The 119,932-nt window shown below is 40.3% G+C and overlaps 2 protein-coding genes across 3 annotated transcripts; one reads left to right on the forward strand and one right to left on the reverse strand.

Annotated features, from left to right (window-relative positions):
- Nucleotides 1-8,917: 8,917 nt before the first annotated feature.
- Nucleotides 8,918-62,709, forward strand: tmem121ab (transmembrane protein 121Ab). Its single transcript, XM_040017935.1, has 2 exons — nt 8,918-10,154; nt 55,034-62,709. Exon 2 carries the CDS (start codon nt 55,862-55,864, stop codon nt 56,804-56,806), a length of 945 nt encoding a protein of 314 aa, XP_039873869.1. The 5' UTR covers nt 8,918-10,154; nt 55,034-55,861; the 3' UTR covers nt 56,807-62,709.
- Nucleotides 62,710-73,875: 11,166 nt separating this feature from the next.
- On the reverse strand, nt 73,876-106,172 carry slc24a4b (solute carrier family 24 member 4b). Of its 2 annotated transcripts, none has more exons than XM_040017690.1 (17): nt 105,984-106,172; nt 99,563-99,670; nt 89,723-89,799; nt 87,649-87,723; nt 87,480-87,564; nt 87,277-87,380; nt 86,977-87,051; nt 86,867-86,892; nt 85,997-86,050; nt 84,303-84,394; nt 80,787-80,956; nt 80,420-80,555; nt 79,314-79,480; nt 78,305-78,419; nt 76,604-76,716; nt 76,423-76,488; nt 73,876-75,598 (listed from the first exon to the last, which is right to left on the reverse strand). In XM_040017690.1, exons 1-17 carry the CDS (start codon nt 106,144-106,146, stop codon nt 75,449-75,451), a joined length of 1,776 nt encoding a protein of 591 aa, XP_039873624.1. In that variant the 5' UTR covers nt 106,147-106,172; the 3' UTR covers nt 73,876-75,448. The 2 variants fall into 2 exon arrangements, with proteins under 2 accessions (XP_039873624.1, XP_039873623.1); XM_040017689.1 differs by having other exon boundaries at nt 80,420-80,561.
- Nucleotides 106,173-119,932: the final 13,760 nt, after the last annotated feature.

The following is a 119,932-nucleotide window of genomic DNA, read 5'->3' on the forward strand; positions in this document are numbered from 1 at the left end:
GTTTCGCAACAAAGGATTCATATTCATGAAGCCATATGTGCCACGAGAGCTAAATATCAGTCCCTTGGCTGTAATAAACAACGCTGCCTTTTATATTCCGCTTTATCAGATACACAATCAATATGCAAATTATTTTTAGGGAGCTAATTCTGCCAAAAAATACAAAAAAACCCTCAACATGCTGATCTAAGTCTAGTTTTATCCTGGAACGGGCCCCCTGTCTCTCCACACAGAGTGCCAGGCAGGCTTTTAATGCTCTTCACCACCTCCACTCATATCAGTGTACACACACACACTCACACACACACACACACACACACATTTGGCTTCTAAATGCCAAATGCCTGCCTAATGAATACAAACACAAATGCACTAACACAAGCCTAATGACAACCAGCCACCTTCTTGTGCATTCCACTGAAACCCACGTTTACACATTCCCTGACTACAAGCAAGCCAAGGATGCATGTGTCAGACGGTGTGCTTGCCCATATCCACCTCACTGTTAACCTCCTATACTACAGTGTATCGAGAATAATGCTTTTTGACCATTTCTGTTCTTATCTCTGGCTCTTTATCATCCCCCTTTTTACACACTTTACCAATGGCCAAATCACACCACCTGTGCACTCAGGCCCCGTCCTGCTGTACGTACAGCGTGTTGCTGCCCTGGCCCGACGCCACTGCAGATGGGAGGCACCAGAGAGGAGACGTTACAAGTATGAGCTTTGAAATGGTAAAAAGATCTGTTTATAGTGCAGTGCAGATGAAAGTGAGCCGCAAGGAGATGCACAAGGCCGAGGGGGGGGGGGGGGGGGGGGGGGGGGGGTTGTGGCAGGATGAGGTATATATGGAAGGAAAGAGAGGATAAGAGAGGCTTGTTTCCGCAGCCCGCACACACCTCAGCTAACCTACTGCCACTTGGCACCTGGAAGGATTAACTCTTTCTCTGTTCGTCTCCTCCTTATCTCTCATCCTTGATTACTGCTGTCATATTGCAAAAGGATAAAGAACATGAAAGGTTCAGGTGGAGGTGAAAATGAGATGTATAAAATGCATTGCATGGACATGCAAATCTGAATGTGCAAAGTTCTGTGTTCAGCACAAATCTACATTCCCCGTGTTGTATATGAGCATTAATATGCGTAACAGTGTGTACTCATGTGCATTATGTATCCGTGAAAAGCAAAAAGCAGAACACTGCGGCCCCCTCCTCTTTACTTACACTGCATTGCTATGTTTTTACACTTTTGTTACACTACACTGCCCAGTCTCTCCATGCAGATCACTAAAGCTTCATCTCACTGTGCTGCTTTAGGTAGCCTCAGTCACATGGGCTCTGCTGAGGTATATAACCCTCAGTGAGGTTTAGTGTACATATTGATTTCAGTGAGCCAAAAGCTAAAATATCAGTATCTGTGAAAAAGTTCAAAGTGAGATTTCAAGGTTTCTTTGCTTTACATTTGAACTTTTTTTTTGAGATTAAATATTTCATTTGACTCTTCTCTGTGTTCTGTATGTATAGAGAACATTTCACATGAAAAAGTATTTTAGTTCAACTGAATTTAAACTACGTAAACCTTAAGAAACTCTGAATAAATCCCAACTCACCTGGTCCAGACAGCTGTGCAGGGCTGGGCAGGCGCGGTGACATCAAAGCACAGCTCAGAGCAAACACAGAAGAGAAGCTGGGGGGGAAATAATAACATGAGGAAAAAGCCTGAAAGCGAGAATAAGCAAGTTGTGTGTGGAGAAAACCTGAATAATGGATAGCAAGTAGAAGTCATGCAGATGAGAACAAATAGACTCCCAATAAGAGGGGCATTAAAATAGACTATGTGACACACAGCACTGATAAAGACTTTTTTGGTGGCTTGCACATACACACGTATATTAGTGTGAACCAAACAGAGGAACAATCTCCTGATGTGTTTGACAGTAATGAGGCAGAGGCAGAGTGCTGGTTTTGAGGAGAAAAGCCTGCAAGCAACAGACAGGCAAGCAGAGCATGTCAAATCACCCTTATGTGGGACAAAATCATTATGTCACCACAGTCTAATCTGGCAGCTTCAAACCTCAATTGGTCTTTTGGCAAAACAAGGGTCAGTGGCAGATGGGCAGAGGCTGGAACTGTGGAGCTAGCTGCCGGCCACACAAATGCACTGACTGAATCTCTAACCTCATTTACACCAGTTTCTGTTTGGCTCCCGGGGGCGCAACCTAAGTTCCAAGCCCAAGTAAATTTAGGCCAGGCCAGAGGAGACTGTAGCATCAACGCCTGTGGTCACTGGAGGGTCGCTTGCAGCTGTCGCAGCATGCACATCAAGCGTTAAAAGTGCACATTTGCTGCAGGACTCAAGACTGTTGAAAGAATGTGAGAGTGAAACAAAAAAGCAGGGAGTGCAGCGTCTGTACAGTTACTTTGCTGCAGAGACAGAAATGCAGGCAGAGATAACAACCTGGGGGGAAAGGCCTGTGCTGGAAGAAGAGCCTTTTATTTGGTCCCTTTAATTAAGATGTCATAATTAAGTCTGTGTTTTGGCAATAAATTAAACAACTGTTCAAAGACTAAAACGCTTTCCCCTTCCTTGTGAATATGAATGAAGATGACAGGACAGGACAAAAATGTCTGCAGCCAAGCGGCAAAAAGTCATCAAATGTTTAATTTTCGCAACACGACAACTGCTCCATAAAAAAGACGCATTATCACTACTATTACTCTTATTATTAATACTTGTCTACTGTAAATCTGAGACTTAAGTAGGCTGATTTTATTTAAATACATTTTTAAAAAGACCCTTAATAACATCAAGTCATCATTTCAAAAAGAGACATTTTCTTTTAGTTCCTTTCTATTAAGGTAATCACACCTTTTTATATGCTAGTCAGAATTAACAAATGTCTAATTTACCAGCGAAATGCATTGCTAACTCAAATCAATAGATGTGTTAAGATGTGGGCCTGCATGACTGAACCCAATTCTCAGTGTTAAAGAACTTTTGAATTATAGAAAAGGCAAAAATCATTTCAAGATGTAAGTTGCACAGAATTATTTTTCTATTCAAAGTTGACAAAGCTGACAAAGTTCCAAAAGAGTGTGTTATTGAAATCTTAATTGTATGGACATTAAGCCTTCAACATTTTTAAAAAAAGTTGTCTCATTTGCAGCTATTTGCAAACTTTTTGGCACATGAGGGGCGCATACCAAAATATCTAGTTACACAGAAACTGCTGCTTTTTGCTGTCTGGCAGAAGAAACTGAAACACCCACATACTTACCTCAGCGAGGCTGAGCCAAGGCTTCTATAAGGGACAACAGATTTATTTTCATCTAGTTCAACAGTGCAGTGCTTTCTGATTAATAATGATACAGATATTTTATTAGTATGTTTACCCTCAAATGCCAGGAACTGTTAGAATGCAACAGTGCATTTTCTCACTTGTGTACTTAAGTACAATTAAGATGCACTTTACTTAATTGATGCAGCCCTACTTTGTGCTACTTTACATTCTTAATTCACTAATCTTCATAATTTTGTACCTTTTGTATACAAGGCACATAACAAGCTAATAAAATATGATACATTATTCTTTTGTTCATGTGTTATGTTCATTTATATATCCGTATTAAATGCTGTTAAAAAAAACCACAACGCATCTAAAATGCACATAACACAAACCATTTACAAACAGGGGTGGAAATCGACAACCACTTTCAGTTAAGACTTCCAAATTGTCAAATCCTCTGGCTTTGTACTTCTCTAACTTTATCTGTCCCTTTCATCAGTGCTGGCATGTCTTACCGACAGTTGCGCATTACAAAACAATGACATCAAATTCATGACGGTTAAGCTTTTACACACTTGAGCCGTGAGTTTTTGATTATGTTTGGAAACCGTGTTCAGGGATAATAAAACAGCTGTGCTGACAAACTGATCAGAATTATGGAATTTGGCTGTAAGCCTGTTCTTGTTTGCAGTGGCGATAGACAAGTTGATAACGTGGATGAAGTCAGACAGGAGTCTCAGTGGGCTATGATGTTTACAGACAACATTGTGATCTGCAGCGAGAGTAGGGAGCACGTAGAAGAGAAGCTTGAGAGGTGGAGATATGCTCTGGAGAGAAGGGGAATGAAACTCAATAGAAGCAAGAAAGAATACATGTGTGTGAATGAGAAGGAGACGGGTGTAACTGTGAAGATGCAAGGAGTAGATGTAGTGAAGCTAGATGAGTTTAAATACCTGGGGTGCATCCATCCAAAGCAAGAGAGGTGAAGAAGAAATTGTAAGCATGGTGGAGTGGATGGAGGTGAGTCTTAAGAGTGATATGTGACAGAGTGATAACAGCAAGAGTGAAAGGGAATGTTTACAACACGGTAGGGAGACTTCCTATGGTGTATGATTTGGAGACGGTGGTGCTGACAAAAAGACATGTGGCAGATCTTAACATTTTTGTTGGGAGTGACCAAAAATCAGCGCATCAGAGTGACATCTCAGGCTAATAGCTTTAGAAACAAAGAAAGAGGAAGACCGCAGAGAAGGCTGTAATGGATGCAGTGAACGAGGACATGGAGAGGGTTGGTGTGATACAGGAGGATGACAGGGATAGGGTGGCGTGGAGACAGATGATACATTGTGGCAACTCATAAAGGAAACAGCAAAAAAAAAAAGAAGAAGAAGAAGAAGAAGAAGGGAAGAGGGTAAAGAATTTATTGGCAGTGTTACACTATATTGCTCAAAAGTATTCACTCATCCAGCCAAATCATTAAATTCAGGTGTTCCAATCACTTCCATGGCCACAGGTGTATAAAACCAAGCACATAGGCATGGAATGGGTCGGTCTCAGGAGCTCAGTGAATTCCAGTGTGGTACTGTGATCGGATGACAGCTGTGCAACAAGTCCAGTCATAAAATTTCCTCTTTACTATATATTCGAAGTCAACTGTTAATTGTTTTGTAACAAAGTGGAAGTGATTGAAAAAACAGCCACAAAGTGACAGGCCAAGTAAAATGACAGAGCAGGATCAATGGACGCTGAAGCACAGAGGTCACCAACTTTCTGCAGGGTCAATCACTACACACCTCCAAACTTCAGATTAGCTCAAGAACAGCGCTTCATGGATTGGGTTTCCATGGCCGAGCAGCTGCATCCAAGCCTTACATTGCCAAGCGCAATGGAAGGTGTCAGATGCAGTGGTGTAAAGCATGCAGGGGAGACGTGTTCTCTGGAGTGATTTATTATGCTTCTCCATAGGGCAATCAGATGGATGGGTCTGGGTTTGGCAGTTGCCAAAGAACCTATTTGTCTGACTGCATTTTGCCAAGTGTAAAGTTTGGTGGGGTTTTTTCAGTGTTTGTTCTCTGTCCTGTAGTTCCAGTAAAAAAAACCTCTTAAAGCTTCAGCACACCAAGACATTTTGGACAATTTCATTATCCCAACTTTGTACGAACAATTTGAGAATGGACCCGTCCTGTTCCACCATGACTGTGCACAAAGCAAGTCCTGACCTCAACCCGGCAGAACACCCTTGGGATGAATTAGAGCAGAAACTGTGAGCCAGGCCTTCTCATCCAACATAAGTGTCTGACCTCACAAATGTGCTTCTAAAACAATGGTCAAACGTTCCCACAAACACACTCCTGAACCTTGCGGAAAGCCTTCCCAGAAGAATTGAAGCTGTTATAGCTGCAAAAGGATGGGCTGCCGTTATATAAAACCCTATGGATGAAAAATGGGATGCCATTCAAGTTCATATTTGAGCATTCTAGTGTATCAGCTCCATCTATACAATAAAAATAAAAAACAATGTAAAAACCCACAAGCATCATGTTGCTCATGATAATGAAAAACTGAAAGTTCTGCTACGTTATAATACATAAACTAGGTGAATTTTGCTCAACCACAGTTACAGCAAAAGGGTTCACACAATGAAGCATTTGTTATAATAGTTCAATGTGCTAATAATATCATTTTCAAAGGGAGACAATTTTCTATATTGTTGCAGATAACTGATTATTTTTTCACCGTTGTTAGATACATTGTTATTATTAAAGTATAGATTAGAGGTGCAAACAAAGGCAATACTTTGAGCGGTTTTAATAAATACTCCTTTCAACAGCTTTCTTTAGAGGCTTTATTTTGTTCCTTACCGCATTCAGTTGCAATAATAGGAAGAATTGTCAGTGCCAGTTCTTTTGTAAGGATCACATTCATTCACTAATCACAAATACTACACTGATCTAGTCTAAAGAGACTGCTACAACTCTGCTGCTACCTGCTACAACTCTATCAAACACAGGGCACTACATTGTGGCCATTGTGTCTCCTGCTTTATTTGTATTTTGATGTGGAAATGAGATTGACCAACCTTACAGTGGTACAGACATTCTAATCTTTACTGTAATTTTAATGTATTATAAAGTCTACACCCACAGTTTTAGTGGTTATTTGTACACTTCTCTGTAAAAACAAGACATCCCAGATAATACTGTATAGTGTTAAAAAATGTGTATTTGTACTCCATATCGCCATGATAATTATAGCAGTCCGTGATGACTAATTGGTGCTAAAGGAGACTATAATGGGATTCTGTAGGAGTGTATATAATGTTCTGAACTTATTTGCATACAAAAAGGCCCTGGTGGATTTTTAAAGTGCTGTGATCCGATTGTGGCTTTCTTTGAGGGACTGCTAAGTAAAGAATAGCTATTTGTATCAAATGATTATCTGCGGCACTTGAAATTCTTCTGCAGTCACACAGGTAGCTCCAGTCAGCGGCCTTTATAGTACTCACGCCCGTATGATGAAACCAAGCATTACACAGTCAACTACCCCTCCTTAGCAGCTGGTTTACAATCTTTCCCACACCCCACAAAACACGAGGAAAACAACATTACATAACGCTGAAGTTGGAGCTAGAGATCTAACTGTCGAATGAGGGGGTGGTGGGGGATCCTCAATATTTAACACACCTCATCCTACATTCACTTTGACTTGGGCCGAGGAATAACCTTCTGATCTCATCCATCAAAGGTTACTCAGCCAGTCACCTCACATCTCCCTTTATACCCGAGTCTAATCGGCACTGATTGGCTTATGAAAACCCTAATCACTGAAAATTACTTTCAGTGTGATGCCGGTATGTGTGAGTTCTGAATAACTTTAAAATGACGAGTGACTCCAGGAGGGTTTTTCTGTGCCTACTTGATTTTAAGTAGCTGTGCACAGTCACTCTATATGGATGTGGTTTTGAAATCTAATGAGACAGAGCAGAAAGCTCTCCTCCACAAAGACGGGGACAGCCAAATCCCTGATGAAAAAACATTACAATGTTCCTGTTGCAAACCTCACAAGCACGGCCTATATACTGTGTATGACACCTCAATCTGGACTTTAGTTGTTCTTGAAGGCATCTTTATCCATACGCCAACTATACTATGTCCATGTAAACTGATATGGAGTTAGTGACCTTATTCTTTTTAACAGTTTTAGTGCCTCATATTAGCCTTGTCAACTCAGTGGAGAGGACTCATATAAAGGTTTGGACCCAGGCAATCTCATTCCAAGTCTGATATTGCTAAAGGACAACCGCTAATGCATCCAACTAACTCGGCTGTGAACTCATCATTTTATCTGAAGGTATTATGTAATATACTTCATATTTTATCTGTCTCATACCGTTGTCTGCTATTAAAGAGTTATTTCAGTGACTAAATCATGGTTAACATTTTCACCTGCATGGCTCAGTGGATAGTAAATTTAGCTTGTCAACCACTGTGACTCAGATGTGTTCTTTTCTTTTTAGCAAACAATCATGGACCCCAGAGGATGGGAAACCTCATGATGTTTTATCTTAACACCACTTTGTGTTTGACCTTTGTAGTTTTTGGTTAATTGCTGTAAAACTTTGGGGAGATATCCACGGATCCCAGTGGATCTTAATGGCTTTGATCCTTCTCGGTCTGGATCATAGCTTCTACTTAATCAGTGAAACACAGCAACATACATGGGAAGGGTGAGCAGATAGTCATGGTTCCCAGAAAATCCAGAAAATGCATCCTAATAACTCTGGTAATTAGCTGGCAGCAACACAGTGCATTTAGGCATGCAGACACGGCATGTGACCTGCTAAAGATCACACTGAGCATCAGCATGGGACATAAAGGTGATTTAAGTGACTCGAACGTGGCTGGTCTCAGTAATTCAGAAACTGCTGATCTACTGGGATTTTCCCACACAAGCATTTCTAGGCTTTACAGAGAATGACCTGAAACCGAGAAAAAGATCCAGTGAGCACCGGTTCTCTCACCGGTGAAAATACCTTGTCAATATCAAATGTCAGCAGGGAATGTCCAGACTAGTTTGAGCTGATAGGAAGGTAAAAGTCACTCAAAGAGAATTTTACAGCCAAGGTTTGCAGACGAGCATCCCCAATGAGACATTGAATCGTGAAGCAGATGGGCTACAGCAGCAGAAGACCATGCTGAGTAGCAAAGTGTAGTTCAGTTGAGGTGAAAGACAAAAAGCAAACTGTGCTGACTGCAAACTGATGCAAAAACTAGACGACAAAAAAAAAAGAAAAGAAAGGGACAAATCTTGAAGAGATACAATAAAACTAGCTGAAAAACGCCAGATGCCAAGCTGAAACGCTTGGAATCTGGGTTAAATAAAGACAATCGGGCACTGAACCAAAGAGAAACAGGGGAGGTGACTGATTAGATGACTAAACAAAGGCAATACTAATTGGGGTGGGGAAAGTAATCAAAAGGCAGACAAAGAAAGTAAGTATGAAAACAGGGGCACAAGAAGAAGGGAACAGAGTAATCTGGGAAATGACAAACAGAGAGACACAGATAAGAAAGCAGGAGGCGAGTGGAAAGAGAAAACATAAGGGAAGAGAACTAGGAAATAAAGCATGATCTTAGATCAACTAGAACCCGAATCCAGGACACACTTAATGTGAATAATATTAGTCTTTTACTTTCACTCCACACAGAAGGCTTTTTGACTTCACATACTGATAATGAAACACGCTGACTTGATGAGTGTCTGTGTCCTAGCAGTGACCGCATTTTATCGGTGCTCCCAAAAAGACTTTGCCAGTTTATAGTCACACAAATCTCAATTATACTTGTAACACTAATTCTTATAATACTGTTATTCAGACACCTGCTGCCATACCTATTCTAATTGAACCCTCCCTCAATTCCCCCGTTTCCGGTGTTGATGTGCTACTAAAATTTCCTGCGGAAAAAATTGTAACACTTTTAAATAAAAAGGGGGCAAACACACTAAATGACAGGACAGGAGGGGCCCGAAACAGATGGCTGTTCCCTCTACATAAATAAATTGACCATAAATTCAATTCATTTCTCCTTGGTGTGTGTGTGTGTGTGTGTGTGTGTGTGTGTGTGTGTGTGTGTGTGTGTGTGTGTGAGAGAGAGAGAGAGAGAGAGAGACTTAGAGAGCTTATAAGCAGGAGGAGACTTTTTCTTTTTGTGCACAGTCGCACTGAATTAAATCAAATTGAACGTTTCTTTATCACATCACGACCAATGAGGCTAATTCCAAATGATTTTCTGTTTAAGAATTGGCAGTAATGTCTATTGTAAGCTATACAATACTGGGATACTGGTTTCCTACTTGTCACTCCAACATATTAGAACTCAACAGTGATTGATAGAGCAAGGAGAATAGGAGAGGAGAGAGAGAGAGAGAGAGAGAGAGAGAGAGAGAGAGAGAGCGAGAGAGAGGTGGTTAAGCCTATCCGGAGGAAGAAGCAACTAGCCAAGAAGCCTCAGCAGTTACACTTGCCAAAACGGTTCCATTTAGCCAGCAGGCTACACTTGCAGCATTCACCGTTTAAATGTGAATGAACAATTTTGCATACGTGTTCGAGCCACAGTCGCTCCGCGTCTCTTCCTGTCTGCGCTGTGCTGGAGAGGCAGCTGGGAATAGGATTTTCTTTAACATAACTTAACGGCGGCAGCAGTTGTTGGACCGGCGTTTTTCTTTTTTTTTCTTTTTTCTTTTTTCCCCGGCGCCTCCTCGCAGCGGATTTACAAAGCCTCTCCGGAACCCGCAATGAAATTCAGCACCCTGGACAGAGACTAAGCGTTTCAGCACCCGGGGCAGCGATTCACCGTCCAGTGGAGGTAAGCCAGCAGGAGTTAGCAGAAGCCCTTCTGCCTTGTATCTTCACGGTGGTGACGGGAAAGAGCAGGTTAAAAGGAGACCAAATGACTCCTGAACGTGCTATCACTTGTCTCAGCGCTGCTTCGGAGCGGGATGTGCGCACATGCCAGACATTGAAACGGTGATGCTGAGAGGTTGAAATCACAGAAAGCACAGTTTCCTCGCTAGTAAGTTTAAAAAAAGATTGGTAGGTGTAAAGCTTTCCCAGTTCTGCCACTTTCTCTCGTTCTTGTTCAGACTCTTTTTGGGGGGCTTATTTTAGGCGCTCCTTTAAAGGAATTCGTGCTATGTGTGTGGGGGGGGGGGGGGGCTAAAGTAATTGCCAAGCATTACTTGTTTCTACAGCTATTTGAATGATTAGATTTGTCGCCATGCTTCGATAGGCAGGGGGCTTCCGTTCCCCCCTCACCCCCTCACCCCCGCCGGTTTCATTTAAGGCAGCTGTTTATTTTGAAGAGTCAGCGCGTGCCCGGGCGGCAGCGGCTCGTGCCTCCGGTCTGCGCGGAAAATCAGTCCATCCGTGTTCAGAGGCCCCCAACAGCCTCCGCACCCAACACACACACACATAGACGTTCACACCGCCCCCGCAGCACGCGACTGTTAATCCTCACGACCCCTGTGCTTTCCCACCTCATCGATATTTGAGCCTTTCTATTTGATAATGGGCACAAGAAAGAAAGGTGCTCCTCCCTTTTAGCACACACGCATTTACTTCAATATTTCTTTCTTTTTCGGAGAGACCAAGCCTCGGTTTCAATTTCTCGCCTCATTTCTGAGTTTTTAAAGCCACCAGCCGTGGCTTTAACCCGATGACTCCAAAGGTTAATCTTGCAGGTGTAACCACTGTGAAGCTTCAGATGATTAAAGTGTGTGTTAGGCCGTATAGTTATAGGTGTGTGATAACCAGTTCCTTTAGCTACCAGTCAGAACTATAGTTTGGTAATTATTGGAGTGTATATAAGAGGACAAAATCAGTCCACGAGCTCAAACTGTAAACCTTTGAAGTTTGAATACATGCTGTTTTCCTCTTATTGTATGTCATGTAACAGTAAGATGTTATTTGGGGGGTGGACTGTGTGTGGAGCTGAGACTAAAAGGCCTTTTTCATAAACTTTCTTACGCCTCATAGATTAAAACAGTGAGCATATTAATCATTACCCCACTCATGAATAAAACCCACAGGCCTTGTGTCAAGTGATAGCAAATATTGTCACATTAAAGGTTTTCTCTTTTTTTTAAATACCCATTTAATCTAAGCAGCACATTAGCCATTGCTGGGATTAACCACGTGACCTTTTGGTTTCCAGACTGGTGCTTAAACTTGATGTGACCACCCAGCTTGTTCACTCCATGCATTGCTTGATCTGTCGGCTGCAGCTCTTTTGCACGAAGAAATTAGCTTTCAAAATGTAAAAGAAGAAAAATGCCAGTGTCAGGGCTGCTTTGAATAAGAGGTGACCCCTGTGGTTTTTGGTGGCTTTTTTTTTTTTTTTTTTTTGCCTGCGGCACTCAACAGGCTCTGATAGCCCTTCAGACACACTCTCACACACTCTCACACACATGCATACGCTCTGACTGTGTGTAAACTCACAGTGATGTAAGCCTCAGTTTTTAAAGCCTTGATTTTAATGATGTTCATTAGGATTTTGATTACACTGAATGTGTGATAACTCTCGGCACTGCGTTGAGTGTGTCTGATATGTCGGCTCAGACTCTGAGTGACAAGAATTAAGTGGGAGGAAGCAAGAAGTGTGAATCACAGCGGAGATGTTGCCACGGGGCTCCACTCCTGTGTCCTTGAAAGAAAGAAAGCATATATTGATATGCCAGTGTTGCCTCTGGGTTATTAAGCTCTGGGCACCACTGTATAGAAATTGCTGCTCTATATCATTGGGATGAACTAAATGCAAATTAATCTTTCATGCTCAATTTATTATCCAATAAACAGACCATGAATTTGAATTTTAATAGTGGCCCTACAGAGGGCACACCCCAGAATTGCCTTTTACCTCTCTGTAAACTGCATTTATTTTGTTGAAAATTGCAGTGGCTGCAGTGAACATGAGATGCTCTGAGTTCAGGGCAGTTGTCCTGAGGCATTTCATTTTCTTGTACCATGAAAGCAGTGCCAGTTTAACATTCATTTCCCACCTAGAGGGTTACTTCTCAACTGGGGTTGTTCACACTGTCTCAAACCATGCCTCATTGAGAAACATGGCACGGCACAACCACAGCCTTAGGGTCAGCAGTTGGGAGTTCACACTGGCATCCACAACACAGCTTGTTGATGGGCTTTGCTTTAGATTTTTCTTCTTTTTTTTCTTTTTTTGCATTACATAGATTGCAGAACCGCGTTGCTTTTCATGAGTATGCATTTTACATGCTCATTGCACAGTGGATCATGTTTCTGCATGCCCGGAATTCCATTTGTGGAGTCTCTTAAAATTCAGGCCTTTGCTAGAAATGCAATTAGATCCCATATTGCTATAAATACACGATGGGCCGATCTGAAGGCCACCGAACAGGCAGAGGCAGTGAACACCCACTCACCCTCCTCACTCCACATCACTCCCCCTTCCTAATCGAAATCCTCTCCCCCTCACCCCGCCACATGGTGAGTTGTGGGCAATTTGAATGGTCAGCAGAAGACAGTCAGGAAGCAATGGCTGTCACACAGAATACTGGGCCACAGTGAGCCTCATCAGTATAAAATCTACGTGTCCTCAGAAGTGTGGTTATTCCCTCCTAGGTGTGTTTCTTTTGGTCCTGTTGCAGAGATAGAAACTGGATTCATGAGAGTGCTCTGTCTTTCCTGTGCTAGGCTCTACTGGGCAAAGCGTGCTACGCTAAACTGTGTGGTTCTGTGTTGTGCCTTGCTTTGCTGTGCTCAGTGTCGTTAGCCGAAACACAGCTGCTATTGCATCTGATGCAGTGAGCACACAGCTCGTCTCACCGGTTCCCTGCCACTGGTTTTGCACTCCAGTATCGCTATGCTTCGGAGGGCTATAATCTCACTGACATAATGGCACCCACTCCAATCAATAGCCAAATGGCACAGTGAATCGATAGCTACAATACTGTACAATAACGTGGCCTGGGAGAGACAGAGGGGAAAAGCAGCATGCAGCCATCGTGTTTAACTCTGAAAAACCCTTTGAATATATACTCCTTAATTATGGATCAAAAATACCAGCCTTGTTAACGATCCATGCATTATGGATTGCTGCATGATCTACGCTAATATAAGCACAGCAGTTGGAAAAATACTGGCACCACTTTCCAGGCTTGCTTTCCTCACTCTCTAATCACCACATCCCACACACAAACACACACAAACAGCACAAAACTGGAGCCTGAACTACTGTAAAATATAAAAGTTTGCATAGTGCACAGAGGAAAGTCCTGAGTAAATTTTTTTTTTTCAGATTTTCTTGAAAACACAAACCAGTGGGTGTCAATATTAGGCAAGGGGAAAGTGTTCACACATTTAGCCTTTTCAATTAACAGTTGTTGGTTTTCCCTGAGGACCCAGAAAATTCATTTGGTTTTTAAGTATTAGTCAAGCTTTTATCTAAACCTAGCTTAAAGAACTGTGTGATGGGGGGGGAGTATGGAGTATATTCAGAGGTTTATCTGATAGAATCCAGCTAGTATTTCAAACTGTAGAAAAGGCGCCTTTAAATGATCCAGTTTTAAACGTTTTGTCTGCACCGTTCTCAGAGATAATGTTATGCACAGAGAAAAAGACCAAGACGGCTCTGGGAAGAATACAAATTGCAAAGGTAACTAGGTAAGGGTCACAGCTAGAGCTAAATAACGGCTGTTATTCCAGCAGAGAAGCAAATTGCCCTGAATGGAAGATAAGAAGTTTATCTTTCTGTCTGTTCCACACTTTAACACTGCTAGAACCAAGATATGATTAGATCCAGCCTTTAAAAAAATCACTGCCACCCTAAATGGCACTTTCTCTGTTAGAGGGCAATTTGGCAATCTGCTCAGCATCTCATAAAGCAGCTACACTGGACGTTTATAAATCAAAGACTTCAAATCTCAGAGTGTGGCTGGAGGAGAAAACAAATGTACCCATGTGAATTTTTAAACAATCACTCCAAGCTTTGTTGTGGTAGCATAAAATTCCACCTGCACCATCTGTATGGTGGTTAAAGATTTTGTTTTAGTTCTTTTTTAATCTCTGCTTTGACTGTGGATGTTTTTTTTGCTCGCAGCTCACTAATTTGCTCCAGTGGAGGATTGTTGACCAAAAAAAACATAAAGGGACCTGTAGCAGGAGCAGAATGCAAATCTGCCTCTTGTCCTGCGTATATGCAGAAATGTTTGGCATGTCATTACCACAAATGTCACCATGTAACTAGCAGCTAGTGCTGTTCCCCTCACACAACGGCATGCACAGCACACCTACATTTTTTAATGCCACCCATATACCCACCCACGCCACGCATATACACATGCTTGCGCACTGAATGCTTTAAAGAGAGTGTGATTGTGCGGGTATATAGAAGTGAAATATTGGAGCCATTGCAGCCCTCCAGGCATGCAGTTATCAGGGATATAGAACTGATGGGAAATCAATCAGCTCAAGTGGAGTGGCCTGGCCTGTGCTGAAGAGAATCTTGTCTTTTTTTAGGTGCATGCCTTGATGTCTGCAGCTTACGTTCTAACCACGGGTAGATGTAGAGAGATTTGTTCTAATATATGGTTAAGTATGGTCAATAGTGGTTAGAAAGGGCCAAGAACAGATTGTGGTTTGGGTAATAATGTGTATATGTGAAGTTTAAATAATTATTGGTCTTTCCCAGAAACAGGGGTGGAGGTACTAATGTTGTTTACTGCTACAAGACCTCAGGGGAGCAGAGTGGATGTTGGGGGCATGTCTGTTTTTTTAGAAGAGAAACTGCAGTTTGCATCCCATTTCCTAATGTTGCTGTGTTTTACAAATAACGCAGTCGTTGGGCCAGGCTTTGTAGAAAAGTCTATGTATACGTTCTAAACGTATACTTCATATTTTATTTAACCTGTAAACATTTTAAGTTTCAGACATGAATGCATGTCTCTATTTAAATTTTACTTTCTGGCGCCTCAGGATGGAATAAGAGTGAGGGGTTTGTTTTTCTTTGGAGAAAAAAATGAATAGGGAAATACTCATTTCTTCAGACCTCGGTATGTGCTTAAAGACATTTCTAAAACCTGTGCGTATTTTGTGTGCATAAGTTAAAATATAATCTTTCATGACTTCAGGGGGCACAAAGAATATGAAAAAGTAGTTTGGTTTAAATTTATTATGTCCAGATATCCTTGTAACCAGCCTAAAAGTAGTGTTCCTTTATCCATGAGCCTGATGAAGAACTGAGTGAAATGCAGTGCTTTTGCTCTGAGTCCTTGATTATAGTTTTACAGACTGAGTGCGCAGTATCTACCGCAAACACTCATGGCTAGTTTATTATGAATATGTTCTGGTCTTGAAATGAACTATTGTGCATAAATACATGTTTTGCCCTCTTTTTAAGATTCTTTTCCTCTATATAAATATCTATCTCTAACCTTACCTATCCTACAGCCATATTTACTTGCCGCAATATGAGGGGAGTGTTGCAGAATGAAACTCAGAAGATCTGTTACATCTCTGTGTCAACCTCATTTCTAATTCATGCATGTTATTGTTGCTCTGCAGCTGCATATATGTTCTCTGAGATGCACAGGCCAAACCTGAATCACATACAAAAATGAAGAGAACAAGGTAATGTGCTGTAGCTAGAGGCTCTAGAGGATTTAAGTGTCCATAAACATTAATATGCTATATTATCCCACTGAGACTGTTTCCTTTATGGTGATTTTAAGTAGAAGAGTAAACCCATTTTCACATTTTCATGCAGACTTCTCAATGGCTTTATCTTGTGAGGAGGTAGAGACAGGAAGTGCACGTCTGTATGCGTGTTCCATTTTTACATTTTTCAGGGCACTTATAGGAAACAGCTTACAACATGCACAATCTCGCTCGTTTAAATGCTCGGACTGTCAGCAAAACAAGGATTCACATTAATCTGTCAGCATGTGTGTTTGGCTGTGAATGCATTTGGCCACATACACACGTCCATGGATAACGAGGGTGTCACAGCAATGCTGCAGTTTCTGCTGTCTAATACTATTAAAAGGGAAATAAACAGCAATATTCCATGTTTGTCCACATTTTGAATGTGTTTCACATTTCCATCTTATTATATTATTACTGCGAGTATGCACACTGGACAAGATGCTTTCTGTGTATATTTCTTTACATGTGTGCACGTGTGTATTTTCTAGATGAGTTGATTTCTTCTAATTTGTGAATGCGCGGTACGTGAGTACTGTATGTCTGGATTAGTCTTAAGTGTGTGTTTTGCAGTGTGCGTGTGTGTTTTTAAATGCGTGTTGGTTTATGCCTCTGTGTGACAGTAGATGTTTGCATTTGTGAGCAAAGAGGAGTCTACGAGTGACAGCGAAGTGTCAGCGGGGATATGATTTCAAGAACCATGAATCACTTTGTGCTGCTTTTAATTTAGCATTACTGAAGGCAGGAAAGGTTTTAATAGAGAAGAGAGAAGGCATTATGGCATTTCTCACATTTTGGAGTTCTGTTATTACACTAGTGATTACACTAGTGAGGGATACAGATGGGTGATGAATGCAAAGAACAGGAATGAGAAAAAAGCAGATGCTTCCATTTAAGATTAAGAGTTGGTAAATAATGTGTAAAGTGTGAATCAGTAGAATCAGTAAGGCATCACTTTTTATTAGCTAAAAAGCAAACCTGGAGCTACGTGAAACAGAAGCTGCCCGGTAGTTCAAACAGCCAAGTTGATCCTCCTTCACACCCACATGACATACTCCCCTAACAGCAGCGTATATCCAATGCGCCCTTTCAATCATGGCGGCGTACTTAAGCTGTCAGTGATCTGCTCACTATTTGCTGCCACACTGCTCACCTGAAACCTATGCTATCATTCTGTGCATGAAGCATTTAAAAGCCCCTATAATCTATTCCACAAGCTTGGCTAACTGAAATGGTTTTCACTCAAGCTGCAACCTCCAGGGCTGAAAAATGAATCCAAAACGCTCAAGTGCCAAAAAGTGCAGTTCCTGAAGAGGCCACTTGAGGAATCCCTATAGACTTCAGCCATGAAATCAGTCCCTGTAGTTTCTTTCTCCCAGCAAAATAACCAAATCCCATTTGGATTTTGCGAAAGATAAAAATCGCGAGTGTTTTCTCATTGCCTGGTGGTTGTGCCTACACAGCTGTTTGCTGTGCCACGCCTCTACAAATTCAAGTCACCGAACTGGACCTCTGTTCGTTATTGCTCTTTGTGTCAGTGCCTTTTGAAGCAGTTATCTGACGAAAAAATATGTGCTGCTTCAAAGTAGAGCCCATCCAAGAAGTTTCTGCTCTAGTTTCAAACAGTGCGATTGTGTTATTATCTTAGTCTGAGCCTATCTGGGAGGCGCTACAGGAGCCTCCGGACTAAGACCACCAGGTACCGGAACAGCTTCTTCCCCACAGCTGTCAGACTCCTGAACTCTGCCTCCTGACATCTGACCCACGTTAAACTCATGGACTGAACATACACACACCCACAATGGACAACTGTACCCTCAAACACACAATAATAACATGGACTGAACCACCACTCACAACCACTAGCACTTTATATAGCCTCTGTAGAAACTATCTACACCCTCACTTATCTTAACTGCACTACTGTATAGCTCTGTGTAAATAATCATTCTGTACATTCGATAATCTTTAATCCTACAACTGTTTACAACTTGCATAGTTCCCATTTCTGTATAGCTGTATATCTCAGATTCTGTAAAGTTATTTATTTCATATTCTGTATAGTTTTTCATATTTATATCCTGTTCATATCCTGTACATAGCTTGTACTCACTACAGCCTGTACATACTTATAGTTATAGAATATTCACAACATACTTATCACTAATCAGCATTTGTTTCTATCTGTGGGATACAACCATACATCCATACGGTTAATGGATGAAGTCTACTTAACAAGTTTGCTAGTGTTTATATTCATCTTGTAATCCAAATTTTGTCAGTTTAGGTTCTGAAAAGCAATGTTCAAAATGTGGCTATGTACATCTTTTATATACAGGCTACACAGGCTGGCTGATATACACTACATTTGCTGCAGTAGATTTCCACTGACAAACGATATGAAAAAGTATTACGCTGCACCAACTGCAAGATGGTTTATGTCAGCTTTTGCCTCATTTTTTTCTCATTTATAGGTTCACACTAAAGTTGACTTTTTTTCTGTACTTAGCAATAGTTTTTTGCATCAGATTGCAAAAGAATGGTGAACATTAATAATAGCTTTTAAGACATTTTTCATTTGGGTTGAAGAGCTGTTAGCAAGTGAGTGACAGATCAGTGTACCAGGATGACAGGGAGGCTTGCCTTGCTGGTTGACTTGTCTGCCATTGCTGGTTAAGAAGCAAAATGAATTGAGATCATCTGGAAAAACAAACAAAAAAAGACTGTCTGAAAATCTGCCAAACACAGCTTGTGGTGTACATCAAGGGCCTCGTTATGTGCGTCTATTTCTGTATTGTGCAAAGAGTCACCCTTTGTGTAGATGTCATCAAGTTGTTTTCAATTATGTGTCACCATATGTCTGTTTGTACAGCTATATGCTGCTCGCTCATTATGGTGTTGTCTAAGTTGGGCGAGGGCTAGAGGTGCACATGAGACAGATTTCACCCCACTGGAGACATAAAAATATTATCAAAGTAGCCACGGCACATTTTGCTGACAGTCTCCTGCTGTTCTGTTTTTTATTTGCTCCCGGACAAAACCAGTCAGGGTTATATTGGTTAAGGCGGTGTCCAAACCAAATACATACAGTAGATAATAAGGGAACACCGCTGGATCGTCCTCTAAGCATCCTTATTAGTAATTTTAAACTGTTCCTGTAGGGAACATTGTTTGGACAACCTTTGTAAAGCTGGCAGTGCTGTGCAGGTGTGATTGTGCGTAATTACAGTTTGTGCTTTTTTTTCCTTGTAATTAAGTCTGGCCCATCGAGTCAGCACCCAAGCTAGCCTAGGCTCCGTGTACAATGCAACAAAACAGAGGCTTGCGTGATTTAATTACCGCACAATCACACAGTTCACACACATGTGCACACAAACAACAGCAAGCCAACAAGGCTCATACTCTCTTCTGCAGCTCTCTGTATTCCCCTCTCGTTTGTCACTCGCTGCCCTTTGCCAGCCCTCCACAAATTCACTGGGTTTGTGAGGTGCAGGAGGATAGCCACCATGGCAGGGAATTAACCCTGCTGTATGGGGCCACCTGACCCGTCTGTAAGACATTATTGCCTGTGTGTTGTACGTTTCAGCCCACCGAGTGCAGTAACTATTGTGTATATCATCATCGATACAGATCAAGCCTGACGAAGGGAAAAGTCAGACACCCTGAGCTGGACTGGAGCCAGGACTGGTAGACTGATTAGTCCATAGTGGCTGCTGGTAGATGTTGCTGGGGGGATAAATTCAGCTCCATATGACTGTTGCTCCGGCTCGGAAAAGCAGAAGCAGCTGCTGCTGTGTCACTGCCCCTCGGCTGTGGAAGGAGACTCTGGAGATACAGGACAACTCTCCTCCCCTTTTCCCCAAGCTTGCTTTCTCCCCCCTCTCTGCCGTTACTCTTTTCCTCTATCTCTTCCCACTGCACCTCCCCCTCTCTCCCATCTTTCTTGCTTCCTTTCTCAGCAGCACTTAAACACCAGCACCAACAGGCAGTAGATAATGCAAGGACACACACACGCACCCAACAGTGATGTACTCTCACGTGTACTGCTTCGTTTTCTGTGTGGGCTCAAACACAAAAGATTGGTCCTTCTTATCTTTCCTGTTGTCATACTGCCCAAATGTGTGTGTGTGTGTGTGTGTGTGTGTGTGTGTGTGTGTGTGTGTGTGTGTGTGTGTGTGTGTTTAGAAACGCACACACTTGTGTATGGAAGTGCACTTTTGAAAAAAGCAGATGCCTACATACAAATGTGTGTGAGTGCTTGTGTCTTGTTTTCAGTGATGAGCACTTTTTTTAACTAGCCTGTCTCTCAACTCAGCACGGCACTAATAGGCATTCAGCAAGCCACTCTGCACTGCAATTAGCCGAAAACCACGGGAAAAACATTGATAAACAAAGATGAAACAATTTACGCCCTGCCCGTTGCAAAACCCTCAATCGAAGTCAAATGCTATTATCATCCCGGCAATATATTTCGGCAGGTGGAAGCCCGCTCTGCCAAACAGATACTACTATACCCTTGAAACACATCAAACAAAAGCAGATGCAAGTGCCTGTTTGCTCAAACACTTATTAAAATCCCATATAGGCCACTTATGTGGGTGTTGTTACTGGAATCAGAGTTAAAGCAGTGGTGGCTGTTTCATCCTTGTCCCCACAGTGCTATGGCAGAGAGTATCAGGGGCTACTAGCCATAGTTTCATGTCAGAGCCAAAGTCAGGGAATGCAGCCACCATCACGACTGAAAAGCTCCATCATCCAGCAAACACGCTCATCTATCCTGAGCTGACTGCAGAGCAAAAGAGATAGCTTGAGGAATTTAAAACAAAAAAAAAGGAAAAAAGAAAAACGTGAATTGTTTGCTCTTTCTTTTTTCATTGGCTTTCTATCTATACCATCAGCCATTGCTATAGATTTCTCTCATTTGGAGCTATTTCTTAGCTGAAAATGTTTACACTTAATGAAACAGACCAGCCCACTCCCTGATGCCTGATGCCTTTGAACATTATTCTTAGCCTCAGCAGATCAATATCAACTATGTTCCCTGTCGGTCTGTTTGCAATCACTAAAACTTGGTAGTAATGAATTTTTTTTTCACCTCAAACTCTCTGGAGCTGTGTGATGAAACCAGCAGCATCTCCATCTCTTACTAGGCTTTACTTGTGAATGTTGTCAGGCCAAATATCTCTCATATCTTGTTGTTTTTAATCTCTTGCCAATAATTGAAGCATGCCAGGAAGGAAATGCTTGTATTACCAATCACAGCAGCCACTTACATTGATGCAAGTTGTTGGAAACCAAGTGGAGGTTGGAAATTGAATAAGGGGCCAGACTGTATCAAACCAGCAGACAGACAGCACATTGTACTGGTCAAACAAGTGGTCTGCTGGCACCCTTTTTAAATCTGAGACGGTCAACAGGAGTCAAAAATGTTGACTGGTGCCTTGCATCACTGGAAACTGGAGTGAGTTTTACAAGGTCTCAGTCAATGGCCATGACAAGCTACAAGCGACATGTTTGCACTCTAGACGGCACTGGGGAACCCGTGCATCTATATTCTGAAGCTCATCTGTCTGAGAAAAAACAAATTTACAATTCCCACTAGCCCTGAACAGGAGTATGCACATGTACACAGTGAAAATATACTAAAAGAGGGATAAAGTGCAGCCTGAGGACAAGATAAAGACAGTCTACGTATCTAAAATGATAAAAACTTCAGTATTATAGGATTTTACTAGATAAGCCTACTAAACACAAAACATAATTGGTATATTGAGGATCAAAACAGCAGTATTTCCTTAAAAAGGGCAGAAAAAATAAAGAAAAACAGCTATAAACAGTGATAAGAGGACTGAGGAATTCAGAAGGGTACCTGACCTAATGTTAAAACTGTGGCTGTAATTACTGATAGGAAAACCACTGTTATATAGTCATTTCAAAACCACACAGCTAGTTTGCTATAAGCAGTTGCAAAAATAATATGAGCTCACTTCATATACAGAAGGGTGCAAAACCGTTTCAATCATCCTATAACTCGTGCGAGGCTTGGTCTGAAACGTTTCTGTGTCAATTTTTTGGTGAAGATTGGGGGGAAAATGTTTGTGAAAATTTAAAAAGAAAAGAAAATCCTTCATAAAGATTGCATCAGTTAGTTTGACGCTGTTGGCACTGAGATTCTCATGGTTTTACCAGACAGAAGACTTATTACATCTTTTTTTTTTTTTAAAAGATATATTATTTAAATATTTTTAGGCAAATCTCATTTCTTTACCACCCCTTATCAGTCACTGTCATAATAATCCAAAATAGGGTCCAGGCACCAAACCAGTGTTGTAGCTAATTAATATTTTTTGGAAATAAACAATAAACAATCAATCTCAGTTTTGCAGGTTTGAGAAAGAAGATCATCTGGGCCTATTTTAGGGAAGATTGTGGTATGAGAAATATTTAATTATGTAAAGTTTTAACATGGTGATGCCGTGGTTAGCGCCGTCGTCTCACAGCAAGAAGATCTTGAGTTTGAATCCGCTGCTCTGCCGGAGCCTTTCTGTATGTGGCTTGCATGTTCTCCCCATGCGTGTGTTCGATCTCTCTAGGAACTCCAGCTTCCTCCCACAGTCCACAGGCATGCATGTTAGCCTAAATTAGCAGCTGTCGAAAGGTCTGATTGTAAACATCAATGATTGTCAATGGTTGTGCACCACCTTTTGCCCTATGACATCTGCGATAGGCTTCAACCCCACCGATGACCCTAAATTGAATAAAATGGATTGGTGGATACCTCAAATACAACACAGAAAAAATATTACACAAAAATATCAACATCATAGGACACTGTGAAATCATCTTTGATCCAATGAATCCAGCATTGTCTTATTTTTGAAAATGGTTTTTGAAATTGATTTTTTTCTGAACAGAGGTTTAACTAAATTACGCTTTCGCTTTCTTGGTTGCAATGATTGCACTTCCCCACTTTCTTCATGATTATGACATGAAGTATACTTACTTTTGAAACACATTACTTACAAATTCAGCCTCGCTAAGACGATTTTGAGTCCAGGAAGATAAAAAATAAATAGACACTTTGTTATGAGATTGGTCAGGCTATCGTTACATCCTAACCCACAACTTATGTAACAATATTCTTAGTAGTAATAATAATAATAATAATGAATAAATAAATAATATTGAAGCAGAAAATAACATGTGTTGTAAATAATTTGGGTGTTTTAGACGAACTGCTACTCCCTGCATTCAAAATTCAGTTCTGAATTCAGACTGTTTAATTGTATTCACAAAGTATTTGACAATAACATGAAAAGTGAATAGTGAAAGAGTGAACGGGGTGATTTCAGACAGTCCTGGACTGTACGGTTTGTCTTTGGGCTTTTTATAACCTGCTGACAATGAACAGGACCTAGAGATTGTTGAAATGATTGGCAGGGCATCACTGTTTCATGTCACCATTTTTCCTGCCTCTGCTTTCAGTCAGTGGGTTTAAAGACTACAGTCTATTGTCTATTTTTTTATCTGAAATTTAGCTAAATCAAATTAGGCTCTGTTATGTACAGTGTGGGCTGGGAGCGCTCTGTGTCTGTATTAAAAACTATTTTGCACAGATACTCATCCCATTCTTCATTCCAGAGCAGAGTTAACATGATTCATGATTATTGTCTAACAGCAAGCCCTGTTTTGTGCCCCCCTCCCCCATTTCTAGCCCTGCAGACTGCTGTGGTTTCTGCCTGATCAATGTGTGTTCTTACCAACTCCATCTCTTTCTAATTAAGATATTTCACTGTGTTCTCCATAAGGATTTCACAGAAAGGTCAAGCTGACTATTTTCCCATTTGGGTCTCAGCACATTTGCAAAGGTCCTGCTCGCCATGACGACTGAGCTACATATTTCCACGTGACAAAATACCAGCAACTGATGGCATTACAGATTTTGGGAAGTGTGAGATGTTGGGCTGCTCCTTGTTCAAGCCGCTTCAACGCCATCGGACTTATTTACTGGCATAATCGCCTAATGTTTCATCAGCGCTTTCCGATGGGACAAATGATCTCTATAAAACACAAGGAAACAAATTAACCACCGGTGTCAAGATTTTAATGGTTCCAATTAGTCAACACTTTGGGGAACGTGTATTATTAAGAATGATTGCATGCCACTTACAATCTGCAAATTCCACCTAGTTTGTAGCAGTCGCAAGCAATCTTTCCAACAGTTTCTACACTTGTTTTACAGGCCTAACATTACTGTAAGTAGCGTTGATTTAGTGCGGTGAACATCATCTGAGAGCGGGGTATTCAGTCAGGCCGACATTGCCACCCTAAGCCCACACACACACAAATCTCCACATGCCAACAATATCAGAGAGGCTTATCCTGTTTTCATGTTGAAAGGGGTAGAAGCTAAATATTCAGCCTATTATATATTTTAGGTAAACATGTTTTCTCCAGTTTGTGTCTTTCCTCTTAAGTGTTGCCCGTTCGTAATGAGGCCAAATGGGTATTTCACACTTTAACTTTCTATTTATTTTTGGTGTTCCTATAACTTTCTATCACAACTGAGGGCTGTGATTTAAATGCAGAGCTGCCAGTAACTCCTGACTGATTTGTTCCCAGATTACATCCTTTGGAACATTATTCTTTTGGCAGCAACTCGTTTCTCTGCAGTGGTCTGATTCCAGACAGGGACAGTAACCAATCAGTTACCCTTAGCAAGCTTTCCAGAATTTTGTGGAGCCAGCCAGAACAGCTTCTGTTTTCCATTGTTGTATAGATGAAAACAATCCTTTGCTCACTTTAGTACTTTCCTCTGCAAGTGAAACAGCACTTTGCATTTCAAGTGTGTGCCAGCATGCTAGCAGGCTGCAATGCTTATGCTAAATAGAGGTAACCAAAGTATGAAATAAACTGAATTTCTGAGTGTCTAAATGGAGTAGATGACAAGCTGGATCACCTAAAGTTTATGAAAAACCAAGAATTAGTGTGACTAACTTCATGGCAAGTCAGCCGGTTGGAGTAGTTCTGGAGAAATTATAGTCTGAGTCGCTATTGTCAACCTACTGATGGCAGTAGAGAAAAATTCAGGAGGATGACTAAAATCATTCATGGTCCTCAGAGATCTGTTTATGTAAATTTTGCCCTGCTGTTGGAGTTAGATAACAATTCAGCAGGTACCAGAGTACACTGTCTCAGCTGGGGACAGAGAATGTTGAGCAAAACTTCTCATTTATTGCATATGCTGGTATGTTATTCATATAGCTATTAGCTTTCATTTACAAACTAAAATAATTATTCCTTGGTTGTAAACCTTCTTGATATGTTGCACTTTACTTCCATCTCTCCTCCTGTATATCTGAATATCTGAATATCAAACAGTAGCTGGTTTTCCACTGTTGTTTTATGATGTTGGTCACTTAGGATATAAATTCATGGTTTCGGACAAATGTGTAAAATTTTATCATTATTCTTAGAGATTCACTAATACACCAGGTAAATATCAATAATACCTGAGGAGCTGAAGTATCTCAGAGTCTTTTTCATGAGTGAGGGGAGAGTGGAGTGGACTGAAAGAAAGATTGTTCCAGCGTCTGCAGTGATGCAGACCCTTTACTGCTGTGGTGAAGAGAGAGCCGAGTGTGAAAGCTGACTGAAGTTCAGTTGAAGTTGTCAGTTTACTGGTCAGTCTATGTTCCCACACCTACTTATAACCAGTAGAGACCAAAAGACAGCTGTGGAAATTAGCTTCGTCCACTGAGTGTCTGACATACGGGTCTCAGAGTAGAGCTGCTACTCCTCCACATTGAAAGCCAGTTGAGGTGGTTTGGGGAAGGATGCCTCCTGGGCATCTACTAGGTGCTTCAAGCATGTCCTACCAGGAGGAGGCCCCGGGGCAGACCCAGGACATGCTGGAGAGATTACATCTCTCGCAGCCTTGGGAATGTCTTTGTGTCCTCTGGGAAAAGCTGGAGTACGTCGCCAGGGAGAGGGAGGTCTGGGTCTCTGCTTAGACTGCTGCCCCAGCTGTGGAAAATGGATAGATGGATTTATCACTGAGAGTGGCTGATTTTTATCTGTTGTGTCACATTAAATTTACAGTGGTCAAATGTTCAAATACGAGCTGAAAGACTGGAAAACAGTTCAGTTGTTTTTACAAAAAGAACGAATAAATGACAACAAAAAAAATTCTGCATCAGCGATCAGCCAAATTGATCATCGTTACATCATTATTAGCCTCCTTAATCACTGATGTATGAATTTTCATGCACATTAATTATGCAAGATGTGTTTTGTGGGGCTAGAATGACCTTTGACCACAAAAACCTAACAATTTCATCCTTAACCCCCGTGAACATCTCTGCCGTAATATTGGCGAGATATCGAGTTCACAAGAATAGAACAGATGGGCAAACAACTCAAGCACATAATGCCTGTGGCCACTGCAGAGGCATGTAAGAGAAAAAACAATGAGACACAAAAAGAAAAGCATCACACCACAAAGAGAACCAATTAGAAAAGAAAGAAAACAGACATACATGAATCAAAATGATAATTTAAAGACATTTAAAAAAAATAACCAGCAGGAATTGAATGGAAACATTCAGCAGGGAGAAAAACAATAATAAGAATTCAATAGACAACAGTAAGGCCAATAGAAGAAAAGAAATGTATTGTCTTTGTAGAACTACGTACATATGTTAAATAGATCTCTCATTCCCTGCCATTGCTTGAATCTGCCAATTTATTCTTTGGATAAACATTAGCATATTTTTTCTAGACATGCTGGACCCGTGTTAGCAGAATATGAGTAATCACTACTGCTGTTTACGGGAGATATTACACACCAAAGGCTCATTAACCAAACGGCTCCCAGATAAATGCCTGTGCTCCACTAAGAGTCAGCTGATTTCGGAAAGTCTGGAAACGGCAGGACTGCAGAGAATCCATCTGACCTGTCCTATTGATTGTCACAAAGCATGTTTGCCCACATCAGGTCTCAAAGCTAAACTCTAGACTAAGACCGTCACCTCATGCACCCCTTAGCAGCAGTAATTGCAGAGCTTTACACTTCAGGCAACTGAGGCTTTGTCTTTCCAGCCCCAGCCCTGCTCCCATTGCCTGTCTTGGTGAACGGGCTTGCCAACTTGCTATGTCACCATGGGATCTTAGAGAGTGAGGTGTTGCTTGTCCTATATCAACCCTCTCCAGCCCCACCTACCTCTCATTTTAGGAAACAGAGGAAGTGCAGAGCAGACAGACAGTAAGCAAGCGTGCGTGCATACGATAAGGGGAATGTGAGTTCTGCTTGTGAGACCTTGTTTTTGTCTTTCAGAGTTCTGGCATGTTTGCCTGCAAATGTGAGGCATGGTATGTTAGATATAAGTAAAACTGCACGGAGATAGACAGAGAAAGAGACTTAAAAGCACGCCGCCGCCGCCGCCAAAGGTGTGCGCCTGTGTGTGAACGATAGAACGCTTTTGTCGCTCATCGTCTTTCTGCTCACGGCTGCGGTTAATTATTCACCAGGGTTGCGCTGCAGAGATGAACTGAGGGGCTTTGGGATAAAGGCATTGGAGGAGGAAGATGAAATTATAAAATCCTAATGACGGAACTCCGGCTGAATGGTAATTTCTTAAATTGATTTTGAAGAGGTGCCCAGACAGAACTGGCATGGAGAGACATTGAGATGGAGCGAGGGAGAGGATTCCTTCCTCGCTCTCCTTGTTTCACTCTCTCTCTGGACATGTTCCAGCCCTCTACACCTCTGGCCTCAGCTGCCTTTTTATCCTGTACTTAAGTTTCATCGCCACACATCTGTCCTTTTGTTTCAATCTCTCCTACTTAACCTCAACTTCTCACCTTCATTTACACAATCTGTTCACATATCTCTACGATGGGATCATCTTATGAACTATTATCTCATTTTACTCTTCACTCATATATATGCAGGACCCCAAATTGCAGGTCCCAGTCGTCTTTGAGGTGAACTGGAGTCTAAATTCTTTGGACTGAGAATGCAAACCGAACCTAAATGAGCATGAATGGATTTCAGTAAGGAAATGGAAGTTGACATCTCATGGTTAATGGAGTAAATCCAAGGACAAATCTGTAGTGATCTGTAGTCATATATTAAATTATACTTTTTCAAAGTTTTAGTGGTCTGAAGAGAGAGAGAGAGAGAGAGAGAAAACAACCCTGTGTATTGCATTTGCAGTATTATACCAAGTTTATTTACATTTTTGCATTTTTCCACATATTTGCTGTTTAGAAGAAATGTTATCGATAAAAAACAGCATAAATATCCACATAAACAATATCAAAGATAATCACTGTCAAACTGAGGGCCCTTGCACCTTATGTGCGTGAACCCTTATTAGTCATTATAACTTTGGAGGGTCTGTAGTTGACATTGACCAAATACAAAGTAAATAAAATCCCCAGGAGAAGTTTAAAAAAGTATAACCCCTGAAAAAATGACAAAAATGGCATCAAACTTTTCTCTTCAAATCAAACTTCCTTTGGGGTTTAGGTCATGGAGGCTTTTTTGTGTGTTTTCTGTTATGTGTGTACCAAATTTCAAGCACAGCTCCTGTTTACGTACATTCCCTGTACTTTCAAGAGAGTATACGTCCTTGTAAAGGTTGCAAATAATCCTACTAACAAACTGGACAGACATAATAGAGCCTCTACACTGTCAGCACTCGGGCCTAAATAAAGAATATATCAACCAGGATAAAATTCTTTTGCATTTTTTATCAATAAATAAAAACCAGATGAACTTTCTAATAAAAAGAAACATTGGAATGGACAAATGGACTATGCACTGTTTAAAGTCTTATTCAGTGGTCTGCAGCATCTGGAATCCCACAGTTCAGCTCCTGATTAGAATAAGCTTCCTACTGCTATACTGGCATTAATGAGAGCCTACTTACATTCATTAATGTGTCTGCCTGTGTGAAGTTACTGGTTCTTGGAAAAACAAAGTGGTCCATGAGCTTAACTCATTACATCGAAAGAAATACCAAGAAACAGCTAAGGGAAGCTATTACATGCAAACAGCATCCTAACATTTCTAAAAAGGTATGCTAATGTTAACTCAACACTGCTAAATGTAGTATAAGTGAAGTGGATTTAATGTGCTTTCAGTTGGACATCTTTTGTGTTCCCGTCAGAAGAAATTAGGCACCTCCAGAATTAATAACGGCACTCCATATAAAGTCTATATCATGGGTGCGAAAGCCTGAACCAGCCCGTCACAGGTTTCAGTCCTGCCGACTGGATGGCTTTGTACAAGAAACAAAGAGGGCATAATTTTTCCCCTTTTTTTCCCCAGTCTTAATGCAGCGTTGTGTTGCATTAAGTATGGATCACCTCGTGAGAGTGAGAAACTGTTAATTTCATAGGAGCCACAGGTCTGAATCATCATCAGTTTTACAGCCTTCCTACTGTCAAAGACATTACCCACGGCCTGCCATCAGCTCGCAAGTAAGATGGTTTAAGCCAAAGAGCCGTGACGGCATGTTTTTGATTTACCACGCTAGCATTTCTTTGTAATGACACTAGACTGGCTGAATGTGGAAAAAACATTTTTAGAGTATAGCTGTACTTTTTCATAAGAAAAGAAAACATTTGGAAGTTATTTAAATAAGTCATTATGCATTGGCTTCACCGGTTGGGCCCACTTGAAATCAAATTGAGCTATTTGTGGTCCATGAGGTAAATGACTTTGACATCGCGGCTCTATGTGACGACTAAAAAAAATACTGCCTCTTTTTTGCCATCTCTTCTCAAGCTAAACCAAACAGTAAACAGGATTTCAGTGAACAAGTAGGCCAAATGAATCATCTTGTGAAAGGTGTTGCCGCTCTGTAGTAGAGAGGAAGTGTTGTCGCGGTAATGCTGATTCTAGGCTGAGCAGGGCAAAGAGAAAGAGAGCCGTTCTGCTCAAGAGTGTGAATTATATCGTCAACGGGATACACTGTGGAAAGTGCATCAGTTGAATCAGTGTGGAGAACTGAAAAAAGAGTATTTTCCACTACCCTCGACAAACAAGAATAAACCCGTAGCCTTCGTAACATCAACAAGGACAAGGGTTTCCAAATTTTTGATAACTGAGTCCCAGTTAAGGGAGACAACGTATGATTAAGCTCCACACAGGAAAAATTCCCTCTTCAAACAATTTTTAGTTGGTACTTGTTCAGAAGATGGTCCTTTATTTGGGCTTTTTTCTTTTGACTTTTGGGGGGGGGGGGTTGTTGTTGTTGTTGTTGTTTTAAGAAACCAGCTAAATTCCTACATCCTCTGCCTCCTGTATTTTTCAGTTTCTAAAACGGCTGTCTGATGGACAGAACAAAAGAGTTGCAATTAAAAAGAAATTTTGCCTCGGTCTTGTTCTGCAGTGCTATGTCACTGTGGAACTGCAGATAAAATGTACAGTAGTGCATTTCAGCCAGACATTAAAGCACCATATGAGGGAACGATCATCTCTTATCACACCTGACAATCATCGACTCATCGAATAACAAACTGAAAGAAATTATGATGTATGTACGGTGGCCCTGAGAGGCCAAACGGAGTGCAACTTAAGAAAACACCAGCAATAAGAAAAATGCTGCAAAAGCACACAAAACACAACAGAAATAGGAAAAACAGATTTTCAAAAGCACAAGGGAAGTGTTTCTGGGGAGACAATAACCTGACGGACCAGTTGTAGGAACCAAAATATGCTAAGAATTGCGCTGGGAGACACTTAAAAGAAGTGGAGGACCTATCGGTTTTGTGAGGAAAGAAAAGATGAGAGGTAAGTGTGTTAGCCTAACTATTAGCCTAAAAATCTGTCATCAGTATTATATGAATCATGATAAAACACACCTACCATCTTTTGGGTTCCTGCAACTGGTCCGTCGGGTTATTGTCTCCCCAGAAACACTTCCCTTGTGTTTTTTCCTATTTCTGTTTTCTTTTTTCCTATTTCCGTTGTGTTTTGTGTGCTTTTGCAGCGTTTTTCTTATTGCTGGTGTTTTCTTAAGTTGCAGTCCGTTTGGCCTCTCAGGGCCACCGTATGTATGTCATAAGAATAGAGATTGTCGAAGTTCTGCATCAATAACAGGTCAACATACAGAAAACACTTACAGAATAAACTAAACCCTGAACATTACATAGAGTCTAGTGACTATAACCCATACCCATTATAAGAAAAATGACCAAATGTCTTATTCTGTGCCACTGTGCACGATTGCCCACATAAATAAACTGATTACCCCAGGACATCTGATAAGGAATACAAGACATCTCACTAAAGACAGATGAAATACTGAAATAACGAGAAACACAAAAATTGCTCTTTTAATCCTGCAGGATACACTGTTTGATGATATATCCAACAGGCCTCACTTTGAAGAAGCCTCCCCTCTCTATCGTTGCCTTACTTCAATACCCCTGAACCATACATGGCAAACACTATGTCCAACAGAATGGAAAAACTGTAGCTATGTGAGATCCCTTGTTATTATTTCTAATGTTACTCTTGTCTTCTCAAATCTCCAGTAGTCTTCTCTGCATAACAAAATCAACATGTTATTAACTCAACTACATACTGCATGTGGCCCTGCATGAGATTCTTTGAAGGGATTTTGGGTTGTGGTTGCTTTAATTGTGGCATCATAGTTCACACAGTTCAAACATGGAACATTTCCAGGGGAAAGAGGACTTGAAAAATGGGACTTTAAAAATTTATCTCTGAAATTACTCGATTGCTTTGAAGCGAATACTGGAGAATTAACAAACTCTTTGACAAAAGTAGGGCCAGTAGACAGGATGTGCCAGTGTTTTATATAACAACATTTTTAAGAGACTGGAGGATGGGTGAAAAAATAGAGGTCAAAATCACAACTAGAATTTTTTATGAGTAGGGGGACGAGAGTTTATTTCTGTCCATTTGCATGACCTTAGATAGACTCATGCTTAAAATCCTTTGATCATATTTATTTTTCTGAGAAACAGCAACACAAATCATCAGATTTTTCTAAAACCCTTCCTCAGAGAACAAAGTATTTTTATCTGCAGTAGTTGAGTGCAAGATAAAACCTTTCCTTAAACTATGTGGATGATAACTTGAGGACAAAATAATTTGTATTAGAAATGCCGAGCAAAGCCACATGCTGATTTCTTTCTCATGTGATGTAATATTAGAAATAACAGGCTCTGCATATGTTAGACTGTTTAAACCTTTTGAGTTGGGCCGCGTCTGCCTTTTTGTTTAGGTTACCACCTTCAGCCCTCATGTTACAAGCTCAGCTGAGCAAAGAGTGTCTCAGGCAAAGCTCATATTTAGTCATTAATCCTCTCGTGTCACTCGCTGAACAAATCCAAAGCAATGTTTAAACATATGAAAAGCACCATTCCTCTTGTCAAATACAGTTGTGCTTCTCAAAGAGAAATTCAGTGTTGAACTGAATAGTGGCAATATAATGGGACATTTTTTAATGAAATCACAATGCCCTTTTAAGCCAAGTTTTTACGTTTTTATAATTGTTTTAATATATACATTTCTTATGGATGGAGCAGTGAGTCCAAAACTCACTATCTATAGGAGATTATCTATGAATTTTGATGTGATTGCCCAGGATAGTGACATCATTAGCATGTTAAACCAAATTTAACTAGTTTTTGCCTGTTTAGTCCCATATAAACATATAAACAGTAAATTGTGGTTGCAATTGTATCATTTTATTTTAGACTTGGCAGTATCCTCAAGGGTAAATAAATGCTCCTGTGCCTGACAGCCATGAGAAGAAACTAGAAAAATGTGGGAGGGGAAGGTAAATACACTCAGTGCTGCTCTCAGTCAATAGCTGCTGTTGAGTTACCATTGAGCAAAGCACTTAACCTCCAACCGAGCCAGCGCATTCGCTCAGTAGATCTGTATAGATGGATCTTCGAAAGCTAGGCTTACTTGAATTAAAAAGACATTTTCCATCCTTACCTCCACTTTTACAGTTTTCCACCACCCTGTGCAAACACAGCACACTCACACCTGAGCACACACGCGGTGACATACAAACACACATTGTTCTGATCCTTCCTCTAGTTCTGTCAGCCCCCTGAGGCGTTTCACCCTCTCGTTCCCGTCTCCATTCGTCCTCATCCTCAGTGACACCGTGCCGTCCTGACCAGGCCTGTTACCCTGTTATCCGTGCAGCGGGCCGCAGAGGAGAGCAAAAGGCACTGTGATTGACAGAGATAAGGCCTCTAATTAAGGCAGTGATTGGGAGCTCTGGAGGGGGCTTAGCTTCCTGGCAGGCAGAGGAGAGGAGACGTATCCAGGGCGCCCAGCCCCTCTGCAATTAGACGCACATCTGCTATCAGCGATCAGCTCGTTGTCCCTAGAAAAGGGAGACTTTCTGGAGCACATTGCCTGTCAATGTCATTCATTGTCCCTTTTCCTTCCCTTGTACAACCTGCTTCCACCACACCCGATAGACTGTGGAGATACTGATCATGCCACGCAGACGCGAACACAAACAGTACAGGAGAGTGCACTGAACATTCACAGTAAGTTTTTTAGTCCTCATACAAAAGCAGTAGCTAGGCAAATACCCATTCATGCATATACTTTACAGTTTATTGTGCACACATGTGTTCAGTCATCATGGATGAATACATGCAATCAGAGCTAAGATTCCTAAACGCCTCTTGTTTTAGGTCTTTTAAATCCTGCATATATAAATTCATGCAGACCTCATCAGAGGATGTGTTTGAGTAAATAGGATAAATGCACGTACACTACAAATATAAGTGAACACGCCTAGTTGTACTGTGGCCACAGACACAAATTTACCATACCATTAGCATGCACAACCCTGTCTCAGTGCTCTTACTGCAAGCTTTGGATTTACACTTTGAAAGCATGATCAGCCTGGGTGAAATGTCAGATCATCTAAGCACCAAGTTTTATGACTCTAATCTGGACAGCTGACACAGACACAGGGCCTACTAGCATGTTCGAAATGGAATAATAGTACATTATGACACACAAGAGCATACATCACGGGAGTTCTTTGCTGCTGGAGAGGGTTGTCGGATCGGGCCAATTTATGAGCCGATATGTCTACAGCCTAATTCCAAATATGAGGGAGCCGTCATTTGAATAATCTACACCGAGAGAGCGGAAGGCTAAGAGATATTTAACATGATGAATATGCCTGAGCTGTACAACTTGTGCTATCTGCTGAAGTCTTAAATCTAGACTCCTCGCCAGGGGGAGCGGGGTGAGAATATGGATGGAGCAAGCTTAAGTCAGTCTACGGCTTTCACAAAGAGAAAGGAGGAGAAAGGCCACACACTTGAATTGAAGAAACTTCAGGAGAGAGACACAGGGGGCCAGTTACGCATAGTCACCAACTAAAGAGATTTCTCAACAGAGACGTCTGCTGAAAAGGCAAATTAGTCTAGGACCAGGCATAATCCTTGTCTGTGAAACTGGCCACGAGTGTTTTCTCTACAGGGAACCAGGTCTTTATTATATCCTTACTCTTCAATATTGCACCCCAGACTGCCAGGAGACAGGTCGCCTCTGCAACAAAGGAATTTTGCTTTGACATGCTCTGTTAAACACCCTGGTTGGCTCCTCTCATCTGTGCATGACTGTTTTAAGTCATTAAAAAAAGTTACTGCAGGTTGTGTAGGTTCAGTTGTGATCCCAAGCAACTGTTCTTGGTGTCTTGGAATTTACTGTTAACATGAAGAAAGCAAACTTAGCAATGAATTAAAGACGCATTGCAAGGTGTGCACCGCAAAAGAAAGTCCGTTGGCTCTGTGAGAAGAGAGTAAGGGAGAGATGGAGCCCCTCAGTGCAGGTCAAACAGGTTCTGTGAAATAAGAAAGAAATCAGGACAAGGGAGATGAAGAGGCAGAGAGGGAGCATAGTGGGAAAGAGGGGAGGAATCTGTGAGCTCGCTCAAGGAGAGAAATGAGAGAATTGGAGCATTTTCCCCTTGTGGATACTCGACGTTTATGACCAGACAGACAGAGACAAAACAAGAGAGAAAAATATATATGTGCATTCTTTATACCTGCGTTTAGCCCTCGCATGGCTAAATCCTTCTTCTAATGTTAACTCGTTAAATTTTTGTCCTGCCTATCAAGTCCAGCTGTCAGTCAAGACAGAATTGACCTGGATTAAATAATAAACTCAACATAGATCTGACACGATCATTTAGAAATACACAGCTCCTTGGCACTTTTCAACTTTTCCTTGAATGTCTGATTTAGGATCATAGATCATATTTAAACAAAGGCACAGTTTGGTAAGCTTTTCTGATTTTAAAGCTTTGAGTTAACCATCATGGTTCTCATAATGCTATATTTTTAGAGCCAGAAGTGACTACAATTAGCAATAATTATAGTGATCAGCTAATGCTAGCAATGTTGATTAGTAAGCATCCATCAGTTGTAGTGGTGCATCTGCTAATTAGTGTTAAATAGCATACAAATACAATGGTAGCATTTCAGTCACCATAACTGGAGCACAGATGGCTTGGATGGCTGTAGAGCTAACTGCAAAGTGTGTCATATTACTTGTTAGATAAGTGCATTGAAAATTCTCCAAAAGCACCAACACCACAATCATGGCAGAGAGCAAGTTCAGCCAGTTGTGAGTTGTTGAGTTATTTTATGAATACTGATTTTGCTCCTAAAGCAAAATCTTTAGGAGCAAAATTATGCTACTGCTGTACTGTAAGGTCCGCAAGTCTTATTTATTTATTCAGTAGGTTTTTAGACTATAGCCTCCATAATGTATGCATGTGAACTGCACATAAATATTGTTAAAATGTGTTTTCTAGCTGTACTGATATGCCTCCGTTGCATTTAGCTTTTCTGTCTAAGGTGATCCAATTATTCCACAATATAGTGGCACACAAAACCACTTTGCTTCAGCATTTGCAGCATTACCCTCTGAAAGTGTCTTACTGCTGCATGCAAACTGAATATATCAGCTCTATGAAAGTCTCATTATTATAGCTGGGGAGCTCATGCATGTTCTGTTGTTAGCAGGCACTTTGGTGCTGCCTTCTTCTAGCTTCTGCTCTTTTTCTCTTGTCAAGATGCATTTTATGTCTGTAGCATTTTTGTGTTGTGATAATTTAAAGCATTTCTTGTGATATGCCGAGGCGCCGGAGTCTGATAGAATCTGTGAATGTGAGGCAGAGTGAAGGCTGAGTATTTATGAATGGCCTTTAACAGCAGGGGAGAGATGAACTGCTGGATTTTCCCTGCTCTTGTTTCTTCGCCTGCTCTCTCCTTCTCCCACCGCGAGTCAGTGCGTGCCGTCCTATTGTGCACAACATTCAGGCTTAGTGTGAAAATCAGCAGATGGGTAATTTTGTTTGTATGATTAGTGAGGACGCGTGGGTGTGTGTGTTTCTGTCTGTGTATGAAGAAAGAGAGCGGGTGAGAGAGAGCTAAGGAGCAGGGAATAATTTATGACCGCTGTACCCTATAATTAGCAAAAACTAAATTGCGTGTCAATGTAGGAGGCAGTTAAATAGGGCTCGGCTTCTGTCAGAGGACATTACAAACCTCAAAAAGAACTGCAGTAGCAAACAACACTGTTTCCACTGACTACCGCTCTAAGCTCAAACAAAAAAAAAAAAAAATGTGTCTGTAATAGGAGCCTATGGCCTGAATGGTTTCAGACCCAGTTTGGCGAGACCAAACTGCCAATAACTTTCTGATGAATTGCTAATTCTGATTACTTTTTTGCCTTTAATCTGTTAATAAAGGCAGAAGGCACAGCCCAAAGGCAGAATCAATTGGAAAACACGGAGAATATTCTGGAGAAAAAAACACCAATTGACGTTTTTTAATTCTTCCTCTATACACTCTGTTGCCTATGAAGGTGCAGGCTTGCCCGAGGTTTGTGTGTGTGTGTGTGTGTGTGTGTGTGTGTGTGTGTGTGTGTGTGTGTGTGTGTGTGTGTGTGTGTGTGTGTGTGTTATGCACCAGCGTAGCATTTCCACAGATTGAGGCTGTTCACGTCTGAAAGGGCTGACAGCAGTTGGCTGATTGATCAGATTGACTTTTTAGCTTGCAACAGCACCACCTCCCACCCACCCGGCTTCGTCTGAGACCTTGAGTTAGGATGGGACAATATTTTTTCGCACTGTTCAAATTGATTCACAAGGCAGTGTTCACAATAGAGGTCAAGCAGCATAACATGTAATATCTAAATCAAAACCTAAATTGATTTGTGTAATTCTTTTGTCTTGCTGCTCAGCGGTTCAAGAATGGGATTGTTTGGTGAATTCAAAAACGTCAATGCTGCCTAGGTAAAAATACAGCGTGTACCTTAGTACAAAAAATGAAAATGGCCATGATAATAAATGTAAACCTGAAACAACTGATCAGTGTTGTTGTTCACACAGTGCAGTTAAAACAGTTCTTATTAAAGTAAAGCAGCTTTAGAAATTCAGTTAAATCATGAAATACAGTGATTTTATCTTAAAATTAAGAAATTCAATTGAGTTTAGTTTTATTGATATTTTATTAGCACCAAATCACCTCAACATTCACCTCAAAACCCCAACAATAGGATGATCCCCTTTCAACAAGCACTTGGTGACAGTGGGAAGGAAAAACTTCCTTTTAACAGGAAGACACCACCAGGAGGCTCAAGGAGGGGCAGCCATCTGGTCATAACCAGTTGGGGGAGAGGGAAGGGAAGGCAGGACAAGACAAACTGTGAAGAGAGAAAAGAGTAATAACAACTAGTGACTGAATGCAAAGTGGTGTAAAAACACAGAAATGTTCAGCATTTCATGGCAACCCCCCAGTAGCCTAGACCTATTGCAGCATAACTAAGGGAGTCTTCAGGTTCACCTGATCCAGCCCTAACTATCAGGCCGGACCCAAATGCAGGACTCGAAGACAATGGAGTGAAAAAACAAAGATACAAAAAAATACAAAAACTAATATGAGGTGGAAACTAGAACAGAGAGACTAAGGAACTCACAGATAACTCCTGAACACATAGGATGAGGAGATAACACAACAAAAAGAGGAAGACAGAGGACTTAAATACACAGGATAACGCGAGGATGGGAGGGAACACAGCTGGAACTAATACAGACTAACAGAACATTGGAAGCAAAACTGAACATACTGAACACCAGATGAGAGACTGTCAAAATAAAACAGGAAGTACGGAGACTAAGACTAAGACACAGAGGCTTGACACTGAGACCGGGGTGAAACAGATACAGGGACCTGAGTGACTGGGGAGACAGGAAGGGAACACCGAGCGCGGAGACTCGAAATACACAAACATGAAAATAAGACTGGCTAAGCGTGGAGCGTGGATCACAGGCGAGGCATGGAAACAGAAACCTAAAAAATAGATGAAAAATCTGAGATCAGAAAAAAACTAATATTACAAAAATCCGATACAGAACTAAAAGAACCAGAACTGTTCTGTATGTACTACAACAAAATCCAAAGTATTGCACCACAGAGTATTTTTCTACAACAACATAACGTTTTTTATTACTCTACATTGTATTATGACTTATTATCAGATGCTGGTGGTTGAGCCAGGAAACAGCCCTTTAGCATTCACTGGCAAACTGATGTCCTAAGACAGAAGGCTGACAATGATTAAGGTGGCTGGGCCATGGCCAGCTGAGCCCCCCGGGTGGTTGTATTTTCCGTCTTGATAAAGCGAGGCCATCAAATTAAAACAACTCCACAAGTCATCACTTGCAGTCTGATATAACTTTCAGGCTTTTTATGAAAGTTTCTCTCTCCGTTCCACAGCTTAATTGTCACGTAATTAATACCTCAGATTGAAATCGCTCGTCTTAATGGCGCCTCTGCATTGTTTATGAGCATTGTTTGAAAAGCGTGACATACCAGAAGTTTATTAGTGTGCCCCATCTGTTTGCCGGGCTCTGCGTGTACATGAGACAACCTGATGTCACTCTTTGATGCCTTTCTTCTGATCTCCATAATTAATTTAAAGATGCCTGCATTAAGTGAAACAGAATATGCTATTTAAATAGATGCCACTGTTGCTTGACAAAGCTTCTGCAGAAACGTGGTGGTGCACCAGCTCAAATTGTTAAATTAATTGCTCCCTTAAATTGTATTAATGGTGCAATTAATCAGTTTTATTAATTCCATAATATTGCACCCACTATAATAAATTTTAGATTTGACATGATTATTTTCTAAGCAAATAATAGAATACTTGTGCACTAATGGTTTCTCATTGACTCTAAGGCCTTCCATCACAAAGCACTATGTCTGGCGGTAATGAAACATTTAGCTGTGATTGTGGATAGGGATTCACAAGTTAATAAAGCTAATTTAAATTAAAAAGCCAGGTCTTCTTGCTCAGAACACTCATAGGCAGTCGGTATCTTTTTTTGTAACTCTTCTTTAACAGAAATATTTAAGTTTGTGGTGTTAGCCTTATGACTTTTACACCAGGTTAGAGGAGCTTCTTTCCCTCTATTTCAAGTAATTTTCAAAGTAAATTGCCATGAGAAGCTGTAATGTAAAAACAAAGTATAAAAATATAAAACAAGTGAGAATTAATTGCTGTACCTTTATGCCTTTTTAAAAAAAAATCTTCTAACATATTTTACATGGGTTGTTCTCCAAAACTCTAATTGGCGGTGTGATTACCACGCCACTGAGTTGAGTTAGTTTGTGTACTTCAAACAAAGGGGAATGATCTGAGCTGTTACGTTGGAGTCGGTGCTAATAAATGTTGAGCAGCAGTTTCTTTTGCTGAAATGATTGCAATGGCAAAAATAGAGAGCACCAATCGAGTCTATACACAGACTGGCAGAGCTTTGAAAACGAGGAAATAGCAGATGGCTACGGCAGCAGATTACCGACTATTGCGTTAGCATTATGAGGAAGCCAGAAGCCGCAATTACATCCCATTACACGTTAAATTTTATTTCACAGAAGAAATATCTTTGAACAAGTCAGTATGTTGTGTTTATATTGATTTTCACGATTGCATGCCATATTGCTACCAAGCACAGGACAGTTGTTGCAGTTTGCATGGCGACGATGTTTACAGAGAGAAGCGCATCTGGCTTAGGATTAGACACTCTGCACGAAACTCCCTGGGCTAGACAGACAGGTCATAAAGTCACATGATTTTCAGTGTGGCTGTTGAAACTGAGATCACATTGCAAGACATAGGATCTGTGTTTGGATCGCATATGGAATCAGCCTAAATCAGAACTGGAAAAGAACAATCTGATTGCATGGGATTTGTGTTGTCTCCACTGCACTAAAAACAGATCTGAGTCACATATGAGAGAGGGAGAAGAAAATTCACTTTGTGCCATTTCTGCCTGCAGTCTGGACATCAAACAGCGTGAACAGACCCTGCTGGTGTTAGATGAGTAAAACACTGAGTCACTGTGGATGTCAGAAGATCCTTAATTCAAGGAGTCAGTGTTTGTCAATGTTTGCATCCTGGTTTACACTGTTTAGCAAATAGTCCATCCATCCATGCTCTGACCACTTCTCTGACTAGAGTAGCAGAAAGACCTGAGCCTAACCCAGCTGACTTTAGGATACAGAAGGCTTGCCCCCTGGACAGATCAACAGCACATCAAAGGAAGCAAGCAGTCAGTGTGCACAGATTCTCTCAGTTGGTTGGTTTTTTATAGTTAAATTAAGCATTAATCTTACTGGACACGTACGCACTTAGAGGCATTGGAGAGTGCAGCAGTTAAGACCTTTTTTATTCACCATTCATAGTCTTTATATGTGAGAAAACTGAAATATAAATAATTTTGCATTATCACTGATCATATCTTGTGGTCCATGATTGTAACTTTTGCAACAGTAAATAAAGGGTGTAATGTAATGAAGCTGGAGATGTTAGCAGAAAGTTGTAGGCTGGACAAAGTTGTATTGTGAAACAGTGTGTGCCCATAGTACACCTACATTCTGGAAATTCAACTAAAGTAACACACAGCAAATATAACTTCAATTTAATTTTTAATTTATTTTTTTATATAGTGCCAAATCACAGCAACAGTTGCCTCAATGCCTTTATATTTTAAGGTAAAGACCATACAATAATACAAAGAAAACAGAAAACCCCAACAACCATATGACCCCTATGAGCAAGTAGGCGACCGTAGGAAGGGAAAGAAACCTCCAGCAGAACCAGGCTCAGGGAGGTATGGCCATTTGCCAAACGGTTGGGGTGAGGGAAGGAAGACGGGACTAAACACATGCTGTGGAAGAGAGCCAGAGACTAATAATAAGTAATGATTAAACGCAGAGAGGTGTATAGACACATAGTGAGTGAAGACTAAACACTCAATGCATCATGGGAATCCCCCAGCAGCCTAGACCTATTTCAGCGTAACTTAGGGAGGATTCAGGGTCACCAGATCCAGCCCTAACTATTTCGTTTCGCAAAAAGGAAAGTTCCTTCCTGAAGTGAGTGATTTTTTTTTAAACATAAAGGTTTATCTGGCATTGCTGTGCTAGTGTTTGTTCTTCAACATCACACTGATCAAAGAAACACGATTGTACCTGACCTGTCAGGCTGTTGGGGCGCCACAGCTGAAGAAAAACTACTAAACTAAGCTTCACTTATTAGAAGTAGTAGTACAAAGAAGGAGGAAGTCTGTGCAGGTGGATGAATGGGCCGAACATTTTATTACTTTTAGACTTACCTTGTGCTTTTGTCAGGAGTAGTTTTAGTTTTAGGTTTTGGAAGAGATCACTGATGATAACCACTTCTTAGTAGGTTTTTAGGCAGAAAGCTCTTTTTTTGTTTTTTTGTTTTTATATGACCATAACATTACAAGTTATATTAGTCACTTAAAGTGAGGGAGTTTTTCCTCAAGTTCTCACTGAATCATATAACATACTCAAAATCACCTGTGTGGATCTGCATGGTTGTTACATATTAGTGTAACATGATTAACCTTCATATGGCCATCCAGTAATGTTGGTAGATGGCTCGTTTTTTGTCTCATAAAGAATTAAATGAGGAGTTTTTATTGGAGAAATGGATATTGAGATGGATTCACCAAAATAGGTGAAATGTATTCATGTCTCGTGTATCTTTTGCGCACCTGTGTCTTCTAAGCTGGCTAGCCGACTACTTGTGGGCGTGTCTTGCAGAGTTACCTGAATTTCATTCAGACTTGAAATATCTGTGAATCCCAGAGCTTCTGGACAGATTACAGATAACACAGTTGAACTCTGGGCAGTTTGTTAACAATAACAGCTCTTCCTCCCATGCCTTTGAAATGAAGGTAGATCAAAGCTGGTCCTCCTGTGCTTCTCAGGGAGTTCAGCTGTAACTCAGCAGGGGAGCTGCCAGGGCTGTAGCCGGCACTATCTTTCCTGCCATCGCACTTTCAAAGGTTTGTGGTCAGCATCTGTCCGTCTTCAGTTTTAGAGGTATTAACACTTGTTAGGAAGCTTATAAAGCACTTAACGGAGGCTAATACGGTGGCCTTGAGTTGCTAACAACAACAACAAAACTAAAAACACAGCATTTCAGGGAACACAGTACACAACATTTCACTTTGTGGAAAAGGTTGTGACTGCATTTTTTTTTAGGCATACAAGTTCTTGCCAACGCCGTCTCTCCTCTCCTACTCTTCACCATCCCCCAGCACACACATACACACACAAACACTGTGAATCAGACATAAACACAGTCAAAAGAGAGGAGAGAAACTATCACAAGGGTAACTGACAGCAAAGGCTTTCGCATCCAGATGAAGTGCAACAAGAGTGCATAAATTAGATAAATAACAAATGAAATGTTTTGGTTTATTTTAATTTACTGAATTTTTTTTTTGCCTATTTGGAGGTGAATCTCTGGAGCGCTGGAACTATTGATCAGCAAGATCCCTGTACACTTTAAGCTTGTCACTTTAAAACCACAGTCTTCTTTTATATTTCCAGGTAGCCTGCTGTTATAGTGGTTCGGAAGAGGTTTGAAGACGCCTTTGTGTGATTGTTAGTAATCTGAGTCACAGGAAATAAGTACTTGCTTTTAGTATGCTGTGTGATACTGCAAAAGTTGCAGTCTTTGCATTTTATGTGCTCTTACTTTCCGTTCTCAGCTGGAGGATGTGTAAAATGGACATTTCTGCTATGAGAATAGCATTTTGGAGTGCCGTGTACAGTCACTAGGGTACAATAAGTACTCACCATCTGAATATATTCTCAAGTAATTTTCCCAGCATTGTCGTAATTGCTTATGTCCAGTGTATGTGAAGGCTAAAAAGCTCCAGCTTCACAGTTGTATTATCCCATTAAAAATTGCACACTGCTGTGTAGAGTAATAACAACATGCCAAAAGCTGCAGCAATCTCTTCACAATGAAACAACTAATAATCACTAGTAAACCTTAGTGAACAACAACCACGGGGAATGGGGGATGAAGACGAGCAAAATATAAGGCCATTTAACAGACAAAAGCAGCCGCGGCAAACAGATTAAGTAGTTCCGATTTTCTAAAGTTATAGTCAGTAAATATAAATTGCGTGAATCCTTCACTCACGCCACGCATAGGCACTTGTGAGCACTGAAGTCATGCCCAAACACACCTCGGTATAAAGCAGCTGCCAAGAAATTCGACACCTCTCAGTGTGTCGCACGGCAAACAATTGTCTAATCCTGAGTGAAATATTGTTTTCCATTTCATTATCATACAAAACAGGTGCAGCCTTCAGCAAACACCGTACCCATGAGACTCATTCAAAGCTTTGCAACATTTTGTCAAATACCGCTTCAGACGTAATAGAAAGCACACGAACAGAATCTGACAAAGATCCTCTTTCTCTGCCAAACTCCTCTTAAGGTAAATGATTTTATATTCCATTTAAAAAAGCAATCATCCTTAAAACTGGGGACATTTCTCACATCATCAATAGATTTTCTCCACTTCATGGCAAATTATTTTTTAAGACTGAACGTTAAGATTAAATGACTTGTTGAAAGGGACTATTTTTCCCTGTTTTTTTTCCTCCCCCCTCTAATCATGAATCCCTAGCTGCTAATATTTAAATCAGTTTCTTCTGCAAAGGATATCCGATTTAACTCCTTGCTCATTAGCAACACTTCAAATCCTCCCTGTATCACATCTCTTTTTGCTTTTTAGTCGATCCCGTGGAACAGCAACCCTTGCTCCCTTGTCTCATTCTCCCTCTCCTTGCTCTCTAGTTGCTCTTCCCCCTGAGGACAGCGCATGAAGGTGACTGGCCTTGCCCTTTTACCTACCAGCGCATATCTGTTTTATGCAAAGTAGTAGCAACAGCAGGTTGAGTGGGTGTTTAATTGAGATGGACAACAAAGTAAGCTTTACTGGTTACACCGGAGAGAACTATCAGGATTGTCACTTCCTACATTTTAGCCAGTAACATAATATAGGACCTGTGACGGTTTGATGTCTTTGGGATGTCATTTTCTCCATAAAGTGGGATAAAAGTAAACAGAACAGTGCTTGTTCTGGAATGAAGCATGACTGGAATGAAGCCACCTCCCTTAGGGTGGCCAGATTAGAAATTGCAACACTGAACACACGGGGAGGAATTGCAAAGCATGGCAAAAGAGTACGCTGAAAAAGGGAGATTGGAGCGAAAGGGGATTGGGTTATTGACACAAAGATTAAATGGATCTCCCTGTAAAACTGCTGGATGAAAATCACTTCTTTCCCTGGTTGATCACACACCCAAATGATCGTTACTGAAATAAATATGAGAGTTTGGATCACATGGGTAAATCAATATGCTTGTTAGACTCAGAGACATCAGAGAATTAAAAGCTAGAGGAGTGCGTAATAGCGTGTTACCATGGTACAGCTTCAGTGCCATGCCACAGATGTTTGTCTGAGTCTGTGTGTTTTTGTGTGTGTGTGTGTGTGCATGTGTGTGAAGAAGTGGGGTAATGATAATCACTGCGGTACTTTATGCCCTTTTGTGGCCCTCAATTTAAAAAATTAAAAGGGAGTCACACTATTGCTTAAAGGGACAATCCAATTATCAGCGCGAGAGGAAGGAAAAGTGCTTGAAGGTGTGCCTTAAGAAAAAACGTAATTATTCAGGAATCACTAATTGTTATTGCTTGGCTTTAGTTCCACAAAGCCCAAAGCTGGGGGATTTGTGTGCAGGATGGTGCTGCTTCACTGACTGCCATTTGGGAATTTTGGAAAACTGAGAGAAAATGAGGGGCTATATCTTTGGGATGAGGATGCGTTTCTTTGATTAAAACTGACAGCAGCATTAGAGGTGAAAGCACACTTGGGTATAAGGTATATTTTGCAGGTCAATTCAAATGTCCTAAATCACCAGTATAAGCAGCAATATTATTTTTGGAAGATCAAGTTTGAACAGAGAGCAGTATGTTGAGACCCAGTGGATTTTTTTCATTTTGTTCTTTGGAAATAATGGAAAATGGGGTTCTCGTTCCCTGCAGACAAAGTATGAGCTTAAAAATGCCATGCAAAACTGGCAGAACATTGCATTTTCACCTTAAATCTGTTTTTATATTAAAAATGTAAAAAAGAAATTGGATCACTTGCATTGACTTTCACTATGCACTTCAGAGACGTTTTAGTTTCTTTCTCTTCATTTTTTTAGTTTTCAGTTTTATGACCCACAACTTTAGTGTTTGTTTAATTAAATTTAACATTTACTTTGGCAGACAGCTTGGTGTATCCCGCGTGGTATAAAGCGTACTTGTTTCTGTTCTGCAAACAGGAAAAGACTATAGACTAAACTAACTACGTAATTTCATTCTATGCACTGTTCTGTATTAAGCACAATATGCCTAATTGGATGCACTTCTTCATTACACTCTATTCCACTTCCTGTCAGCTGCCAGTTGAAGACAGGTTACCATGGTTACCCACCCTCATTTGAGATGAACCAAGTAATGATTAACAAATTTCAAAGTAAAGTATATTATGCCTTGCAACATGAAACCAATTAAACTCTCAGAATGAAGAGTTATTCACATTAGAGCTCAGCTGCCTTGATCACAGTCCAGCAATATCCCACATTTCACTGTGGGATATTTATGCTGCCATAATGTCCAGTGCTGCTTTCCTATAAATATAATGGCCTTTGCACAGTATCAGTCACACATTGAGGTTTCTGACATATTAAAATATCCATATACTCATTAGTACATGACTACAGAATTTTACAAGGAAAATTATTCTGCAGCCTCTAACACTTCACACACTATTTCAAGGCCTTAAACTTCAAGGGTTTGGGTGTCACATGTTTGACAGACTGAGGCTAATTGAGAGGCGGGGTATAAGAGTACAAAGTTTAAAAAGAAAAAGAAAAGAAAAGAAAAAGAAGCAGAGAGAAAGAAGTGAACATTTTTTTCCCGTGGAATACTTTTGCTCAGCTTACTTTTTCCTTTGTCTAAAAACTTAAAGCTTTATATGTTGCCAACATTTCATTTCATCTTAAATTAGATTGTATCTACTACTGTATATGCAATACACTAACAAACATGTTGGCATGATTTTATAGTCTGACTGCTATTACAGAGGCTACTAACAATACAAGGTGGCAGGGAGGTGCAGAAGTCAAACCTGTCAACTTACCACCTAGGGGCCCTGTTGTGTGGTGTTTTCATGTTCTCCTTCTGCCTGAGTGGGCTCTCTCCAGGTGCTGCTCCCACAGTCCAAAGACATGCATGTTAGTTTAAATGGCAAATTCTAAATTCACTGCAGGTGTGAATGTGAGTGCGAATGGTTATTTGTCACTTTGTGTTAGCCCTGCGAATGAGACTGGTGACCTCTCCTGTGTACCCTAACTTTCACCCTGTAACAGCTGGGATCAGCCCCAGCACCCTCAAGACCTTGCAAGTGGCAGAAAGCAGATGGATAAAGTTAGAATGATATTTGTTATTAACTTTCAAACTGTAATTTGATATCATGTTCATACAAAGGCAAAAACTGAATCTCACTCAGCTTGAGTTCCGCATGAAGATTTTGATCCGTGTCTCTGAGGGACTTTAATATGTTTGAGGTTTTTACTTATTGCCTGAGTGATTAGAGATAAATTATCTCGATGTATGACTCGTCTCACTCGCTGTACTTGCACTTACTCCCCAATCTCTCCAATCCGTGTGGTACCTATGGTAACATCTGCACCCACAGTACAATAGAAAAACACTGTCATCAAGCTTTTATTGACTTGGCACTTTTGCCATCTATATTGTGAAACACCAATTACTTCGACACATTTAAATTGCACTGAAATCAAATTTTCACCAATATTAGTCACACTGAGTAAAAATAAATGCTGTAAGCAGCACAAAATTTCCAGACCTACAATTTCTCCTTCCATAAATGATGTCTGTTAGCTCAGTTTCCTGTTGTAATGATCCAATTTCATTTTTATTGTGTTTCGGGTATTATTATTCTTATTTTTTAATTAATTTTTTTGTCGATTTCTAACCAAAAATCAACCAAAATTTAATGGCGAATATTCCTTCTAAATTTCCAAGTACTGCAGTTTACCTTAATATCATGATACTGCATCCGTAATAGGAAAAAGTTTTATTGATGTTAAACAAATCAGTTATTGTTTAACTTTGTTAAACTAAAAATGATAGAGATGGGTGGCATAGCGGATCAGTGGATAGCACCGTTGCCTCACAGCAAGACGGTCCAGTCTTGGGCCTTTCTGTTTCCATGTTCTGCATGGGTTCTCTCCAGGCATTCCAGCTTCCTCCCACACTCCAAAAATATGCATGGGATTAGGTTAATAAGTGATACTAAATTGGCTGTAGGTGTGAACGTGAGATGAATCGTTGGCTGTTTATATATGCTAGCCCTGAGACAGACTGGCGACCTGTCGAGAGTGTATCCTGCCTCTCCACCCTGGTTAGGTTCCAGCGCCTTGCGACACGGAAATAGATAATCGTTAGAAAATGCATGGATGCATGGATGACAAAAGACTAGACCTCAGAATTCGCTCTTACAGAATGAAAATCTCTGCCAATCAGAGGGAATTAATCAACGATTGGCTCTTACTTCTGCCAGAACTTTGAAAGTAGCACAGTAATGCAGTGTTTACATTTAATATGATCCCTGTCTAAACTGTACACGATTAGGTTATAGAAGAATTACAAGAATATCAGGTTAAGATGTTTGACGGTAATGACCATTTAAACTGCATCTTCTTTGGACGGTACCTCAAGTGTCTTGTGTCTTGCCTCACGTGTATACATTAGGCAACCAGTCATCTTCGCCCCCTGTGTCAGTGACTAAATGCTGGGTGGGATGTCAGAGGGCTGCTCTTCACTTTGATGATGATTCACTGTGGCATGGTGCCTTTGATCCTCTCCCCAGCTTTGTGAATAAAGAATACACTTTGATTGACGCTGCGCACATTATGGCCGTTTGAGAGTTGGCAGAGGAGAAAAAGACATGTCTGTCATGTTGAAAAGCCCCTTGTCTCTGCTGCTAAGGGCCAAGTTGGAGGAAAAACACTTTTGAGCTGCTTTCCACATCTAACCCTATACAATGCCTATTATTGGAGCCTATCCTGCACAGCAGCTATCTATCCTTTGTCATGTGCAGCATGTTTGATTCAATAGTGTTTGATCAACACCCACGGCTATTTAAAAGCGAAGACAGCCCAAATACAGATTGGGTTAGTTACAGTTATGGGCTGAAATGAACCTTCAGTGCTTATCACACACACACAATGTGACATGGCAAAGTAGAATAAGGATCAGCCTTAATCAACCATAATGGGTGATAAAATGAGCTTAGCTACTGCTACAAATCACAGCCTTCTTCTTAGTTTCAGATCCTTCTCAGTATTCTAACCCAGTGCAACCTTATAAGCAATCACAAGCATATTATACAGGGATAACAAGAAAACAAGAGAATAGCGATATAAGAGCAGCTAGTAACGTACAAACCTAGTGTATTGTGTTTTGACTAATTGATGTCTCTGCTTTGAATTGCACAAAATAGATGGAAAAGAACTAAACCTGCCAAAAGTGACAACAGAAAGCAAAATAAATGTGTTCACAATTTGAATTCACCACCACAGCAATTCATTAGGAATAATAGAAATACACTGTAAATAATGTATCGCACAAGAGCTTAAGCCTCTGGTGGTTATAGAACATTGTGTCACACGGAGTCTTCAGCGAAAATGGGGAAATCAAGCAGTCAGCTTTGAATGCAGCTGGGTTTGTTATTGGTCCCAGTAGGGAACGTGAGACACGTTTTAACATGTATTCAGGGATCTGGGGATTTAATACCTTTCCGTGTTATAATCAGCGCAGGATATATTCGATCAGTGTGTGGTTACCGAACATTGTGAAGCTGTGAAATACGGGATAAAGGTGTGACCTAGAGATTGCAATCCTTTCAGCAGCCTTTCAGGCAAGAAAAGATGGAGTTTTCTGAGAGCTTTCGTGCGTTTGCACGTGCTCACTCACATACACAGTGCATGTGTGTTAAGTTACTGTGTGTGTGCACAAGCATTTGTTCAGCTGAGCTGTGCTGAGCTGTACCCTGTGTACTGAGAAAATTCAAAGCAATCTGCTATCTCTCCTCAACCTAGCCAAGCGCTGACTGTAACACAAAGGACAGCGCAGAACACCTGCTGAGATGATGGAGATGGCTTGCAGCCAAGACAGCATATGGGTCTCATTCTGGTCCTAATGAAGACAACCTGACATAAATATCGGACAAAACGGCCCACTCTCGAGACCTGCGCTGTCCCACTGCAACGTTGCTGACATCGACGTAAACATTTGATCATCCTTGAGGTTTTGAGGCAGGAGGAAGCATGGAGAGACAACGAAACTGGCAGTGTAATGCGATATGTTTAATGCATAACAATACAGTTTCCAAAAAGCATAAACAGCTCAGTGTTCTTTGAAACCTACAGGTAAGGGAGAACGCCATCCACTGTTGCAGGATGAAATGTTTTTGCTGCTGTAAACAAGTGCAAGCCCACAACCTTTACTGAGTGTATGAAGTGTCAGAACACCTCAGTGTTAAAAGAGAAGCTTCTCGGAGCTTGAAAGACTTTACTTTTCTCAAGCTCTGAATCTGTGTCAAAAAAAAAAAGACAAACATCAATCCAGCAGGAACATGGGTAATTAAGCGAAGTCAGAGCTTGAAAAGGTTCTGTTTTCAGGCTCATTTTCAATAGCAGCACCTGCACACTACACCATTTAAAACGAGTATAGGGTTTTGAATTGATTTTTTCTTCTGTTTTGTTTTTTTCCACATGGTAGAGAGTGAAAGAATCCTGTGCCAAAGTGCTGTTCTTGCAGCTGCACTGCCCTGTTCTTTGGCTTAAACTGACCTCCTTCACTGATTTTTAGGACAAACAGAACAGCAAAGCAAACATGTCACTTGATGCCCCAACCTCTGGTCCTGTTGTGATCAGTGTGGACGTCTGCAGCCAGTCAGAGAGGCTAACCGTTAAAATAACTGCCTGACAAGGAAGCTCTGGCTGTTTAGAGAGATAATGACCTGGACCACAGACACAATAATAGCCTCCCTCTGTGAAGAAATGTTGTCCTGCCAGTTCACAGCCCCCCGTGGTGCCTATTTATAGTAAACCATAATTAATACGCAGTATAATTGAAGCCTCTGAGTAGAGCTGAAACATACAGACTCCTATAAATAGAGGCTCCCTGCGCCAAAGGGAGGGGAGGAAAAAGTCATGCAGAGATGTGAAATCGCAGCTGTCAAATCTCATATCAGTGGACATTTCTTGTCTTTTTTTTCTAATTCAGCGTTAACTAATCTTCAGCCTTGAGAAATACATTATAAATTCTGAACGGAATATGCTAAGCAGAGCAGTGCGCCTCTGTCATCACTTCACGCAGACAAAGAGATTTTTTCACAGTCTGTGGCAGATGGGATTAATAATAATCTAATATTGTCAAAGTTCATCAGCTTCCTGCTTCGTAGGGCGCACCAGCAGCAACGAATCACAGCGATGACATCTTGGGATCCATGTTTCGCAGCTCAAGTCATAATTCCTCCAAGGTTCAAACCATCCAATTTGGCACTCTCATATTATCACTCCGGCCGTAATCCGTTCATTAGCGAAACAATCTCAAAGTCTTTTTTGATAATTAATGGCATTTAAATCATGATTCGATGTACGGTATATGTGGAAGCAGTCTTCCTTATAGCATGTTAATGATCCACAGCATTCTGCTAATCAGTCAATTAATCACCATCTTATGAATTTAATCTCTTACTTAGGCCCTCTTCTACATAATGGGTTTTAAACATTCAAATCCATGCTTGGATTACAAATGAGGCGCACTCTGGTACCGTGCACTCAAACTGGGCTTCCACTGGCAGTCCTTGATTTGACATGTTATTAGATAACATGTTGTTTTTGTATTCTTCAACGAAATGGGGGTATAACCCAGTGCACCCTTTTAAATTCTTGCAGGGGTGCCATTAAAGCTGCATTTTTCTGTATGTGCTTTTAGGGTGTACACGGTGCAGTTCATGTTTTCTAAGGGGGGTATTTTCTGATGAAAAACAACCTCTCTGCAATCTTTGGATCTCATTCAAAAAGCTCAAAAGCCCATTTTTGCTTTAGTGATTTCACACAGCGGGTGTGAAAACAAGCTCATGTTTATTTATGTCATACTTAAATCTCTCATATCAAGAGCACAGTTAGTCAAACTAGGAGTAAAGTCCCAGTTTCTAAATTACAATAGTAAAGTCCACAGTGGTGGATCACTTTTAATGCATGTCTCGATTGGCTTTTTGCAAAGAAGGCAATCAATATCACTAAAAGGCTTGCCATTGTTTTGCTAAAGTGGTCAGAAAGTGGCTTGGGCAGGAAATTTAGGCTTTGACTTTCCATTTTTGTTAGAAACACAGTTGACATATTTGAGGTTGGAGTATTTCTTGTTTTAGTGTTTTTCCAACTTTGGTTCTACTTTCAAAGGCAAACTTTTATTTAAAAAAGACAGTTTAAGAGTGGCTGTTGAAAGCACTGCTTTTACTAACTATTTTATATCATGTAGGCTGTGTGGAGGGCAAAGGCAGTACCCAAATGCAGGACTCAGAATAACATTACCAAAACAAAGAAAATCAAACCTTCAGCTCAACAAGGACCACATACTGCAAGTGAGGACACAACCAGGACAACATAACAAAGAGGAAAGGAAGACTTAGAGAATATATACATACTAGGTAATGAGGGAAATGGGAAAACAAACACTGAGACTAAGACATAAGAATTTGACAGAACTAAACAGGGGCATGACTGGAGAGACAGAGACATAAACGAACAGGGAGACTTTTCACAGGAGACGCTGAGGACAAGACACAGAGACAAAACTAGGGCACGAAAAGAAATTAACATAATCAAATATGAAACCATCAACTAGAAATATAAATAACAAAACTCTGAGGCACTAGGAGAGTACATCATAGACAGAAGGTCATGGGACTCAAACATAAACCATAAAGACCTATGATAGAACATGTGCACAGAACTATAATACAACGATAATTAAAAATGAGAAAGACCTAGAAAAAACTCAAACTCAAAACACTTGGTCAATAACCCAGGGACCATGACATTTTCATAATGATTTACTAATGCATTATACACTCAAGTTGCTATTTGTGCTAACGAGCAGTTGAACAACCCACTACCACCTCTTGAACTGCTCATAAACCCAAACATCAGGTGGCTGTGGGAGAGCGAGTCATCTACTAATTGCAAGGTTTGTGGGTCAGTCCTCTGGCTCCTCCAGTCTACATGCCCAAGTATCCTTGGCCAAGATGCTGAACCCCAAGTTCCTGCTGATTTGTTCATCAGAGTGTGACTATTGTAGATAGAAAGCACTTGGAGAAAAAGTGGCTGTATGAGTGTGTGTGAATGAGACATGTTGTATGGAAGCACTTTGAGTGCTTAAGTAGAGTAGGAAAGTCCTATTTACCATTTACATCTAATCAGTCAACTCAGTACTTCAAGGATGTAGTAATGCTTTAGATGAGTTGCTAAAGTTCAGAGCATTAGATGATTTATGTGACTTCAAACGTGGCATGGTTGTTGGTGCCAGACTGGCTGCTGTTGTAATGCAATTTTCCTGCCTCCGCATTCACCAAATCTCAATCCAAAGGCTTTGGTGGGATGGGAAATTCACATCATGTGCAGCTTACAAATGAGCAGCATTTGTGTGATACTATCATGTCAATATGGAGCAAAATCTGCGAGGAATTGTTCTGGCACTTTATTGAATGAATGTCAGAAGAATTAAGATGGTACTGAAGGCTTGAAGTGTGTAGTACCAAAGAATATATATGACTCAACAACTTTTAGGTGTCCAGATTTGGGAGAATACTAAACAAACCAGACAAAACCTACTCATCAATAACATAGTAAAGTATATAACTGAAGACCTAATGACTGAGAACATGAGAATTCATCAGTTCACGTATTACTTCTTTATAACAAAAGAAAAGAAAAACAATCAATATCGGCTGGTACAATTTTTTTCATTTCTATGATATTTTTTTATTATATTGACATTTGTTGAAAATTTAATGATGCAAAGTAAAATCACACCAGTTGTGTTTTCTGTTTTCCTGACAATAACAGGATATTTTCCACACTGCAGAAATTTTGAGTTAGACTTGCGTTAGCCAAACAACTTTTGTTTGTACGAGCAGCACACATTGAATGTTGCAGTCGTGTCTTGATTTGAAGCATGCTTGGGCTGACAGAAACACTAATGTGATTTATGTGCGTTCTGCCTGAAGGATCCGGTGACAGGAGTAGGCAGAAATGAACAGAACAGAACAGAGTGACAGATAAACGCTAGTTCCCGCTCAATGTGAAACTCGACAAACTCAAACTGATTGAGACGTTTCTGCTCAATTAGCACATTTCACTTTCTCTTCTCAAACCTCGATTTTTCCTTTTTTTCTCTTTTCTCCACGCTAATATTTAGACTTGCTGAGTTATTTATGGATGAGGTCAGTGCAGAAGTTAAGCTCCTGCTGGCTAGTTAAGTGCTTGGCATTTGTTTGTTTTTTTATATTTATTTATTAATTTTTTATTTATTTATTTATTTTTCACAGATGACCACACAGCCTCCCCAAACCGAACCTGTCACACGCTCCGACACACACATCAGCTCAAATATTAAACAGGTCAAAACAGAAACACCTTGAAACATCATTCAGCAAAAAAAACAGAGTGTGAAGAGGAATTGTAACTGGAGCTTAAACTGAAGGTAAAATGAAACATGGACAGGGTTATTATTATCAATATCATTCATGATGCACTTTTTTTACACAGAGAACGCATGAATGATAGCTGAAATCTGTTCCGCAGTCACTGAAACAAAAGTCACCGTAGCCGCTAAAAAATCCTGCTGCATACATGCTGCAATCGCACTTTCCTCGTTTCCTTGAAACTGCACCGAAATGTGCAGGAAATGAACTCTTTGCCGTCGTTTATCCCATTTACCCTTGCCTAGGAAGAAAATGCAGTGCCAAGCAATGTTTAAAAAAAAAAGAAATAAATGAATGGAAAAAAAAATGAAAGAAAGAGGCGTAGAGCAGTTAGCTACTGTGTGTGACTTTAAAATTAGCTTCTACAAGTTTCTGTAATAAATCCTCTATTAATTTAGCTCCAGAATTAAACTACAGGGTATTATGGCCCCAAATATGCTGAATATATTAACATTTCCACGGAAGCATATTAAGTCGTGCAACCAGATGTCATGTGACATATCACAGACAATAGAGAGGAAATAACATCCTGAAGCAGTTTTACATGTGCAATATGCTCTGTCCCATCAATAGTGAAACGGGCTATATTTGAGCCAAGCTGACACATTACTTGGCTCCTCATATGTGGAAAGCCGTTGGCAATGAAACTGTGTTATATGGCCCAGTAGTGCTGACAGGTTTCTTTCTCCTTCTCCCCCCCACCCCCTCTTTATTTCTTCCTCCTTTAGGCTTTGGAGAGGCCAGCATGTGGCAAGAAGAGGAGGGGGTAGGATGGATCTTCAGCCCGGTGTAAGAGCCTCCCCCCGGGGAAGCCGGCGTCAGACGCAAGACCTCACGGGCCGTTGACCTGCTGTCTCCGTGATTTATGGCGGCTGGGGGCCTCTGGCCACTGCAGACTTCTCTCCTCTCTCTCCTCCACTTCCCTTCACGCACACTGCAGGACCGCAAGGAGCCACACACACTGCACCACCGTCCACAGGAGCATTCAAAAAGGGATTCCTCGCACATGCCAAGCTGCACCACAAGCGTGCATATATCCACTGCATACAAAAATAAACACCCCCATAAACATTCCTACACTGCGGCACCGTGCCCCGCCATCCAGTCACATGTCCATTAGACAAAGCCTGCTCTCAGAGTCGGCTCCATTTGACGGCGTGTGGATTACGATCAGTTATGGTGTGTCAGCTGTGGAGCCCTTGGTGTAGCTACTGCTCAGGGGCAGAGCTGGATCAATGGAAGTGCGCTGAGTAACGAGGAGATGTCCCTGTTTTCGCGTGGTCTGAGAGCAATCAGCAGTTAGCGTCGTACCCCACACAGAGCTCTGCTTCTACGCTGCAATAATCATCGTCCTCTATGGACTATTAGTGCAGTGACTTATTTTATTATGAAATAAACTGTAGCAGGACATCTGCTCCTGTGCACACAACATCTGTCAGAGCACCTTAAATACCATTTTCCCCCCTCCAGCCTTAAAGGTTTGGAGTGTCCAGACTACTTTATTTTTATTTTCACAAGCTGTGGCCTGACAGTGAGAGCCAAGAGGTGCCCTCGCCATGGTGTTGCCACCCCCAGACAAACGCCACGTTTGCCTGACCACCATCGTCATCATGACCAGCATGGCCTTCATGGATGCCTACCTGGTGGAGCAAAACCAGGGTCCCAGGAAAATCGGTGTGTGCATAATAGTGCTAGTCGGGGATGTGTGCTTTCTCATAGTGCTACGATATGTGGCAGTTTGGGTCGGTGCTGAGGTGCGCACCGCCCGACGAGGATACGCCATGATCCTGTGGTTTCTGTACATCTTTGTGCTGGAGATCAAACTCTACTTTGTCTTCCAGAATTGCAAGGCTGACAGGAAAAGTCTGGAGACAGTAGCACGGAAAGCATTGACGTTACTATTATCCGTGTGTGTGCCTGGGTTATACTTAGTTTTAGTGGCTCTGGATAGCATGGAATATGTGAGAACTTTCCGGAAGAAGGAGGACATGAGGAGTCGTCTCTTCTGGGTGGCTCTGGATCTTCTGGACCTGCTGGATATCCAAGCTAACCTGTGGGAGCCCCAGCGGACAGGCCTGCCCATCTGGGCTGAGGGCCTGATGTTCTTCTACTGCTACATCCTGCTGCTTATTCTGCCCTGTGTGTCGCTCAGTGAAATCAGCATGCAGGGGGAGCACATGTCACCCCAGAAAATGATGCTGTACCCAGTCCTAAGCCTGGTCACCATAAACGTGGTCACTATCCTCATACGTGGTGTAAACATGGTGTTGTTTCAGGACAGTCGGGTCTCCACAATCTTCGTCGGGAAGAACGTGGTGGCCATCGCGACCAAGGCCTCCACCTTCCTGGAGTATCGCAGACAGGTGAAAGAGTTCCCCCACCCACAGAATGCAATGGCACTAGAGCTGCAGCAGAACTCAGTCAGCCACACACAGCCACTGCCCAACGCCACCAGTTTGCCACACGAACCCTCACCGGCGCAGGATGTCATCGACACATGACCGCCAGCGCTAGACTCAGCAACAGTACAAAATAAGTGAAAGCTCTAGGAGTGGAGGACAGAGAATAGAGAAATCAGCTGCATGACAGGATGATATTCTGCTCTTGTCAAGCCCACACGAACTGCTGTGAAACCATAAAAGAGATTTCTAGCATCACCTGCCTGTCAGAATATACTGTAAACCTACACTTGACTGAGTGCAGCGAGCAGACTTTTCAAGTCAAAACAAAAGTTTTTATCGTGCTGTTGTGTTTTTAATTGTCTCAAATGTTTTAAAAGTTCAAACTTTATTTAGAGACAATCTCCACACTGCTCTGACCAGTGACATTAAGTCGTGTAAAATGGACAGCTGGTTCCCCTTCAGTGAGTATCTTGCATTTTTTTTTAAAGGTCACTTTTATGACAGCGCATCTGTGGCATTTCCTTTGAATTCCAGCACCAAAGGACATACCACTCAGCGTGAAGCACTGATGGAAAAGAGGAGCAGAGAGTGACAAGGGTCATTCATGAGAGGCTATCTGTTCTGGCTATCTGTGCTAGAGCAAGGTTGATGGCTTCTATGTTTGGGTCTGCTGAGGAAGGTTCTCTGTGGGAAATGCTACAGACCAAAAGTCTGATCAAAGCACCGGTGCAAATCACTATACCATCCACTGCAGGCATCCCAGAGTGCGTTAAAGTGAAACGATATGTGTTTGTGTGCATGCGTGCACGCGAGAGTGTGTATGGCTGAAGGGCTTGCGTGTTGACCACGGGAGGTTTAGCCTATTTCAAGTTGTTTTGGAGCAGATGAAAGTGTTTGATGGGTGTGACGAACTGCAAATGAAACAAAAATATGTAGATGTCAGAAGCGAAATAAGACGATGGGGGAAAGATACTCCTTGTTTCCTGTACTGTACATTCCTTTAAAACTATCTCAAGCCTTGAGAATCCCAAGTATGCCTCACAAGAGAATTGACAAACATAAAGAAATAAAATAACACAGAAAAAAGACATTTCAGATGTTATTCAGTTCATTATTATTATTATTATTATTATTATTATTATTATTATTATTATGTACATTCTTTACATGTTGGAGGTCAATGATGTTTTAATAAAAGTAGAAATTAATAATAACAAGATGGTGGTTCCTTTTTTCGGTGCTGAGTATAATTAAATAAATATAGTTTTTTTTTATTCAGTTAAAGATTATTTGGTGCTTGTGTTATATTTTGAGAGCAACAGCTTCCTAACATCAACATATTTTTCACAAAACAATCCACACAGCACATAAATATTTAGACTGCGCAGCCTTTTTCTGGGATCTTGGAGCATTTTGTCCCTAAGGCTACCAATTTTGGGGGAATGCAATCAATGAATTTATTCTCAAAATGTGATAATAATGTATGAACCTTTTGTCGGTTTCGCTCTTTTCCTCCCAGTTCTCATTATCACCTTCCAGCTTTTTTTTTTTAAATTTGTTTTGTTCTATTACCAGTTATCACCTCTGTATTGACCGGGTATCAGTTATCAAACAAAACTTTTTTCAGCCAATGAGAAGCCTTCGTGTCTCCATAGAGACTTGTATCAAAGGATCTGGGTGTTTCAGAAGAAGGTGGAGAGGTCAGCCACATGAGGAGATTCATTTTTTACCGTCATCAGGTCATCTAACTTCTGTTAACTGCTGATCTCAGCTCAAAGGGACACACTCTCAGACACTGAGTGGCCCAACTCAATTAACAATAACTGTCATCCGCAGAGTCGCAAAGAGACTGAATGGCATTTTCTTTTTACAGTTTTCAGAAAAAAGGTGAGAGTCTGCATAAAATGTTAATAAAAAGGAATACATGGTTTTGCAAAGTACTTAAACTTAATTGACGGCAACATGTTGAAAATGGTGAAACTAAGAAATCTTACTGCTCTCTGATTTTTTTATGCCAGTAAAAAAGTCAGTGCAAGGACATGTTTGCCACTGTGTTGCATCACCTCTTCTGCTAACAACACTCTGGTAAGCGTCTGGGAACTGAGGAAACCAATTGCTATAGTTTTTAAAAGCAAAATGGTTTCCCATTCTTGCTTGATGTCGAATTTCAGCCGCTTCTTTTGTCATATTGTTTTATTTCATGACGCATAATAGATTTTTTTAATTTAAAAAAACATACTTATTCCATACCCGGTTCTCAAATTGTCCTTTGCACAGGTAGTACTATTTTAATAAAGCTAAATCAGATTGAAATAACTGCAAAGACCAAGATAAATATTTGTATTGATGGTATTTAAGCTTAATTACGGCTTAATTCAAAAATGGCATTGGCTAAAATTCCAATTTGAAATCACTATTTGCTAGCAAGGTCACACTCCACAAATATGAATGAAAAACAGTTATTGATAATGAAGCAACAAGGTCAAAGGCTGCGATTTGGGCAAAGCCTCACTGAGGATTGACGGGACCTTTGAGAGAAGGTAGAGAAAAAAGCAGGGAAGGTGCGGCACAGAAACAGGAACACAGAGGTGTTTTGCACAAGCAGCAATTACAGGCGTATGAAATTCAGATCAATTATCTGTGGAAAGATGTAATTTGCTTTGCCTGTTGCATTACTACAAATCCCTTGCAAAGCAGCGGTAATAATTCTAAAACTCAGGTAAAATTGTGCTTGCTTTGCAAATTGGTACAAGTTGTGCTGCATGTGCTTGCATACTGACTAGGGCCTTGTTTTAGCAAAATATACAAAATACGCAAAAAGGCAGTTTTCCAACTACTGTATGAAAAAAAGCAAAAGCTATTTGCAGAAATGCTTAATTACTTTCCGATTTCCTGTGTTGTTACTTTAGATTCATTACTTAATACAGAACGCAGGGTTCGTATGTGACTTACGGTATTAGTTGCAAACTGACAGTCTCTTCTCATGGATTCTCCTCTGTAGAAACATATTGATTGTTCTTGCTGGTAGAGTATGAAATATTTCTGAGACGTGGAGCACGTCCACTTCATTCTGGTTGAATGTTTTCTGTTCAGCTCCTGTCTTACTAGAAGTCTGCATTATTAAGGCTGACAAATAAATGTTAACTTTGACATGGTGCAGTATTGCTGTTATTGGCAAGCCATTTCTTAATCTAATGGATCAGGTGACCCTGAAGCATCTTTTGGTTTTGGTGCTACTGGTTCAGTCTGCTGGGGGACCTCCCATCATGCATTGAGCAGTTCTCCTTCACTCTCCATGTATTTATGTGCCACTGTTGCATATCAGTAACTTTGTGATTCCTGTCTTGTAGCTTGTACTGTTTGTTCTGTTATGCACATCTGTGCTTTTTTCTCTGCCCCTCACACAGCAAATTGTTGTGGAAAATTGCTACCCTCCATGGGCCTGAATGTGCTGAAAGATACTACCTGTTAAGAGAGATTTTTTCTCAGCAGTTTAGTCAAGTGTTTACTTTAATTCCTTCTTCAGCATTTTAGGATGTTTATGTAAAAATAGATTAACTACATCTCCCACTGTTTGAGAAATATACTATATGCTAGACCTGCTAGTGTGTTTAGACTAAATTATTTATAATCATAAAAAGCAATTATTTGTAGCATATTTAATCAATCCATTATGAAATTATTATGAATTTTGTGGAGGGAGGAGGCTTGTCATCCATAAGCCAATGTGCTCCTAATGCCAGTGCCGAGCCAAGATAAATGGGGAACATGGGAAGGGTTGCAAATGCCCAGGAAAGGCATTCGGTATCAAATCTTTGCCAAATAAAATATGCAGATCATTGACAATGAGATTTCTATACTGGATCGGTTGAAGCCTGGGTTAACAAGACTGCCACCAGTGCTGCTGATCAGTAGGGTGTCAATGGAAGCTGTGCTATTGTTAGGCAAAGACAAAGGAGGAGAGGGGGAAAGCATGCTCGGATGGAGAGAGAGAGTAGGATGTCATGCAGGAGGGCATGCAAGAGGGTTGGTGTGACCAAAATGGATTAAAGGTTGGGGTGAGACAGAGGAACATGATCCTCTGTGCCAACCCCAAAGACAGCAGCCTGAAAGAAAATTACACTGAAATGTCGTTTTTTATATTTTTACAATCAAAGCGTCAAACATCACTTCCTAACAGAGACGAGCCAGCTAACTTTTTTTAGATAGATGTGGTAGTAGAGCTGCGCTAAAAACTACTACAAAAGTTTACACTCAACAACTGGCCATTTCAACAAAATGAACCCACTCTGGAAACTTCCTTCACATGGTGTCAATTAGTTTGTAGTCTCAGTAATAGCTCAGACCCAACAAATCGAGGCAGTCAGCCACATATTACAAGCTCAGCCGCAAAACCACTGGAATTATTTCCGGAGAGCACAAACTACAGCAGCAGCAGATTTTCAGGCATGTTTTGCAGTAAAAGCTTAACTTTACTTCAAACCTAAATACACCCACCTCCAAAACATTTGTGGAGGTTGCACTTAAAGAAGGCTGACAACATCAATTTCACTGTGGCGTAATGTGGAGGATAAGTTCAGTTTTTGGCGTCTAAGAATTTAACTTTAATCCTCAAGCCTTCTGGAGCTGAAGAAAGCACGAATCGTAGGGAGGTTGATGATTGTCATCGTTTATATTTTGTTCCAGTCACAGCAGTCTATAGTCCTTGCACTGTAGGGTGTGCAAATTATTGCATTTTTAATGGGAGCTAGTCTTAGTTAAACTATCCTGCTTAGGAAGCATCTATCGCAGCTTAAAGACATACTGTACTTATCTTCTGTTTCCCACTGCAATGAGGGATCATTTTCACATTTTAACATAGCATTTTGCGAGGCACCAGCATGCTAATACACATGCTAGGTGAATCTGTCTTGCGTAAACAGTTTGCAGTAAAATATCAGCTTACACTGTTTACTGACAATCACCTGTCACATAGTGGAAGAAATATAACTCCCCCCAAATCAATAATCCTTCAAAATCGTGTCACCTTACACTCTTTAATGTCATATCCAGCTTCCCATATTCACAGCATGCTTGTTAGCAGGGACAGCGGTTAATCGAGGTTTGACACCGCTCAACATAAATAAGGGGATTTCAAACATCTAATTACACACCTCATGTACTGCAAAATTAATTATTGTATGTAAACAGACCATTACTCTAAGTGTTGGAATGACACTGCTGTTATTTTCTTCAATTTGAACAGACTTCTAGATGCCTTGTTGGCTTTCTGATGCAACTCACGAAATGAAATCTCCACTCGTGTTTTTTACACGGTAGAGTCAGAAGAATGAAACCGAGAACGAAATCCTACATTTAGTTAAAAACATCCTCCTGAATATGAACATAAGCTACAGAACCGTTCCACGGTACTAGAACTTTTATATGTATGTCCATATCTTTTTTCTTTCTTATTGTTAGACTTACAGTATAACAGCATAACAGCATAATGCCGCTATTGTTTGAATAAATCTTGTCAGCGCAAGTGGTTGGGGTGGGGGGAAGTAAATGGCAAACTTGGGAATAGAATAAATTACCTGTGCCTGCCTCTGCAACAGATCACCTTTCCGAGACCCTCTGAGCGAGAGACTCATCTATAAATCACCAAGACTGCACATCAGGAATGTAATTGTGCTCTCTCCATATGTAATAAGTTGGTAAAAGTGCCTTTTCTCTCTCTGCATCTGATTTACTGTGTATCCACAACTTCCTGCAGCACTTAGTCTCAGGTAATTTGAATCCGAACCAATAAGATGAGCGTAGCATTACCGGTACGGCAAAATTTCTCTGAACCACCTTTGTATTTGCTGACTTGAAGGAGTTTCTTCTCCGGTGGCTCTTTCGGTGTTTTACTTGTTAGTAAATGTCTCTGTTCTCATTCCATAGTCACTTCTGTGGCTACACAACGCTGCTGCTGCACACCCCATTGTGCACAGTAATCTGTATGTAAATCACTCACTGACTCCACCATATAACTGCACTGTATTTATTGCCCACTGGACAACAAACAGTGACCTTCAGTCTTGCAGAATCATGCTAAAAGTTTTGCAAGTATTTGTTTAATACTTAACATTAGCTTAATTCACAATAGAACATAAAAAACATCAGATTTTAAAACCTGGAAATTTTGCTATTTCATGAAACATTTTAGCTCATTTTGAAGTATTTTGAAGTCATTTGGTAGTAACTTGTCTCAAAATAGCCAGGATAAGGTCTGGTTCCTAACTAAATGAAAACATGACAAAATAAGCATGAAATACAACAATGTTCCTCTGGTCCATCAGCTGGTCTCCTCATTTTTCAGATGTTTCGGTCTGTTGGTAAAAGAAGAGGGGATGCCACACTAAAATATGGAGCTATCCCAACTTTTTTAAGTCGAAATTGGCGGGGTTTTTTCTATCAGTTAAGTTTTACATTTGATATGTTGTCCATGTTCTGTTGTGAATAAATATGGGTCTGTCCCAGCATTTCTCAAATTGGGGTTTGTATGTGCCTCGGATATTCATCTTTCTACCAGAGGCCAGTTTGAACACTTTGTTGAAGTCATCTAATAAACTGGCAATTAAACTAGATTGTAAGTCAACATATTCATTCAATGATTTGTATTGCCTTTAATGGAAACGTTTGACAAGAAAATGATTGGATATGTTTTTCATTTTATGGCTTTACATAATTTTTATACCTTCTAATCCTTTTTTTTTTTTTTGACAAAGTAAATATTACCGTATTACCAGAAACTCTAATGTTGACTTACAAATTCATGAAATTTGATCTGCTTTCATAGGCCAACAGCAGCCAGTGTTTAAATAAAGGTTAGGTAATTGTTTGTTTAACTACATGCAGCCACTCAAACGGGATTGGTCAATAAAATTATGACTCCAAACATAAACCAGAAAAACAGCAAAAATATTGTCCGTTGCATACAGATTCTGCAAATGAATATCCAGATAACTGTTCATAGAAATGAGTCAGACTTAAATACGGATACAAACACGCAAGTTTCTAAATTTTACTGTTGAACATTTAAAGCCTAAACTGTGAAAATAGGATTTAACCATTTCCATAGCCACCCAATCTGTAAGCACATGCCCCCTCGTGTTAAACAGACACACGGCCCAGTGAAATTCTCACAAAAAGCCAGCACTTTGCTGCTACAGTAGCTGGTGAACACACTGGAGCATTTAGCAGCTAAAGAGCCAGATATTTCCCTCAGGAGTTCATGGAAACCAAAACAAAATTTCAAAGGAAGTGAATATTGGACTGCTTGACATTTATAAAGTGGACAGAAATGCACTTGTAAATGAGCGCTAATGCTGATCAAGGCTGCTCTGTGTTTAAGCATGTTTACTGTAGTAAGAGGTGAATATGCCCGTCACAATGTGAAAAAAAGATGTAAGAGGGAAAAAACACAGCAACTGCTACAAAGGAACACCTAATAATTACTTAATGCTAGTGTCCTTGTTCAAACAAATACAAATTAATTGCACTTAAATACACAAATAGAGGGAAAAAATGAATGGAAAAAAAGAAGAAATACTTCTGATTTATTTGTTAATCACTTAACAAGCTGAACAAAACATAATTTTCCAACAAAGGAGGGCTGTACCCCATTGTGATACCCTGAATTATGGATGTGGTTTCTTCTGGTATAAAAAAAAAAAAGAAAAGAAAGTGATGTATCTGAGTCAGCTTTCCTGTTTTTATTTAAAATTAGATTTGACTCTGGGTGTGAATCTATATTTCAGGCAACAAATGAAAGCTTTGGACTCCTTCCAACACTAATGTGCTCTTTTAATGATTGATCTCTGCAGAACGGCCTAACAAAAGTCCTCAACACTCGGTGATCTATTACACATACTGATTCTAACCTTGATTAAAAGGGTTCAATGCTCACTCGCCATTAGTGGATGTTTCTAGGTGGTCTTATCAAAACTATCAGTCTTCATTGCAACATTGCTGGCGTCACCAAGGCTGGCTACTTAATATTCATACACAGATAGATAAGAAGGTATTGTGTTACCTTCACAGAGTGTACAGCGTGTGCAGAATGGATTAATCACTGAGTCACAATGCACAGGGGAATAGACTGTGGGAGCTGTCATAAACAGATATGCATAAATGAAAGCTGAGCGTGCGCGGCGGTAGAAAGTCCTGCTGCTAGTTGTGAAAAGAGCTGACTGTCCTCTGAGTTTATGGCTTGATTTCTGTGCTTTCTTAAAAGTGACTTCATTATCAGCTGGATTGCTAAAAACAGCCAGTGACCGCAGGTTATGGCTCTGATAATATCACTGTCTTTATCATTATTCATTGTATTTTAATTTTATCTAGTTATAAAGTTTGCAGACGATTTTAAATACCAGGGAAAGGTCACATGGTTTTAGTAGAGTACCACAGCGATGTACCACTTAAGGATTGTGAACTGTTAGCTTAAAAATGTTATATGCCTCCCCCCCCAACAGAGACACAAGGGAGTCAAGGATTCAAAAAGACACTGTGAAGAAAACCATTACAGTCCAACTTGACACATCCCAGTAACTAAGAAAGGAATTCCTCTTAGAGGGAGGGATCTTTACCTCCTTCTCCCTGGCCACTTCCCCCAGCTATTCTGTCACTAAGGCATTCCCAAGCCAACTGAGAGATATAATCTTTCCAGCATGTTCTGATGCTACTCTGGAGCCTCCTCCTGATGGGACATGCCTGGAACACATCACCTAGAACACATCACGGAGGCATCCTGCTCCATCTCACCTGGAGTCAGAATCTTTTTTGTAAATGTAATTGTCCATGTGACGTAGCCAGACTTGAAACGTCAAGGAAGGTGGTAGGGAAACAGAGTACGCAGACATTTCAGGTTTCGAGAGGTGAGCAATTTATTTACAGTGAACTTAATTTAATGTGTCCCTTAACAGACCTCTGGTAACTCAACTCTCCTCTCCTCTGAATCTGGCAGAGACTGGCTTTAAATAGGGCCATCAATTTCCCTTCAATTAGCCCAGCCAGTACCACTCACTTGAACTGAGGGATCTAAAACGCTACACAGATGATTAAAAAGACACAAAACCTCTTCACACTTCTAATTGGCACGTTTACACAACTAAATGGCTGCATTAACGAAAAGAAAAAGATCCAACAAATCCCTTTAAACCTTGACACAAACAAAAGGAAGCATTTCTATGGACAAAGAAACCCCTCCACTTGGTTCGACCTGCTGATGTCATGTGTGACATCATCAGGACTTTAAAATGAGGAAATGCTAGGCGGGCGTTTCCCCACACCTGACCCTGAAGACTGAAAAGAAAGACCAAAGTAAGTATGAACAAATGACTTAATCTGTAACATAATAAAATATGAAGAAACATGTAACTGAGTATTTGCCTTAATTTGCAGAATGTTTGATTTGCCGGCAACAGAACGCTTACACAAACAAACCCGGGATAGTGAGTGCAGCAATGTTACTGGACAAATAGCAAATCATAGCAAATAAATAGAAACAGAATAATGTGTATAATGTGCACAGAAATAAAAGGTCAACATATATGGGACAAATGGAGAGCATTGCAACTGCTCATCCACTTTGTCACCGTCCCCACCAGACACAAACACCTATAGAGGGTTGTAATCTCTGTCAGCAGCAGCATAACCGCTAACCTCACCTGACACAGTAACGTGCAGAAAAGCTACAAATTAATGCCTAAAAATGCTGCAATTTAGGAGTCTGATGCTCATACCCAGACCGCCCATCTTCTCACTGATTTTAAACTGACAACCAATAGCAGTATTACTTTAGTGGTATAATAATGTTCCATGACTCCAATAATTTAAAAAAAAAAAAATTGGCTGATCTTCTCTACAAGGTAGTGTCCTTGAACACACCTGGCCTGGTTCCAGCACACCTACTGTTTTTACATCAGTCCCTGAAAAGTCTTGTTCTGGCAACTTGCGTTTTAGCTTCTGTGATGTCTGCTGGAGGTCCTCCACTTATAATTAGAATTTTGTTTTTCTACATCGCGTCAAGTCTGGCAAGTAAACTAAACTGATGTTCCTAGATCTAAAAATACCATCCAAGCTTGAAGCAACCCAGAACTGCACGTGGAGATGGTTACGAAAGAGAAAAAGTCCAAAGTGAAATCAGCTTGTTTTTAATTTGGCATGTGCTGAGTTTCAGAATTCTATATTCACACTCCACAAACACTAATATTGAAAATAATATATATGCTAATTTAACACTGAAAAAACTTTAGAGTATCTGAAATCTTATTTTCTTCTAGGTCTACATGTCACTATGTGGACAAGCTCAGGTCAGCCAGATGGAATTGTGATACTCAGGGGGAGCATGCAGTGATTGTCCAGTGAAGAACAGACATCAATTAAAATGTACCAAAGTGAAAATGGTGGGTTTTGGGTTTTTTTTCTTTTTTTGCAGTGACTATTGTCTCTGGAAGCAGGCTCGACTATGTTTCCATTTAAGTCAACTTCACGCATTTACATGTCAGCAAAACTACAGGATTTAAGAAGAGCTATCAAACTGTGTTTGTGTTAATATTTAGTTAGTATTAGCAAGTAAACAAGCTTCTGTGGCTAAGGAGCAAGATGTGAAAACGGGTGTGGATCACAATCAGCCAAGGTTTCAGGTGAACCTATTGTGAAACCTAGCCCCACCCTATCATGTGATTTACTGAGGTCAAATGGCCCAGGATGTGAGTGGGTGTGAAGTCGTCTGAGAAGGGATCTCAAAACCGAATTATAGATGGCATACAGTTAAAAGACAATCAGCTCAGAATCATAACATGGTATTTTTGGCTTTTTATCTGGATCTTGTTAAACAATTAAGAAAGATTGGGTTTTTTTGGAGGGGGGGGGGGGGGGTGTCTCTGTTTGCCTTTTTGTAGTATGTATGCCACTGGACTGGAAACTCATGGCAAACATGGAGACTACAAGTTGTTTTTTTTTTGTTTTTTTTAAGCTACAGTTTTTTCAAAGCAGTTTTTTGTCAAAATTGTTCACAACAATGTGTGTGGATTATGGAAACCAGTGTGTTTTTGCAAGAAAAACAAACTCCCATATGCCTTCATTTAATGAGGCAGAGATGGTGTCTCAAAACTTGGCCAAAATAAAAATCTGCTTGGCTGTTAAATACGACTGGGCAAGTTACAAAAAAAAAAAAAAAGCTTCTTTTGTAATTTGGGTGCACATAATTCATTAAACAGAAGTTTATGGTCAAGGTTCGAATGCTAATTTTAGTATAGGGGAGTACAAACCAAACCTGAGGCTGAAGAAGCAACGTACACCCATGGACGTAGCCACCTCAACATTACTTAGTGGTTTTGGCCAAAGCCATGTTTTGTTGAAGCCAGGAGTGGCTTAATCTGCCTCTTATCAACATTATTAGCCAGAGTTTTCTTCAGTTCCCAAATTCAAACACTGCAGCATTACAGAGTTAAAATTGCCTCAAATTCTTTCGTCTCCAGTAAATTGTTTAGTGTGGCTGCTCTCCTAAGTGCTACAATACAGTTTAAGATACAAACATTAATTTAAAAAGGCAAATTACAAAGTTCAACAGTTACAAGTTAGCAGGAAGTTAGCTCGCTAGTTTCCATCTAAAGATGATATACCATGTTATGACCAGAATTTCTAAAAAACTGGAACATGCAGCCCTGCTATCACCTTGGATAAATGAAGACAGAAAAAGATGGAAAGCAAAACAGCATCAGTGTTTGTATGGTTATTGAAGTAGAGCTAGTTGGCATATAATGGTGTGCTACCTGGTAGTTAGTAAGCTGCATACATAAATTATGGCAAAAATAAGGCAAAGACACGTATTGGCTAAATGGATCCAGCAGATCACAGGAAAAACACCCAAGAGCTCTGTTCAGAAGGACAACCAAGATGCTGCGCAGCATCCTCAATCTCCCAGGCCCGACGCTGGCATTGAAGCTCAAGGATATTTAAAAAAAATAATAAAATAAAATACTCCAAACTATCTATGAAAGCCAAAACTGCTTTTGACGAGAACTGCAGTTTCTGGCACTCTCGCTTGGCTCCTGAGGTTACCATTTGCCCACAACACCTTGCATTCAGCAGTACAGGATGCCCTTATGAGCGAATGCAGCAAGCAGCAGCAACCCAGTTTGCTAACCATCCATCACTGCAGCACAGCCATTTACCCAAACAGCAACATGGTGTCAAAAATACTGGCAAAGCACAAACAAGGAAAGAAAATGTCCCCAAACTATAGCTGTGGAGGCGGCGGGTGAACAGATAAACAACTTTTCAAAGCAGGATTATGGTGCTGTATATGTCAAGGCCAGGATGCGTGGGCCTTGACTCTAAATGTGGCACAGCAAATGGCGAAGGAGAGCTAAGCCGGCATTCAGGGGAGACACAGAGTAGCTGCCCAAACGGGCTTGTTAGGGGGCAAAGAGGGAACTCATCAGTGCACAAGATCACGGCTGACAGAGGAGCTTGTTAACTGTAGTAGGGTAGCCAAGAGGTGGCTCATTAGGGAGAAGCACCAGTCGCCTGCATGGGCCTTGCTGGCCTCACCAGATGGCTGTCCGTCTGGATGAAGAAGGTTATCGACATCCATCATTAACAAATGATGCACAGTATATTTTTTGTGATGGAATAGTATAGAAGGCACTCATTGTGTGACTTTGTCACAATTTGATAACTGAAACTTTATATCATAGCGTGCCAAAGTCTAATTCACTGGGGGGAGAAGAGCTCTATGTCAGTTTATCCTGAGCTTCTGTTTTGCAAAGTTTGTTGGTGGCACTGAAACATAAATCCTGTTGCAACATTGCCCCCTACTGGTGCTACTGACTGTAACTCCAGATTAATGGAGGAGAGATACAATCAAAATATGTTTTTTCCCCCGTCACTCGCCGCTCAATGGACTCTTCACATGTTGCCAGCTGTCATTGTAAATAACACATTGTTTGCAATCACCCTGTCTTAATAAGTACAGCCCTCTTCAGCTTGATTATCCCACAAGACAAGTTTCAAGTGAGGACCAATAAATCATTACTCGTCATTCACTGAAGGAGAAATACACGCTGCAGCAGCTACATCTATATCAGAAGTGGGACTCATTCATTTAGCGATTCTTTGCAGGGATGCTTCAACCAAGTAGCAGATGATTTATTTGCTTTCTGTCTGAACACATATCCCAAAATAAAGAGTATTGTTGCATGTTATTACTTTGAGGGTTGATTGAGTGTGAATTTATCAACTGCTGATGTGACTGGAAGATGCTGGAACTTAATTAAAAAACTGTGAATTCTGTAGTGAGGAACATCAGTGAGTAAGATGTAATAATTGAGGATGCAATCAAGCCATAGTGATGTAGCCGGAATAATAAAGAGGTTTTTTTCTCCAGACGACCACTTTTGTTTAAAAGAGCATTAATCGAGGTTGTGCAACAGCAGCTATGAGAACTACAGAAAAAGTCTACTTTTATCTTGAGGGGTTTTTGAACAAGAAAGAATCATTATATATGTTAACTGTGGAAACTGCACTTATACAATTGGCTCTTGGTTTAAGGGGAAAATGTGATTGATTCAGCAAGTCTGAAATCGTCCTCAAGTGCTGTCACTTCCAGTTAATTAAATCTTATACCAAGAAATTAAAATGAATTACTGGAAAATCATTTTATGCAAACTTTCCAAACCTTAACGAGAAATAAGACATCTTACAGAATACATACCAGTAAATGCAAAAACATGTGAAACTCGATGTGATCTGATGAGGGTCAAACCAAGTATCAGAGTGGGAAAGAAAGGTGATAGAAAATTATGAGTAGAAGTTTACAGACACACATCAAGGGCATGAAGGTCATGGTAAATTTGGGCTTTTGCTAATTTCTTTGAACTGTTCTTTCTCTGGGCTAGATCTCTTGTACAGCATACAACTTCAATAACTTTCTAAAATAAGAACTGGGCAAACTTCTGACCACAACTCTAAGTGTCTTTGAAATTGGCATGGTTGCTGGCGCCAGATGGGCTGGATTAAGAATTTTAGTAACTGCTGACCTGCTCGGCTTTTGCCACATAACCATCTCCTGGGTTTACAGAAAGTGGTCAGAAAAAAGAAAGTATCCAATGAGCAACGGTTCTCTGAGTTAAAATGCCTTGTTGATGCCAGAGTGCTTTGAGTTGAGAGGAAGGTAACAGAAACTCAAATAACAACTTGCTACAACAAAGTTAAGCAGAAGAGTATCTCTCAGTGTTGTGCCAATGGGCTACAACAGTAAAAGGCCGCACTGAGTACCAGTCCCATCAGCTAAGAAGAAACTAAATCTACAATTTAAACAATCTGACCGAATTGAACATCGGAAATTTGCCTGCGTGATGAGTTTCTGCTGCGACATTAAGATGGTAGGGTCAGAATTTGGCATAAATGTGAAAGCACAGTTCCATCATGCCATCAATATTTTCCTGGCACACTGTGGTCCCCTTAGTACCAACTGAGCATCATTTAAAAGCCACAGCCTTGCTGAGTGTTGTCGCCTACCGTGTCCATCCCATTATGACCACAGCGTACTTATCTTTTAATGGCTGCTTCCAGCAGAATAATGCAGTATGCCACAAAACTCTAATCATCTCAAAACTGGTTGGTGTGGTGGAATGGAAGCTTCACATCATTGATGTCCAGGTGGCATATGTGCAACAAATGTGGGACGCCATCATCTCAACATGGACCAAAATCTCTGAAATGTTTCCAGCACCTTGTTGAATTTATGCAGAATTGGGGCAGTTCTGAAGGCAAAGGGGGTGTAAGTTAGTACTAGCGGTGATCCAGATAAAGTGTACCTAACAAATTAGCTCATGAGTATACAGCTGAAAATCGAAGTGAATTAGTTTCTCAGAAATAATCATTAGGGGAATACAGTATAAAATAAAGTGGAAATCCTCAGTACAACCAGTATCATCACCAGTGTGTGAATGTGAGAGTGATTGAATAGTGGAATTGAAAAGCGCTATATAAATGCAATCTATTATTATTACTACTACTACTACTACTACTACAACAAGGACTTTACAGCGGGTCATCTTGACACCGGATACAAGCAGACAAGTAAAACTACTTCTGTTCGGCCCATTTTTCCAGATAGTGATTTATCCCTTCACTGTGTGCAGGCTCTGCAGGATGTTAGCACCTGACCAAAATTGGGACAATACTGTAAAATACATTTTTGCTAAATATCAGGGGAGTATAAGTATTAATTTTCCACAGAATGAGTAATCCAAGCCTTGTGATTTGTAAAATCCTGAAATAATACAACAAGGAAACTGTTGTAGCTGCTTGCAATCTACCTCAAACTACTACTGTTCTGTCCAGTGGCTCATGTCCTAGCTGCACTCTCTTATGAGTGGGCACATAAGAAAAAGGTTCACAGAAGCACCACTTAATTTACTGAACAGTGGGTACAAACAGGCAAAAGGCCCCTTAATTTGAAATTTGAGTTCAGGCGGCGAGAAACAGAACAAGCATCAGGTACATGTACAAATGGCTTCATTTAATTAACGCATTTCACAAACAGTAACTTCTGAGACAAATGTACAGGAATTATTTTGCCATTTTATTATTTTTTTCCTCACATTATTGCTTTACAGTAAAATGCATTGGTTGGATATGTCCAGTATAGCAAGACAATACATTCATATAAGTTATACAGATGTCCTCAGTAATGTTTTGTAACTAACTTTACATTAAATATATTTGTAATCATTATTACTCTTGACAAACAACTCCCACGTCACATTGAGCTCACAGTGCATCAGGTCGCATTCAGTCAAATACACACAAGCCGTCTCAGTCTGTTAAATGTGTGCTTGAAAGTTTGTGCAGTTTATGCATTATCTGTTTTAAGTTTATGGCCTCTGAAGTCTACTTTTCATCCCCCCCCCCCACTTCCTCCATTTTAAAAAAAAAAAAAAAAAAAAAAAAAACTTAATGAGAATGTATGCCGTGTCCAACAAACAGATGAGCTGTTTAACCCTGGTGCGCCCTTGCCCACTTAAGTGGGCAAAGACCACAGCAACTATACACAGAAAAAAAAAAAAAAAAAAAAAAAAAATTCAGAATCAACTCAAGTACAGTACAAATATGCCTTCTTCAAAGAAAGCATAAAAAATATAAATTAAAAGAAAACAGCGGCTATGTATATATGTACAGAGTTGCCACTAAAAGTGTTGGGAGGGTCAGAGGATTGTTGTACAAGGGTAGGTGATTGGCGGACTCCCTGTGTGGTCACCTCCAGCTGATCCACAGTCATTTAACCCTGACAGACTAGCAGCTTTTGGGGTGGGTCTGACTTTTATTTTTTAAATTCTTTAAGAGAGAAAAAAAAAAAAAAAAAAAAAAAAAAAAAAAAAAAAAAAAGTCCTTTAAAGCCTGCTCTCACTCTGGAATTTAGGGGGCGGGGGGGACAAAAAAACCAAAAAAAAAAAAAAACAAAAAGAAACAAAACAAAACAACAACTGAGAAAAGCCATTCATGCCACCATCCCATGTTCGCTGCTGCCCCCGACCTCCTCGAGCCAGGGTTGGCGGGGAGTTAATGCGAGTGGCGAAAGACGACAAAGGATTGTGTGTAAGAGGAGACACCAGACTACCCACAAAGCCACTGCTCCAGACACTTCCATCCTTTGCACAGAGTTCCTCAGCTGTCACAAACACACTTGTGAGCTCACACATCAAGTACTAGTAGACAAACTGACATCACATCTTCAAGGTTCCCCCCTCCATCCTTATATGGCATTCTTGCAGGGGCGAGGGGGTCCTTCTGTCACAAATTCTTTACATTGAGATTGCATATACAAGTGCCTGCTGCCAACAATGGGGCAGAGGGATATTTTCAACACTTAACACTCTCCACGAACATAGTTTTTAAGTCTCTGCGCCTCACTTGCGGACTCCTCACAGGCATTTTTGCATGATGTCAAAATGTCTGGATTGCAGTGTGGCTAGTAGCTGCCGTTTTTTGTAAAAGTGGGCAGGGCGGCATCCGTTGACATGCCCAGAGGCCCTCAGCCTTTCGCTGTGCTGTGGAGGAGCTGCTTTAGATGTCCCAGCATGTACTGCAGACAGGTGTGCTCATGTTGTTAACGAGGTCCCGGTCTGTTTTCGAGTCCGGTGTGAGAAACGTAGCGTGGGCCCGTACACATGCACTCAATGTTCTCTGGCACACACGCACACAGTCACACGGACACTTATACACTGAAAATACACACGCACATAAGGAAGCACTAGTTGATTCAGAATGAGAGGACGGCTGTTAAAGTGCAGTATCTACATGTAACTCAAAATCAAGAGACCATCACCATCTCCACCTCTGTGTTTCCCTGATAACTGACAGCTGTGGTTGCCCCCCTCTGCCCTGGGAAGAGGAGCTGCAGTAGTCCCTACTGGCCAGAAGGTGATATAGCAAACAGTGTTGAGAACCATCTGGTTTCTTTGCATTTTCTGTTTGGTTTTTTTTTGGAACAAATATCTTCATGCGGATGCAGTCTCAAAATGAGAACGCCACCTGATGAGAAAGCTCAGATGTGGAGCCAGTCGTCCGTTTGTCTTTCTGAACTTGTGCGGAGGGAAAAGTGGATTGACACTTTGCTAAACGAAAATAAAGCTGGAGTGGAGTCGCCACTGCCAGCCAGTACCTCTGAGTGGTCAAATCTCCTTACAGCAGAAAGCAACAAAAAGCATTTCCATGTGCAATTTGTTTCAGTGAAAAACAGGCAATGTCCAATATTTGCAACAAGCTCTCTTCCGTATTTCATACTAAACAAAACCTTGTTTTGAAAAAAATACAAAAAAAAAGTGTTTACAAATTTACATTGTGCAGTGCTGCATATGCATAACACCTCTCACAGTCATCGGATCTGGACTGTGATACAACTTGACACAAAGTGTCCAGACAAAAAGGTCTTTTTTTTTTTTTAAGAAAACAAACATTTGATCAAGCAGAAGAGGGTTGGGAGTTGCACATGGCAAGTGAGTGAAGTGTAGCACTAACTGTAGCTGCTCCCTCATGCCAAAGGCCATGCCAGGAGAGTCAGGTCCAAGCTGGAGGAGGGGAGCTGCCAAGGACAAGACCCTCCTCCAGAAAGCTGAAGAGCGAGTGAGTCTTTGGGTTCTTGGGTAATTGGTAAATCTTTAAGGAATTACTTTAAGGAAAGCTCTCCGTGAGGGTTTAGATTGGGATCAAGAGAGATTGATTGGTTTGTTAATTTTTTTTTTTTTCCTTTTTCCTCGACAGACTCTTTTGGTTTGTGGAAAGGCTTTGGAAATTGTGTGTGAATCTCTACAACATGAACATTGAAAACACACCAACAATTAACAGGGGCACTTATGATTTCTGGAGGTCCCCAACATCTAAAGGCATGCTAGATGGGTAGAAAGATAGCAGGCGCACAGAGGAACTAAATACTTTACTGCAGTAACAGGCAATGCCCCAAATAATGGGCATTAAGGACCGGCACTGTGTGACAAGGAGACAAATTTGAGACAACGGCATCCATTCTTACAGCTTACTGCCTCGTAAGTAAATTAGATTCATATTTGGGACAAAAGGATTACAAAGAAGAGAGTGCAAAGGAGGAGGAGAACAGTCTGCTGATAGGTCCGTGTTATTGTAGAAAAGAAAGTTGAGGGTTGCTATGGGAGCCTTGAGGTTTTGGTATTCGAGGCATGCTGCTGTGCTCTACTCTTCCATACACATGGGAAGGTTGACAAAAGTGAAGACGTTGTATTCTATCATGATAGAGAAGCAGAGGAAAACGGCATACAGGACGAGGACGTACACGCCCAGCTTTAAATCCAGCCGCCACTTGTTGAAGTGGATCCCCAGCACCTGTGTACACACACACACACACACACACACACACACAACATCAAAAGGCTCGTTACTGAATCCTGAGCATGAGAAAAAGAATTTCAAAATCAGTTTCTCTACCAGATAAAATGAAATTTCTCATTTATGTAGCAGCATTATCTGTTTAGACAAAACCAATTAAGCAAGTTTCACCGACAGAAAGTTGTATTTTTTTGCTGGCACTACAGTAAAGAAACAATCTACACCGTCTACACCTGATCAGTGTTTAAAGTTCACCATTAAGCAAATAGAGCTCTAGTTTCCACTCTTACTCACTGAAACGATTTCCACTCATGATTATGTATTTGTTTACATGTGCATGCTGACGATTACCAACATAAAATGTGCTAAAGTGGAAAAAGAGACACACGCACCAACAGCAAGAACTCTGCTGTGCACAAGTGATACTGCTACAGAAAATCTATATGGAGGGGGACCACGCACACATTTTGTAATAACTACAGTTTGTAGAAGTAATATTTGTTTACCACTGACTGTGTGGGGACTCATGTATATTTAATGTCACACTGTGAAATTTATGAATGTGTCTGACTGGAGCTCAGAATTTTCAAAGGATATCAAATTTCAAATTATTGCCAAATGCAGCACAAGGTTATCACATTGTAGAATTCTAAATATTGAATGAACCAATTATTACAGAACAGAGACAACACTAACCGAAGTGCGATCTTAATTCTGTAATATTACTTCAGTTTTATTTAAAACATGTACAGCAATTAACTAGATCATCTTTCTAGAAGAGAGCAACGTGTGAACACAACATGTAAGCATTTTATTCTCACCGTGAGGGCCACAGAGCCCAGGAGAAGCACCACTGAGTAAAGCAGCCCCCGACTGTTAATCATCACCTGAAACACAAAGAAGACTCATGTGCACAATTCACCTGGATTTTGGTGGTTTCATCCATTTAATAGAACAGAAACGATCAAGTACAAACTCTTGTAGAGCAAACTAGCCTCTCACCACTGATCCATAGTTAACGCACATGGTCTGCATCGCCCAGGGAACCCCAAGTCCCACTAGAATATCAAAGACATTACTGCCAATGGTATTGGACACTGCCATGTCTCCCAAACCTGCAAGAAAAGAGACCAAACAAAGTTGTTTAAGAACTTAAGTTTTCTCTTCTAGACTTTTGGGTGAAATAAAAATGCTTCACTTCCAACAATTCTGCTGTTCTGTAGCTTCTGGTATTCACAAGGGCCCTAACCTTATTCAGCAGTGACGCATGCCTGCAGAGTAACGTCTATAAACAGCGCTGTACTATTTCCTCTTGTTCCTGTGATCTTGAGTACTTCTCCACTTGGGAAAAAAAAAAAAAAAAAAAAAAACCTTGTGTCTATGTACATAAAAGACAACTGACAGCTTTGAACGTATACTGCACTAGTTCCTATATCTAGCTATCTAAAAAGATTTACAAAAAAAAAAAAAAAAAAGGCAGTATTTCCAGCTTTGCATTTTTAAATTCACGCCTGTATGCATGCAACACATACAGCTTCCATCTGTGGGTTTCATACAATTCTACATGTAAATAGATTACATCCTTTCTTTTTAAAAAAAAAAAAAAAAAAAAAAAAAAAAAAAAAAAAAAAAGGGGGGGACATATTAAGCATCAATGCAAAAACTAAATGTTAAAGATGTTATATTTACAAAAGTGTCAATTCTATATCTGAGCAGCATGTTTTTTTAAAAAGTTGAGAAGGGTAACAGCACTGGAAAAGTTGCTCACGGGGTTGTGCGTCTGAGGAAACCCCAAAATAAATCAGAGGCAGGACTGGGCCCTTAAGTGCAGATGGGGATGGATTCATCATTGTGACCGAATGCAAGGGCAAATATTTCAATTTAACAATGACATTTCACAACAACAAAAAATGCAAAGAATTTAGAGCTTTCTTCAAACCCGATTTAAAAAAAAAAAAAAAAAAAAACTAAACAAAAACAACTTCTTGACAATCCAGGAACCCTGATGCTTTCTCTGAGAGGTGAGATGAGGTCATGTAGCACGGTGGTTTTGATGCATGTTGCTAGCAAACGCTTATTCAAATTTTCTTGTATGTTCAATATACTGTCATGGTAAAAAGTCCTCTTTAGGTCTTAAAATTAGGTAAAAGCAACCAACATAATGCACAGTCATTTTTAACAAAAACACAAATGAAGAAGCAGAATTTGGAAAAACTTCACAAGTCTTTACAGCATTGCTTCGGTTCATTGAAGTTTCCAGGCATTCATAGATAAACAGCATTTCAATGAGGCTGATGTCTAGACAGTCATTTTTGTAGATTTGTGATCACTTTGTTACATAATTCACTGTACACTGTTCCACAGATTGCCTCATATTCGACTCTACAATCATTTGGGCACCTTGTAGTAATCAAGTTTAACATATACTGCTCTGTATACCAGAGGACTGTTCTACAAAGCAATTTCAAAAAATTACTCAGGCAATCTTTCCATTATCCTCATAGCCAAACTTGGGGTAAGTTAATCAAGATAAGTTATCAGGGTTTTCACTGTGCATTCACATGAGAGGGGTGGCACTGGCAACATCAATTACAATTATGGTTAAGTGTAATGCAGGCAGAGCAGCTGCTTTTAGGATTGGAAAAGAGCCCTTATATGAATAAACTTGAGCCCATTTAAAAACCACAGAAGAGGTGAAAATACCTTGCCGAGCCACGATGAGACTAGCTATGCAGTCTGGGACGCTGGTTCCTGCCGCCAAGAAAGTAATGCCCATGATAACATCAGGAATTCCCAAAGTGTAGCCGATTATGGTCACCTGAAAGTATACGTGGGAGGCAGTGCTCAACAAATGGCAACACAAAGCAAGACAAAAGATAAATGTCAAAAAATATGTTGAACCATAGTATGAATCTTCAGTCCGTTCAACATTGTTAGGAATGATTTCAGTTGACTATGCTGTTGCTTATATGGTAGCTAGACACATGGCAAGAACAGTTAATATAACCAGTAGTGTTTGCTTAACTTTTAGCCTTTGTAAAATATATACATAAAAGAAAATATCAGCTCCCCAAATGAAATCAGAGCATCATCTTGTATCTAGGTCCCTTGGATTGCAAGTGTTAGATTGCTGCTGACCAAGCTAGCAACAAGCCATTCAAAGCCAGCATGAAAGGGTAGTCCAAGATATTTTTAGGTTAACTTAAAATACAATTTAAAACGCCTCTATTCTCATAGCATAGTTGTGTTGTATTAAAAAGGGGTGACAGCAGTCTTATCCAAATGGAAACCTTTCAAATTTATGAATTGCAGGCTACTAAATGCCTCAGCTTAAAACAGGACTTTAAAAAAAGTAAACGCTAAGTAACCCTATTTGCTTTTGTAGCTGCCTTCATGGTTGCAATTTATGCTGCTGTGATTCATCATATTTAATTTGGACTGGATTTGGAGAATGTTTTGAGCTTCCACTCTCCACCATTTCACCCCATAATGGGGGCTTAAATTTTTTTGTGTTTTATTTTCCCACAGCAATAGAAATTCCACTTTCAATTACATAAAACACAGTTTACACCAATTTTCACTTTTCTGCTTTCATATTTAACAGTTTTTTTTTTTTTAAATCAAATAATTACTTCAGCAGCAGTCAAGCAAAATTAAAATGTTTCACTTTGTGCTTTGCAAATAATCTTTGGCATACAAATATTACACTCACCATCCAGACCATGAAGTAGGAGAAGACTGCAATCCAGACAGTAGACAGGATGAAAGAGAGCATGAAGTATTTCTCCCAGCGAGGCTTGGCACAGTTTGGGACCGTAAAGAACAGCAGCAGGAGCAGAGGCCACGAGATAAGCCACTTAAACTTACTGCCTATACCCCCTGCAGTGAAACAACAGCAAGAGATCAAGATTGTCAATTTATTTTGGCCAGGCTTCATTTATAAAAAATGAAAAATAATTATTAGCTTTAGCATCACATGCCAACAAAAACAAATCAGTTCCGTTTAATGTTTTTTTTCTGGCCTTTTTCCAAATGTTTACACCTTTCGGTGAATTCGGTCATTTTTTGCTTTGACCTTCAAATTATTTGTGGTATACTTAGAAATACACATCACTTACAGCGTTATATGAAGACTGTGTTACATGTACAGCCTAAACAGTCTGCAACTGTGAATTATTCAGCTTAAGGTCACACTGAAAATAACTGTCGAAACTGTAGCTCCATTTGTATTCAGTTCCTCTTTGGTTTTACTAGTGAACATAAACATGTTGCCTCATCTGTCATTTACCACAAACACAGAGCATCAAGCTTCATTTCTTTTTTAAATGACGCTCTCATACTGACAGAGCACTCTATTTTGAGGAAAAAAAAGATTTCAGTGTGCCTTAAAGCACCAAAACCTTTACCCTTCCATGTCATTTATAATCTAACAAGATGCAACACCAATTCCACCCACTTACATTCGTCTGTTTCATGATAAATCAGGATAATCAGATTCAGTCTTTTCACATGAGCAGACACTGACTGATAAAAGGGCAGCCCTGCTTAGAGATGTCAAAGAGGATAATCATTAGTTGGTATACAAGAACCTACTGCCCAATTTAAGCAAGGACATCAATAACTGCCGAAGCAGAAATAAATTCTTAAGCAGATTGAGCAGCGCCATCCAACTAAGCATTCCTCTAAGCACTAACAGCACCTCTAGTTTTTAAAAATCTATACCTACAGGAGGCTGCATAGCAAGTTTTGAAATATGACTGGCATGTCCGTGTGTCCCCAATTACACACGTTCATCAAGGAAATACATCAAGCACGTACTTGGAATATGAAAAGGTGAGATGGTGTCATTTTCCTCCACCTCGCTGGGTTTGTCCTCTGGCACGTTTCCATTCTCGATTTCAACCTTCCCGTCGATCACTTGTGTCTCCACACCATTGGCAGCTTGCACCAACTTCTGGCGCTTTCAAAAGAAACAAACTAAGTCAAAGAGCACATGAGCGAACATGCTACTACTTCTGCTTTTAAAATGGATTTTGTTCCTCTAGTTGTACAATAAAATTATGTAATTGTATGACGACAAAACCCTTCAGGGCTTCTTAGAAACACAAAGCTGAAAATAGTTCCCACCTTTAACCTGTAAAAGGCAGCTAAATCTAGTTACTGGAGCACCAACGGCCAGCTGTACCTCTGTAATGATGAGGCGACTGGCCATGCGCAGGCGGGTCTTGGGTCCAAAATGGCTGGTCACCATGACACGGAGGCCAGCCTCTGGGAACCTGAACTTTGAAGGGCTTGCATTCATGATCTCATCCACCATCACCACAGAGCCACGGCTATAAGCTTTGCTAGGCTTGACTAAAGGGGTAGAAGCACACATTACAGCAATAAATACAAGACAAACCAATAATGGTCCAAACCATTACAGCATATTTTAAAAAAAAAAAAAAAACAAAAAAAAAAAAACCATCTGCTATATAAATTTGTAGTCTCGAGCGCTATAGACTTCCAAGCCAAAATAAAGCATTACTGAGAGCTAAGCTGCCATTTAATTAGTGTCAAACAGAGCTGCACTAGACCATATTATTATTCTACCACTCCCCAATCAGTGTGAAGGCCGTTAGATTTAAAATATATCAAGTAAAACCATGCCAAGATGAGGAATACCTTGCATCTACAAATCTGGATGTCTTCCTTTTCAAAAAATCCATCATTTCTTTCAAGCCATCTTTTTCTGTTGGTGCCTTTATGTCACCTGCTCTCTCAGTGACAGGGTAAGTGCTTCTCTGAATCCAATTGTAAGGTAACATTGTTGGTTTGGAGCACCAGGATGCCAATCTTAGCACATACAGTTCAGTTCAATTCGCTTCAAATGGGTAGACTGTAAGAAAATGCCAAATTTGATATTTCTCAGACAATTCAACTCAACTTTTTAGATTATCCAATCATATTTAAGTGGATTTACAGAGATGAAAGTTTTATATAAAATTGTATATAAAATTCTCCAATGTGAAACTACAATAAAGCTATATAGAAACTGATCTCAAGTTGGTGATTTACTGACGCCTCAGTCAGACACGTCTAGAGACCAGTTTGTGCCCTCCTGGCTACCCCTGTTTGCCATGGAAACAAAATGTGTTCTCCAAGGCAAACTACCTAGCAAAAGAAAAATAAGAATTTTAGTGTTTTTGAGAGTTGAATTTTTTTTTTTTTTTTTTTTTTTTTTAAAACTTGTTTCGATTCAGATTCTTGCATCACCACTTAGGAATGATGAATCCTATCAGCATTCCTCTTTCCTACATTAGTTTTTGCACATTATGATATTTCTTGGAGATATAAATGGATGGAAAAAAAATGTAAAACTATCACTAAGAATGTGTGTGGCGCATGCTAGAAAAGCAAGGGCCCATTACAAACATTTCTCCATAAATGCTTGTAGTACAAAAATATGAATTTTCTGCCTTTCCTGGACTTCAATCTCAAAGTTACTTGGTAGAAGAGGAATGTTTGTGGAGAAAAGGAGATGTTCAAAAACCCTTTGATTCCCAAGTGTTTCGTGCTTCTGGAATATTGACAGGAGAGTTTTACACAGCAACTGGGTTGGTTAAAATAAGTGTGCAGTTCATATGATTTCTGGATACTGAACTTCAAATAGCTCTCCCATATTGTCTTGTAAAATAATTTTTTTTAAATATTTAAAACTAGCAACCAAGACTGATTTCAAAGGGTGCATCTTTGAACATGTAACCGCAGGAACCTTTGACTCAACTCGAGCTGTAATTTGGCTGACACATTAAACAGTCCGCTTCAGACTTCAACTCTGCCTGCTTTATTGGCACCCAACAAATCCACATTTGGTCTTTGCATGCAATTAGTACTAAGATTCAGTGTGTGGGGAATTAAAAGTTCTACAGTCCACTTATTAGTTTTACTCAGCCTTAATTTGACTTATTATACATGCAAGAATGCACATAAATTAAATGTGTAAACAGAGCTGGCATAAACATTTCCTCTTGTGAAATTCATTACCACTTCAGGAGCGAGTGGGTCTACACCCCAGAGATCAGCAGAAGAAAAGTAGTATGCAAGCAGAAAGAACTGGCACACAGCAGCACAACACTGTTGACAACAAGCAAGAAAAAGTTTAGTAAGGCTAAACAGACAGGCATGTTAGCACTAATGCAGCCAAAGTAGGAAAGGTTAGGTCTCTCAGAAGGGTTACATGTCTAATTAAAAACCTTTGAGAGTTCAAAAAGAAGGAAGTGGAGGACTGTGGCTATAAAGTACTGTAACATGACACCAATGGTATTATTTAAAAGACTAATTTTTCTCCCAGAATAACCTTGAGACCTAAAACATGTTGTGTGACATTAAACTAATCTGAAAAGATTTATTTGAACTTTATTATGTTGTTGCCCTTTTAAAACTTCATTTTGTGCCTGTTAAAAAGCTACACTTGGTTATCACCCAAAGGAGAACTGAGAAAATGAGGTTTGGGGGGGGGGGGGTTTGGACATGACAAGTCGTCTCTTGTGAAGTTTGCTTGTTGTGCTTCTGAAGAATTATTAAAAGAAATAGTTGACATTTTGTGAAATGTATTTTTGATTCCACTCATGTGTATATGCCAAATAAACTCACCACCCACTGGTGTACACCTTGCTAGTCAGAGTTGCTTCCGTTTTTTGACCGCATATCCTTGATATGAATCTTCATTCCGCCGCATCCCAAAGGGACTGAGATCTGGTGACCGTGGAAGCCGTTTGAGTACAGTGAACACATGTTCAAGAGAGCAGTTCGAGATGGCGTGAGTTTTGTGACATGGTGCAGTATCCTGATGTAAGCAGTCACCAGGAGATGGGCACATTGGTCATAAGGGGATGGACATTGTCAGCTACACTACTGAAGCAGGCTGTGACATTTAACATTCTTCTGCAAACCCTGGTTTTAATGAGCGGTTATTTGAGTTGCAATTCCCTTTCTATCAGCTCAAAGCAGTCTGGCGATTCTCAGACTTCTGACACCCAAAAAGCATTTTAATCACAGAACTGTAGCTCACTGGATATTTCCTTTTCCAGTCTCTGTACAACCAATGTGGGGAAAAATCCTTTCTTCACCATTCTGATGCTCGTTTGGTCGTCTTGACCGTGTGTACACGCATAAACGCATCAATTTGCTGTTATGTGACTGTGATTAAATATTTGCATTAACAAGCAGCTGAACAGGCGTTAATAATGAAGTGGAAGGTGAGTGAATGTAGGTACAGCTGGGATAGCCTACTGTTTTACAAGAACAAAGAGGGCAGATGGCTATGTGACCACTGGCTAGCAGTTTTAGTTTGTAGGCTATAGCTTCACATTCTTATGAGTGGTATTGATCTTCTCATCTAACCACCAAGTTGTAAATGAGTTCATTTCACAACATGTTTAACTACTGTTCTGGGCATATTTTTAAAAGAACAAAGCAGAAGCTGAAGCATTTCAGGTTAGTTAGCCAAAAGGAAGCAAAGATCAAAGCCACAGCCCTTTTATAACAGGAGGAAATACCCACAGTCTTCCATAGGATTAACCACGTTGTTGCCTTTTCAACATACAGTCTCTCATTTAGCAGAGACTAGTCATGGGTACGCAGCCTGTCTGATTAACCTTACCTGGAAGTAAAGGCGATGACGGGTCGTCATCCCAAACATAGCCATAACTAGTATTACCGTCCTCCATCTCACTGCTGGCTGCCGCGTTGCCATTTGCCACATTTTTGTTTGACTTTCCCATGAAAAACTTCTGCATGCTGGAGTTGAATCTAGTAAAAAGTTTAAACATAATACATGAATCAGAGATAGTGCAGGTGAGAAAAAAAAAAAGGTCACAAGATTTATCTGCAAATGGGTTTATCAGCTTTAGATGAAAGGCACCAATTTGTTTGAAATATAGCACGTATTAATTAGCCGGAATAATCCTCTTATTTCTCCTATACAATTTACAACTCAGGTGGCTCACTTTCTAATAAATATCAGCGCATTACATTATACATAATGAGCTGCTCTGCATTGGCGTAAGAGAGAAAGAAAATATCCCCAGAAGGCATTAACAAGCTTTTCAGCCTCAGACTCTCAGCAGGACCATTTGAGTGCCATTACATAAAAATGGATCCAAAAAAAAAAAAAAAAAAAAAAAAAAAAAAAAACACAACACCGCTGCCTTTGAACATAATTTGCGTAGAGGTTACACTGGCAGCATTACAAGAGCTACTCTAGCCCCTCGGCACCTTTGGAAACATTAAAAATTAAAATTGTTTGTGATTATAGGCTGCAGTTTGCAAGAGAAGATCCAAGGGTATCATTTTTGTTTTTCAATTTTTAAATTGTGTTTTCTGTGTTGCCTTTTTCCCTCTCAAATGAACTCTGAGTCTGAGGACAGAATGGGAATAAAAGACTACCTGAGGACATCAATAAAAAGTCCTTCTAGTTAAACACGACATGTTCGGGGCAAGACATTTTCTCAAACATTCAACAGGTAAAAAGAGGCTTTGTGCATGTAATTACAAGCTCATGCACATACTTCATATGTGTAATATACCATAGTGCATAACTACTGAATAACTTTTAAACATAATCTTAGCTTTAAAGGACAAATGACTAATTACATCTAATTTAACAAATCCTTATAAATGTTAAAGTATTTATAGTGATTTATTATTCTTACATTTTATGCACCTAACTTCTCCGTGCTGTCATTTAGCAGCATGTGTGCAGCTTGCTTGTGAAAAATCACAGCAGTGCACTACAAGGTCACCTCAGTGCACAGACTGTGCTATATAAAACCCACTTTATTCCATTTCAACTGGAATAACATGACAGCATATCCTAGAGTAAGCACTTCTTTCCTCCAAATGAGAAAGAAAAGGAGTGATCTGGTTAAGCCTGTGCTCTTAGCCACTGCAGAGGGGGGGAGAGATTAAACTCTTATGGCAGCGAGAGAGCAGACTGCTGCTGAGTGTAACACAGATTACCAGCTGGACAGAGAAAGCAGCAGAGGACAACCTGGTTGGCATTATTCACTTTGGTCTGGAAAGACAAAAATTGAGTGCAATGAACTCCAAAATCTGAAATGCCTATGATTCTTTTCCTTTTCTCAAGACAGCATCCTATAAATAAAGCTAAAATTTAGACACATTAACACTGTTAATTGTAATTTGAGCAAGTTTTCCTCCACAAAGCTCCCGTGTTGAATGAGCTTGTAACACTAGTCAGACAATACGAGTAGCTGGAAATCCGCTGCTCATTTGTGCGCGCACGGTTGGTTATGCAGGTTGTTAGTGCATAAGAGCGTGAAGCAGAATGTGTTATCATGATTCCAGCCTGATTCAACAAAAGCAGCTGTAAGAAGAATTTGCAAGACTCACTTCATGACGAGGATGTATCCTGCATACATGAGCACCAGCACCAAACTCTCCCACCTGATGGAGAGACAGGATGAGGAATAAAATTAAAATGGCTTGACTTGTATATAAGAAGTTAAATAGGAATTCAGTAGGCTATACGTTTTAGCTTCTAGAGCTTCGAGGTATTACATGACTGTAATACAGCGGCCCCTCCCACTTGCTTTTCAAACCTGCCCTATGAGGGAAAGCTAATCAAAAGAAAGATGTCTTAAAGAAAAGCAAATAATGGGTGTACTGAGGAGCTACACCAGGGACGTCAAACTCATTTTACAGCATCACACATACAGTGCACTTTGATCCCTAGACCAGTAAAAATCCCATCAAGTTTAGATGCACATTGAATCCCAGCGATATCTCAAAATAAGGAATAGAAATGCAATTTCAACATGATAAAGACATGCTTCTCTATTTTAATGATGACTTTAATCGTAAGAAATAAATGTGTAAAATTATGGGGGGGTGAATGCAATAACAGCAATAAGACAGTGAAGCAGAAATTTTCTTAATTCACAAAAAAAAAAAAAAAAAAAGGGGTGTAATATGAAAGACTGTGGGCGAGGTTTTCATGAGTAAGACAACAGGAAAATCTATGAAAATACAATTAAAAGTCCAAACTGTACGCTCTCCTTCACATTTACCAGTAGGCCGGACTGGAGTGGGACTATTCCGGCCCCTGGGCCTCATGTTTGACATCCTTTGTCTACACCAACCACCAATGTATAACAAGCAAAGGATTGTTGCAAACTGAATCAAGCAAAGCTGTCCTAACTGAAAAGAACTGAAAAAACTTTAAACAACCTCACTATAAATATGGTTAAATGCACAACTTACCAAACTATCTTCTCATCATAGATGAACTGAAAAATAAAAAGAAATTATTATTTTTTGATTACAGCACAGTCATGGCAAGTACTCATTATTAAACACATGCAATAACTTACTGCAATCAGAGCCACAACAGACAGGATGTAATAGAAGGAATCCCTGAAAACAGCCCACCAGGTCAGCATCACCACCTAAGAATTCACAGAAAGTATCTCTTGAGTTAGTTAATATATTTGCAGAACACTTTGATTACACCTGCAGTTTAGTTCTCCACTTTCACTAAAACCAGTTCTAAGAAAACTGAAGCAGATTGCTTCGTTTCCCCTCAAAATGCGACACATGTGATGCTCTGCAGTCTATAAATAAACAGAACGATACAGTCACAGCAGTAAGTCACTCCTCTCTCTCGCACACACCTGTCCAGCAAAGATCCCGCAGACACCAATGATGCATAGGATGTTGAAGACCGCTGAGCCAACGATGGTCCCCACCCCCACATCACCGTGGGTGATGAAGACACCTGCACACAAGGAGGCAGCCAGTCAGAATTAGTGGTGACACAGACCATCTGGGAACGTCTGAGTGGGTGCACATACTGCTTGTATGTATGCATGTGTACCGATGACAGATGCAAAAAGCTCTGGTGCAGAACTGCCAGCTGCCATGAAGGTGGCTCCTGCGACATCTTCACTTAGATCTAGTTTCTGCAGGAATTAAGCAAAGATGATTCGTTTTACATACACCGTAAAAGTGTAACTTGGGAAGAGAGGATGACAACCACCACGTACCTCACAGATCTTCTCCAGTGATGTCACAAAGTATTCATCACATGTTATAGCAAGCGCCAGAAACATGTAAAGAGCCTGGAGATGGGGGGGAAGAAGTTGCATTTGTAAAATTTTTATGTGACAAGGAGCAAGGATATAGTAAATAAAGTGTGCATGGGCTTAATGGATACATCCTTAAATCTGCAGAAATTAGCCAAGTTAATAAAGCACCAGCTGCTAAAAAACAGCTGAAGGGGAAACTGCTTTAAATGTTAATATCAAATCAGTTTTAGGAAAAACATATGAATATTCCCCACCACCATTCCTAACAGGCGGCAGGACAATGTATAAATTATAGATCATGTGTGACATCATCAGGGCCTGGCAGCTCTGACAGGCGTGCTCTGCTCTATGCTATCCACAGGGGGCAGTGCAGGACTGCAGTGTGAGCAGACTCTCCACACATTTACTTCTCAGCAGTAAAGTCAGAATAAACAATATTAGTTACATTTAAATGTGTAAATTGAAGCTCAGGACAATTAAAGAGGTTATGAGTGTATTGTCTTGACTGCAACTCAAATCAGTTTTGAAATATCAGTTTTAATCAAATATGCTCAGACATTGAGAAATCCAGCAGTGATAATGACAGAAGCAATAAGACAGTATGAGCTGCTCTCCATATCTAAAATATCCCAATTCTTTGTACTAAGGAAAGCTTAAGCAGGAAGCCCAGTTTCAAAGCAGCCCTCCATCATTATATCTTTAAATCCAAAAAACAAAAAAAAAAAAAAAAAAAAAAAAAAAAAAAAAGTTCAAAAGACACCCTAATCAGAGCATAGTCCTCTTATTAAATGTAAAAAATAAATAAAAAACCCACTTCAGAATTCCTGTGACCCAAATTTTAAATTTCACTTCACAGACTCCAGTCCTGGGTGTGTGCATTCACAAGTGCATAATAACAAGCAACTCTTAAACTGTCTTTATGCAAAGTCAGAGACATCATGACTCACTGAAGGCAAAACTTTTTAATATAGAATAATAAATAAAATACATTAAAACACACATGCATTCTTATGAATGATGCCAATGTTAAAGCTTGGACCAAAAATACAGCACTGGCATATTTATGAAGCTTTCCATGCACACTCCTGAGCAGGGACACTTATGACATACAGAACCATAAAATGAAATGACTGCTCCAGAATCTTACTGTGTGCATTCGACACATTCAAAAGACAGTTTGACATATTAAAAGGCTGACCTATTAATGTAAATTGCCTTTTAGATTTTTTTTTCCTGGTAGGGTTTATAATTTGGTAAACAATCTTATTACAAGTGGACACAATTCAAGGGTACTTTGCAACTTTTGCAAGATAATCCAACTGCAAGGATTGTTCAGATCTTTCACTGTTTAACTTAAAAAAAAAAAAAAAAAAAAGTTATATTTGACTAAAGTGTCCTTCTATGTCACATTTTGGATTATCATCAGTTTTTGCAACCATCGTTTGCAGTTTAAGTATTTGTTATTTTTCTGCTTGCACCAACTGTACAAATAGTAAAGCGACACTGGTAAAATACATTATTTAAAAGAACATAGCACTGATTTGACATTATAGTAGAGCAAAAATGTGACGTGTTTTACACTTAAAAAAAAAAAGTATCATGTTATTCCCTTATCCCCTTTGTTTCCTTGTGTGTGTGTGTGTGTGTGTGTGTGTGTGTGTGTGTGTGTGTGTTGTGTGGTGTGTATATATATATATATATATATATATATATATATATATATATATATATATATATATATATATACACATACTAAACTATCTCTGAGTTTGAATTTAAAGATATTTGCAGAGAAATGGGTGCATACTTATTTTAAATAACATGCACTTGAGCTAAAGAAAAGCACCTCTGATCAGTTTAAAATCTAGCAAATCAAACAAGCCATCATAATCTCCCTCTTAACTTTCAGGCTTAGAAAACTGAAAACAGTAGTCGGCTATGTGAAAAGCCTCCAAATCTTCCTACAACCAAATGAGTCACCAACTGGAGACTTGTTATGCAGGTGCAGATTCTTTTAAAAAAGTAGTCTTACCGCCGCAATGTGCAGCAGAATGGCTCCACTCTTCCGTTCATCGTTGGTGAAAAAGTCTTCGGGGAACTCGTGTATTGCTGAGAAAAGAAGAAATGTCACAATCACCACACATCAGCAGCTTGACTGCGAAGTACACATCACTGTCCCATCTTCAGATGGCTCACACTACGACCACGTTATTCTTTTTCTTCCTTCCCTTTCCCCTTGGCTACCTAATACCGAAATGTGTCTTCCATGTTTAAAACTGGGCAGCTTTCAAGACTTTGTGCAAATGAAATAGTTTCTGATCACCAGCATCCCAGAACAGCTTTTTTAAGGAACAGGAATAGCTCAGGCACAGGAATAGTTCAAAACACCTTCAATATCACATCACTAAGGAACCAATTATTTCATACCTACTCAAGGGGGGTGGTCTCAATCATCACGTCCTCTTATGATGTGAAAAGCTCGGGCTATGATAAGAGGCTGAAGTCATACAGAATTAAAGCAAGCAGGCAGAAAACACTCCCATGCTGAGGACTCGTCATTCATCATCCAGAACTCCAGCTGGCCCACAGTGTGATCACGATACGAGCATAAGGCTCAGATAGGGGAGCACGGCCACTCCACGGTGCACCTGGCTGAAAACAGAAGCTAGCCATCTCCCTGACAAGAACAGCATCTGTGGGGGGGGAACGGCCTCTGTCCGACCCATCCCTGCTGGACCTGAGCTGCAGGTTCACATCTCAGCTTGCAACAAGCCTGCTGTATTCCAAGTGTAATACTTACAAAACTAGAGCATTCCCCCTAAACTCTGTATACTGCAGGTGGGAGGCTAGACTGAGTTGGAGCAGTGCTTGGAGTAGATGCTAACACATTGATGTAGAGCAAGGGTAATATTTACATATTTTTATCCTATTAAGTTGAATACATTAGCAAGCTAAATACTTAATTCAGTAATTAGCACAGTACAGGTGAGACTGACAGTGGCACTGTATGACAAAGCCACCGAAATTGATCTTGAGAAGGAAATTAACAGACATTAAGTGTTATTTAAGGGACATCAATGCTGTTGAAAACAGGGTTTTGCTCCATTCATGGTTCTCTGCCAGTGCTGTGAGCACATTTTGTTTGTGAGGGACAGCCAGTCAGAAGAGGGCTGGGCTAAAGGCTCATTAAGAGGAAAGAATGGGAAATCTTGAACTGTGAATCAAGTTAAGCTACTCCAGTAGAGTCCAGGGATTTAAGAAAAAGAAAAAGGAAGTGGAAAGTAGTGTGATATAGGCCAAAATTAAAACAAAACAAGTAAATGTACAAAATCTTTGAAGCGATTATTTTGTAACAGTTGATACATTTCACTGTGGAAGTGAACACCAGTGAAACTAGGGAGTGTATGAGAACATGGAGGCCATCATTTGGATCCTTTGACTGAATTTCACAGCAAAAAAAATTCAGTCAATCTGCATAAAAGTGGTGCTTCAACTTACAGACAATCCCTACATCCCTAGATGGGATGGGAAAACACCTGATTGGGATAGAGCAATGATTACTGCAGTGCAGTAATCATTGCTCTATCCTTCAGTAATCCAAATAAACAGGTATTGTTAAAATAAAACGCTACAATCCAAGCATGCAGAACAACGCCGTGTAGAGCAGAAAATAAGGACAAAATTCGGGCTCCTGTCACATATGGAGTCGTGAAGTAGAACAGTGCTCACCTGAGACTTGTCAATGCATCTGTCCCAATCTCACAGACATCTTTTTGCAATGATATTTTATTGTGTGCACATGTGACTGAGTTAGCATTTGAAACCGTGCACAGGGAAAATCAAATGCTGTGCAGGATGCAGTCCAAGACCTCTTAATCAACTGCGTGCTTCCTTCTTTTCATTTAATTACATCACATGACTGGTAATGTTGGTTCATTATGCATCGGTGTGTCGTACAATAGCTCCCTTTAGTTGCAAAATGAAAAAAAAGAGGCATGGCCCAAATAAATTACTTTCAAATTAATCAAACCTCGATTTGTAGATTTTTAAATTTGGATAAATGCACCCGATTAGATTAGTATACATGATAATAAAAAGCTGATTAACCTAGAGTGTAATATAGACTATAACATGATGTATAATGAAAAGCCTAAGGTGGCATTGAAATCCAACAGTGGCATTGACTATGTCAGGAAGCTTTAGCTCATTTCATTTCTGACAGCTTTATATGGCATATGAAGTGTACCGGAAAGCTGGCTGCCTCGAGTAAAGGTGCAATCAATTACAGGATTTGTCAGCTGTGCCTCAGAGGTGATTGAAAACAAACTTATGCCTTATGGCTCCAAACATCATTCTAGCTGTTGAAGGTTACCCATTAAGCTTCTAAAAAACATGGAAAGGTGTGAATTTCCTGCTCTCCCAGTCCTTCCATGTTCAGTTGAAACAGTCAATAATTAAGTAGTTATTTGGTGACACTGTGTGTCCTAAATATGAAATCAGCTCTGGCACGGAGAACGTTTACAAAAATTAAAAATAAAAATGGAGGTGTCTAAAAGGGTGCTGGCACAGTGACCGCAGAGATGACAGGTAGGCAGGGGTCACCTCTCAGTCCCTGTAAACATATGAGCAGACAGCGTCTGCAGGGTTCGTCTGAGTCTCCTCACAGCAGAGGTCAAACAGGATGCAAACATGCTTCCGTAGCCAGTTCCCATATAAGGCCAGAACAGGATGTCCACACGAGAGTGGGACAATGCACACACTGCTTTAGTGATCCTTCTCAAATGAGGTCCAAAAATAGAATGATAAATATGTACCACAGCTAAAGAAAGTGGGGGTTTTTTGTGTGTTTTTAAATATATGTATACAGAAAATGAGGAAACAGCTGAGGAAACAGGTGATGGATTACTAAAGTATACCGCAAATATAGAATGTTTACCTCCAGATCAAATTTAGTGACTTTAATCAAAGAATCAGTTGATGTTTGCAGCTTACAGCTTCACCGTTTAACTGTTTTAATTATTCTTGATTTACTTCGCGTCATCCATTTAAAAGCAACAAAAAAAAAAAAAAAAAAAAGTGTTACACTTCTATCTTCAATTGCTCATTTTGTACATCCAAGAATCCAAATCCACGAGATGTTTACAACATAAGACAAAATCAAAGTTGCAGAGCTTCTTTTGTGTTTGCTTTTGGATAATTTCATATCATCATCTTTGTTTTAGTCTTTTCCTTACACTTTCATTCACTTGTGTCTTAATTTATAAGCTATGATCAATTACCAAGTTGATTGTTTGTGGAATAAACTACCAAGACAAAAATATTATTAAGAAAGAGAAATGTTCAGTCCACTGAATGATATTCCCACACACTTATTCCCACATAAATTCAGTTCTGTGCTTTGGGCCAGGGTAACTTATCTTTTTTAAAATGAATGTAGTCACAAGGTTATCATCTTCCAGAAACTTGGCCATTTTTAGCTGCAGATATATAAATGTTATTCTATGGAAAATGTAGGTTGGTTTGTGGTTAGTTGCTCATAAATAATATAAACAAGGCACTCAGCAGTCTGCTGTTTTCTGACTGTAACAAAATTTTATGTTTACATTGTATATCTAATATAAACCCAGCTGCCTTCACATCGTTGAAGAAAATACTCAAGCAGCTGGAGGTCGTCAGCAACCTGCAGCAGACAACTGAACCCAGCATCACCAGTTCTCTCAGTCATGTCTTTAGCACCGTCCTGCAGCACAGCATGAAGAGTTTTTGGTTTGGTTTTTTTTTGGAAATGCACCACATCTGAAGCCATCAAACAGACCTGATGAGGCATAGCAGCATGCAAACCTCCAAACAGCTCTGCATGTGGTCCCACGTGAGACACTGGGCAAGCACTGCTGGTCTAAACATCAGCTGAGGACTGAAATGCTCTTCAACAAGCTGCTCATATGCCTTCTTAAAAAAAAAAAAAAAAAAAATATGATGCTGCTGTGTTGGTATGGGGTCTGATGTGGCTGACAGCAAGGAAATTCATACTTGGATTCCAGTGCTCTGAGAACTGCTAGTCTTCGAGAGCAATTTCCTTCGTAAGTGCGGTTGTTTTTTTTTTTTTTGTTGTGTTTGTTTTTTTTAAATATAAACGCAGAATGGATCATCGCTGTACATTTTCTCTCACTTCCCCAGTGTTTGCTGCAAAGCTGATGTTGGTTTAAGGAACCATTTTTCACTCCTGCACAGAGCATAGACGGCTGGCTGCATCACATTTGTCATCTTTGCCTAGCCTAACATGCATTACCAAACTGCTCACTCAGTGTACAACTAATGAGGTTAACATTACGTTGCCCTAAAGTGGTATCGGTGTATTTGCACATGAGCAGGTCAGCACATCTCTAAACATAATGTTCAGCCCTCCTCTCGACCCTCAAAATTTCAGTACAGCCCTGCTTTTATTCAAACAAGTTTAGCCTTGGTTGCATTGTGAACCAGATAAATCCAAGACTATGGTTTATTCACAGTCTACAGTTTCAAGACGTGCAATATAGCAAACCTCCCCTTCATAGAATCTCAGTTTTTTTGATGCACTAAAGCCAGAATGTGGTAGAAACTCATGCATTTCTGCAATTACTATTCCATAATCTGGTAATATTCCAGATATCATGGTGCTGTTACATAACACAGCTCAGTATTGGGTGCCTTCTGTTGTCCCAGAGAGATGATTGACAGGATAGTGCAGAGAGCAGGCCAGTTTTCATCCAACACTTCTGGACACAAAAACACCCTATTACAGATGCAAGACTGACAAGGAGCCCTGCAAAGGTCTGTTTTATAAGCCTATCAATAGCCCTACTTCTGAAAAACAAGGCTATTAAATGCGATACAACCGAATTAAAATCTGACGCGTGCAAAATGTTTTGGCAGAGTGCCTGGTGAGACCTGTCACTGCTCGCGTACTGACCCACGGACCAGCCAGGTCATTAGCTGACTACAACTGACACGAGAGCGCAGAAGTCAAGAGACTCTTCAGAGGAGAGTGATTCCTCTGGGCCATTATTAACCCATTAGATAATTAGCTTGCTCCAGCAGACATGACTCAGCTGACAGCTCAGTCCTGTAAACATGACAACATCATCATGGGGACGACCTATGGGAGAAGTCTCCAGGTCACACAGCAACAATAAGTTCTCAAAATTGAAGCTGCTTGTTTGTCCAGAACACACATGCCCCGATTATCCTTGTTAGGTTAGTATCTTCTCAGGCTGAACCACCACATGTTGAAGCACTCTCACTCTCGTTTGTGTGAGAGCTTGACACATGCAATTTTCACCCGCATGAGCATACTCGCATACCTATTACACTTCTGCTTTAAACATGAATTGCCCCGAGCCTTTAATAATCAAATTGTTGGTGCAGCAGATTCACAGAGTCCTGCTTTGACAACTTAAAGGGGACACCGATATAGAACACATGCATTTAGTTGGGAAAATGCATTTAGTTGGAGGGGGAGGTCAGATGTGTTTGAATTGCACGGTACTAAAGACTGCTCTGTGCATGTGCTCGTGCCTCTCCTCTGCGTTGCGTTATTTGCTGGCAAGCAAGAACCAAAGTGAGGTCAGTTTCCATTATGCACAGTGGCATAATCCCCACTTGTGTAATTCCCTTTTAAAAAGCCTCCTTCTGGTGTTTCCCAGGAGTTGACGAACCAGCAATCCAACATGGACGGGCCTTTACTCACTGGCAGCTTCACCCATCATGCTCCCGCCAAATTTCCTGCCTCTAAATTGTTGTGCCAGCAGGAGAACTCAGATTCTTCTCACTAGCAAACATTTACACTAAAAGAGAAGGCTGCAGCTTTTACACGGTGACGCTGCTACTTCTTAGCAATATAGATTCAGTCACAGCTCCCCCTCACCAACCCCTGCTTTTCATCCCTAGCGTGAAACATGTGCGGCCAGTGTCCGTGAGCAGATTAGTACCATATCTAAAATAACTATAATCCAACCCATTTTGAACCTTTTTCTTTGTTGTTCACTTCCACTTTTGTGCTGCCATCTGCTTCAACCAGGACAATCACGCCACTCAAGAGGGAGTTCTCAATAAAGGGCATTAGTAGCATGTTTATTAAAGCCAAATTATTACTCCTAGAGAACATTAGCTATGCTTTTCTGCTCCCTCTCCCATTTTGTGCGCTCTAAAGTTGGCATAAGCACTCGGAAACGGGATACAGATGAGTGTATAACCCAATTCTTTTTCTCCCACCACCAAGTCAACCGTAAGCCATTTTTCAGGCAACGCATTACTGATCACGTTTCTTATAACAGCCTGAAAGAGCTCATAAAACATTTAAATCCTGAAATAAACCAGTCATTCATTTCTTCATATGTGGGTGAGAAATAGGAGTGCATTTGTTTCATTTGTCATGGGACAGCTACAGGAAATACTCAAGATCTGCATGTGATAGCTGGAAGATTATTCACATGTTGTTTCAGAAACTGAGTCATTTGGTTCTTTGTGGCTTGGAAGGATGCTTTCTAATCAAGAATGGACCCAGAAAGCAGTTTGGACAGCACCTTTCATTTGCCTGGAGTTATTACTGAACGCCTAATAAAACAAGCACTTGTGCTGCCTTAGCAGAACTTGGGACAATCAAAAACAGCATTAGCACCCTGTGAAGCACAGTGATCACAGAATTAATGAGGAAAAGGCAAAGACCAAAAATGGCAGAGAGAGAGAGTAATCAAAGCAGCCCACCAACAGACATTTAAGTGAACAGAGTATCATCTGTTCCACAATATCAGCATAAAGCAGAAGCCTCTAGAAATAATAAAAGTACCAGTCCTGGCTCCAGTACAAGCACTGGTCCACTGCTGGAGGAGCAGCCCTGGAAAACACATCTGCGAGGAATAGGCAGAAATGCAAAGATCTGACACAAACACATGCTTCCCTTATTGGGAGACTGGTATAAGGCTATTATTTAAGAGAGATTCCTCACTAAGAAGGCACTATGGAAACTCAACCTGACAAATGCAACAAAACAAAAGGGTTATTCAATTTTAGTCAAATTACAAAATAGGACTTTTTTTTTCTCCCCCCCAGCATTCATTATTTGAAGAGGCCATTTTAAATTCCATTATCAAGCCATTTTTAAAGGTACATACCTGTCGAAACCACAATTTTAATGGTAGGGGATTTATATTTGCTTTAGCCTTTAACATGAAAAAGGCACCCTGAATGGTTGCACAGATTTTAAAGCTTGGATATGGAGGGGGGGGAAAGAATTGCAGTATGAGATGTTACAATGTTTGTTTAATTAAATTAACACTACTGACCTGAAATTTTGCACAAATCCTATTAAGGCGTTAAAAACCTGAGATGGTCAGGTAAGACGCATGTGATGGAGTAATGTGGACTGATCCAAGTTAATTGTTGTCAATCCCCCCCCCCCCAAAAAAAAAAAAAAAAAAAAAAAAAAAAACCCACATACGCAGTCATTTGCTTGTATTTCTCCATTTTTTTAGCCATGTTTGCACTGAATGTATACTATATAGTATATATAGCATGCATAGTGAAAAGTGGGTGACCCTTTTAGAATCTTCTATACGAGCGCAGGTTTCTCTTAAAGTTTGAGAGTTCATGTCAACATTAAATAATTATCACACTAGTTACAGTGAAAATTGGATAATGAATGTGAAACTCAACAAAACCTAATTGGAGTCATAAGGGAGGAAACCTGGACTGTAATCAGTGAGACAAGACTTCAAGTGTGGGTTAGAGCTACACTGACAGACATTTGAGCTTGCTTACAAAAAGCTTATGTTCTGATCAAGACAAATTATATGCATCAAGCTGGAATGAGTTACAAAGGAATCCCAAGAGTCTTGATACTCATCAGGACACGAAACACTGTCTATAAATGGAGACTTTAGTAGGAAGAAATTAATGGAGTTTGTCACCACCTACGAGCTTGCAGTCATCCATACAAATGTCATAGTGCAAGGTTGCATGGGCACCACAGAGCATCTTGATTCATGTGGAACAGGGTTGAACTGCTCGGGATGAGCTTGCAGCCTAAGAACCTTCTGAAATTTGATGCCAGAGTGCACCAAATGCTCAGCTTTGTGTAAAGTCTGTCCGTGCTACAGTTAGGACCACACTGCCCACAACATTGGAGCAACCTGTCAGCCAGGGTGGTCTGAAGTTTAGCAGCTATGACAGGATTATTCATGAGACAAAGACTCAAGAACAAAGAGTCATATGATCAGCTTACACTAACGAGGCAGAACACTGGTGGGAAAATAGGGAGGACTCCAGCCGATGAGAAATGTGTGGAATGTCAAATCCAGTCAGGTGCCTCCAGTGTGGAAGTCATTGGAAAAACAAAAAGGCAAAAGAAAGACTTCCAACATTATTTAGCACTTTTAACCACAGCGAACTGTCTGGTATTGTGACTGGTGCAAAAACATTCGTTTACATCTAAAAATTGCAGGTTGCAACACTAATGATTTGGATAATCTCTGAGGGATTCTGCCTGCTGTGACCGGTAATGAAGTAATAGCCTGTTAGCTCTGACTGGATCACTTGTGATGCAGTAGAGTAAAGAGCATACATCACACTTGAAATTACTTCCAAATTGTCTATGCCCTAGTGTCACAACTTCTGTGCAGCAAATACACAAAACAAAGACAAAAGCCAGTATGTAGCAAAGCAATTACTTTTAAGGCTTTAAAATCCAACAACTGCATTTCCAGACATTTGAGAGTTTAGTAACGGAAAGCACAGCTAGTCCCCAAATCCTGCCTAGCCAGTTAATCACAGCTCCGTAAGTGTATATATGCAACAAATGGCCAAAATGGACCAAACCTTTGCAACCCTGGCAGTCTTTGATGGCTCCCCTCTTCCCACTGACTCATTCAGAATCACAGAGCGCTCATGTGAGTCAGTGTTTGGGAAGAGCAAACTAGTCAGGACTGAGGCAATTCAAATGACATGGAAATAAATAAACAAATGCACCATTTCGTGACATTGCCATCACTGTTTATGTACCGTTTAAAAATCAATAACTTTGTGGTAAAAAACAGTAAATCTCTTTTTGCAGCACGATGCAGATCTCAGCAGAGAGTCAGCATATACTCCAGTGTATCTAAAGAGAGTGCTGCTTCTTTTAAGTACACCTAGGATGCTGTAAGCTAATCAATACCCGACACTGTTAATAGCCCTTTTGTTGCTTATTACTGCGCAAGTGATCTAAACCGCATCCGAATACAAACCCAGCAGAGATGTGAATTAAAAGCAGAAAATCAGCTGAGAAATACCACAACTCCCAGATGTCTTCATGCTAATCTATTGATATATTAGGTGCTGTAAAGCCCATTTACTACATCTTCTGAGCTGCAACAGAACTATCAGCCTCAAGGATGTAAATGTTTAGTTCAACAGAGTTAATTTGCAGTTCCACCGTTTGAATAAAGACTCGCTTGTCAAGATCTCACTGTGTTCATAAATGAAGCCAAACAATATAACTGGCAAAAGAAAAAAGTGTTATCTTGTTATTAGGTGATAAATTCACTGTTCATAATTGCAACATGAGATCCAACAGTTGGCCATTTACACATCCAGCAGATCTGGCGTAACATGATTCAGATGTAGTTGCGTTTATCTCTGAGGAAACTATAAGGCTCCTCATCTGCTAAATGTTCATCCATGTCATCAAGTAGTTTAGTTAGCATTTGTGCCAGAGAAGCAAAATCTTCCAGGACATTCTGTTCTCAAAGAACGTCCTGCTTTGACTGAGGATCATGAAAACATTGCTGTCAATATATTAAAAGGAAAAAAAAATTACAATGAATTGTTAAGGAGAAACATTAATTCCAAGATGGTGTACCTGGCGCTGAACAGTTCTTCTCCTCAGTTTCATTTTCTGGTACTGAAGCCATTAGCCGTCTCCCCCAGATTTCATGGTCGGGATGTCCCTCCACAATCATCCCATGGCCTGAAACAGTATTGAAACAGCTTTGATTATCACATTAACATAATACTAATAATAAATACTAATAACAACTTTTTATTTAAATCCTCTTTTGATCAAGACCTTAAAAGTCCATTATATACACACATTTCAAAAATGCAACAAAACCCAACATGGCTGCTGTTACACAAAGTATGAGCAATGACCAAAAATACCCATGTTCTGAATTATGTGCAATTTCCCAAAAGAAGGTTGCTTTTCTTTAATCCCTTAAAAGTTTTTATTCATGTATAAATGACATGTTCATCCAGCAGCAACCGCCGCAGGAGGAATAACGCATCAAAATGCAGCTGTGCCATTATATTTTGGAGGGGGGGGAGAGTGTAATATTTCATTAAACTGCTCTTAAGCCTCTAATGAGAACAGAGGAGGGGGAAGAAGAAGGAGAAAAAAAAAAAAAAACAGCAGTCACAAATCTATTATGTAAAAATCATAACAACAAGCTTAGCAGTGCTTTAAAATTGCAGCTTTCATAAAATGGTGAAGTGAGAAAGTGGTAACTGACGACATGATGATTAAGTAGTTCTACTGTTACACAATTATGAGCAGATTACTAAAAATACCACAAGGAGCAATGTCTACATTCATTCATACCGGTCGTTTGTCAACAGACCTACTCTTTTAGAGTAATAGATCACACAATGACTGGGACAGGGTCTGTACAGCAGCAGATTCACATGATCTCCATGACCAAAGTCTAATTACTGATCTTTATGACACTGAGCAAGTAATGTTTAAGATAAAGGAGAGAACATAGTGCTTTAAGCTTTAAACAAACTGCATGTGTACTAAGCCCCCCTAACTCTTTTAACCAGAAGTCCACAAAGTGCTAAAAATAACACCGATTAACAGATTTACACAGCTGCAGATAATTACTCCATTTGCCTTTTTATTAGATTAAAACAAATTAGACTACACAGTGCACTACTCAGATCTGATTATCAAACCTATTCATCCACCGGTCCATTTTCTTATCCAACGTTAGGTGGTTCTAAAACATCTTAACTGCACAAGGTGACCGGTGGGTCTACCACATGGTTTAAAGAGTCAACCAGTCACACTCCTACTGGAAATTTGGAATCACAAATTAACCTAATATAAATGTCTCAAATTTCTGGGAGGAAACCCATGCAAGCATTGGGAGAACCATGCAAGAGGCAGAAAAGCCCCTGGAGACTGAAACCCAAGATGGTCTTACTGTGTGGTGACAATGCTAACCACTAGAAGCTAATCATTTCAGCTAGTTATTAGCCGCTAGTGCTGAATGTTCATAATAGCAACCCACACTTTAAGGAAGAAGTCAAGTATTAAACTGTTAGAAATTTTAACATGAGGTGGCATATATTAATGTAAACCAAGTAAATGTTAGCCAACTGTTACCTGACAGCCATATTAGCAGTCTGTTATCATTAGCATGGCAGCTAATGGCTTATAACAGTATGGGAGAATAGTCGTTTTCCCCCCATGGTGTTGAAATGGTATAAAGTATTTTTCCTGTGTTTCAGTATTGAGTTTGAAATTCTAGTATTATGATAACTAGTTTGCACCATCCATTTAGCCTAAATTTTAAAGCTAAAGGACACTGAAGTACTGCTGAGCCAAGAACAACTGCATCAGCAGTTAGTTTCAACCCAAGTGCAGGTTAGCTTTTCACATTTTCCTACCACAACTCTCTTCCAATTGCCATTGTAAAACAGTTCTACCTGGCTGGATTGTATTTCCAATGTAGTGATACAGAATTATTTGCCACTTTCAATCCAGTAGAGTTAGACAGCCTGAAGATCAGCAGGCACTTGACAAACAGACTGTACACAAAGCAACTGCAGCTGCTTCCTACAGTTCTCCAATCCAAAAGACCAAAACCCTCCAGTCACTGCTCCAACCTGTTCCTTCTCACTAACCAGCATGGTTACACTCCCCTTCTGCCTCTCCCCTTATTGCTTGATTTCTTTTCAAGCAATGCTCACATTAAAATAAACATGGTTTAATTTGATATCAGGGTAGAACATGAAGAGTCTGAAGTTTGCAGACACTAAACATGTGGACATTTCATGCCAAGAACTGCTTTTTAATGTTGTATTAATGAATAGGCTGAACTTTCAGATTTACACAAACTCCAGTAGACCTGGAGAATTTTACCCTTTAGAAATTTATGCATAAGATTTAAATACAATTTGCAGTTTCAGTTGTGTGGAATCACTTAACCACAACTATTAAGTCTTATGACCAATGATTCTTGGAAGCCTAAACAAGATAACTGCATGTATGTGCATATGCACAAGCAGTTCAACATGCTTTCTCAGTGCCAAGCATCTGAAAAGAAGAAAACAGTGAAGACATGATTCTATCAGTACATCGAGGCAGGCTGGGGATAAACTAAGGATGCAAGCTTTTGTTTTGCACAACATTGGTGGCTTATTCTACATCGCCTTCTCCCAGTTGACCTGTTTTGATTAATTGTCTTATTCTCTGTGTTTAAATCTTCATGTTCTGACATTCTGAAGCTCTTTAAGGTTGGCAGTACCCCCCCGATTAATCCTTGTTAGTTTGTTAGGAGGAAATGTCATGAATTCAAGAGGCTGATTAGAAATTGGTTGAAAGGGAAATGAGCCAGTAATCACTTCATTTGTCTTTGTAGGTCTGAGATCAATAAGGAAGCTTTTTTTTTTTTTACTTATTTAAACAGCTCAAACTGCTAAAAAATTAGATTACAATTCCACCTGTTCCTTCTCAAAATTTTAAAGTTGATCACTTTGATGGTAACATGCAGGTCAAAAAATACATTTGCAGTTCAGTATATAAGTTTGTCACATTATTCAGGCACTACACCAAACTAATGTTTGATTCCAGTTTCTTTTTACATTTACAGGGTCAAGAGGTCAACGAATCTTGAGTGGCTAAAAGAGGATTTTACATTAGAGCTGCTAGAAATCAATTAGTTAGCCATTACCCAGAAAGCATTCCAGTCTTGAGTGATTCTTATTTAGGAATCCAGTCAAAATGTTGTGATATGATATAAAATATTTATCAGTTATCAGTAGTGGCCTTGGACGCTGTACACTAGGTTTGTAGAGTTTGACTAAATGAGTAGTGGGTGTAGAAAAAAAACCATGCCGCTACTGATAAAGTGTCAAATGAACCAAAGACAACATTTAAGTAAGAAAACCCATCCCTGGCTGCAGCAGTAAATGAGGGGAGCAAAGGAGGAAGTTAGGGGATATAAAAACCAGTTTATACAAAATGACTGTGGTGGATGAACTCCGCCACAAAACATCCAATGCTAATACAAGAGGCTGCAGTTTGAGTTCTCTTTTGTTTTTGGTTTGGGTTTTTTTTAAACTAATAGTCCACAATGAGTGCCTTAATGATAGTCCCCTACCCACATTTATCATGGCTACCAGGAAAATCAATAACCTTAAAAATAACTCATTTTAACTCCTATGATCTTTTCCTACCACTTTCTTTTGTCTCCAAACATTACCCCCACCAAATCAGTTGCACAACATGAAACTGTTGATTTATTTTCTTTAAAATCAATTTATCAGATTGTCTCAGGTCTGCTAACCCTCTCAAACACACTATGTTGGATAACATATGAAAAAGCACATCTGTCATTCTGTGCACGTACATACAACGTGTAAATTAAGGATGTCACAATCACTATAATAGGTTCAGAAAATTCAAGAAAATAGTAGCAATAAGGTTATCAGCCAAAAATGTTTCTATAAACTTGTTTCTTATTGTAATTGAATTTAAAATTTAGTGTAGCATACAAACAGTACAACTGCCATTACTGCATCACTGCGTTGATATTCATGGTTTTTGAAAACCATGTGTATTGTCAATACAGATTCATTGTGATCGGTACTGTAAAGTGAACTCAGATTTATAAAATTATTCTCTAAAATTAGGGACATCCAGCTACTTTAGGCAAAACCAAAATGGATACAATTGAATTAAAAAAGATCATAACTTCACTTCTAGCTGAGCATGCAGACAATAATAGCACTGTGGTAATGTCCTCTATCCAGGCAGATCGACCAAGGACAGCCATCCATCAAGCTCACAATGCTTATGGTTATTCACATTCCTTTAGTCAAAAATGTCTCCGGGTCATTTACACCCACACACGCATCCAGCACAATCAGCCCCTCTGCAGCTACCTATCAGAGCTCAGCCCTGCCCTGCTTCTCAAAACACCTGCTCTACTCGCCCATGTGAGGTTTCCACACGCACGCGCGCGCGCGCACACACACACACACACACACACACACACACACACACGACAACATGTTGCGCCCCACCCCTCTTCATGAAGATGTAACTCAGGAGTGGTACATCAAATCCCATCCATCTGGAGCATTCAGCATTTCATCACTCTCTTATACTGCCATCAATCAAATGGATGGCAAGCACAGAGACTTTCCTGTGACATGAGGCATGCTGGTCCCTGTTGTGATTGTTGAAATATGAGAAAGGGCACAGCTATTGAATTAGACAGATTTAGTTATGCTGAGCTTTGGGTCTCCTCGTTCTAAAAGGAAATTTCTTTTTCCTACCCCTCTTTCATCAAGCATGTCACCTTGAAATTCCACTATCCACCACCAAGGCTGCAGCTGCTTGTCAAAACGGCTGAAACCCAAGAGGAAGCCTGCTGTCAAATGCCTTCATGTGGACAGTTAATGTGTAGGTCAGGCAAACTTGATTAAATGAAAAGAGGGGAAGCCACTGGTGACCAAAGGGAGCTTACTTTTTCTCCCAGAGCCTGTCTTTCGAGATAAGAGATTTGCACCAGCCTGTATGATATCGCTCCAGAATAATCTTTTAAGCCTCTTGTTGTTTTTAACGTAATTAATAAAACGCCCTGATATGTCTTTAGGGATCCACAGTCAGGCAGGAGCTGTGGTGACTTTACAGCTGCTTTCAGCACTGGGAATTACTAAGTGGTTTCAGATGGACAGATCTCACGACAGGATCTGGCGCTGAGGCTTACAGCGTTAGAAGCACAGCAATCCCGCTTCTTTCATGTGAAAAGTCCTGAATGGAGCACCAAGTCTCCTTTGCGATTAAAAAAAAAAAAAAAAAAAAAAAAGCTAACAAAATCCCCTTCGGCACTGAATGCAGTCTCGATGTTCCCTCCTTGTGAACAGTACTGGCCTGAAGGTGTGTTCCCATCTAGTTAACCCATGATCCCAGTGGTGTGTCGGATATTCTTCACCAGTAAAATGTCAAGGTTGGCGGTTAGATTATATAACCGTGTGTGTGGCTGTGTGGGATGCTGTGCGTGTCAGTGTTTGCGCGGAGTTTTGACATGTGTGAATGGGAGGGCATGTAGCTTGGAGTCTGTGTGTTTGCGTAGCACAAAAATCAGCCATCTAAATTGTTTGTTTCAGCCCACACTTCAGACTTTAACTATGAATATTGTAACATCCGGCAAGATAACGCATCCCCGCTGTTTACCCTCCACCCCTCCCCTCTAAGTCATAATCAGTGGCCTCTGCGTAAAAATCGGCATCCCTCGATCGCCATGTGGAACCTGGGAGCGTAATGATGCTCGTGATCCGGTGTGAGCAATGGTGTGTGAAGCCCAGGGGCAGACGTGATAATGCCAGCGTTAACGGCGATCCTGGGCGCTAATGTAGTGTGATCGACAATACATCTGGCACCAGAAGAAGAGAAGAAAAAAAAAAAAGAAAAAAAAAAAAAAAAAAAAAAAAAAGGAGGGTGGGAGGATTTTGTGAGAACAAAGGGCATAAATGCAAAAAGCGATCATACTGGGGTCGGAATGTTTTCTGAAGTGTGCACGTTATGCATGGAGTGCGCGTGTGCCGTAATTATGAGCCTGGCTTTCAATTTCAAAAACGTGCCGATGCCACGGCGCGCACACTGCGGCATATACTGTCAAACAGACGCGTGTATACGCCTGAACAGATTCTCTCTTTTTTTTTTTTTTTTCCCCCCCTCAAATGTCCCGCAATTATATTTAAAGCCCACTTTCTAGGGAGTGTGATGGGTCGGTAACAGCGGATGCTAAATTCTTTTTCCATGGAAACGATACGGGTATGAATGAATGAATGAATAAATAAATGATAAAAGGCAACAAATACGCATTTAGTGTCTGGAAAAAAAAAATACATATTTTGATCTTATGCCCTTGCTACTGAAGCCTGATGGTGCTCATGTGACAGATCTTCGGGGTGCATGATTACACTGCAGATCTGTGAGCAGCTCTGCTCCGTCCTGTTCTCTACACCCCGGTGGATCCCTTCACACTCACCTGTCTTGGTCAGTAGTGCCGACATGCTCCACGCTACGAACAGGACACTGCAGATAAAGCAGACCTGCACGAATAACATCTCCCTCCTCTTGCGAACTTTAAATATCTTCGCAATTATTGTCTTTTTGGAGGGGGTCGCGGTGTCAGTGTCGTGCTGCTCCATGCTTCGCACCTCGGCCGGCGGCCACTTTTTGCGTCCTTTAGCCGAAGAAACTGTCACCTAGCTTGCCTCTTCACACGGAACACAACCGGGATGTGACCCTCATTTCAAGCCGTCCAGTGAGCAGATGGAGAGTAGTAAAGCGGAAGGTTTTCCCCCCTTCTTGTCTCCGATGCTGAGATGATGCCGTTCAGCTGCCCGGGACTGGTGAATGGGCAATGACAAGGCGGTCAAATTCCGATATATGTCTCCAAATCAGTTCAGTGGCGCCCCTGAATTCGGATTCTGCAAAAGGACGTGTGTCGGATGGGTTCCTATTGCAACCTGCATCCTGTCCCGTGGAAAGAGGGAGAAAAAAAATCAGCTGCAATTGCTATTATCTATCCGTGGCAGCCTGTAGTTTCTGTGTTTAGCATAAAATGCGTCAGTGTTCAGTCACAAATGTGGAATCGCTCAGCTGCGCCGTTTTGCAAACCACACGCACCTGCGTCTGTTAAGTGAAAGCAATCAATGTTCATCAAGGTTAATTGTTAAATTCAGGCAGCAGTCGTGCCGCTCGCCTCGCTTGGGCGCCTCCCCCTCCGCATGAAGTCCTCCTCAGTGCAGGAAAACCGTGCTGATAATGAGAGAGGACCATCAGCTTCCCTCCTACTCTGTGCCCTTCATCCCCTCCATCGAGACCGTGCTCCTTTAACTTTCCTGAGTACTGCATGTGCAAACAGCCAGTGGGGGGGAAAAAATCTTCCTCCTTCTTTCTCTTCACTGTCCACTTTAGAAACAACGGGAAGCTGCTGATTGATCACGCGGAACTCCAAACTCACGCGATCTCTTACATTATTTGACCGTCGAGTAGGCAAGCCCAATCATACTGTTTAAAAGAAAGCCTACACAGAAAACCCCTATCCTATCCCAACACTGCTGTGTTATGAAACCAAATCTAATATCTTCTGGGTCCCTGGCACAGCCCCTTTAATAACTGCCCTGCAAGTCACCTGCTGTCCTCATTTTGACACCATCCTGAATAAGTGAGGTGATGGTTCTTCTGCTTCTTTCTCTCAAACATCCACAAATACAGAATAAATTCTTTTTTTTTTTTTTAAACTTGCTTTTGTGCCCAAAACACCCATAACGGTTTTTGCTTCTCATAAATATGGGGAGCATTCACATGTACAGCACTGTGCATAAGTATTGAGCTACCCCTCATATCTTTATATTTTATTAAAAGAATGGGAAATAGGTGAAGGATTTTCTCGAAATGTGTCAATATAAATGAAAATACAGTATATATAAGAAAACGCAGCCGGAACTCTTGTAGGCAGGCTTTCTTTAGGTATTCTTTGGGAATAGTTCTCCAGGCTTCTTGAGGGACATTTCAAAGCTCTTCTTTACCTCTTGTTCTGTCTAGATGTAGCTAGTACATCTAGACAGAGCCAGTAGCTCAGGAGGCATAGCAGGTCTGACCTGCAAACCAGCAAAATTACTAACCGTGAGGTTTGTGGTTTTATCCCTAACATACAAAAAATACAAAATAAACCAAAAATGAAACTAAATTACAAATTTGGAAGTGAACTGGAATTCAGCTTACAGTGAAGGCAAGGCATAAAGCACTCACTGAAGATCATTGCTCTTTGATAGTTAGCAGTCTTGCATATAGGGCATCTGTGTTGACTCAAGATTTAAATCTAAAGGTATTTAATGCTGTGGTTAGGATAGTGCACCAAATGATTATCCAGATATTATAACTTATGCTCATCTACTGTTGTCACACGCAGCTCAAAGAAAAGCGAAATTCAAAGTTATTGGCTCAAAAGTTTAAACTCTCATTAATATATTCAACTTTGAGGTTGTGTTGGTGAGCCACCCTGCTGTTTGCACTAATGAAGAGCCTTCCAGTTGTATTTATAGACTGCTCCTAGAATAATTGAGTCGCTTCCCACAGCTAAATGTTTAATTTACTTTGAATTTGAAGCTGATGATGATTCCATGAACATGTAGAAAAAATTGAAATAGACAGCCCCACACTTTAAGAAATAGTGAAATAATAAAGTCAGTTGAGATGACGAGCTTAGCTTAACATAAAGCCTGAAAGCAGTGAGACACAGCAACCTAGGTCTAGTACACAGTGAATAAAAGCTTAATCTGTATCTTTAATTAAATGTTGTCACTGTAAAAGGTTATGTACACTATAAGCTTGGCTAACCCTGGTGCCACAAGCTTTCTTTTTGCCATACAAGCTTAAGCAGGGCAATGGTGTTTATTGCTAGAAAGATAATAACCACTGTTTCATTAACACTCAAGTGCAACCTTGCCCTCCAATTATAAACAGCACACTCTTGTTGGAGGACTTGTGAGACTACAGAGCACAGTCTGCTCCAGCTGCTGCCTCCAGGCCTGCTGCAGGTCACCTTAGCTGCCAAGATAACAGACAGGAAAGCTGCTGCACTCTCAAAGCCATCAAAATGCACAGGTTGACAGGGCTGAAACAGCATGTCAACTTTTTACCATCACCACGGCTGCCCACTTAAGCAAAAACTGAGCCACATGTAATAGTCAAAGACCTCGCAGTCAGGCACAGTCTCCAGCAGACAAGAGTTATGTAAGACCAGGACTGTCCTGTCCATACAGTACGAGGCCATATTCCAAAAACAATTCACGTCATCTCCAAGAAGCATCCAAGATGCGTGAAGGGTGCTAGTTAAGCATGGAAGGCGATCGAAGGTTATTAGTTGGGGCTTTCTGAATCTGTTGCCAGGTCTTGTCTTTATCCTGCAGCTTGGGTCTTCTGCATGCACCCGTACACATCAACATGTGCGACTCATGCCCATGCCAAGGGATTAGTCCCCTTCAGGCCCCTGCCCGCACAGCAGGCAGGCAATCGGGGAGCAGCGCCAGGGCCTGCTTACAGAGATTTAGCCACTGCTGTACACTCCCTGCCTCGGTGAAACATACATATGGCTTCCTTTGCCTTCTACAGGACCCAGCGATTGCCCCCTGATCTGCAGCAGAGATAATAACGTGTGTGAACTGTGGTTTTAGCCACGGAGAGATAGTGAAAAATTGGCTTTGATATTAATGCCAGGCGTGTGTCATGTCCTTGCTCTGCAGATCACTAATGACTTGATGTCAAGTGTGTTTACAGTGTTGCACAACAATTGCAGTTTGACTCAGCGTTGCTCATTTAGGCTTCCAACTCCGTTACTGCTGCGATGACTCGTGTGGTTTATTCACTGGTTTGATTCAGTGATTAAATCCACTCTTTAAGGGCATTACAGCTGAATCACTTTACATCATGTGAACATATTTAATTAGGCCTTCAAATCAAGCACCATCAGCACGTGCCAGTTAACCAGTGCATGTTGCATGTCTTTTCTTAAAACTGTCAGAATTGATTTCAGATCATACTCTTTCTGTGGGAAATGGGGATTGTAATGTTTAGGATCAGATTTAACGGGGGAAATTAGGTTTATTCCTATAAAAAAAGTTTTTCTCCCCATAGTCCCAAAGTGTCACATTGGATTCTTTGGGTTTTTTCTCTCTGACATTGTAGGATTTTTACTTCACAGCGTAAAGGGCTTTGGGATGACTGTTGTAATCTGACACTATATAAATCAAATTAAACTGAAGAAAATATAACAAATTAACTGAATTGAAGTTACCCTAGTCCTATTACGTCAATTAGGCACAGAGATACACAGGAAGTAGTTTTCAGGTTCAAAGTTAACCTCACCACACGTGAGTTAGAAATGTTCCCACTTATCCTGTTATTAAGCCTTCTTTTATTTTATTACTTTTTTCTTAGCACTTTAAAGGCAAAATCAACTTTACAAAGAACTACATTTTTTTGGCCATTACAACATATTTAAATGCTGTATTGTCAGAGTCTCAGCAGTTAATCAGTTTAGCTGTCTTTATGACTCCTCTCTACTGGTGTCACAGCATTTCAGAAGTTTTAGCATAACTAAACCAGGACTTTTAAGTTTGCATTCCTGTTCCTTTTTACATATTAGAAGGCAAAATTCCCTTTCATTTTCTGTGTTATAATGGTGACACCAGCAGAGAACATTTATCTGCTGTCTCATACATTTCAGACACTGAGGAACTTTTGTTGAGAAGTGATCTGTGCAGAGCTTTGAAAAACTAAGTATACAATTAAATAACTTGTAGAACCACATCTAGCAATAATAGCTTGAATTAATCATGGCCACGTTGCACCAACATTTCAGTTCATTGAGGTTTGGAGGCATTCGTTTATGCACAGCACTACAGCGTTTCAGTCAGGTTGTGGTCTATGCAGAATTATGGGTCTGGATGGATATCTCCAAATCAATCTTCCTGTTTATTTTGGTCAAAGGTAGTTTTGCAAACCCAGGCTGTGCTGTTCTTTGAAGAGAGCAGATGTTTTCTCCTGGCAACCCTTCTGACCAAGTCATACTTTTTCAGTCTTCTTCCAATTGTATTGTCATGAACAAGCTAACTGAGGTGGTTGTCATATTTGGACTGAAAATTCAGACACAGCACACCGGCAGCAGTTTTACAGTGATTTACAGTCTTATAGCTTGAACGCAACCAGGAACACTGTCAGAGTGGAGAGATGTGGTGAAGGTGAGTTTAGTGAGATCTTGTAATTTTTGTGAACTGTTTCAGTGGCCTTACTTGAGGAGTAACCGACGGGCAGGCAGAATTCCAAAGCAGCTAGATGAGAAACAGTGACGAGTGGGCAGACAGGTGAGTAAATGGTAAGCACAGGAATCGACAGAGACTAGCAGCTGCACCACTAGCCACTAGCATGGTGTTCAGCACCATCCAGCTATTATATATCAGAAGGTTAGTGAGATAGCTCAGAACAAGTGTGGGAAGAACATGCCGAGCGAGAGTCTGCCCACATGAGGGCCAACATGGAAACAGCAGCCCACAGTTTGTTTTGTTTTTCATTTCATCGTTTTTATTTTATTTATCAGGAGCAGAAAGTTTTGTTTTTACATACTTCATAAGTTTTCCAGCTATAGGCTAAATAAAATCACATGTACCCTCCCCGTTTTTATATATGTATATAAAAAAAGACAATGCCAGTTGTACTATAAAATAAAGCACATAGTGTAAATGGTGGACACCATTTGTAAGCTGATAAGCGAATTCGTGCCTGTGTGATGGATCGTGATAACCAGGTGACACTGAGCCAAAGGAAGAAGCTGGACTCCTTCCATTAATGCACTGCTGGCATTGTAACTAATATTTTACCAATCAACTGAAGCTAGTAGACAGATGGATGGAGAAATATCCCAAGCTTTGAACGTTTTTTTTTCTCCTCTGAACCTGAATTATTGCCGAGCTCACTTTAGCCACCGGCTGGTTGTGTACAAGCTTGGTGTGCGTGCACACATACAGAGCCAAATTATCTCTGGAGACCTGCTGATTCTACTTTTTGCGAAAGCTTCTCATCCAGCTGCAGGAAAAATAAAATATTCATCATGAGTGTTGAACATTCGGTGGCTGCACCGCAGGTTTATTTGTATGCCTGTTCAGGTGTGAAGAGTAAACAAGCCAGAGACGAGCAACAGAGAGTCTAATCTGTGTATTCTGGAGGCAGCAGTCATCTTGTGTACTGCTCTCTTCATCTTCGAGGACATGAAAACCCACCCTTAGCGCTTTCGACAACAAAAGGCAGCACTGTCAACCCCAGACAGACAACATCAGTGACAAACATTACGATACACTGCCTTAAAATGGGTGCAATGGGGGACAATAGGACCTAACAAAAAGCAAAACGATCAGTTGTGTGTATTTCTTCCCTGGCAAGATAAATTAATTTCATTTTCTTTTGAAAACTATTACATAACACATAATAGGTCAAAGTGGTGTACCGTAGGTGGCTTCTGACTTGAGAGTAAAACCTGCACAGAAACTATTTGTCCTGTTAAATAGCAGTAAAGTGCTAGAAGCCAGATTTATATTTTCTCCAATAACAACAAGAGTTTCTTGCTGTAAAAAATATTATAGAATATGAGCATTAAAGTGTGATACTATTACCTGTTTGTGTTCCATTATACTGTTGTTTTAATGGTCCTATTGTAATCTCTATAAACAGCAAATTGTAAAATGTATCAAAGTAATGTATAGTAAATGGTATGTTTAGAAAAACGCTATTCCTCATGCTGCACCATGTCCCTATTCATGCTTCATTGTAAAGACAATGTTATTGTATTTAACATTTAGCCACCCTGAAGATGAACACTGGCTGTAGGTCATAAATCTCCGTGATCATGTTGCTAGCTGAACCTTTCTATTTGCCACACAGACACCGGAAACCACAACCTACATCTGTACATACAGAACTGTACATAATCCAAACCACTGTTGTTGTTTTTCTTCACATTACTAAATGACGTGGTTATAATTAATGCAACAGGATTTCATGCAGATGAGCTGCAGCAGACTCAGACTTGTGTGTCTGTCCAGCTGTCAGTGGTGTTCCCCAGGGCTCTGTCTTAGGTCTCCTTATATTTATAATTATTATCTTCTACCTCTCATATAGTCATATTTTTAGGAAAGTCACATTTTTATTCTTACACTGATGACCCACAACATCATCTGTCCACTAAGCTCTACTCTTCCACCTTGTTCTCTCCACGGTTTGTTTACTTGAACTTGAATTGTGGTTATTTGCTAATTTCCTCAAATTAAATAGTGACAAAAAAGTGTTGGGTTTTTTTGTGGTAAGAACTAAAACTGTTTAGACAAATGTAATGTACGTAAATGGAAGTTTTTGCACTTCCATTTACGTAATATTAGTTGTCTACATCCATTTTTTACAGCTAACAATGTTCAGGGTACATTTTAATTCTACCCTCTCTAGCTTACCAAACAAACATACCCATATACTTCAAATGTTTCAAAATGCGGCTCGTTACCAGAATCCCTTCCACAGGACATAATACTCCTATCCCTCAACACCAGCTTCCTGTAAAATACCACATTAATATTAAGAATCTGATTCTTGCTTTAAAGTCTCTCCTTAACCTTGCACCCGCTCATTCCCATACTCTGAGATCCTCCTCCTCTATTAATCTCATTATACCGTCTGCTCGTCTGACTACCATGGGCTTTAGAGCTTTTAGCTGAGCTCAGCTTCAGCAAGCCCGTACCCAGGTTAGAACCCAGGACCTTCCTGTTGTGAGGCAACAACAGGAAGGCTAACCACCAAGCCGCCCTGCTCCATTAACAAAGAGTGGTATACAAAATCCCTCTTATTTTAAAATGTTTGCTATTTTGATGCACAGATACAGATGAATAGATGTATATCCTGAGACTTATATGTGATTGGTTATGAGCAGAACAGGTTGTAAGGTGCTTCTGAGTTAAAACTCAGGTCAGGGATCAACTGTAAACATTTAATTTGATGCTGAAATTTAAGGTGTTGCACTAGAATACTTTTAATGCAAGATGTTCATTGTTTGACTACTACTATACTATTACTGTAATACCTTAAATTAATTAAATGTGTCACTTATGGCCTTTATGTTCTTAATGTTATCCATTCTTCAGTTTACATCAAAACAGCTTCATCTTTTCAGTCCCTTCTCAACTTGTTGAAAAAGTTTTATTCTTTTAAGGATCAGGGCTGCATGAAATTGGATCAAGGTATTGCAGTTCTGCAGTTCTGCAGACAGTGGCTAAAGGAAAAAGGTTGGCTAAATCTGAGAGAGACTTAACCTTTTATAATGAGCTGCACATAAATAACGTTATTATTCTTTTCTGTCTGTGGGTAGGCACGCAAAGAGCAACCTTTTCGCCTTGCCAGGAAGAGTGGAGATTACCATTCAGGCTGACCACAGAGGTTATGTCAGACGAAGCAAGCAGCTCATTCATTCTGCGAAGATAGCATCAGAGTTGCAGACACAGGGTATAACGACTATATTAATGCAGGAAGCATTCCTGAAACAGAGGACAAGTGAGGGTGAGTTCATTTACTTCATTCACTTGGAGCTGGAGGTGGAGGGTGCGTGCAATAAAGTCAGTGAGCCAGTAGATTTCCCTGCTGTGTAATTTCATCACCCTGCACACCTCCATATTGGACAAAAAAAGTTATAGGCACTGTGTAGGAGGACAATGTGTAGGAGTTGTTAATGTCAACTTTTTATTATTCATAAGCAGGCACGTGGCACAGAATGTGCTTTTTGATGAAAAAAGCACATTTAAAGGAGCCCTCCATGGCTTTTGGACTTCATGGTATGTTTGCAAACATTTCCAATTTAGTCTATTATACTTATAAGCTTGTTTCACAGACTTGGGTATGGAGAGACTCTGGATATTGGTGGGCTTTAACAAAAGATACGGTTTAATTGTGGGAATTGTAAGATTTGGTTTTTTAAGCTGAGCTCAAAAAAAGAGGATCAGAGCCAGGATTTGTTGGCCTGCTGCAGCAGTTTGAGTGCTGTAACTTTTCTTGAGTACTACAGTTTCCTTGCACAAACCACTACGTGCCAGTTAAAAGACAGGAAAATTAAATCCATCAGCTCTTTGGTAGCAAGTCTTGAGCCTTAAAGGGAATTTCCTATTTAACCTGCAAGCATTGAACCTTTTCAGAGATGTCTTAATAGCATGTGCATCTCAGATAGAAGCTTTCTTGAGATTAGAATCACATTTTATACTCTTGATATGCTTCATTAGGTGATCAACATGTCAGAAACAAAGGCTGAATTGCAAATCAAGCCAAAAAGGCATCAGGAAACTGTCCTGAAGAGAGCAGAAGGCTCACCATGTGGTGCTTGTGGGAGTGTGATTGATTGCATATCTGTTCATTATTACTGTATGCAGCACGACAGTACAGTCACAATTAGGTGACACATGAATTATTACATAATCCAGAGGCCAGTTTTATAGACTGGTTAAGTGATTATGGACCTAATCTCTATAAACAGCAATCTGCATGTGAATATCCTGAATCTGCAGGCAACAGACATCATGGTGTTTGGTACTGGAAGCTTTCTGGTTTCCCTCTCCTTGTCTGAGAGCGACTAATGAATCGCTTTGATGATCAGATAATCTACATTTTTCACTCGAGTCCCCGTAGATCCGTGGGCAGTCAGGCCTCAGGTCTAGTTTTATTTTTCAGATCACTCAACATTTTCTTTGAGTCATAAAATGCTCACTTATGCTGCGATACAAGGCAAAGCTAGCAGAATGATTGGGACTTTACATTTTACCGAGATCTGCAGGTCACCACTCACAGCGCTGGCATCTAAACTGAGCTGCTTAAAGATAAACTGTTGGCAGTGCTGAGTCACTTCTCTGGATTCGTACTCCTTGGTCTGGCCTCTACTAGTTTTCACATCACCATCATTCACTGCAGATGATTCAACCTTATTGCACGGCCCTGTGGCATGCTGGAGAGTTAGGAGAGGCGTCTGCAGTGGTAAACACAGGCAGCTAATCTTCATCATGTTTACAGAACTCGAATTAATCATCAGCAGGGTCTCCTCGCAGCTCTAAAGGTGGTGTCAGCCATGTCACATCAGATAAGGCCGCTTCCCTCTGATGTGCTGAGTGGAAAGAGCAGGCCAGCCAGGGTGCATTCTGCTGACTGGCTGGAACCACATGTCAGGCTGAATGCAGTTTTGCTAAGAGGCTGATACTGCCTTCACCCAAGAGCACATTGCCTGATCCTATTGCCTGTAATGCCTTAAGTTACAGACAAGCAACTGGTCAGGTTTGTTTTTCCTCCAGGAAGAGAAGAATGAACTGTTTATACCCAAACCAAGCAAAACAATCTCATGTGATCTGACCTAAATATTGACTCACACACACATGATCATTAAGTCATCCACATGTCTATGCCAGGGACTCAGCCAGGATCAGTCCCGGCTATGAATGCACCCCACAAAACACATTGTTTTATCAGAAAGGCAACATAGCAGCTGCAGCATTGTGGACTGTGGATAATCTGGCAGCAAGAGCCATCGTGGATTTGTGCTTGTGAGCTTTCCTGCTGTGTGGATGAGTGTGAAGAGCAGGGTGCATTAGAGGATCACCGCTGTAATGGTGTAATTCAGGATTCCTGTTTAACAGGATGTATGTTTATTTTAAAGAGTGGGTGGGCATGAGTGGTTCCTTTACTGGAGTGACCATTAACACAGGAAGATGCACAGGGATTACCCATGAAGGGGGGAATTAGGAAAGAGATGGAGGAAAAAGGCAAGAGCTTGAAGAGGAATTAAGAAGAGAGTTTAAAAGAGAGAGTAAGGGGGGAGGAAATGAAATAAAAGAACTTCTAAGGCAAACACAAACCTTTTACAAGCTAGTTTAAGATTGTAAATATTGTTTAAAACGTATTCTGTGCATTTTTATTTAAAGGAATTATTCAAAATTTGGAAAAAGTAAAAAGAAAAATACACTGTTGACACCTCTAAAGCTCAATAATTAACATAACACATAATACTTTGTTTGTTTAATCTATACATAATCCGAAATGTTAAGATCTTAGGAAGTTGTAGTTCAACAGGAAATTATGCTCTATATTTCATTAATCTGGATAAAGTGTGACCCCATGATCAACCCCACCTACCCTTTTGCAACATCTGTTTTTGAGAAAAAGACTTTCGGAGGATAGAAAACATTCTAGCATTTGACCTTTCGGGAGCATTTCCCCAAGACATCAAGCCAAGGAGAAGAGAGTGCTCATCTACTGGAGCAATTTCTATTAGATGAAAGATGAGAACAGCTCATCTGTGAGAGCACTAATTTCTTAGTATTTTAAACATTTCTCCCTGCTACACTTTTACTGATGATTAATTCATTAGTACGCCACCCATAAAACATAAAACCTAGATTACAAAAAGCTCATAATGCAGCAGTCTGTAGAAGATCTTGTTTCACTGGTAACTGGTATAGAGGAACCGCAGGCAGGCGCAGCAACTTCTTGTAAGTCGGGAAATTCTTAAGGTGTGTTCAGAAGCAGAAGCTAATTTTAACCTTGTAGCATTCATGCAAATTGGAGCACTCGTAGCTTTAAGCTACCTAGCAATGAACACAGCCACTTCACATGTAGGAGCGTGCCTGATTATGTGTGACAACTCAACCCCAGTGTAGTTTTTTCCCTCATGTTTCTCTAGTTGTACTCCTTTCCTATCAGTTCTGTGATTCACTTTATTAAATATATGAATAATGCCGCAGGATTAGCGAAAGGTTTCAAAAGAAAATCCACATTGAGTCACACCACCTGCAAAATCTGCCTTGTTTCTGTCCAACTCTAAACTGGGGATGTGATAAGTAGTAACTACCAAACCCGAAGATGACACCCACTCAATACAGTGAAATTGCTCTCCTGGGAAGTGAGCCAAAAAAAAGTTTTCCTTCACACCACTACATATGCACATTTCCTTCCCCTCCTGGCCCAGCTGTGGGTTCATGCTCAGCTCAAAGAGTTTTACATTTTACAGAAATACAGCTGATTATTGTAAGCTCTGTGGAGGTTATACAAATGTGATTAAAGCTTCATAATAGAGGGGAAAAAACAACCTTGTTTAGAAATCTCTAGCTGGTTTTTATCATCCTGGTGTGTGGAAAAATTGTTTTTTGGCCATCAGGGAAATTTTGTGGTTGTTGTTGACCACTGTGAAAAACTGGCAGCAAAGACGAGTGGCAGCTGCTTATATTGCCAAATAGATGATAATTTTAACCTCTCCACAATGTTCAAACAGCAGTGCTAAAATTCCCATAATGTTTAAAAACTGATTTATTTATTTATTTATTTTTTGTAACACTCAGTAGCTGTTGATAGGATATGCTCTGTTTCATTATAGGATAGCAAATCCTTCACCTGTATTTTTTACAGCCCATTATAAAAAAAAAAACACCATTATGAGCCAGCAGCAGTATTGAAACTGACTGCATAATTTCAGATTTCCTTAAAAAATAATTAATTTCTCTCAATAAATGTGTTTTCTGCAATTGCATAATTCCTCTGGAATCCCCCAGAACAATATTTTAACGTTTCACTTTCTTAAATATTGCATTTGAATCACATACATCAATAGTCTCTTGACAGATATATATAGAAAATTACATTTTTATAGTAGTTTAATTTTAATGAAGAGAGACAGAATATGAACCAACAATCCAGAAAAAAATGAGTGAAATAAGTATTTGATTTCGAAGGTGCCACAAAATTTCAATTCATTACTGTGTAGTGTCTTACCAATGGTGTTCTTGGTGACTGTGGCTCCAACAGCCTTCAGATCATTAACAAGCTCCTCACATGTAGTTCTGGGCTGATCCAACACCTTTCATATTTCTTCCATTACTGAATAATCATACCAACAGTTTTCACCTTCTCACAAAGATTTCTTGCTGATGGTCTTGTAGACCATTCCAACCCCGTGCAGGTCTACAGACTTGTCCCTGATGTATGCCAAGACTTGACAGCTCTTTGGTCTTTCCCATTGTGGTGGAGAGTTGAATGGAAGAAATCAGATCAGAAAGTAGATCAGCAGTTTCTGAAATACCCAGACCAGTTGGCTTGGCACCACCAACCACGCCACACCCAAAGTCACTTAAATCACCTTTCTTCCCAATTCTGATGCTCAATTTAAGCTTCATCAGGTTGTCTGGACCGTGTCTATGTGCCTAAATGCCCTGAGTTGCCACCATGTGATTGGCTGATTAGAGTTTTTAACAGCTGAACAGATGTACATGATAATGTTTCCTATGGGTGTATTTATGTCACAAGTTCTTACCAAAAAAAATACAAAATTTTAAATGTCCTGAATCTTGTAATGTCTTTATCTTAGAGTCTTAGAGTATAGATACAAAGGTGCATAAAAATTTTCCAAATCTTTCAAATATATAGTTTTAGCCATGATTGCTGGTTATTTAGAACCCATGCTTAATCTCAAAACCAGTAGAATGTCATCACAATGTCCATTTGGGCTGAGTGACAGTTCCATTTTTAGAGCAGGATATCATGGGATTTTTGTGCCTTATGTTATGTTTGAATATTGTGTGGTTTCATAGAAATTTGTCCCCGTTTCACATTATTACATTGATGTCATTGGCATTAAGTGGTCTGCTTAGTGAAGAGACCAGGAATTCAAAAGGGATTAAATTCATTCATCCTCCGATCCACACAGATGAATGGGTATGCACGACCAAGATGCTTGTTTTTTGAGTGCAGTTTGGTGCCAGTGACTACAGCGTGAAAGGCACAGGGGTGGTCAACCTGGGTATGGGTTCATGATATGACATCAACTGGCAGATTGGAGGTGCATGTTGAGTGGAAAGCAGCTCTCTTAGTGGCCTCCAGAGGGCAGAGCGGCCTCTCTGCCCCTGGGCGATTCTGCCCTGTGCTCTGGGCTTAGCTGCTCGTTACATTAAAACAGGGGCTTCTGTGACAGAGTCAGCATTATGAAAGCTAAGAGGATTAGCTGATGGACATTTCTGGCGTTGCCGGTCAATTATCAAAATGAAAAGCAGTGACTGGGCAAGGCCTGGCATGCTCTATGGCACAGAAGAGCTCCTCTCTCTCCTTCTCATCTCCACTCTAGCTCTCCATCTCCCACTCAGCTTCTGTCTGTCACAGGTTACTGAGGTTTAGGCAGGGAGGCGGAGAAATAAATAAAGGCGTCATTGGTGCCTTTCTGAACATGACATGGTTATCTGTGTGAGCCACGGATTAAAGAAGAGCATTTAAAATTTAATGTTTCTAAAGTGCAAAACTGTATGTTATGCAACTGTGTAAAAACAGGCCTGCATGTCAGCCAGCCATCCATGCTCCTCCAACCATGTGCATGATCAT

The sequence above is a fragment of the Simochromis diagramma genome, unplaced genomic scaffold, assembly GCF_900408965.1.
Source record: "Simochromis diagramma unplaced genomic scaffold, fSimDia1.1 OVJJ01000802.1, whole genome shotgun sequence".
In the NCBI taxonomy this organism is placed as follows: Eukaryota; Metazoa; Chordata; class Actinopteri; order Cichliformes; family Cichlidae; genus Simochromis; species Simochromis diagramma.

What these genes read in the sequence shown, in the direction of transcription:
- slc24a4b (XM_040017689.1), bottom strand. Translation starts at nt 106,146, where the DNA reads ATGGAGCAGCACGACACTGACACCGCGACCCCCTCCAAAAAGACAATA. An exon ending in GGCACTACTGACCAAGACAG is followed by an intron (nt 99,671 to 105,983) that starts GTGAGTGTGAAG and finishes ATACTGTTTCAG; the next exon opens with GCCATGGGATGATTGTGGAG. An exon ending in GCGGGATCTTTGCTGGACAG is followed by an intron (nt 87,052 to 87,276) that starts GTGTGTGCGAGA and finishes GTGAATTCTTAG; the next exon opens with GTGGTGATGCTGACCTGGTG.
- tmem121ab (XM_040017935.1), top strand. Translation starts at nt 55,862, where the DNA reads ATGGTGTTGCCACCCCCAGACAAACGCCACGTTTGCCTGACCACCATC.